The sequence below is a fragment of the Vipera ursinii genome, assembly GCF_947247035.1.
Source record: "Vipera ursinii genome assembly, chromosome: 3".
NCBI classification, from domain to species: Eukaryota; Metazoa; Chordata; class Lepidosauria; order Squamata; family Viperidae; genus Vipera; species Vipera ursinii.
In genome coordinates this window covers 35724765-35868943 of record NC_139516.1, presented here as the reverse complement: position 1 = coordinate 35868943, position 144179 = coordinate 35724765, and the positions used below count along the sequence as shown (strand labels likewise).

General features: G+C 37.2%; 3 protein-coding genes across 3 annotated transcripts in view; 1 reads left to right on the top strand and 2 right to left on the bottom strand.

Annotated features, from left to right (window-relative positions):
• The window catches only part of PKP1 (plakophilin 1), a 52797-nt gene extending 306 nt beyond the window's left edge, over positions 1-52491 (top strand). Inside the window, exons 1-14 of the mRNA XM_083358438.1 lie at positions 1-64; positions 12916-13016; positions 23046-23473; positions 33223-33367; positions 36304-36511; positions 37039-37219; positions 39192-39306; positions 41306-41458; positions 42175-42351; positions 44326-44479; positions 45913-46099; positions 47046-47130; positions 47711-47807; positions 48699-52491. The exon at positions 1-64 is cut by the window's left edge and continues 306 nt beyond it. Coding sequence (XP_083214564.1) covers positions 1-64; positions 12916-13016; positions 23046-23473; positions 33223-33367; positions 36304-36511; positions 37039-37219; positions 39192-39306; positions 41306-41458; positions 42175-42351; positions 44326-44479; positions 45913-46099; positions 47046-47130; positions 47711-47782 — 2070 coding nt within the window. The 3' untranslated portion in view covers positions 47783-47807; positions 48699-52491. The remainder of the gene's footprint in view (positions 65-12915; positions 13017-23045; positions 23474-33222; positions 33368-36303; positions 36512-37038; positions 37220-39191; positions 39307-41305; positions 41459-42174; positions 42352-44325; positions 44480-45912; positions 46100-47045; positions 47131-47710; positions 47808-48698) is intronic.
• A 23618-nt stretch (positions 52492-76109) lies between these two features.
• On the bottom strand, positions 76110-105681 carry TNNT2 (troponin T2, cardiac type; the record flags this gene model as incomplete). Its single annotated transcript, XM_083360194.1, has 13 exons — positions 76110-76158; positions 81835-81875; positions 84913-85003; positions 86789-86898; positions 87788-87898; positions 88849-88926; positions 89638-89754; positions 89870-89930; positions 93425-93446; positions 94894-94926; positions 95767-95856; positions 101995-102005; positions 105644-105681. The coding sequence occupies 13 exons, from the start codon at positions 105679-105681 to the stop codon at positions 76110-76112; spliced, it is 852 nt and encodes a 283-aa protein (XP_083216320.1).
• Positions 105682-112728: 7047 nt separating this feature from the next.
• Positions 112729-140355, bottom strand: LAD1 (ladinin 1). The gene is made up of 10 exons (XM_083358437.1): positions 140080-140355; positions 127576-127722; positions 125593-126178; positions 124209-124361; positions 122657-122700; positions 119985-120057; positions 119609-119743; positions 115732-115821; positions 114731-114808; positions 112729-113425 (listed from the first exon to the last, which is right to left on the bottom strand). Exons 1-9 carry the CDS (start codon positions 140115-140117, stop codon positions 114770-114772), a joined length of 1305 nt encoding a protein of 434 aa, XP_083214563.1. The 5' UTR covers positions 140118-140355; the 3' UTR covers positions 112729-113425; positions 114731-114769.
• Between the last annotated feature and the right edge of the window lie 3824 nt (positions 140356-144179).

Below are 144179 nucleotides of genomic sequence, written 5' to 3'. Positions count from 1 at the left end.
AAGCGGCAGAAGCAAAAGTCCTCCCTTTCATCAGCATCAAATGCGGCAGGTCACTCCAACCGAGGTAAATATCTACTGCTGCTATAAGGGATGCTGGCTGAGATGTGATAAATTTGGCTAACGTGGTCACTCCATAGAATGCCATTGCATGTTTTAGGATAATTGGAATTCACTCAAACCCTTTAAGTAGTTGCTTTTAATTATGTCTGCAGAATTGTGTGCTGAACATTGGAGGAAAATCTTGCACTGTCTGGTAGGATGAGCACTGAGCATACACATAAGAGTTTCGAGTCCTTGGCTTTATGCTTTGCAGTTTAATGTTTGTGATGTTGCAGAAGCTCCAAAGCAGCTCCAGTTAAATTTACTGACACTGAAGGTTTCAATCTGGACTGTGCAAAGTGATTTTGAGTGTGTGACTAAGTGCAGATGTTTCAGTTTGAAATAAAAAGTTGGGAGAATCAAAATCTTCTTAACTTTTTCAATATCAAGGTTCTGAGATACTATTGTACTTTGGCTGGAATGAAACCAATGAGATAATTATAGGCACAGATGAATTAGTTAAGCTCTTCTAGATCTCATCAACTTCAACAGAATTCCTAAGTTTGATATTGTCCATTACAGTTAATAAAAAATATAATGCATAATTTTATTTCAGTCTTAGGTTCTGAGAATGACTGTAATTTCAACTGGACTTTAAATTGGTTTGTTTACATGAGAAAAAGTATGCATATACTGTACAAAATGTTGCATAGTTGCATGTCTTTGGATGTATTGCTGATAGTCAGATTAAATGATTTTGATTCTATTACTTCTTTTGACCATTCTCTAAATACTTTTTAACATGTCATTGATGTAGGAATTTTATATCTCATGTTTTGTGTCTATGAAACACAATCAGTAAAACCATAGGGGAAAAGCTTTGTTGCCCAGAAAACACAATTAATAATAGTCTGTACTGTTCTTTTTTATGTATGTATGCCTCTTTCTAATTATAGACCAAACCTGAAAACCTGGTCTTTGCTTCCCAGACTCCTGACAGTTCTGCTTAGACTTGGAAATGTAAAGTCTAATTTTGATGCACATTGACACATTGTCTCCTGTAATTTGAAGCTATGAAGTTTCATGGTTTCAGGCTTTTTAAAATGTGTATTTAAAATATAAATTTTAAATTTTAAAAATAAATTTTAAAATATGTATTTATGGCAGTGCATTGTCCTGGTTCAAATATATATTTATAAGGTAATATAAATTTTCATCACTCAAGTTGTGAAGAGCTTATGCTTAAGTCTTTTCACACTGCTGATCACAAATATAAAATTATGACAAGCAATAGTGCTAATTGAAATCCTAGTAAAAGGCAGCCTGCTTAATGTTAGCATTAATTGCTGGTGATCCTCAGAGAAAGCCAACAAGATACTATTTTCTACACCACAGGACTGTTAGCTGAATAAAATAAAGATTTGTAACATTTGCCTGAACATGGGATTGGTTTCCTTCTCAGACTTAAGGGGTTTCCCCCTGCCAGAAATGTCACAATGGGAATTTAAATTTATTTTTGGGAGGAAAACTAAGAATCTATGCCTTTTAATGCTTGAAGATAATTAGTCATCCTGTTATTTAATTTTCAGGATTTTCCAAAACACTTTAGCCATTCTCGTTGAAAGACAATTTAATCTCTATTCAAGTCATTTTGGAGAGCTCTGATTTTAAATCTTTTTTGTTTCTGATCACTCAATACGACTATCCTGAATCAGACATAAGAGGTGTTAGATCTTCTGCAACTATAACTTCAAATAATGCTTCCTTGGAAAAATGTATTCCACTCAATAGTGTGTTTTATGAAATATAAAACAAGGAATGTCTGATTAAATAAAGTCTGTGGTAGGCCTTGAGTTCTGTGTGATTGTTATAATGAGCTGGAACATAGTATTTAGTGTTTTACAAGATTTTTTGTTGTTGATGTTCAAGAGCCAATTCTGTTGATTTAGAGAACAGGGCATTTTCTTTATTTCAATATTCTTGCTGAAGCAGAAATACGGTAACTTCTGAAGAAAGTTTCATAAAAGTATGAGGAAGTAGCAATTCAGCAAGACATGGAGGAGGAATGGAGTTTCTTGAATTGTTTTACTTTTTCATTTCACAGATGCTACTTTTGCATGTGAACTCCTTATTTTGGCTAAAAAACAAAAATGAATAGAAGTATCATTTTGCTCATAGTAGATGCTCTACATTCAGTGAAACCTCCCAGCGCTTTTACTGGGAATGTGACAGTTTCTTATTGGAAACCATTCATCCAAAAACATATTAATCCCAAAGTGAAGAAAAATGTGATTCATTCTGGTTATGAATATTAAACTTTTATTATTTGCTTATTCTAGATGAGCAACAGTGAAGAATTGCAGACAGAATCAAATATCAGGTGTTGTCAGTCTTGGCTTTGGGTGGCCGGATTATCTCTGAGCTTACCTTTTGATGTAATATTGTGTCAGATAGCAAAATTACAGACAACACAGATTCTTTCTTCTTCTTCTTCTTCTCCCCCCCATCCCTCTTTCGCAAATGAGTAACAGACTTTGAAAGCTAAAATCAGAAGCAGATCAGAGGGAAGGCTCCTTAACCTAAAACAATCCTTTGTTTGCTCCACTGAAATTGTGAAACTCACATTCCCAGTTTCTTTTCTCTCTGGCCTGGTATGTTAAAAGAGGGGATCCATGCCCATTTCCCCATGAGGAACTGGACAGAGGTTGTGGGATAGGGTGGGAAAGGATTTAAACAGTCCCATTCTCATCACTATTCTACCTACAAATACCCTATACCAATGTAATGAATCACCGATATTGTGTGCTTGTCAAGGCCCACGCATTGATCTGTTGTTAATCCTGGAAACCTTCTGTTTTTGGGTGTGCATCCTTCAGCTTATTGTCATTCCACTTGATTCCTTTTCCTTCCCAACCTGCATAGACAGATATTGACCTAACTGTGAGACTTCCCCCAAATCTGGATTCAGGCTTCTAAAACAAAGGGCTGAAAAAGGAGACAGAGACAGAAACAGACAGAATTCTATAGTACAGTTCTTATTTTCAGCTTTGTTAGAGGACATTTTGGTGTCTGCCACCAAGTTAAAAGCCATTTGGGGCACAATTAGAAAATTATAATCTGATATTACAACAAGAACACTTTTTTTAGAAAAGTTTCCACTATATTTTTTAAGGCACGTTTGGAAGATGTTGGGAAAAAGTATAATTCTCTTAGTCACATAATAAACTTACAATTTTTATCTCAGTTGGAAAATTGCAGATAATTTCTTTGGTGGGGGGGAGAGAATGGAATGTTGTGGGCTAAAGAGTATTCAGACTTCAGAACAATTAATTGCCAATCACATCTTTAAATTATTTGACTTATGGCAAAAAGGAATTTAGATTGTCAAAACCTATGAAATACTGAATATAGGTATATATGTATATATATATATTTGGAGAGAGAGAGAGAGAGAGAGAAAGAGAGAGAGAGAGAGAGAGAGAGAGAGAGAGAGAGACGGAGACACACAGAGACACTGATATGTATATATATATATAATGTCTGATTTCTTAATTTGTTCCAGAAGCATAATGATTATCTGGAATTCTCTAGTTATTAGGAAAGTGTTTCAGATTACTCTAAATCTACATCTTTTTATTGACAATTAAAGTGTATAGTTAATTTTGTTTAATTATTTGCAAGAACTTTGGAATGATGAGTTGGAATAGCCTACATACAAATCAAAACCTATCAATGGCTAATAGTCTTTAAAATGTTCAATATGTTTCTGATGATATTAAAATAAGGTTAATTCATAAAAAGATTTGTTTCATGTCTTTTGGCAAGCTCAGAAAATATTTTTAAAGGGCTGGCTTCATTTTTGTTATGCCAGAAATATAAAATGATTGTGGGAATACTACCATATGATATGGGTTTGCCCCACTATTATCCCATTTAGGTTTAATTTTCATTTAGATAGTCAATGTGATTTTGGGAAATGAAATATGATTTAAAGATATGACATATGAATTATATACCAAAGATTTGGAATTTGTCAGTGTAGGAAGAGCTGTGGTTCCTGAACCAAAAAGTATATATTAATTTTTATGATGGGCAAATACTACTGCCCCAATATACAATCTGATTCACATTGTGCTCAGGGTCTGCCTATTAGCATAATGAAAAAGCAGAAGGGTATTGAAACTCCATATGGTTGAGGTTTAATACAGTACTTAAAAATGGAGCTGATTTCTACATATTTATAATATTTTTCCTTACTCTTTTTTTCTGTTTGTTTTTAATCTTTTTCTATGCAATAATGCAAAAAAAAGGATTCATATATCAAAAGGAGCTCTGAATATATGCTTCAAATCTTGAAGACTAAAGGCTTTCTAGACTGATTAGATTTTTTTTAACTATTATTCACCACATCCTAAAATATATATTTCTGTTACAGAATGAAATAATTAATCAATATCTAGTTCATAGCCATTCTGGATATGGTAAATATATATTCCTTCCATCTTGTTTTCTAGTTTTTAAATCATACAAACATTTGCATTTAAATTCTATAAACATTTTCTATTGCACATATTTTTCCCTAAAATGCTTTCTATATATTAGAAAAAAATGCATTTTGATCTTGATATCTTGATCTTGAAAATATGATGGGCTGTTTTGCATAAAAATTAAAACTTGAATGAATGAATCTTCCTACATAACCATTTTTTAAATTTATATAATTATATAATGAAACAAAAGATTTGTCATATTTCAGACTATCAAAGTCACAATATAAATTAGGATACAATAATTCCTTTTGAAAGCTAGCATCTACTTTGTATTTCATATCACAGCTCCTTCTGAGCTCATAAAATTGCTCTATAGGTTTTCTATTTCCAGGAAACAAAGTTAAATCTTTCTGCAAGCTTATAATTTGCTTAAAGAAGTATCAAAATCAAAAGACAGAGGGAGAATAATTGCAATTGAATTGAATATTGAATATTTCAGCTAGCATTTTTGACATCACAAAATATGTTGTACAATTTAAGAGGCTCTTATCAAGTGAACTTATATCTGAGGAGCAATAAATTCCTAAAATAGGATGGTCATCTCAGTAGAATTCTGATGAAATTAATGATAAGTATCTACAGAAAATAATAACTTGAAACAGCTTCTCTGCCTGAAAAATTGCAAATGTAATACCAAAGAGTAGAATCAATTAAACTGAAATGGAAAACAATGGCCAAAATTATAAGAAAGAAACTGAATAGACTTGTTATTGGGCATTTTTATGCAGAATTTAGGCTATATATGTTTCTTGTCAGTAACTACATTAATGGGGTAAGCATGTTTTTTCATCATACTTGCATTTTGCAATTATTTTATATTATTTTTTTTATTTTAATCCCATTTATATTAGTAAGCATTACTAAGCATTAATTTTATATTCAGTAATTTATTAAAAACAAGAATAAATGTGACAAATATTCAGTGATACACAAAAAATATGCTCAATACATTCTAAAAATAGCAGTTGTTCTCTCTCTTTCCATATAAAAGAACAATAAAACCAATATAGTATATAGACCAGATTTAAGATAAATTATAAAATATATCTTCATAATTGGCGTTACCTTAATCTAAGTCAGTATGGACTATAAAACAGACTGAAAATGGATAGATTTGTGATGGCAAAGTAACATATTTTTAGGTAGTTATAATAAAGGTATCGAGAATAAAATAGGATTTTGCATTTTTTATAGTTAGATAAAATATAGAAATAAAATAAAAATGTGTCAATAATAGAGATATAAAATATAACATTTTACGTAGTTATAAAAGAATATCAAGATAAATAATGTGGAATGATGTTAAATAGTACAAAGGCAAAAGTTTTTAAAAAGTTTTTATTTTATCTCCTTTTTAGCTAGTCACATGTTTTGATAATGTTGCTAACTTTTGTTAGATTAAAGGTAAAGGTTCCCCCGCATATGCGTGCTAGTCGTTTCCAACTCTAGGGGCCGGTGCTCATCTCCGTTTCAAAGCCTAAGAGCCAGCACTTGTCTGAGGACGTCTAGTCATGGCCAGCATGACTAGATGCCAAAGGTGCATGGAAAGCTGTTACTTTCCCACCGTAGTTGTCCCTATTTTTCTACTTGCATTTTTACGTGCTTTCGAACTGCTAGGTTGGCAGAAGCTGGGACAAGTAACAGGGGCTCACTCTGTTATGTAGCACTCGGGATTTGACCTGCCAAACACCAATCCATAATTATAATATATTGTAGTCACTTTGTATATTACACTCTGGCAATTTTGGGTTTAGCATATTTCTTTACTTACCGTCAAAATGTAAATTGATATGCAGTAATCACCTTTTACTGTTACATTCCAACAACATTTGTGAGTTTAAGGATATTGTTGTCATGCATATAATCTAGCCCCAAATAAACTGTTTCTCTGCTTCTTTGATTTTACAGAATGAGCTAAACTCATGCTTGAATCTCAACTATTGAAATAAATGGAAGTTAAATGCCATTAATTTTTGTTGGAACTTGTTGATAAGGAGCAATATCTCTAGTCCTTTTTTATGTGTAGTCTATGTATAAATTGTAATGCAATATTTATACATGCATTATAAGGTGTAAAACAGATAAAAATTAGATACAAATTGACATATAAAATCAGCATTTTTCTAGGGACTGTCTTAGCATGATTTTAGTGCTGGACGGATATATATTTTTTCTTCTTTATTATTTTCTTTCATTTTTCATTTGATTTCTATTGAAAGAATTTTGACATTCTTCAAAAGAAAAGAATTCTGGGAAAATTCTCAAGAATGGATTGTAGTACCTTTGCATGTATGTACGTTACAAGATGGCTAAGGTGCATGTGAATGTTCTGCCTTTATTTGTTCAATCATCCCTCTAGCAATGTATGGCGTTCCTGACTTCCCACGCCTCAATTAAATCCTAGGGAGGAGATGATGAAGGAACTCCTCCCTTTGAGTGTTTTCAGTAGTAGGGCTTGGATATTTGGGAGGAGTCTTGTCCTTAAGAAATCATTGGAGCCTGCCCAAAATTTAATGGAATATTTAAAAATAATACTCATGACTACCTCTATTATAGATGCTAATTAATAATATTACTGGTAATATAAAAATATTAATGATATAATAATGTTGATGATACAGTAATATTGTTCTATAGCCCACCTAAGGCTATTATTTTGTTTTGACTAATAGTACCATCAGCAGCCTTCTTAAATAGCTATGGAAAGTAAACTATAATAGAGGATAGCAGACAAGAAGCATCAGTTTTTAAAACAAAGCCCAAATTCCTAGCTCAAGAAGAATAGGAAATGTTGCATCATTTTAAATTATTTAAACTATGAGATAAGATAGACTTTATGGTCATTTTTAGTATGACAATTAAAAATGAAATTCTATTACCTGTTCTCAAAAGAAATTATATTACCCACCCATACACTTTGGCTGCCAAGATGCATCTCTGAATGCAATGTATAAACTGAAATCCTTTGTGTACCTTGTGTACTTAACATCTGGTTAAGTAATATAAGGCCAGGAAAAGTTGAAGTTAAAATAAGTGAATAATAATAATAATAATAATAATAATAATAATAATAATAATAATAATAAATAATGAAGAAGAAGAAGAAGAAGAAGAAGAAGAAGAAGAAGAAGAAGAAGAAGAAGAAGAAGAAGAAGAAGAAGAAGAAGAAGAAGAAGAAGAAGATGGAAGGGACCTAGGAGGTAATCTAGTCCAACCCCTTGCTCAAGCAGGAAACCCTATACCATTTCAGACAAATGGCTGTCAGGTCTCTTCTTAAAAACTTGCAGTGTTGGAGCATTCACAGCTTCTGGAGGCAGGTTGTTCCACTGATTAATTGTTCTGACCGTCAGGAAATTTCTCCTTAGTTCTAGTTTGCTTCTCTCTCTGGTTAATTTCCATCCATTGCTTCTTGTCTTGCCTTCAGGTGCTTTGGAGAATAGCTCGACTCCCTCTTCTTTGTGGCTGCCCCTGAGATATTGGAACACTGCTATCATGTCACCCTTTCTCTTCATTAAACTAGACGTACCCAATTCCAGCAAACATTCCTTATATATTTTAGCCTCCAGTTCCCTGATCATCTTTGTTGCTCTTCTCTGTATTCTTTCTAGAGTCATAACATCTTTTTTACATCGTGGTGACCAAAACTGGATGCAGTATTCCAGGTGTGGCCTTACCATGTATGAGGGTCCATTCTGGGTCAGTCAGCAGGACCAGACAAAGCCTCTGGTCCCAGTGACTGACCCAGATTGGATTCTGCATCTTATCCTGGGACACATATATTTGCCTTCATTCATAAATGTATGAGACTCAACATGTTTGAGTCTAGATGTACAAGGCTAGAATAAGATGAAAATTAGGTAGAATATTTATAACACACACTTTCAGCTAAAATTAGATATAAAAGAATTTATTTGATTTCTTTTATACATTAAAAATTATGAGCAATGATCCAGTCCTAAGCTGTTTAGATGTTGAGTACTCAAAAAATCAGCCAATGTCATATGCTGATTTAGGGCTTTTAAAAGTAAATAAAAACTGATGACACTATCCTGATAGCCAAAAATGCAAAGGTTCTGCTTGCAAATGATCTGGTAGTAATAAAAGTCAAAGGATGCAATGAAAAAGAAATGGAACTAAAATTAAACATAAAGAATTCCAAATGAATGACATCAGTACAATAACCAGCCTTAGAAATGACAATGAATTGATCAAAGTGGATAGCTACTGCTTTTGAGGTTCAACCATCAACAGTAAAGGAACCAGCAATCAAGAATACACTGCAGACTAACACTTGTTAGAGCAACCATGAACATCTGGGAAAAGATATTCAAATGGTGAGATTTATCTATATCTACAAATACTAGAGGGACGCGGTGACTCAGTGGGTTAGGACGCTGAGCTTGTCGATCAGAAGGTCGGCAGTTTGGCGGATCAAATCCCGAGTGCCATGTAACAGAGTGAGCGCCTGTTACTCGTCCCAGCTTCTGCCAACCTAGCAGTTCAAAAGCATGTAAAAATGCAAGTAGAAAAATAGGGACCACTACGGTGGGAAGGTAACAGTGTTCCGTGCGCCTTTGGCATCTAGTCATGCTGGCCACATGACCACGGATTCTCCTCGGACAAGCGCTGGCTCTTTGGCTTTGAAACAGAGATGATCACCGGCCCCTAGAGTCGGAAATGACTAGCACGCATGTGCAGGGGAACCTTTACCTTTACCTTTACAAATACTAGAATCATGCAAGCTATGGTGTTCCTTGCAACACTCTATGGAAGTTGGACCTGAAGTAACAAGAGAGGGGAGCATTAATACTTTTGAACTTCTGATGTTGGAAAAGACTATTGAGAATCCTATACTACGCACTGCCAAATATATAATGAAAAAATCAACTCAGGGTTATCATTCAAGACACAATTGCACAAGTTTAAGTTATCGTATTTTGGATACATTATGCAAAGATTTAGTGCTCTGCTGATGAAGAGGAAAGGAAGAGAAGACAACCAGCAGAAAATGGATAGACTCAGTTACAGTGATGATGAGTCACTGTTGAAGACTTGAAAAATTTTGATTAGGAATAGATCTTCTTGGATAAAATCTATGTGGTCATTAGAAGTTAATAATGATTTGACAATATGTAATCAATCAAAAGTAAATAGTATTTTGTTGTTTTCTGAAAAAAAGTCATTTCCCCCTTATATGAAATAATTTCATTCTTGTGGCATTATAAGTACCTGGACTAGGCATTGAGCAAATAAAGAAAAGCTAAGCAATGAGTGAAAGGGGAGGACTCGGGGAAACAGCATGGAGAAACATAACTTTTCAGGAAAGAGGACTCTGTTTCTACAGTTGCTTATCCATTTCTATATCATATTAGGTTTTCTGAATGAAGTAAGTAACTGTATACTGACTTTTTTTAACCTACCCTCCAAATGTCCATACTCTGAGATGTCAGAATATGAGATAGTGAGGGCTCATAGGCAGCTTTTTTTGTTTAGAGCTACTAAACAGTATTTATTGTGCATCTGGAACATACTACAATATATTAGTATTTACATGTCCAATTGAAGTTCAAGAGCAATTCATCCCTCCAAACATTTTGGAGACCTGTGCCAAAGTTTGCAAAACTGTACTGGCTCCTGTGTGTTTGGAGACATAACTTTCTTATTTGTAGTAAAGAGGTTTAATATAACTATGGTCTAGAAACATATTTCTTCAAGGGCAAGTCTGAAGGATAGTTAGCTGTGTACTTATAGATGTAGATTGTACAAATGCAGAAAAAAAACAGGTACAATACTGCTTAGGGCACAGGTAAAGTTGTTAGCCAGTAATAACCTCTAGCTTAAGTCATTCAGTTCTTGTTTAGGAAACTGCTCTCAGATAGGGAATGACTTACTTATTTGGTGGATGTTTTTATTGTTTTAATGTTTTTAAATTGTTTCAATTATTTCATAATTTTAGAATTGTAAGTCATCTAGAGTCACTTGGTTGAGTTGGAGAAAGGGAGAGAGGGAAAGGGAGAGGGAGAGAATTAGAATAAATCTTATTGTTGAAAAGTAACTACAGATTAAATTAATTCCCCCCTCCTCCTCCTCCTTCTGTATATCAAGCAACATCAACCCCTGAAAGAGCAGATCCACAATATGGGACATCTCCTGGACTCAAGTTACTATCAGATACATAGATGGAGAGGTTATGTCTGTACCAGTTACCCAGATCAAGTCCCAGGTGCAGTGGCCTGCTTATTGATAAATCCAAGGTGCCATTAACCACATAAGACCTGTTTTGTGGTTATTGTTTTTGTTACCAACAGGTTTTCAAGTGCAATTTGAAATATTCATTTTAACCTGTAATACCCTGTATGGTTTGGTACAAAGGGATCTACTGTACTGGCTTTTCAATACATATTTATCCAGTATGTACACACCATCAAAATTTCTTTAGTTATCCAAAACTTGATGGAGAGACGTAGCTAAAGTTTTGCCATTTCAGGCCTCATATTTTGAAATGTTTCCCTCAGAAGGTTAAATTAGCACTTACACAGCTGGCCTTCTGAAAACTGTTGAAGACCAAATGTGAGTGCAGACTTTTGATGGATGAAAATTATTGCCATTGAGCCTGTTTTTACTTGTCACATTTGTATTTGCTTATTTTTATTCTGCTTTTACTGATTGATCCCTGGTGGTATAGTGATTAAAGTACAGTGTTGCAGGAAAACAGTGCCCACAGCCTGAAGTTTTATCCTGACAGGGCTCAAGTTGACTCAGTGTAGGAGATAACCAGGTATAGCCTGAGGAAGGGATCAAACACATCATCAACCTCGAGTCTCTTCACACCTACAAGAGATCTAAATCCAGCCCAGCTTGAATTCCATTGACTTTTATCCACTGCCAATTTGCTTTGACCATTGCTTAAACTTATAATAAACCCTTATATATATTTGAACTGCCTGAGTTTCCTGATTTCCACACTTAACACTCAGCTTTCCATCCTTGTGAGATTGGTAAAATGAAAACCCAGATTGTTCGGGGCAATATGCAAATAATGCTTACATTATAAACTGCTCAGAGAATGTTGTATATAAGCCTAAATGCTATTGCTATTGCTATACAGTATGTAGGCACAGTTTTTCTGATAATGAATTTTCAAGAGTTGTTAATATTGTGGTGGTATAGGAACACAAGTACAGTATAAACATGATAAAACAGCCAGATATTGTAAATTACTTCAGTTGCAATTCTTATACCTTTGATGGAGGTTCACTGCTTAGGAAGGTCTTTAAACTTTAACCTTTCAACTTAAATGCTATTCATTTCCTTTAATCAGGTTTTCAGTGTCTCCCACTCAGGCATACTGTCACTTTAATTTTTGGAAGTCAAAAAACTTTCATAATTTTAGACATTGTCTTTGTAATTAGCTATTAAGGATTTATTCAGTTCTACTCTTTATTGCTGAAGTGATTAAGACTTTCATTCAATATTTCTATATTATAATATCCCATGGCAGCCAATGTGGTATAATCATTAAAGCGCTGGACTGAGACACTGAAGCTAGATAGGTGGTTTTAGGCCAATCTCTCTCACTCAGCCTAGGCTGGGAGAAAACAAAAGAAAAAAAAATCTATTTAGCTATCTGCACTATATTATTATCCTACCCATAGGATCAGAAAAATCTCTTGAGGACAAAGGTTGGCAATATATTATTTGTGGACACCATAACAGCATATCATAATGGTATTTGCGAAATATCTATGTGAAAAAAGCATGCTAACAATAAATTAAAATAGCTTTCTTATTGAATCTTGTGACATTTTAGCAATCTCACTATGACATTTGATGAGTAAGATTTAAAATCTGATATGATTTTGCTGCCTTTAAAATGCTGTTTTGAAATTGTTGAGACCTCTGGCATTGCCCAACACCAATACTTATGCTTGTTACTTGAAGAATATGGCTTTCTATTGATTTATGGCTATAAGATAATCAGTTTAATATAGTTAAGTTGGCTATGTTGAATGGCAAGCTGTATTATTTTTCTAAAACAGAAATGATCATTTCATTACATAATTTGCTAAAATGTGGCAAAATTTCAGAATTCAGTTCATCTCTTTGAATTCTGCACATCTTTAAATTTATGCTTCATATAGCATGCATCCCATGAACTTTGCCAATAGTTTCTTATGTAGGATTTTTTTTATCATAGCCACATGTACAACATTTATTTATGTCATATGTTCACTTAGCACAAAGTGACAAATTGAATCAAATACTAAACCAAAATCAGAGATAAAAAAATATTCTTCCATTCATAATATTCTTGCTGTATTTGCAGGTTCCATATATGATGGTCTGTCCGATGGCTATAACTATGGAACAGCCCGTGGTAGCTACTATGCCAAAGCCCACACAGGAACAAATAACTGGGGCCATACGGTAATTTTTTTATTTTTGTTTGTTTGTTTGTTTGTTTGCTTATTTATTTATTTATATTTTGGTCATATGGTCAGGAGTAGGAAATTCAAATTATTCTCAGGTTTATTGAAACCCATGTTGAGAAGGGCTGGAAGATGGTATGGTCAATTGGTTGAAAGACATAACCAACAGTTTTCTGATGATTTAAAAATATTAATCTGATTTTGTATAATATATGATATTCCAGCAACCAGAGAACACTGGTCTCATTTGCTAAAATTCTCTATGTTTTATATGTTGCATTTTCTGGCTGTAAAGCTCTAATATAGCGTAAACTAAGATATTATTTTATAGAAAAGAGAAAGTTCATATTTTCAAATACATTTTTCCTGAAAACATTGCAGTTACATATATCTATTTCTTTAAATGTGTATAGATGTAAGCAAATGTAAGCAAGGTATTAACTATTGAAATCTATAATTAACTTGCTGACTGAGAATCTTGGTGATTATAGTCCAAATGCATTTGTAGGGTGGTAAATTGGGGAAATTTGAAGACCAAGAGTAGTCCCATTGTGTTTCTTGATACTCCATTTCTAACTGGTTCGTGGAAAAAGGTGCTATGGGGATTTCTAGACAAAATAATAATAATAATAATAATAATAATAATAATAATAATAATAATAATAATAATTTTATTTGTATACCGCCCTTCTCCTGAAGGACTCAGGGCGGTGAACAGGGCAAACAGATAAAAATGCAAGAATACAAAAATTAAAAAAAAATTAAACAAGATGCCCAAGCTTAAAACAGTAGATTAAAATACAATAAAATGACAATAAAACCCAAACCCATCACCCATCAGGCCAGGCCGGCTTGTTCGAACAAGTAAGTGTTCAGATCGAAGGTCGGGCGCCATCCAGAGCTCAACTAGCAAACGATTCCATAAATCCGGGGCGCCCACAGAGAAGGACCTCCCCCTGGGGGCCACCAGATGACATTCTCTGACCGGTGGCACCCTGAGGAGGCCCTCTCTGTGGGAACGCACAGGGCGGAGGGAAGTTGACACCGGCAGCAGGTGATCCCTAAGGTACTCCGGACCCATGCCATGTAGGGCTTTAAAAACCATTACCAGGACTTTGAATCTCACCTGGAAGACAACTGGGAGCCAATGCAGCTCACAGAGCAGAGCTGTAACATGGGAGTATCGGGAGACTCCCAGCACAACTCTCGCGGCTGCATTCTGTACCAGTTGGAGCCTCCAAGTGGTCCTCAAGGGCAGCCCCATGTAGAGAGCATTGCAGTAGTCTAAATGAGAGGTCACGAGCGCATGAGTGACCGTACGCAGGACATCCTGGTCTAGATAGGGCCGCAACTGGCGCACCAGGTGAACCTGGGTGAAGGCCCCCCTAGTCACAGTTATTATGTGGTCTTCCAAAGAAAGCTGTGAATCTAGGAGGACTCCCAAGTTGTGAGCCCTATCTACAGGGGGTAATAACTCACCCCCCATGGAAAGAGATGGAATGTTCTGAATATCCCAAGATGCCGGTACGCACAGCCACTCAGTCTTGTCAGGGTTGATTTGAAGCCTGTTCCTCCCCATCCAGACCTGAACTGCTTCCAGGCAATGGGACATCACGTCGAGGGCATCACTGGGGTGGTTTGGGGTCAAAATAAAAATAAATACCACGAATGATCTCACCCAGCGGTTTCATGTAGATGTTGAACAGGAGAGGCGAGAGGACCGACCCCTGAGGAACTCCACAAGTGAGAGGCCTCGAGGTCGACCTCTGCCCCCCTGCCAACACCGACTGCGAACGTCCCAGGTGATAGGAGGAGAACCACTGAAGAACCGTGCCTCCCACTCCCAATCCCCTGAGATGCCGCAGCAGGATACCATGGTCGATGGTATCGAAAGCCGCTGAGAGGTCTAATAGGACTAGGACAGAGGAATATCCCCTGTCCCAGGCCCTCCAGAGATCATTCACCAGAGTGACCAATGCCGTCTCCATGCTGTACCAGGGCCTGAAACCCGATTGGTACGGGTCTAGATAATCCGCTTCATCCAGAACCAGAGGGAGCTGATGCGCCACCACACTCTCGACAACCTTCACAAGAAAGCAAAGGTTGGAGACCGGACGAAAGTTATTTAACACAGCTGGGTCCAAGGTGGGCTTCTTGAGGAGAGGTCTCACCACCGCCTCCTTCAAGATGGCGGGGAAACTACCCTCACTCAAAGATGCCGATATAACCGCCTGGAACCAGCCTTGTGTCCCCTCCTGAGCTGCATAAACCAGCCAGGAAGGGCATGGGTCCAATAAACATGTGGTGGAGCTCAACCTCCCCATAATCCTGTCCACTTCCTCCAGAGTCACAGGATCAAACTCCTCCCAGATAACATCGATAAGACCACCCATGTCCTGATCGTCAGACTCTGCCCAGTCGGAGTCCAAACCAGTCCGAATCCAAGTGATTTTGTTCGACAGATGTTGACTAAACTCCTCGGCACGACCCTGCAAGGGTTCCTCCCTCACCTCCTGATTAAGGAGGGAGCGGGTCACCCTAAACAGAGCAGCCGGGCGGTTATCTGCGGACGCGATAAGGGTAGCGAAGTGATTAGACCTCGCCGCCCTTATCACTGCGAGATAAGACCTAATACAGGTTCTTAGTCGAAATCAACAGACATTGATTTCTATGGTTCTCTAAGCAGGGAAACATGAGTAGATTTAAAGGTCTTTTAGGAAAAGAGATAGAAATTGAATTAGTGCAGGTATATTGTTTCAGAGAAATTAGAAAGCATACAATTTTATTTTCTGGTTAACCATAGTTAGTTAAAATATTAAATGACTAGAGGGTATGTTGAAATTGGTCAGCCTTTTAATATAAGCTACTATAGCTGACATTATTAATAAAAAACATTGAGCTGGGCATAGCAGCTGTCTTAGATAGCAGATGCTCAGATGAGGCCTATGTAGCATCTGAGGATGCTACCCACCCTGCCAACCAAGCCCTTTGCTACTATACTGCCCTTGGCACATTGGAAAATTATATTCCATCAGTAGGTTGAAGTAAGCAGCTTTATTTGGTGAAGTCCTCCTCCTCCTCCCCTTCTTCTTCTTCTTCTTCTTCTTCTTCTTCTTCTTCTTCTTCTTCTTCTTCTTCTTCTTCTTCTTCTTCTTCTTCTTCTTCCTTACTGTTTCTCCAATGGATATTCTAGTCAGGAATACAGGTAGGCTGCTTTGAAAAGTCAACAAGCCTTCTGAAGCTTGTAAGACTTTGATGTACTATCTTGGATTTTACACTAAAATAAAAAGATTATTAAAATCCTATGTATAGTTGATTAAAATATCATGCTAATCAGCTCAAGTAAATTTAGATTCAGAAAGAGTTTTCATGCTTATATTCGTGGACACCCCACATCACCCCCCAAGGGGCTGGAAAACCTTGAGTCAAAGGCAACTGAACAGCTTCCAGGTATGAAAAAGGAAACCATTCTGTCTGTCTAAAATTAACCTGTCAGACAAAATTAACCTGTCAGGATAAGAGCCCATGAAAACTATGTGGTAAACTAAAGACAATAGAAGATGACTTTAGTATGAAACATCATTTGTTAGTTTCCCAGTGAAATGTATATGGAACTTGATGTCCAGCATATACTTTGATTGCAAATCTGGAATAGTTGAACAAAAATAGTTTTGTTGGGTTTTGTGGGAAGTTGTGTAAGTAGGAAGTATGGCAATCAAAGTTAGAAATAGAGTGTGCTTAAATAAGTGTGGTATAAGTGCATGCATATGTGAAAGAGAGAGAAAGAAAGAAGAGGAGACAATACTCATTTAAAGTCCCTTCAAGTCGGCATCCTTTTAATCAGTTCAGGAAGACACATCTAACAATTAAATGAATATATGCTAGATTGTTCCTATGCGTTCCAGAATGGAAATAAAATAACAATAGCAGTAGCACTTAGACTTATATATCACTTCACAGTACTTCACAGTCCTCTCTAAGTGGTTTACAGAGTCAGTCTATTGCCCCCAACAATCTGAATCCTCATTTTACCAACCTTGGAAGGATTGAAGGCTGAGTCAAACTTGAGCCAGTGAGGATCAAATTGCCAAACTGCTGGCAGCCGGCAGTCAGCAGAAGTAGACTGCAGTACTACATTCTAACCACTGTGCCACCATGGCTCTTAATTAATTACCAGTTTAATTATCAATTCAGTGAAAAATGTAGAACATAGATATATGTAACAGAACCATGGTATTTAGTCTTATTTTTGTTGGCTTTTCAAATTTATGTCTTCCACTTGTGTGTAATAGACTGGGGTGAATTCTTTTGGCAAGCAGAATCAAGGGTGTGTGTTGTACTCTGGTGGTAAGCCATCATATTTTATTACCTTGGTTTTTCCCTCAGGCTTGATAGACACTCCTTCTCAACGTGTTTGCGCAAATGTTTTAACCTTCATACCATCTGCTGCTGGAGAAACAAACCAGTCAGTTTTTTAAAAAAATCAAATGTTTCTGAGAAAAAGCTGCTGGCCTACCTAAGGGAATTAGAAACAATCAGCACAGCTTTCAGGTATTGAGTGGTGTGCCACTTCACTTTCTCAGTTATACAGGGTAGAGAACGAGAGCAATCTGCTTCAAAAAATACATAGTGACCACATTAAACAACTTTAAAATGTTGCGTACAGCATATTATTATGTTTCATAATTGCTTTGGGAATCATATTAGGCTTGTGAAAAATCACTGTAGTCATTATTTACTTAGGTGTCAAGAGAAGCTTACTTTATGTTGTAAAAAAGTGCTGGACTATATTTGGTTGGGAAAGTGGCAAATTATAGATCTGGATTATTTAGATGATCTACATAAAGTACTTTCAGCCCTAGGTACTACGTCATCATTATTAATATCATCACTCAGAGGATTGTCAAGAATGTACACTAATTTTAGACTAACTAAATCTCCTTGCCATTTGGAATATCCCACCTCAAGAAATGAGGTGGGCGTGAACTTGGCTAGACCACAGGTCTGCAACCCGTGGCTCCGGAGCCGCATGCGGCTCTTTCAGCTGTCTCCTGTGGCTCCCAGTCCTCTGCCATGTGCAGTCCCAAAAAAAAGTGGGTCTAAAAAAGTTCAACCAATCAATTCAAATATGCAGGGTAGGTGCATATCTTGCCTTGGCTCCACTCTTCAGTCAAACCCTGTTCTGCGCATGCACGCATGTATGCATATGTGCACACATTTTTTGCGGCTCCCAGTTTTTCCTTTTGTGAGGGAACCAGTTCTGAGTGGCTCTTTCACTGTTTCAGGTTGCTGACCCCTGGGCTAAACCTTTGGAAGTGTTTGAAGACCCAACTCACTTGAGGCTTGCAGAGAAGCACCCAACCTTGGGGGTCAGTTAGAGCCTTTAAGGTCCTCCCCATTCCTTTTTAACTATTTTGTTTCTGTTTTAATTGCCTCTTCTATACAATATTTATAGAGGGGTTTTTTGGTTTTACTTTTTAATTATACACTGCCCGGAGTCACTCTGGGAGTGAGAGAGGTGTTCTCCAAATATGATAAATAAATAAATAAATAAAAAAATCTAAACTAATAATATCTCAACACTGCTGGATTTCCCTACTTATGACAAATGCTCCTTGTGATAAAAAGTAGCATTTATGTTTCAGAAATTATATTTTAGGTTTTAATTAAGAAATGGGCAGTAAAGAGTTCCTTCCTCTGATCTTTTTATAACAATGAAATTAATGGCATCCATTCAGCAATGCTAAAAAAATGCCTATTTTTCAGAATTATGTTTCCAGCATACCATTCAATTGACAAGCACAATCCAGTTAGCCTAGAAGTGATTATTCATTTCTATTATAAGAGGATACTTATATTCTAGGTTAAAAAAAAGTTGGTAGATTTATCATAGCATCCATATTAATTGATCATTTTACAAACTGGTACTGTAATTGAATTCAACTTCAGAAAAGGAAAGAGATTCTGATTCTTCTCTGGGCCTTTCCCCCACCTCCTCAAAATGTCCTTGAAGACTAAGTCATGCAGATTTCCTACAGTTGTTTCATGCAAGACACAAGGATTCGCCACTCCAGATTGCTTATGGATATAGTTTCTTGAGTATCAGAAAGGTTGGTTCAGTGCCTTTGAGAGATGTGTTCCTTCCATTAATTTCATTCTTGAGCCTTTTCTTCATAAACTGTGCTGCAACTGGGGAACTACTGGGAGCAGCCTTCTCTCTCTCTTTCTCTCCCCTCTCTCCCTCTCCCTCTTTCTCCTCTCTCCTCTATCTTCTATCATCTTTCTAATTTTAAAATTGCCCATCTTCCACACAGAAGGGCTCATTGTTTGGTGAAATGGAACACTGCAATCTTCTTCTTGAACTTCCTATTACCTTGAAAAATGTGCACATGCTGTTCCAATTGTTTCTGGCCATATTTAATCAAGGGCCCACTTTCATGGCTCTGCAACCACTTCGTTGTTCCAGTTTATAATGCACATTTTTTTCTATTTTCCCCCAATGTAAGTCTTGTCATGGACATGAATGGCAGCACTTCCTTCATGCTGATGTTTGGTATTGATGAGGACTGGATCTTGCCAAGGTCCTATAAGCTAGTTCGGGTTGCTGCAGGCACACCCTCTCCCTTCTGTTCGTTGTGCACTGCACTCCATGGTCATTTTGGTTTCAGCTGGAGAGATGCTGTGTGCCAAGGTATTTGCTTATGGAATGCTTCTCTGATGCTGGTTAGACATCATGCAGGTGTAGAACTCTTCCAAATAATACTAAAAAATATATTTTAAAAATAGATTTGCATATGATTTAAAAAAAGAGGACTAGTGCTGTGCTGTACAGGAGATTGGTTTAGACTACAAGAAAATTAGATTGTAACACTCTATATTGTGGATGTTGTTCTAAAGCTTGTAAGCCGCCCTGAGTCTTCGGAGAAGGGCGGGATATAAATGGAATTAAAATAAATAAATAAAATAAAATAAATACTTTCATTATCAATTTTCCTTTTATCAGCACAGTTTTATGGAGGGCCATACTTATTGCTATCTTTATTATTTGGTGGATAATAATATTTAATCTTCTGCTAACATTTTCATATTCCACGGGTGACTTCTGAGTGATGCTGTCCACAAGTCACTAACTGCCAGCATTGCCATTTCTATGATTGATTGCTTTCAATCAATCCTTTCTAATTCATCCTTTGTCCTTCTGTGGTTCAACTGTAAGTTTGGATGATAGCATGGAGGGGAAATGAGAGAGGGACTCTGACAATGTACCTAGAGAACTCTCTCTTACTTCAGTCCCTACACTTCCCCGTACATGTGACTGTTTGGCTGGTCTTTTTTTAAACACGGGATTTATATTTATCCAGTGCTGATGTCAGAAACATCCAGGGTGATAGATTGGAATACTGTTATCCAGGAGACTTGAAAGGTGGCTAAACCTTCTCTCTCGAGGGCACTTGCCATCCTCATCCCATTCCTCTCTAAAACATATTAAGGCGACCATTATTAAGGTAATACTTAGTGGGAAGGGAAATAAATCCAGGGAATCCACCAATGACTTTCTTTAATTTAGTCTTCCTGAAACCTGCGTCATTGTTACGGAGCCAGATTAGAGTTTGGTTGTCAGCACAGTCCAATTAATCTTGGCATCCTTTTCTGCTGACTCAAGAAAAAGAAGAACACAGATGAGTACAGCCATGAAGAAAAGCCCTACATTTTGGTTGAGAGAGATTAAAAAGCAGTGGCAGCTAGGTTTATTTTATAAGTTAACATGTGTTTTTATTTCAGTAACAAGGGATGTCAGAAACAGAAATTTGGCAGAGATGTCTAGTCCCTGGGGCATTAACTGCAAACAAAAGCTAGCTATTATGCTCACATTAAAGACTAAACATATTATTTGTGTGCGACTTCTGTTTTCTTTTGCAAGTATCCACATCATGCATCTGGAAGGAGAACAAACAAAAAAGGTGTGCACAAATATGTATGCATCTACATAGCTTATTTTGAGTTTGTGGGAAAAGATTGCATTTTGGAATCAGAAACTATTTTTCATTACAAATGAGATATTAACATATTCTTTTTCCCAGTAAGTCTTGGGAGTTGTGAATGCCATGTTTTGAGTTTTGGAAAGGCATTTTTTTTGTTCAACACAAAAAAGGCAAGTCGGTGCAAGTACAGACTGGGTGGGGCGCAAGACCGAACATATAGTCTGTAGAGAGATGGAAAAACAGCTTGGTTTGTGTGAAAAGAAAGAAGCTCATTATCAAAACCCTTTAAGAGTTCTGGGTCTCATTCTTTTTCAGGAATCAAAGTGGCTTTTTTGGTATTCTGTATTGCAATATGTGATTATATTTACCTGCAAAGAAGATTGAGGGTTTTTTTCCCAAATATTTGATCTTTAAAATGGATTACTTTAGATTTATAAGCATATTAAGGCAGATTAGTTTTCCTTCTAAGATCTTCCAAAGTGTGGTATTTTTGTGTGCCTCAAATTCAGGGTCATTTTCCTTTTATGTACAAACATGAAGTGTTCCTGAAACTTCTGCTCTGAAAGTTAAGCATAAACTCTCAAGTTCACACAACTCTTCTTTCAATGGGTGTGTTAGGTTAGATTACAACAGAACATCTCATTGAAATAGGGAGGGGAGATATTTTTCTAAAACTGACAGGTGTCAAAAAGTTCAGCAAGGTTATATTCTGCCTACAAAATGCCTCCTAGAATTTGGATGACCAAATTATGTATTCATTAACAAAAACATTCTCCAAGGGGTCAGTTTAAGTTAGACCTTCCCTACCTTGCATCTTCCAAATGTACTAGAAAACATGTGTCGGAACTGCTAGCCAGACAGCATGAAATGTGTAATCAGATACGGCTAAGATATAAGGAATCCCACAAAATCCCCACAGATGCTATTACATACTGGTAGAATATATGCATATGTATGTCAACAGGTATTGTAATAGCATTCACACTTCATTGTCAGAATATAAAATTAGTTGCAACTGTTTAGGCTAAAGTGGCAGTGTAAACTATATACAATGTGAATATATACCATTGAACAGAATGGAAATGCCTTCTTTGTAAATCAAGTATTTAGATTGGATTGTATAGAAGCATGATTTGTTTAAAGTCCAATATGTGAAAATGGGCATCACACTATAGCAAAGTAAATTAATACATTTGAGACTAGAATGGATTCATAAAAGATGATTTACAATTTTCTGCCCTCAGAACAGAGTTATTGATTATTATCATATGCAGAAGGCCATGTGCTGAAGTATATCCCGCAACAATTGCTCCATTAATTAGGGCTGATGAATCGTTAATGGCAACAGAACATATGAAAAGCCACATATTAAATATTTCTTTGAGGATTTATAAAACCTATGATAAATATCTACATAAGTAAATGTAGAATTTTATTTGTAGTTTTTCTGAAGGTTGCATTACATTTCAGTGATAGAGAAATAAGGTGAAAACTGCTTTGACAAGTGAATCTTGGACATCCTCATTCCTATTACATTGACATAAAAATAGATGAGTGGGGTAGATCTAAGGATAATATTATGCAATATCAACAATAATATTAGTAATCCTTAGAGGTGATAAGAAATAATATATGTTCTTATGCAGGGCAGTCTCTGCCAACATAGAAAGCCATGTTTTTTTGGGGGGGTGAAGAAAGCAAGAAGACTAGATTACGATAGGAATTGGTGTTTGAAAGATGTAACAAAACTTTGCCAGTTTATACTCTATTAAGTGCAATGACTATCCATGCATGGAATTGCATTTTGAAAATATTAACTCTCAGTTAGTTGCCATTTCTGGGACCAGCATGTGTTTGACTGGTGCCCCTTATTCAGCATGATTCATTCACTCTTCCTATCAAAGTAAATGTTACTTTCGTTACGTCCAGCACCCAATCTCTTCTGGGGTTTTTTCCTTTGTCTTTGTCAATCAAATGAAGAATAAAATTAATCAAAGACATTTGTTGTTTTTCATTCCCCTCTGCCTTCTTTCTGTGTCCATCAGATGTACAATGGAACTCTCAAAAGAAATGCAGCTGAGAACAAACGCTACAGTTCCTACAGCCAAATGGACAGTTGGGGTAACAGGCATTATAACAAGATCTGCAGTCCTACACATGCTGGCAGTGACTACTGCTTTGTGCAGAACATGAAGAGTAGTCGGAGTGAGCCAGACCTCTACAATGACCCTCCACGAGGCACACTAAGGAGGAATCAGAGTGGAAGCCGAGTGAGTCACAAGGCCGGTCTACATCGTAACAGTCTCTACAGCAATACATGGAACAACCAGGAAGGAATTACAACCCTCACAAGGTCAAATAAGAGAATTCCAATGCGTACCCCCTCTTGCGCTTCTGCTAACAAGCAAGATGCAGTCTATGCCCAGCCTGTTGCCAGCAAGCCTGATGCAGTCTACAGACAAGATCACTCCAAGTAAGTCTCTGTACATGTTGTCTCTGTGCAGCCCACAATGTGGGAAATTACATGCAAGTAAAGACAGATATGGTAATAGTTAAACAACATAATGAAAACCCATTTGGAGCATTTTGGTTTCCATCACCTTGAAAATACTAATTAATAATAATAATAATCACTTATTCTGGCACACTTCATATTACTTAGATAGAATTTGTCTGAGGTAGGAAGCCATTTAGGCTACAAACCTAAGCATGCCGATTAGTAAGTAACCCTATTAGAATTGCATGGTGTGGCTGTCAGTTATGTATAAAGAACCTTTGAGTAAGAAAACAAGTGGTATCCATATTTAACAGGAGATAAATACTGTTGTTATTTATTAATATATTTCCCTGTTACACCACTGTTAGCTGAATGTTTAGCACCACAATTCAATATCTATTCAATGATTGAGTTCTTCCAAAGAAAAACTACATATAAAAATCTGAAAATTTCAATAGAAATTTTTTTATTTTACTTAACCTATATTCAGCCATTGGAATAAAAAGAAACCCAATAATAATCTGTATATTCTTAAGATGTTTAATCAATTAGAAATATTAACTACTCATGAACATTGGATAGTTTGCTATGTGGCTCAGCTTCTTTTGTGGAATGCTCACTTAAATAGAACATAGAATTTACTATAATTTTATGTACAAATGGAATCATTAAAGTAGCTATGTCTTTTTCTAGGTTTACAGTACATAACAGCTTCTAGGGGTCTGTATGATTGTTTTTGAACATATGTATAGAGACAACTGGAAAGAGTTTCTGAAGAAACAGTGCATACTTGAAAATGTATATGGTTGTTTTAACTATTTGGAAAGAGATGAGTTTCATGCACCCCTATATGTTCTGCAGCAGTTTTTTTTAAGTAACTGCATGCTAGATTCATTTAACTATTTAAAATTAGAAGATGCAGAGACATGTATATATGAGCCAACATTGGAAACCTTCCTGAAAATGAGGTGGATGATTGTACAAAAAATGTTCTGTTGTAATAAAATGTATTAGGACTATTCTACATGCAGCAGTGCAAGTGGCATGCTAGAGTTTAAAATCAAGCAGTCTTCCCAAACCTCTCCTTAAGAAATGATGATTACAGATCCAGGTTCTTATTAGAACAGAGTTGCTTTCATCTCTACTACTGTGTGGGAAACACTTTCCTCTGCCAAACATCTTTCAGGAGTGGCCCTTTTGGAGCACCCTTTCCAATTGGGTGTGTTTCACCTTGTGAAACTGGTCCAGATTGGGGAGTTGTTTGCCTTGAAGCACAGGCCTGGCTGGTGACTCTTCTAGTTGAACCGGTTCCTCTTTGGGAGCTGTTTCATTTCTAGAACTAAGACTACTTGGTCCTGTACCACAGTGGGAATGGGACAGGGATTAATGTGATTGTTTTAAAAATGGCACCAGTGAGTGAGTCACTTATGAGATCAGCCAGAATGGAAAGTTCATTTCATATAGTTCTGTTGAAATAAATAAATGCTTAGTAACGTGCACCCACCTAAGGAGCTGACAGTTTAATTCTTGAGAGCTAAGAGAAGCTGGAGAGTTTCCCCCCCCACGTACATTATTCTCCTGGTCAGTTGAAATGTGGAGCTTCTATTACAGAGATTGCTTAATATACGAAAAGGGGAAAACAAGCTTAAGTCTAGAGTAATGAAAAACTCGTCAAAATTGAAATTTATTAAACAGTCTTGCCCAACTCTGAGTACAGAACCCAGATAATGAGTTCATGCAGTTTCTGATAAAAAGTGATTCTACTACTGAACTGTGAACTCTTGCACCTTAGCCTTGCCTTTTTACTCTGTGGAGTCATCCCATTCAACATTCATGCCTTTGAATGTGCTAAGCATTCCAATTATGGTTATGAGTTGTGGTCAAATAGTGTTCAATAAGTCTTTCCTAACAAGCTGAAGCCCTTTGAATCTATTTAATCTAACTCCAAACTCAATTCCATAGTTTTAGAAATTTTCTTTACATGTCTCTTAAAAACACCAAAATCAGAGTATTTATACCTAAAGACTAAGGATAAATGCAGTGGTGGGATTCAACTGGTTCACACCACTTTGGCAGAATCAGTAGCTAATTTTTTGTTGCCCAGGCCCAGAATGGACTTCCAGAAGTGGCATCCACACAGAGAACTGTTTGTTCACATATTTGAATCCCACCAGAATCTATTATTCCTGTCATTTTTAAAAAGGGCTTGCAAAAAAGCAGAAGTTGTGATCCAAATCTCCATCCTTACACAGTTGGGTCAGGACATGTTAATGTTGTTACTACCTCTATTCTTCAGTCCCTCATCTTCAACTGTCATAAACACTGAAAGATTTTATGAGATTTAGAGGAAAACATAGGACATGCTATGAATATCTATGAATTCTCAGAGATGAGTTCACAAAAATCTTACAAATGATGTTATCTCATTGGACACCAAAGTTGCTAATACCTGCCTTAGTTATGCTGCCTACACTGAAACAGAATAGGTTTGCAATAGTGGTAGGTTTGCAATACAGTATTGTATTCAGAATAGGTATTAATAGGGTTGGATTTAAATAAGTTTTAATCACATTTTTAGTATTGTATTCTTGGGCATAATTATTTAATTCTTTTTAATCTCTTTTTTAACTTTTGTATTTACATTTTGATATTTATTGCCCTGTACACCGCCCTGAGTCCTTCGGGAGAAGGGCGGTATAAAAATTTAATTAATAAATAAATAAATAAATAAATAAATAAATAAATAAATAAATAAATAAATAAATAAATAAATATTACAGAATAGGTTCATATTCCACAATTTTTTAATAATCATTGGTTTTGGACTACATGTCTAATCATAAAAATGGTAGGGTTCACAAACACACTGTACTGAAACCAAATTACCCATCTGGGTTTGTCCAGTGTGTGATTCTAGCATGTGAGAATAATCGCTACCGCCACCACTAGCAGTGCTAGTATTGCTAACCAATGCTTGTCAGGTTTATTTCCTGGGAAAACATACTTGCTCATTTGGCAAACCTTTCTCCAATGAATGATTACAGAACTCAGTCTCTTTGCTACTTATCATGTCTTTACCACTCTATAGTTTTCACAGTTAAGAATTCAACTAAAACAGTCATGGAAATTGAGATTATATTTTAGGAAAAATCCTGAGAGATCAGGATTGGAAAAGCCAAAAAGAAGGCAAGGGGAAAAAGACAATATCAGGAATTAAAGAAGGGAAAAAAGGAAAAGGAGAAAATGTGAGTGGAGAATCTAAAATAATAAAAAAGAGAAGTTCAGAGCCACTTTCATACCAGTGCAGAACCTTCAGGCATTGTTTCAGTCATTCCCTATTGGCAATTGTTAATATGAAGAAACATTATTGGACTACCCCGAATATTGGAAATCCTATGAAACTCTACAATTGATATATATATTCCCAAATCTCTTTCCACAAACATAAAGAATCATAGAAAGCAATACCAAAATCTGGGATTTTTAGGATTCCTCAACTGTGTGCATTTTAGTTTAATATGACTGAATGCCACATTTATAGCCGCCGTACTTTTTTGTCTATAAAGAATTGAAGAAACAATCATCATAAGAAGACTGAACAAATATTCATTCTGACTAGATTGCCAAAATAATACCAGTATTTAACTGATAAATATGAGGAATTCAAATTATTCAATTCTTTAACTTTTCAGTTCTCCATTGTACAAATGCAACAGTTAGCACAGCAATCTTCCCTTGTTGTTATTATAGAAAGATAATTAGAATGTTGCAGATGGTGCATTCTATGTAATTTTTCTAACCATTTTATAATGCTTTGGTAAGAACCGTACTTGAAATATTGCATCCAGTTTGGGTCACCATGATATATAAAAAAATGTTGAGACTCTAGAAAGAGTGCAGGGAAGAGTAACAAAAATGATTAGGGGACTGGAGGCTAAAACATATAAAGAACACTTGCAGTGATTGGGTATATCTAGTTTAATGAAAAAAAATGACTAGGGCTGATATGATAGCAATGTTTTAATATCCAAGGGGCTACCTCAGAGAAGTGGTGTGTGTCAACCTACTGTCCAAAGCACTTAAAGGCAAAACAAGAAGTAATGGATGGAAACTAATTAAGGAGAGAAGCAACTTAGAAGCAAGGAGAAATTTCCTGACAGTTAGAACAATTAATTAGTGGAACTGTTAGAATATGTTGTTGAAAAAATGGTTTGTTTAACAGAGTATTATTAATACACAGTGGAAGTTGTACTGGGACTTTTAGGCAAACAGTAATGCACTAACACGAGTTTTATAACTTATTTTTACTCAGACAACAAAAAGAAACACAGTAAGAAATAGTCCAAGTATCAATCCAGTATCATGCACATAAAAGTCAGTCCATAAAAACATAGTATCAAAATACAAAAGCTGCTTACCAATATCAAAAACAATATACACTGTAGCAAGCAGTTGATTCTTGAGAGAATAAATATCAAGTCAGCAAACAAGAGAACAAGAGGTATCCAAACACTAACATCAAACACATATACAAGAGCAACTACGTGTAACATCTAACTCTCTTTTATGTGGAATAATTACAGCCACACCCTTAGGCCGTTTAACTCCTTAAAGGTGCTTTTACTCCATTATATAATATTGTCACCCAAATCAAGTTTAATCTCTAACAATCTCCCCTTTTGGGTGGCATATTATACATATATTTTTACAATCTCAAATTACACATATCACAAACAGATTTATGCTTTATAGCACCCTGAGCTTTAGTAAACTGGTCAGCAATATTATCTTCAGTTGCACAATATTCCAGTTTAATCAAATTATCTTTAACACATTGTCTGACATTTAGATACCGTAGATCCGTATGTTTTGATCTAGTTTTCACTGCAGCATTAGTTGCTAATTTTATAGCTGCTTGATTGTCTTCATACACTTTTATTGGTTCATTACAATTTAAACCCATATCAAACAATAATTGTTTCCATACCAATAGCTCAGTACATAATAAAGATAGACAAGAAAATTCGGATTCAGTTGTTGATAAGCTTATATGCTTCTGTCTGTTAGACCTCCATCCTACTAAAGCGTTTCCCAATAATACAACCAATCCTGAAGTGGATTTCCTGGTTACAGTATCAGATGCAAAACTAGCATCTGCAAATGCTTTTAGTTCCAATTCCTTTGTTGGCTCTAGATATAGAGAATAATGTATGGTGTGTTTCAAATATCTTAAAACTCTTTTCGCACCTTGCCAACATCTGGTTGTAGGATTCTCACAATATCTAGCTAAATGATTAACTGTAAATGCTATGTCAGGTCTTGACCAATTACATAAATACATCAAGCTGCCTATTAATGATTGATATATCTTTTTATCAAAGACATTGCTGTTATCTGCTGAACTCTCAAAACCTTGAACCATAGGTGTTTTTACTGGTTTACAGTTTTCCATATTATAACGTTTCAGCAAACCATTAATTTTCTTAGCTTGAGACAGTTTAAATCCTTTACTAGTCCTGACAATATCCAGCCCTAGATAATGACTAATAGCTCCTAGATCTTTTACTCTAAATTTTCTTTTTAACCCTGAAATTATTCTTTCAGTTTCTGTTTCATCTTTTGCTATAATAGCAATATCATCAGTGAATAATAATAACAATGATAATTCATTATTTTGCTGTTTTATAAATAAACAAGGATCTGCAATACTAGCTTTAAATCCCAAACTATTTAACTCTTTTACTAAACATCTATTCCACTCATAACCTGACTGTTTTAAACCATACAAACTCTTATTCAGTTTCCAACAGTACCCTACCTTACTTTCTATTCCTGATGGAACTTTCATATATATATCATGGTTTAATGTTGCATGCAAATAAGCAGTTTCAATATCTACATGTTTTATACTATAATTCTTATTTGCTGCCCAAACTAAAGCAGCCCTAAGAGTGGAAGCTCTTAACGTTGGGGAAAATACTTCATCATAATCACTATTATTCTGTGCAAATCCTTGAGCAACTAATCTTGCTTTATGTATTACCTCTCCTGTAACACTTTCTTTCAGTTTAAAAACCCATTTACATCCAATTAACTTTTCTGTTTTAGGTATTTTAACCTCTTGATAAACATTAAGATCTTGCAAAGACTTTATTTCTTTATCCATAGCTACTTTCCAATTCTTTCTTTCATTCTCAGGATACATTTTTATTTCTTCAACATTAGAAGGTTCAATGTCTATTTGACAAATTAAACCTGCCTTGAAACGATCAGGCTGTTGTCTTTCCCTGTTAGACCTTCTGAGAATTATTGGACTTATAGGTACATTTACATTATTATCTTCTTCCTCTCCTGTCTCCACTATCAGTGGTTCTTGTTTGATCTCTCTAGCAGGTTCCTCCTCTTCTTTATCACTTTCATTTGAGGAGTTAGTTAAATCTTGTTGAGGAATATATACAATATCTTCTATCCTTTCCCAGCCTGACTGTTCTTGAAAAACAGCGCTAGAACTACAATAAATGTTTTTAGTACCTTTCTCCCAGAACCGATAAGACTTATGGTTTAACTCATAGCCAACAAAAAATTAATTGTTTAGCTCTATGTTCTCCTTTATTTATTATTGAACTTGGAATATGTACCCAAGCAGGTGTCCCAAATGTGTGAATATAACTAAGATTTGGTTTTCTCTTATACCATAAGGTATAAGGAATTTTACCTGTAGCTGAACTAACCACATTGTTTAAAATATGATTAGCACATTTTGCTGCTTCTCCCCATAAGCTATCAGGTAAACCAGAATCTTCAATCATAGATCTAATCATAGCTTGCAATGTTTGGCCCCTCCGTTCAACAAATGCATTATGCTGAGGTCTATAAGGAGCTGTACGTCTATGCTCTATTCCCTCTGAAACTAACAGCTCATTGAACTGTTTATTAACAAACTCAGTTCCATTGTCTGTTATTATGGTTTTTACATTTAACTGAGTTTTCCTTTGTACAAACTTGAGCCAATTAGATATTGTTTGTATAGTTTCAGTTTTTGACGTAAGGAGATAACAGAACCCATATCTGCTATAATGGTCTAGAATATTTAATATGTAGCAAGCACCCCCTAAACTGGGTTTCATAGGACCTATCAAATCCATAAATACCAGTTCTAATGGAGTTGTGGTTTTAAATCCATCTAACCTATTAGCTGGTGCTGCCCTGCTCTTTTCTCTACCACATACGTTACACTGTAGATATTTCTTACAAGCCTTTAACTTAAACCCATTAGACAAAGCTACAGTTCTTTTTAGTGTATTAAAATTCACATGACCCAATCTTCTATGTAATAAATGAATACATTCATCATGTGGTTTTTGATTTGTACAAGTAGTAGCCATTATTATAGGATCATTGCTAATTACAAACAAACCGTCTTTCATATTAGCTATTAAGTTCACTTCATTCTTTTGAATAAGACATTCCTCCCCTTGGAAAGTAACTTTAAAACCTGCTTCCAATAATGCCTTAACTGATAATAGATTATAATCACATCTGGGAACATATAGCATTTCCAAATTTTGTTTTAAAAATGAACAGTAAACCTTACCCTCTCCAGAGACCTTGACTCTCCAGCCATTAGCCATAGAAATATATTTTTTACTAGACCTTATATTCTCAAAATCCCTTTTTATTTTTGAAATACAGTGTGTAGCTCCACTATCTACCACCCACCAATTGTGGTTATTAGTAGTTCTATTAGCTACAGCTACATTAATCAGCTTTTTATTCTTTCTATGGCTTTCCTTTCTCTGACAATTACTATTCTGACAAAACTTAGCAATATGTCCCTTTAACCCACAATTAAAGCATTTCCTTAAAATATAAGCAGATTCAGTCTTCTTTATTTCTTGTTGCAATGGCTCTCTCAACTGTTTTCTCTCCATACGACATCTTGATTCTTCCAACAACCTTCCAGTTATTGAAGAAACAGTTAGGTCTTCTTTGGACAAAACCTCCAAGGACGATACAAAGGCATCATAGCTCTCATCCAATGATGATAAAATGATGTAAACCTGGTGAAGCTCTGAGAAAATAAGTTCTTTTTCTTGCAGTTCCAACAAAGTTGCTTTTATAAAGTTAAGGTGAGCTAACATATCGCCATTCTTTTCCAGTCTAGCTCTAAATAGCTTTCTGGTAAGATTTATATGAGCACCAACACTGTCCCGAACAAAAATCTTTTTCAACTTAGCCCAACATTTAGCAGCAGATTCTTCTCCACGCACATGGACTAGCTGTTGGTCTCCTAATGTTAGCCCAATGATAGATAAAGCCTTATCATTGTCTTTATTGAAGTCTACAATCTTCTTGTTATCTTCTTCATTAGTTGGATCCCAGGCAGTTACATCAGGAGGATTATGGACTATTTTCCAAAGACCTTGATTTTGTAATAGCAAACTACATTGTGTAGACCAGGATACGTAGTTTGACCCATTAAGCCGGGTAATGCAGAATGGATTGAATAGTCCTTGTGCCATTGTCTGAATTTGAAAACTCAGTTAGGAAATATAAATACAATACTGTGCCTGTCCTCAGCACCACACTGGATCTGGGCCCATAACCATTGTTAGAATATGTTGTTGAAAAAATGGTTTGTTTAACAGAGTATTATTAATACACAGTGGAAGTTGTACTGGGACTTTTAGGCAAACAGTAATGCACTAACACGAGTTTTATAACTTATTTTTACTCAGACAACAAAAAGAAACACAGTAAGAAATAGTCCAAGTATCAATCCAGTATCATGCACATAAAAGTCAGTCCATAAAAACATAGTATCAAAATACAAAAGCTGCTTACCAATATCAAAAACAATATACACTGTAGCAAGCAGTTGATTCTTGAGAGAATAAATATCAAGTCAGCAAACAAGAGAACAAGAGGTATCCAAACACTAACATCAAACACATATACAAGAGCAACTACGTGTAACATCTAAATCTCTTTTATGTGGAATAATTACAGCCACACCCTTAGGCCGTTTAACTCCTTAAAGGTGCTTTTACTCCATTATATAATATTGTCACCCAAATCAAGTTTAATCTCTAACAGGAACGACTTGCCTCCAGAAGTTGTAGAAGCCTCAGCACTGGAGGTTTTTAAGAAGAGATTGGACAACCATTTTCTGAAATGATATAGGGTTTCCTGCTTGAGCAGGGGATTATACTAGAAGACCTCCAAAGTTCTTTCCAACTCTGTTATTCTGTTAATGTATTTTATATTTAGGATGATTTATATAATCTTGATACAATTATGAGTCACTCCTAGATAGCAAAACAGAAGTTAGAGCATAGATCAATAAAGAGCAGAAATCAAAAGAGGATCATGATCAGCATATACAGAGGCTGGCATATCAAACAAGAAATCTGAGAAATAAATCTTTAATTTAAGAATAACTCTGTTAAAAGAAATAAATTTTAATGTAATGATGATTTGGATACTTAATATAACATTACCAAGAAGGGGTGGAACTATAACAGCAGTATGCCCAATTCAACAAGCATCTCTAAAAGTATCTTTTATTTATTACTTAAATCCTGACCATTTTCATAATTTCATGAAAACTATGCTCATAGCTGCCAAGAAGTCAAAAGAATCACACAACTCATATTTCTTTTTAAGATAGGCCTTCCTGCATAATGACCAAGCCAGTTTTGAATATTTCTTCTTTTTATATTCAGAATATGTCATGATGAAGTGGATTATGGAGCAATGACTATCCAGAAAGCCATTCAACTCCTGTGTTCTTCAGATGAGAAGAACCAGGCCATGGGTGCTTACTACCTCCAGCACACCTGTTTTCAAGATGAATCTGCCAAGCAAGAGGTAAATGCGTTATTTGAGCTTTATGGTGGAAACTTAAAAATGCAGAATTAAGTCAGAACACTTTTTTCTATAGTTCCCATAGGAAGATCAGATTAGGAAATAAAAACATATCCATTCAACACTAAATAAGTTACTAAAACATATTGCATGGATAAATAAACTTGGTTTTACACCCATATTTACTTAATATTCATAACATGATATTTGTCCACAAATAATTTATATTTGAATACTTAAACTTACAGCTATTAGAAGTATTCCTGATTGGAATATTCTTAAATACTCTTATTTGAATGAGGACAAAAGATTTATATAAGATTTACTATATTCAGTTAACTATTCTACAGTAAAGTTAGATTATTTTTAATATATTCATTATGAATTCAAGAACTATATCCAAGGAAACAAACTTGAGTTTGGAATGTTTAGCCATTGCTTCCTAAGTAGCAAACAAGGCACCACTAAAACTCCAACTGTACTCATTTTCCTTTAGAATAATTAGGTTAATAGCCTCCTGTATTAAAACATTGTCTAATAGTCAATAGGAATATAATTAAGCTCTCAGAAACAAAAATAAACACTGCTGGTTGAAATATGAGTCAGAAAATTCATCAAACTGTTTAGTAATCATATATACTGTTATAAATATAAACATTATTTATAAATTAGTCTAAACTTGCTGATTTAGACTAACAGAGCTAGTAATTCCAGCATTATTTAGAAAATGGATTTGTTTTGGAAAATATTAATATTTAGTAAAATCTATCTGTTATGGCACCTATCTCCTAGACCAAACATGTCAAACACAAGGCCCGGGGGCCAGATCTGGCCCGTGAAGTGGTTTCATGTGGCCCACGAAGCCATCCTGGAAACAGTGAGGGAACGGCCCCCACTGCCTTGGCCCTGGCCCAGAGACCCTCCTCCTGCCAGAGACCCCCAGATCTGTCCCACTCCTGCCCAGGCCCCCATAGGCACCCTTGATGCGAACGATGTAGAGCTGGCCATGCCCACCCAGTAGGCCATATGCACTGTAGCCACACCCACCCAGTAGGCCACACCCACCCAGGCCACACCCACCCGGCCCCCTGAGGGCAACCACAATGCTGATGCGGCCCTCAATGAAATTGAGTTTGACACCCCTGTCCTAGACAATAAAAATGGGGTTGTTTATGGGTAAGCACAGTGAATGTTCTGAATTATGGAGCCACACTGAAAAAGAAAATGCTATTGTTACACTATTCTAATCCCATCTCACTCACACATTAAATAGTTCAGTGAAGTCTGATGTACTTTAACATTCTGGGCCTATTCCATGACACTGATTGTGTTTGACAGTGAACATAATACTTTTCAGGCTAGCTGTGATATATTTGAAATTCCAGTAAAACCAAAGATGCTGCTTATTTGTGAGTCCATTTTCAAGTTTGCAAAAACTCCTTTCTCACCATGATTCCTTAGCTTTAGGCTTTTGAAGAGAAGTTTTTTCTACTTCTTTTCAGATATTTAAATAAATTTATTCTGTATATGACCAGACAAATACAATGGGAAGTAAAAACAATATGGAGTTAAAATAATTTATTTGAGTTCCCTTTTGCATGGAGTGAGAATTAAGGAATATTGTTGCTCTAAGACCAGCAATTAGACAGAAAAAAAAGTTACACTGTTTTGTCACTGAACCTCAGAAAGAGCTTGCCTTAAGTATGAATCAAACTAGACTTCCTTTTAGTTTTAAACACTTGATAACTTTTTAGTTGGTAGAAAAGAGATGGGTATTACAGTTTGGTCTGCAAAGCCCAGCACCATCATGTCTAATTTCTTTCCTGGGCAGAATCTTTTAAAGGACCTGGCTGCTTTGAGCTAAAAGAATAGGAAGCATGAAAAGACACAGATTAAAGCTCAATAATCAGAGCCCTTAGCAATAAAATATTCTGAGAAGATGAATTAATGCTGTCTCCCCTATCCCACCAAAGAAGGCATAAAATTCAGTTCGCACCAGTATGACAGAACCGGTAGCTAATTTTTTGTTGCCCAGGCCCAGAATGGACTTTCGGAAGTAGTACCCACCCAGAGAACCGGTTGTTCACATATTTAAATCCCACCACTGCATAAAATGTATTTTTTATACTCTCCATGCATTACTCAGGATAACTGATAGCACATTGATGATTGCTTGGTGCTTGGAGGCCAGAGTTTAGGCCAGGAGATGGAAATTTTCTATATTCCCTCCCTACCTCAATACCATTTATTGATCAGCAAAAACATAGGCACTCAAAATATTTTACTTAAATGCAGGCAGTGGCTATTATTCATATATGAATACATTCCTTTCCTGAATACATTAATTCCACACGTGAGTCACTTCAGGATAAGCGCTGCTCAACATCAATCCTTATAATTGACAGAATGAAGACCAATTTGTTTCAAGTCAGCATCACAGGTCTGGGTCACATAATTCATAACACCACTCTCCTACTGAGAATGGACTGATATTACAGCCATTGCTTAAAATCTATAAATCCTGTATTTATTAATCTACTGAAATGATTTATATTTATCTTCAGTTTGAGAACTGAATCATGGGAGGACCAAGCCATGACTCATTTTTCTGGAGATATCTTTTTTAATTCCTGGTTGTTTATCAGTCAGAAATATTATTTTTCATTTAGTTCAGCATAAGAAAAACATTGGGTCTCAAGAAACTCTCGTGGAGTTCTGAAGACCTGAAAAGGAGATAGAAGCTATTACCTCCGCTTCCTTCATATATGTGCCAAGGGGGGATTACATATGTGTACGTTCTGCAGTAGAGCCTCCTTAGACAGTGCATAAATTTCATCTTACTATCAACTTTTAATACTAATATTTTGTGTTGATTGAAAGAACAGCAGAGCTTTATGAGCAGGTTTGACCCATGTGCATTTCAATTATTCCTTTTTTAGGTTTACCGACTTGGAGGCGTTGCCAAGTTGATTGACCTTCTGCGCAGTTCAGATGAGAACGTGCAGCAGGCTTCGGCTGGGGCCCTTCGAAACTTAGTCTTCAGAAATCCAACTAACAAATTAGAAACCCGCAGGCAGAATGGAATTCGAGAGTGTGTGAGTCTCCTGAGGAGGACTGGGAACACCGAAATACAGAAGCAGTTGACAGGTACTCTTTTGTTTCACAGCAGTGTGAAAAAACAATGGCAATGAGTCACACTATGCAACTAAAAAGATACTTTGGACACCTAAAAATGCACCTCTTCAAGAAATGGAAGCTAGTGATTAGGATGGTTGACAGATTAAGTGATTTGGAAATGCCTGAACATAGCCCTTTTATTCAGTCAAGAAATTCACTGTGCTTCCATTAATTTGTATTAGAAAAAAATAACATGACCTTTTTTTTCACAAATTGGGGAATTTTGCAAATTAATCTTACCACTTAATAGGAACAGAATTGTCTCATATTTTCTTTTTTGTTCCATATTTCAATGACATTCCTGCATTAAGATAAGTCAAAATGTGATCAGGAAATAGGCTTCTGGTATTATCCTTCTGTGATGATTTAATTGGAGACCTGCTTGCCTTTAGTGGATATTTAGAAATAGACTTTCACATCATTCTGTCTTGCCTGTCTATATGGAAATGAGTTACACTGCAAACTCCAGCAACAAACCTCTTTCACTTAATTTCCAGGATTGCTCTGGAACCTGTCCTCCACTGATGAACTGAAAGAAGATTTGATACACGATGCTCTTCCAGTTCTGACTGATTGTGTTATTGTACCTTTTTCTGGGTGGTGTAATGGTATTAGCAATAGTAGATCAAGAGAAATTGTTGACCCAGAAGTTTTCTTCAATGCCACTGGCTGTTTAAGGTACATCATTGGACATAATATTGATATTTTAATCATATTAAAAATCACACTGAGAATGATTTTAAAGTTATCCTGGAACTATCCTCCAAAAGAGCTATATGTTGTTTTTTTGTTTTTTTTTAATATTTACAAAGACAGTGATATCAATAATATAAAGATAAATAATCAAGCCTAAAGAAAATGGAAGAACTCTGCATCCTTTTGTATATAGCTGGGATTCTGTTGTTTAAATAGGTCCTTGCTGTTCAAGCCTTTCCTTCAGTAGAGTTGGTGATATGAAGAATGGTTTCTGGGACCTTACAGAATTGGATCTTGTATGCCAGCAGACTGGTGTGAAGGAGGCATTTCTTTCAGTGTGGGTTTCCAAGCCATTTAGGTCTTTGAAGAAAAGCAGCAATACCTTGAAATGGCTGGAAAGGAAATAGTTAGTCAATAAGCTTTTTTAAAGAAAAACTGGTCAAGGAAAGAATGCCGATCTAAACTCTTCAATTGCTGTCGTCAAAGCTTCTGAATTAGATAATGCAATCATCCATGTAAATGCATATATTGGGATGTTGCTGTTGTTTAATTAAATGACAAGCAGGTGCCAGATCTATGTTGTGTCACAGACAAATGTCCAACTTTATTTTTAAAATACAATCCTTCCTGCTTACTTTTCTGATAATTTAAACAATAGCCGCTAGCTAATGAATTTTCAGAAAAAGTCCTTTTGTATTGACTTTCCTATCTGAAATACCTTAAACCCTGGCAGTCACTCCAATTTACATTATACAAGGCAATTTGTGGGCAGGGAAGTCCACAAATTTCACAAGTCCACGCTTGCGAAAATCAGACAGACCTTGGCATGCAGATGTTAGTTCTGACTTGTAGCTTTTACTACCAGTCTCCTAGCAGCCAGCAACTAGGAACTATTGGATGGGCAGATTAAGCATATTTGCAATTAGAAAATTTAATCAACTGAAGCACTGCCTTAGGACAGGGATAGGCAGTAGATAGATCAGAAGCTACTGGTACAATTTTGGGTGATCTGCAGAAGATTAAGAAGGATGTTTGACTCTTAATTGAATAACAATAGCAAGTATTGAATATCTTTCCTCCTTAAACTAAACTGCTGAAAAACAATGTTTGGGAAAAACCAGGGGTCTTACAGAAAACCAGCTTTCTTCCATATTTTGTAGTTTGGTTTCAATGTAACATTCATACAATTTGTTTATATCAAGTAATTTATTATAAAGAACTCCAACATATCACATCCATACCCACTGAAGATACGGTGTGACATACTCTGTCTTCAGTTATTTTATTGTATCTTCTTTTTTGCTCCTCCCTGGACATTCCCTCTACAATAGTTAGGACCAGATGTGCAGCTGATTTCTACACCTGTGTGCTGCTGCTACTCCTTTCTAAAACTCAACCAACAGCAGATTTATTAAGATGTACCGTAATTCTATCTAAAGAGTTGTTTATTTTATCCAAATGTCAAATCAAATAATTTATTACCATTTGCTCGCAGAGATTTTCATTGAGGGTATTTATTCTGTTATGAAACATAGATTTATGTTATAAAATATTAGGAATGATTAAAACTGCAAGAACGAAATGAAGCTTACCTACTCAAAGTGCATCTAGAATGAGAAAAAAGACCCACTCAAACAGGAAACTCAATTTTTATGGTGGTTCTATGGGAGAGATCTTCAGGCAATGCTGGACTGCTTTTCAGGCTAACTGCCCGTGTTCTCAGAGGCTAGCTGATATGAGATGGGATTGTTTTGCGATTATTCTCTGTGAATCTGTAGAATACAATTGACTTTTAATCAGCTTACATTCTCAAAGTACCTCTAAAATTCACTATCTAAATCGTCTTCCTCTTAAGAAAGGATTTTCTAAGATGTTTAATGGTTTTCTCTATGCTGTATATAAACTTAACTGAACAAATTTTTCTTTCTTTTTCTTTATAAAATGAATCTTGTAGGAACTTGAGTTCTGCAGATGCTGGACGTCAAACCATGAGAAACTATCCAGGATTGATTGACTCTGTGATGACTTATACCCAGAATTGTGTGGCAGCTAACCAACCAGATGATAAGGCAAAAAGATCTTTCTATATACTTTATGAACTGATACAATGCTTGGTTACATGAAAAATTAGCCTTGGACTGAATCCCAATGAATATATAAATATGGACTAGCTTTTTTTTCCACACTTCCTCACATATCTTTTAGTGTCCTTTACTGTAAAAACTACATGACAATATTGTGAGCTGTAATTCTCATGATCACAGTATAAAGAGAAAATTACTTTGGATCTAGTCAAGATGTCTTGCAACTTTGGTGTTACTCTCTAGCAAGATCCTTGCTCAATTTCAAATGCCGTTTGTTTCCAAATTTCTTGTAAGAGGTAGCTGCATCCTTGAAAGCATAAAATCATGTTATGTGACAATGCAGGTAGGAAGAAAGAAATGTTCATTATTAAAAGGTAAAGGTAAAGGTTCCCCCGCACATGAGTGCTAGTCGTTTCCAACTCTAGGGGCCAGTGCTCATCTCCGTTTCAAAGCTGAAGAGCCAGCGTTTGTCCGAGGATGTTTCCATGGTCATGTGGCTGGCATGACTAGATGCCAAAGGCACACGGAATGCTGTTACCTTCCCACCATAGTGGTCCCTATTTTTCTACTTGCATTTTTACGTGCTTTTGAACTGCTAGGTTGGCAGAAGCTGGGACGAGTAACAGGCGCTCACTCTGTTACACGGCACTCGGGATTCGACCGGCCAAAATGCCAACCTTCTGATCGACAAGCTCAGCATCCTAACCCACTGAGCCATTATTAGCAAATTCCAAATTCTATATACAGTATTGTACATTTAGAATACAAGCTTTTCTCATCCTATGATTAATCACTTATTGACTGTTCAAAGTTGTGATGGATCCTCCAAATAGTATTTATGAGCCATTCCATACTTTTGATAGCTGCCCCCATGGTCACATGACTGCATTTTGGGTACTCAGCAACCATTTGCAGAGTTCTGTGGTCATGTGATAGCAATTTAAAATGTTTTCTCCAGAAATTGGCATTTACTTCCAGTTTCTGGAAAAAAACTGCCTATAGCAAACAATGGGTTGGTTTAATTATCACAGTGTTGCTTAATGATTGTGGTGCTTGCTTTGTGATCACGGTGTTCTCTTAACCAGCACTCGGGGAAAAAGTTATAAATTTGGGTTGGTCATGAGATGACCTATTTTACTACATAATTGCCAGGCCTAATTACGGTTATAAGTCAAGGACTATCTGTACCATTAGGTTTTGCTCTAAAAACACATTCAGTACTATAGTCTCATCAATTTTAAGCTTAATTGTTTTGTTTTGTTTTACTTATTTGTTGATTTATTATTTCCAAAATCTAATTTCTTCAAAATCTTAGAATCACTTTGCTTCCATTATCTCCCCATTTCTATCCTTATAATAATAATAAAGTTGGAAGTGACCTTGGAGGTAATCTAGTCCAACCCCCTGCTGAGGCAGGAAACCCTACCACCTATACTATGCATCTTTTTACATTGTGGTGACCAAAACTGGATGCAGTATTCCAAGTGTGGCCTTACCAAGGCATTGTAAAGTGGTATTAATACTTCATGTGATCTTGATTCTGTCCCTCTGTTAATGCAGCCTAGCACTGTGTTGGCTTTTTTGTCAGCTGCAACACACTGCTGGCTTATATTTAAGTGATTGTCTACTAGGACTCCAAGATCCCTCTCACAGTCACTACTATTGAGCAAGGTACCACCTATACTATACCTGTGCATTATGTGAACAATTCAGACAACTGTTACAAATTCCTTTTGTTTTAAGTATTTTGAGAAGCACGTGGTTTCTATAACATTTTTCTCATCTTCTTTCTGGAGGAATCTTTATGACAAACAATTCATTGGGAGATCAGTTGTAAGAACAATTTAAATTTAAATTTAAAACTGAGGAAAATGTTCAATCTTTAAACCAAGATAACTCATTAATATGCCCCTCTGTCTATATTCAAAATAACAATGGCAAATGTATTGGCATAATAAATAATTAATTATTTTGATTCTTGTAGTCTGTGGAGAACTGCATCTGTATCCTTCATAATTTGTCCTACCGCCTGGATGCTGAAGTGCCAAATAAATACACCCATCTTAACCACTTGGCCAGAAACACTCACAAGGACAAAAGCTTGACAGGCTGCTTCAACAACAGAGGAAAGCTAGAGGTAAGATGTAAGGCATGGAACTGCTTCATTTACAGATTGCAGAAGACGTCATTCAAATGAAGGCACCTTCCTTTGAAATAAAGATAGGTATCCTACATCCCTTCTCTAGTATGGGAAAACTACCTTTCATTGCAGTTGCAGGTGTCAGAGCAATTATTCAAGTCTCAAATCTTTGTTTTTCCTTCAATATATATTTTTTTAAAAAAATAAATTGTTGGAGCTTAATTTCATGTATTTTTGGCATTCCTTTGTGAAATCTCACCACAAATGTCCTCAATTTCATGAAAATTCAAATAAAAATGTCAAAACATTAAACAGGTAATTGGAACTAATGAAATGTTGATTATCTCAACAAAATCCTATCAATTCATGGGGCAAGATTGTCATGAATTTTGACAATCATCAGAATTACTGAATGTTTATTTTTAAATTTGAACCTGAACCCCTGAACAAATTCATTTCTGATGATTGTAAAAGAGTATAAATGCATCTTACAAAAATAGATCTCAGTCAATATCTCTATATGTCTTTAGTATTTTAACCAAGTGTGCCAATTGTATAAACTTTTGTAATCTTGTGCCATGAGGACACAAATATATTGAGACACTCTTTGTATCCTATTTAACTACCAAGGTAAAATAATAAGTTAGGGTGATAAAATGTGGGCCTTTTGCACAATCTGGATGTTTTCAATTTTCCTTTTGATTTATCCTTAGTATGATGAATATAATCTACCACTTCCTGAAGAGGAGTATAAACCTAAAGGTTCCAGCTGGCTGTATCATTCGGATGCCATCCGCACCTACCTGTCTTTAATGGAAAAAAGCAGAAAAGATGCTACCCTGGAGGCATGTGCTGGAGCTCTCCAAAATCTAACTGCAAGCAGAGGAATGGTAACTACCGTATTTTGCTTTTTGCTGACATGTTTGGCTGGATTTTAGGGGAAATCAAAGAATAAAATAAAACTGTGGGGAAAATGAAATTGTGAGTCCTTAGTGCTCTCTGAGCTTGGGTGTTTGTTTGCAGACGTTTGGTTAACCTTTATTAATATTTATTAGCTCCTGCACTGATGATGTTACCTAGTCAGGTAATGAAATATCTGCAAGCAAACATCCAACCTAAGAGAGCATCAGGGACTCTTAGTTCTACCCTGAGTTACAAATATCCTCTTCTATTGAAAAATACAGTTATTTAGAGGATGATCAAAATCCATTGAAATCTGAAGGTTGTACCCATTTTTTTTCTGTTTAGTCAATCTGCCGATAAAAATTAACATTGCTAATACTGATCAAACTTCTTCCATCAGAGAAAACATTTTGTATTAGCAAAATATTAATTAGGAAGATAATTGTTTTAAAATTTTTCAATGTAATAAAATATATCAAACAAACAAGAGCAAAGATAGAAAATAAAAAATACAAATGCCTTCTGGTTTTCTTTCCAATGAGTAATTATCATCTTACATTTTTCACCAACTTCTTAATCTTATTTTTAATCCCCAAATCCCAAAATTATGAAGTCAGTGTTTTCTTCCTTCAACAAAAATTCCATTTAAGGGTTCCAGTCTTTTATAAAAGATCTGATTTTTTTTCCAGACCAAAGTGGTCAACTTCGCCTTTTCTTCAAGTTCAATTAATTTTGTGATATAGTCTTCCAACTTGTAATACGTTACTTGGACTTAATGGGTTTTTACTTGCTTCAATGTATGGGATGCATTACTGGCAAAAACTTAAAAAGAATAAGTACTCCAAGAAAGTAAAATAAGGAAATAATGACCAATATAGAAATTAGAAGCTTTAATGCTACATAGTAATTTCTAAATTCTAATCCTTAAATTTTAAATTAATTCTACACCAAAATATGCATGCAAGTAGTCCTCAGTTGGGACCAGAATTTCTGTCACTACGCAATGCAATTGTACACTTAGCTTAGCAATGACAATCTCTATAATCCTTGGTGCCATTGTTAAGTGAGGATCTTGAGCCATTAAGCAAGCACCTTGGGTGGCTGCTGTTGCTCTGTGGGGGAGGGTGCATGAGCATTTATAAGTGGCTGATGAGGCATGGTTTGAGTATAGAGGGGATGGGGGGTGGCGGATTGGGAAGAGTCTTACCTGAGTAACTTGTGACTTTCCCTGATAGTTTCCCCATTTGCTTGCGAGAAGCATCATAACTTTAAAGGTCATTGAGCAAGTGATCATTAACTGTGCAATACCTGTAGTCTTACCCACTTTAAACCCAACTGCAGGTTGAGAGAAGGAACTGAGAAAGATGTCACATGTTCTCTGTGTGGGCCTCTTCTATTCTCCCTGTTTGGTGGCATCATGTGTGAATTTGTGGCTCATATGTGTTTACTTGAAAAATCATTCCTCATAAGATCTGTTTGTAGAGAAAACTGTGGGGAAGTATTTGAGGGCATTTGCCACACCACAAAAAAGAGGACCTGCCCAGGGTGTGTGTTTCAGGCTTTCACCCTTGGAACTCTAGGACTGAGCAAAGCCAATTTCTTAAGGACTTATGCCTTAACTGTTTCTTAAGGAGGATTCCCTTTTGTATGTCATATCTAACTTTGGGCTTTGCCATTTACAGTTTGTTATCAAAGAATAACCTTATTTGTTCTTTGATTACAAACTGTAAATGGCAAAGCCCAAATTTAGATGGTTGTGAGTGATACGCAGAAACAGACCTTGGCCAGCTTTGCTTTTCCTGGAAAGTTAGCATGATGAAACAGCAAAAATAAAAAGGTGAATGAGTTTGTGTTTTTAAATATGATCTTCTAGCAATAAGGAATCCTGAATGCTCCATTGTTTTTGTTATAATTCGGCAGTTCAGAAATTGTTTCAGATGTGATTTTGTTTTGTCCTCTAGATGTCAAATGCAATGAGCCAACTAATCGCCTTAAAGGAGAAAGGGCTGCCCCGCATAGCACGGCTCCTGCAATCCAGTAATGCTGAAGTTGTCCGATCTGGAACATCTTTACTGAGCAACATGTCCCGACATTCTATTCTCCACAAAACCATGGGTAGGTGTTATTTTGTACTCCATGGGGCTCTCTGATATATCATTCCCACCATCTCTTCCTTCCACACTGCAAAATGCAAAAATCCTGATGTCATAGGTAATTAAGACATTAAAATTTTATAAATATATCTTTTTCTGGGGCCTTTTATTTAAAAAATCATCAACTCCAATTAAATTGGTATCACATTTCCTGTTTTACAATAATGCTTTAATAGTTGAAATTTTCCTCAACCTGATAACTTTCCTCAATCTGTAGTCCTGTTCTTGGGCTACAACTCCCAGATTTCCTCAAGCACATTGGCTAGTAATTTTGGATGCTGCAACTTTAACACAAATGGAGCAACATGAAAGGACAGACTTTTCTTTCCTAGTTGTCCATATTAGCAGCACTCAGTTGCTCTATCATACATTCATTAGTACTATGGGGTTCAAGATTAAATGAGTTGTGAAACAAAAACACAAAGAAGGGAAGACTGACTGACTGGTACTTCTGGGCTTTTCACATGAAGTGATGATGTTGCTTCATTTTTATGGGCCAAATATATTTTATCAGGAGGTCTACACAACCTTCATCACCATCTCATGATGATCTGCTGCAGTCCTTTTTCATTATAACTTTACATTCAGAAAAACTAGATTACAACAACAACAATAACAATAACAATAATAATTAATAATAATAATAATAATAATAATAATAATAATAATAATAATAATAATAATAATAATAATAATAATAATAATAATAATAAACATAAACTTGGAAGGGAACTTGGAGGTAATCTAGTCCAACCCCTGCTCAGGCAGGAAACCCTATACCATTTCAGACAAATGGCTGTCTAGTCTCTTCTTAAAAACTTCCAGTGTTGGAGCATTCACAGCTTCTGGAGGCAGGTTGTTCCACTGATTAATTGTTCTAACTGTCAGGAAATTTCTCCTTAGTTCTAGGTTGCTTTTCTCTTTGGTTAGTTTTCATCCATTGCTTCTTGTCCTGCCTTCAGGCACTTTGGAGTATAGCTTGACTCCCTCTTCTTTGTGGCAGCCCCTGAGATATTGGAACACTGCTATCATGTCCCCCCTCGCCCTTCTCTTCGTTAAACTAGACATGCCCAATTTCAGCAACCGTTCCTTATATGTTTTAGCCTCCAGTCCCCTGATCATCTTTGTTGCTCTTCTCTGTACCCTTTCTAGAGTTTCAACATCTTTTTTACATCTTAGTGACCAAAACTGGATGCAGTATTCCAAGTGTGGACTTACCAAGGCATTGTAAAGTGGTATTAACACTTCACCTGATCTTGATTCTATCCCTCTGTTAAAGCAGCTTAGCACTGTGTAGGCTTTTTTGGCAGCTGCAGCATACTGCTGGCTCATATTTAAGTGATTGTCCACTAGGAGTCCAAGATCCCTCTCACCTTTATCTTTCTGCCTCTTTAGCTCACCAGGTGCTTCCAGATGTGACTCGCCTTCTAGCCCTCCAGGCTCCAGGATCTAGCAACTATGGAGACATCATGACATCTGCTTGCTATGCCCTGAGGAACTTAATCATGTACAACCCACAGATGGCCAAGCCCTACTTGACTGCCAGTTTGATAAATAATGTAGTAGGCCTGTGCCGAAATGGGTGAGTAATAATATGCAACTGGGGGCATTTGACGGTGATCCTATGCAATGTTGACATATACGTAGAGGTATTTTACACTTATTGTATGATTTTTTTTCTACATAACATATCCATTTTAAGGCCATACCATATCAATAAATACTGGATATTCTACATATTACAGGACTGCTTGAATAGCCTTATCTGTACTATCTTCCCACAATACCCCTTTAGGATTGAACAATGAGGTTGACTATAGCTAGTGAGGCATCACATAACTGAACCCGTGACCTATTTTGCTGTGGTTGTCACAGTAAATCATCAGGATCATTAAATAAAATAACAAAATTTTACAATCTTCCCTGCCAGCTTTCCTTTGACTTTGCTTGTCAGAAGCCAGATAGGAAGGTTGCAAATGGCAACTCCGGGATGCTGCAACTCCGGGATGCTGCAACAGTTGCAAATGAATGAGAGTTGCCAAGCACCTGAATCACAATTACATGATGGCAAGGACACTGCAATGGTCATAAGTTTGAGATCTGGTCAAAAATCACTTTTTGCATGCCATTGTAATTTCAAACAGTTGTTAAATGAATGTTTGTAAGTTGAGGACTACCTGTATAATCAAGAGAATTGATATTCTCAAAAACTGCATGAAATGAAGCACTTGCCTCCCATAATCCAAGCTTCATTGACAGAACACAAATCTACCAACATTGTAGAAACATCGTCTTCTCACAACTACTCCATTCAGGGCTTTGTGCAGGGGCATTTGTATCTGCCAGCTAATTACACATACCTCAATGCTCTTGAAAACATTAAATCCTTAAAATGCATCATATCTTTTGAGAGAGAGAGAGAGAGAGAGAGAGAGAGAGAGAGAGAGAGAGAGAGAGAGAGAGAGAGAGAGAGAGAGAGAGGTAGGTATTTGTGGGTGTTTATTATAGCTCTGCTTTTTTTATTACAGATCTTATCCCAAAGCAGCTGAAGCAGCTCGAATGCTGCTATCTGATATTTGGTCAAACAGGGAACTTCAATCTGTACTAAAACAGGTAAAATATCAAGGGTGGCATCTTTTTCCACTTCTTATAAAACAATCCGCCATATCACACACTTCAATTTGAGATTACATTTTTTATGTACAATATGTTGGATGGTAGTAAATGCAGCACATTTTCTAGAGAGCTCAGAGTTTTGTCTGGAGATGTAATGGGAGGGAGCAGAGAAAGAAAGAAAGATAAGTATGTCATAGGTTTCATGTACATTTCCATGAATAAACAACTGCCTCAGAAACATATGTAGCCTTTTTTCATGAGAAAAGATAAAATAAGCAATTTTTTTAAAAAAAACTACAGTTATAAAAGTATAATAGAGTAAATTAAAGAAATTAAACAAATATTTGCAGAAGTACAGTTCTTTGGTATATTTTGAAATTTCACAAACTGCTTGAATACTGTATATGATCGGTAAAATATACTGACTGTAAAGTTTTTGGTTCAATCTTATGTTTTCTTTGAATGTAACAAGTGACTTGAAAAATTATGTAACTTATTTAAATTATGTTAAAGAAAAATATTCTTCTTCTCTTGATCTTCTCTGTTCTTTGCCTTCCTCCCATGGCTCATTCTGCAGCAAGGATATGACAAGAACATGATGGGATCCTTAACAGGAAGAACTTTAAGGACTCTGTCTTCCAGATTCTAGAAGACTTTGCCTGTTTGGATTGCAGGTAAATGCAAAGTTAGGAAAAAGAAGTCACATTTCCTACAGTTCAAACCATAATTAGAGCTATAAAAGAACAATTTCAAGTGCTGAATGTGGGGCTTCACTTTCTTTGAAAAGGAGCTGATTTTAAATTTGGTCACTACAATACTGGTGCAGAGTGCATGGACTATGTACCCCAGAGTTCTGGAAACCACACCCTTAACAAACCATTGGTTTGCTTAACAACTATGGTGTTTACTTAACAACACCAAGGTCACTTTATGACTGTCACAAAAAAGAAATAAAACCGGGTCGATCTTGTCTATGACTTGATGTACAACGGTCACAAGTTACAATCAAATATTCTGAGCAGTAGCCAGAATACAGTAATTTAATGAGCAGCTTGGTTCTAGTGCTAGCTGCCAGATAAAGCCCCCAACTGGATAAATTCCAGCCCCCCTCTTAGCCAGTAGTACCCTCAAAATTATACAGAGTGAAATTTCTTGCAATGGAAAATGAAGCAGAATATGTGATTTAAGCCTCCAGTAATCATCCTCTCTATTAAAATGCTTAAATAATTTCTCATCCACCCCAACATCAAAAGAAGGAAAAAATAGTCCCAAATCCTACCCCATCAACCTGCCATCTATTGTCCACTATAGCCCATGATGGGCAAAAGAATGAGAAAAATAGCATTCTTAGTTGCAAAAAATAAGCACTGTTTATTTACAGCCTCTAAGCTAACAGCTAAAGGATAGAATGGAAATTGTTCCATTGATCTTTACCTGTTGCTCACCACCCAGGTGTTCTAGGATGCATTAAAAGATAGGAGATAATAGATCTCAACCAATCAGTGTGGGAGTGGGAGGAGCTATGAAATGATTACATTTGAAAAGGGTTTCCTTTTTTTTTTCAGAGCATGTGACTGGTTTCTGCCTGGAGTCTTCAATCCTCGAGGAATTAGTTAGGATGTTAAAAGACTTACAGTATTTTGAAAGTTCAACTAAGTTGTAAAGTTAGGGATGAAAAATGTATTGTCGGATATAAGTATCTTAAAATGTTTTAATGAATATTTTAAATATATTTTTCTCTTTTGTTAAACTGGGAGGCTGCTTGTTAATGTTATGTAAAAGCCAACTTACCAAAAATTGGGATTTATAGTTTTGAATGATATACATAACAGCTTAGGCATCTACTTCCCTAACCAATATCAAGTCAATATATTAGGAAATGCTAAGGAAATAATGCCTAACTGCAGCTTAATTCATTAAAAAAAACATGATTTTTTTCTGTAAGCATGTACATTTTTAGCTATCATTTTGGTAGACAGGGTATTCCTAATTTTGGATCTCTAGATATTGTTGGATAACTATTCTCAACATCCAAGATCAATAAAGATGCTTTGAATGATGGGGGCCCTTGGGGAAAAAATTGGCAAAGAGAAAAAACATAATTCTGATTATTGTCAAATAAAACATGCATGTTCTCTCCCTCTCCTTCCCTCCCCTCCCACCCTTCCACCTCCCTCCCACCCTCTCTCTTCTTCCCTCCTTCCTCTTTCCAAAATATGCTATTTGGGAATATTTTCCATAGAGTTCAGTGGGATTTACTGCAATAGAAATGCCTATGGAATGGCACCCTAAGGCCATTTTTCTACAGCCATAGGCCTTACTGGTGAATAGCAGATATCATTTTTTATTCAAGCCCATATCAATTAATTTTGGTAAAATTAGTAACATCTAACATGTTTATTTCGTTTTCAGTAGCCATTATACATATATTTGGTGACACATTATTCCTTTTTATTGATGAATTTCCATTCCCTCAATGCTCAGCAAGGGAACCCTCCACTAGTATTGTCATTGCAACCCCCAGAATTCTGAAAATATCAAATAGAGGGAGCCTGTCCAATTTTTTTTCATGGGTTCCCTTCTGCATTCATTCATTTCTCTGCTTTGCTTTCATATTTCTGATTATTGCTAGCCTTTTTCCCCTGTAGATCATTTAGATGTCAAGAAGCAAATTCACATAAGAGAGGTTTCTCCTGAAGAGGTTCTTAATCTTCATTTTTCTACTATATATGAACAGAGTTTCTTCCTGGTGATTTTGAAAAAAAACCAACCCTGGAACTCTCAAGATAATACCTTACTAAATTTATCCATAACTACAGACTTCTGTATGACTCTCAGATAGTATGTCTCACAAAAATGTATCTTTGCTTTTTTTAAAAAATAAACTTATCAGCTGAATGTGCCTGCCAAGACTATAAACTCAGAAAGAAGATAAGAAAGGTAATTTTATCCTTTCAGTGTCTTAAATGGAAGCCTAATAAAATTATGTTATTAACAAATTATTAAAACAATAGACAGGATTTTATTACATTGCAATGTTTCCATTAGTTCATCTTGACTAATGGACATGGATATGGAAGGGAAATGGTAGCATTTTTTATTTTTTTAATAATCCAACCATTAGGAATGTTCTATGTTTTCCAAATAATATTTCAGTCTTTTGTCCTCATGAAGACATTCCATAAGAGATAGAGATAATGCATAATCCAGTGATATGATGTTATTGTCCTTTGCCTTGTTGTTGAAAATCTTTATTCAGAAATGAATGTCAGAACGTTAATAGAGCCGTGCCTAGCTTAGTTTGCTATTTTTGCACTGGCTTATCAGATATTGATAGGAACCCCACAATTGGAACATGAACCCAAGATTACTATTTCATCAATGTTCTTCAGCAGTTAGTATATAAAAATACTGTGATACTTAAAATAACACATAACCTTTATGACTAGCTGTTGTTCATAGTGTTTTATATGTTATATCCATGAACTGATTTAATTTCTTTACAAAAGTATTGAACTCACAGACATAAATACTGGGTCTTAAGATAGCGGTTTTTGTAATTTGTCTGTATGCTGCTTCCTTTTATTACTTGGGGTTTTCCACAATTCAGCATAAAATAATTTTCTTTATCAAAGCAGCTTAAAAAAACTGAAAAAAAGATTTTGGAATTCAGTAAACTTGAACTCAGGAAAATAAGTTAAATATATTCAGAGCGTCTTTTGCTGTCACTTCTAGAAAAGCCTCTTTGGAGGAAAAGGGAGTTCTCCTGAACAATACAGGATGGAACTGAGGAGTTATTAGAAAACTGAACATTGTCTAAATTTAAATAATGTAAGGAAATGTGTTCTGAATAGAGAAGCTGGAGCAAGCATGGAATCAGGGATTGGAGAAAGCACGCAGCGATGAAGTTTGGGAAAGGAAGATCAGGTGAGAAGAAGGCTGCTAAATTGAGAGGAAGGAGACTGAGATAGGTATAAAAATGGAGAAATAATGGTGCCTTGGAACTGCAAACATGAAGAATGGGAAAATTTACATATCAGTTTGAAATAACCAATTAAATCTTTTGACAGCAGATATCTGTGTTGACTGTATTCAGTTTTAATGAGCTCAATCAACAGTAATTAGTTACATCAATACAAACAACCAGTACCAAATTTAGAGACCCAGGATAAAATTGTTCTTTAGAAGTCATGGAATGAATATGATTACAACAGCTCTTGAAATAAGAACTACCCAACTGTCATATATAATGTTGTTTTAGAACATCCTGGGAAATTTAAATTGTGGTGCTGAAGGTTGTCTCAAAACACAGTGAGGAAGGCCTGGAACAGGTTTGTGGCAATGCTGGTTTTGGTAAGGAATGACAACAGTTCGTGCCAATAAACTAATAATAGGCCTGGTGACACTTTCTTACATAGGAACATATAATTAGGTATCCACACACATCAGATTGGTCAGTAAGATTCTAAAAATATTATTTCAAAACCCTAACAACAATAAGAATAATATTGGGATCCAAAACTGATTTGCAACTCTGAATTTAAAGCAGAATTTGATTCTTTTAGTCAATGATGAAATTTGCAGGAACTACCATTGCTATACAAGTATCCATTGCTATTTCTAGAACAAATTTTATAATTTTTAATTCATATGATAAGACTGTTATATCACCAACTGCGGCATTTAGGACAATCGTCCATGATGGCTTAATTAATCCTGTAACTTATAGTGAAAAGAATCTGAAGAGTATGGGGAGGAGGCTTAATACACTGGAACAATTATATCAAAATCTTTGTTTTGCTCATACCACTGAGTCTTTTTCCCACTTCTGCATGCAATTAAAAACATAAATCTGTTGTACATGTAATTTGTGATTGGGCAAAATTGTTTATAGAGACAGATCAAACATAATCTTTGGCCTGGCTACATAAAAGCCAAATGTAAGAGGCAGTAATGGCATAGGATTTGACTAATTGTAAATAAATGCTAGTTGCTATAATTTCAACATAGAAAAAGCACCTATTTTTTTCAACAGGGCTTGCTTTGTTTTAAGCCTTGTAAAAAGCCAAAAAATGATGTATTGAATGTCCAGTGCATCATTTCAGAAGACTTGTGTACACAATCAAAACCTTTGCTAACTTTTTTTGTAATACTTACAGCCCTTTTTCTAACATCTTTGCAAAGCTGCATGAACTATTCTGTAAAATACATGTGAAAGAATCCCATATTATCATTGCTTTTCTGGTACAATATGTGTATTTGCTTCATTGGAACATCTAAAGTCAATAAAGTACTGAAAGGTCTCTTAATTTTTCACTTTGACTGTTTCTTACTTCTGCCATGAAATATATAAATAAATAAAACACTTTGGATATGTAATATTTCATTAAAATTTTCATTTTGATATGAACAACATCCAATATTTATTAAAATCCAATGTAATCTCTGAAAATATATGTCAATGCAAAAAAGGATGTCTTTTCATGGAAACAAATATTGTGACTTTCATCAGGAAAACATTTTACAAGAAATCTCCATATAGTTTTCTTCTATCATTACTCATTACCCTAACATCTTAGATTAAATCAGTCTAGTTCTGGTTTATTGGAACCAATTTGCTCAGCAGGTTTGCCTTAACTAATATTCTGACAAATTTTTAACTAAATCTCTACAACAGGATAGTTCCATATTTAAATATGGAGATAAATCCTAAGCTTTTTCATGAAATTCTGTGGTATTGTGGGAAGGTTTCTATAGTTACCAAATGGCTACATGGCCATAAATCACTAATTACTTTAACAGCAAAAGCTTTCTACCCCACCTTTTTTTCTGCCCCTGCCAGAAGACTATCTAATGCTCCTGAGTATCTAATCTTACATTACTTTTTAATTGGGAAAGTAAACACTCTCCCAAGCAAAATGCTAGGCTGCTGACATCTCCCAGTATTTTTTATGACTGTTTGTGACACTTAAATCTGTTTGTACCCAGATTATAGAGGCTGCCACATTGCTACTTGTTAGAGTTTTATTTTTTATAGAACTTTAATAGAACTTTTTTAAATAGAACTCTTAGCCGTGTCAACGTGTTTGAAAAATATGTAATCTATTTTCTAAAGATTTTCTTTAGAAAATCTATTTTTTAAAGGTCATGGATGTCACCTGGACTAAATCAGTGATGTTCATACTGTTGATTCTGTTAAGAAAAATTTAAATGATGGATGAAGAAGACAGATTATACATTGCATCCTGACTCATTATTTTAGTTTATGAAGGAATTTTATTGACAGTTGTCAAGTTCCTGCCCAGAAAATGAGAGTTCACCTTGAAATATATCTAGCTTCGTCCAATTGCCTGATTTCATGCTATAAAATATATTGTTTGTTTTTGACTTAGCATGTTAGGCTTTAGAATAGCATTCAAGAGTCTGTACTCTAGAAAAATTGATGGGACTATCATAAAGAAGAGGGTGAGTCTAGGAATAAGCTTTATTTGAATTAATGTTATTCAATAAAATTAAATAACATTATTATCTGTCATGTAATGTTTTCTTCTTTGATGAATTTCAATATTACAGATTAATTGTACAGTAACTTTCGCAGATACCGGTACTTTGGCATCTGAATCCTAGGATTTGGCAATTAGTATGGATTTCTGGGCCTCAGATTGCCCATCTCTGTTTTAAAGTATGGCCAAACCAACCAGGCCACAATGTATTAGCCCAGCTATCCCAGCTAGGAAGAGGGAACTACTGGCCTACCAATTTCTGTAATTTTGTCTGCCTGTCTTCTATCATAGAATCATTGTATCATCATAAAATCATAGGACTGGAAGGAGGATGGTCTTCTAGTTCAACACCCATCCCAAGTCAGGAATCATTATACCATCCCAACAAATGTCTAATCTTTTCTTGAAACCGCCAGTAATGGAGCACCCACAGCTCTGGAAGGCAAGCTGTTCCATTGATTAATTGTTCTCAGTGTCAGGAAATTTCTCCTTTCAAGGTTGAATCTCCCACCCACTCACCCAACAAGCTTCCACCTATTGCTTCTTATCTTACCATCAGGTGCTATGGAGAATAAATTAATCCCCTCTTCCCTGTGACAGTCCTCAAGTATTGGAAGATTGCTATCATGTCCCCCCTGAGCCTTCTTTTCATTAGGCTAAACATACCTAGTTGCTTTAGCTGTTCATCATATGATTTAGCCTTCAAATCTCTGATTAACTTTGTTGTTCTTCTCTGCATTCTTTCTAGGGCCTCAGCATCTTTTTTTTATATCATGCTAATCAGAAATGGATGCACTATTCCAAATGTGGATGTACTAGTGCAGTACTAGCACAGTACTATCACTTCACATGATCTTGATGTTATTCCTCTGTTAATGCAGCCTAGAACTGTGATTTCTTTTTCCATTGGAACATTAAGATCCCTTTCACAGATAGTACTGTTAGCCAGGTACCTTCTACTCTATACCTATGCATTTGATTTTTCCTTCATAAGTGTATGATCTTACTTTTCTCAACACTGAAGTGCATCTTATTTGTTCAAGACTGTCAAGATCCTTCTGAATCTTGAGTCTATCTTCTAAAATGTTGGCCATTCCTCCCATATGGTGTCATCTGCAAATTTAATGAGTTCTTATGTAAGCTCCTTACCACTGCTTCTTTTTTCAAGAATCCAATTCTCGTTATATGTTGGATCTTCTTCTCACCATAAAATATTCATTTTCCATAGACTAAAGGCTTAAATCCAGTATCGTCAGTTCTTTTGGATATAGTCAAACTTTATCTGAAGTTCTTCCTTGTATGACACAATACTACTCAGAAAATGGGAATGCCCTTGATTGAGAGAATTGTAAATATTAATTGTGCGCACGCATTTGGATAGGGAGTGGTATCATGACTTTGGATATACAGTGATAAGAAAGTGCTGTGTTAGCATCTTTTGGAAATATTTCTTATTTTTCTTACCAAACAGGCTTATAGGCACCAGTTGCTTGTGGAGACATGACAAGGAACATAGCTGCATATGTAAACATAAATTAATGCACAACATGAAAAGTTTACCATCCCTATCAGCTGCCCTGCATTTGCTCTAGATTGCATCTGGTTTCACTCCAAGGACAGGAGGGGATAATTGGATTGATGCTACACCAAAGCTTGAAACCTGTAGCTGCATGCATTTTGTGACAATGCAAATCCCAGGAGATAATTTCAGTGTGCTTGAATGTAAGAAAGGGTGTCAGCAATTTTTTTGTGTTAAGAATCCTGTTTCCTGGCTCTATAAACATTGATGGTTACAGTTGCATTTGGTTCCATATATATTTATTTCATATCGTTTTGTTTTTAATTTGTTTTTATGCTCTATGATGTACACTGCCCAGAGTCACTTGTTGAGATGGGCATCTATAGAAATAAAATAAATATATATACATTTTTTCATATGAGAATTCTGTATTGAAAGAATACAACAGAAGTCTTACCACATTAGTTCATTGCCCTGCAGGAAATAAAATAAAAACAGGACTGATTTGCATCATCTTTGTTGTTATTTGCTATAACAGATTATATCATCCACCCACCCACCCCCACACACTTCATATACAACTACAGGTATTGTTTTTAAGAAGGCATTATAAGGTAAATTAGCCCTATAATTTAGCAGTGAGATTTGCTCAGTTCATTGTGTGGATGGGGTGGGGGAGGCGAAATGGAACAACTTGTCATGTCCAACTTGCCATGTCCATCTTGCCGTGGCTAATTCACTGTGGCTGTCAACGCTGCTAACATCAGACGTTCTTGCTTTGACAACAGATGGAAATGCAGCCATTTTCCATTATTGCTTTTAGAGTTAGTTGATGCTGGGAGGGGGAATGAAGATGAGAGTCCAGCTAGTCATAACAATAATAACTCAGCTGTGGGAACCCAAGGTCATTGGGCCCAGAGTTGATAGAGTTTTGGCAGGCTGGAGAGCTGGGGAGAAAGCCCAAGGTAATTGGGAAATGTGATTTATTACTGTTTATTGGAGGAGGGAATTGTGCTTTGTTACTTTGTATCCAGGAATTTAGTTTTCAGTTTCAACTATGTAGTGCTGATACTTTGTTTCTCGAATAAAAGATTCTTTAAGGTAAAGTTCTTTTGAAGAGTTTTATCTGTCAGAACCATGACATTAAACCAAAAACTATAATTTTTACTTCATTATCTTGGGGTCCTGAGCCCCAGTGGCTGTCCCTAGAATTGAGGAATAGACTGACAAAGATTCAGGGAAGATCTGAACATGGACAAGGAAGAAGCGCCTGAAACCAGCACTCTGGCAGTAGCTGCTACCTCAGAGGAGGGAGCGCAGGCCAGTGCACTGGTGGAGAAGGGGGCAAGACCCAAGCCACAAGGACAGCTGATCTGGTCATCAGAATGGATCTTACTCAGTGGAGACTCTAGACACTTCGAGATGGCCTTGCCACAATCAAGTGCTTCAAAGGTGGATGAAGTTGAGCTGCAAAGAGGGGCTTCCCACAAGTTGCATTCCACGGACCGGTAGAGAACCATGAAATTGAATACAGCTGAGCACTCAGGTGAGTGAAAGTACTTGTCTGCAGTCCATAGTCAATCAGTGGAGAAGTTGGTGGAAAGATTTGAGGAGCTAGAGATGAAAAGTGGAGAACAACCCTCCCATTCTCCATACACAGGCGATCATGATGGAGACCCAGAGAAGCTGATCTTTTTTCCTCAACCTGGTGCATTCTCATTTGAACCACTGTGCCTATTTCTATCCGAACCCAGCTGCTATGGTTGATGTGGTTGCATCCAGCTTGGAAGGGAAAGTTCACCCTGTTTTCCATTGCGGTCTATTGAAACCTTTTCAGGATTCCACCTTAAGACCTCCCTCTAAGAAGGCACCTGGACCTCTTGTAGTGGCAGGACACACTCACTATGAAGTAAAGTATATTCTTGATTCAAGAATTTTTAAAGGGAAATTGCAGTACTTAGTGCAATGGAAGGGATACCTGGGTGAAATCTAGCGATGTAAAATATGACAGACTCATTAATAGGTTCTATAAGAAACACCCTAACAAACCAAGAGGCAACCCCTAACCTGTGCTTTTGTTTGCATTACAGGATTTGTCCTTTTTGTAAGCTGGTCTGGATGTCAGCCTGCTAACGTCGGATGTTCTTGCTTTGACAACAGATGGAAATGCAGCCATTTTTCACTATTGCTTTTAGAGTTAGTTGATGCTGGGAGGGGGAATGAGAATCCAGCTAGTCATAACAATAATAACTCACCTATGGGAACCCAAGCTGTGGGGCCCAGAGTTGTTAGAGTTTTTACTGGCTGGAGAGCTGGGGAGAAAGCCCACACTTCAAGCTAATTGGGGAATGTGATTTATGACTGTTTTATTGGAGGAGGGAATTGTGCTTTGTTACTTTGTATCCAGGGGAGAGGAATTTAGTTTTTGGTTTCAACTATGTAGTGCCGATACTTTGTTTCTCAAATAAAAGATTCTTTAAGGTAAACAATGCCTCAAAGTTCTTTTGAAGAGTTTCATCTGTTGGAACCATGACGGGTGGCCATCTCACTGTGGCCATCTCCCTCTGGCCAATTTGCCACAGCCATCTCACCATGGCCAACTTGTCACAGGACAACTTGTCATGGCATAACCCAATATGATAAATGTTATCCCCATTATTTCTTTGACATTAATGGAACAAAAATGGAAATAATGTAGAAGAAACAGTAGTGATTAACATTTATACCATTGAGGTATCCCATCTGGATTGTCCCACAGTGAGTTGTCCCATGGCAAATTGGCCACAGTGAGTTTTCCTATTGCAAGTTGGCTGTGGCAAGTTGGCCATGGCAAGATGGTTGCATTGAGTTGGTTGTGGCAAATTGCCTAGATCCATGGGGAGAGGGAGTTGCTGCATCTGTAGCCCTTGGATTCTGTCTGAATGCTGTATTCACTGTACCATCCATGGAAGAAAGCCCACTTGCTAGTGTTGTTATAGTGTTCACTCATTGAGCCAAGGATCCTTGTCTCAAGTAACAAAATGCCTTGCATTCACCCAGGATGAGAATATTTTTGCATCATATATAGGAAGACACAAAGTCAGAAAGTAGAATTTACCAAATTAGTCAATCTTAGAATCATGGTATCATTGAATTAGAAGCCCCTCCCATACATACAGTTGCAAGAAAAAGTATGTGAACCCTTTGGGATTATGTGGTTTTTTGCATGAATTGGCCATAAAATGCGCTCTAAACGTCATGTAAGTCACAACAATAGAAAAACACAGTCTGCTTAAAATAATACTACACAAACATTAGCTGTTGTCATGTTTTAATTGAAGATAAAATGGAAACATTCACAGTGCAGGATGGAAAAAGTATGTGAACCTTTGGACTTAATAACTGGTTGACCCTCCTTTGGCAGCAATAACCTCAAACAAACGTTTCCTGTAGTTGCAGATCAGACCTGCACAACGATCTGGAGTAATTTTGGACCACTCCTCTGCACAAAACTGTTTCAGTGTAGCAATATTCTTGGGATGTCTGGTGTGAATCGCTCTCTTAAGGTCATGCCACAGCATTTCAATCGGGTTGAGGTCAGGACTCTGACTGGGCCACTCCAGAACATGTATTCTGTTCTGTTGAAGCCATTGTTTTGTTGAATTACTTGTATGCTTTGGGTCATTGTCCTGTTGCATCACCCATCCTCTGCGGAGCTCCAGTGGCGGACAGATGATCGTACGTTTTCCTGCAAAATGTCCTGATAAACTCTGGAATACATTTTCCCATCAATGACAACAATCCGCCCAGGCCCTGAGGCAGCAAAGCAGCCCCAAACCATGATGCTCCCTCCGCCATGTTTTACTTTGGGGATGAGGTTTTGATGTTGCTGTGCTGTGCTATTTTTTCTCCACACATAGTGTTGTGTGTTTTTCCCAGACAACTCAATTTTGGTTTCATCTGTCCATGTTTGAAGTTTGCAAAAGAGCACCTGGATGTTCCACAGCATTACTGGCAAAATATACTGTGGACAGATGAAACCAAAATTGAGTTGTCTGGGAAAAACACACAACACTATGTGTGGAGAAAAAATGGCACAGCACAGCAACATCAAAACCTCATCCCCAAAGTAAAACATGGCGGAGGGAGCATCATGGTTTGGGGCTGCTTTGCTGCCTCAGGGCCTGGGCGGATTATTGTCATTGATGGGAAAATGTATTCCAGAGTTTATCAGGACATTTTGCAGGAAAACGTACGACCATCTGTCCGCCACTGGAGCTCCGCAGAGGATGGGTGATGCAACAGGACAATGACCCAAAGCATACAAGTAATTCAACAAAACAATGGCTTCAACAGAACAGAATACACGTTCTGGAGTGGCCCAGTCAGAGTCCTGACCTCAACCCGATTGAAATGCTGTGGCATGACCTTAAGAGAGCGATTCACACCAGACATCCCAAGAATATTGCTACACTGAAACAGTTTTGTGCAGAGGAGTGGTCCAAAATTACTCCAGATCATTGTGCAGGTCTGATCTGCAACTACAGGAAACGTTTGTTTGAGGTTATTGCTGCCAAAGGAGGGTCAACCAGTTATTAAGTCCAAAGGTTCACATACTTTTTCCATCCTGCACTGTGAATGTTTCCATTTTATCTTCAATTAAAACATGACAACAGCTAATGTTTGTGTAGTATTATTTTAAGCAGACTGTGTTTTTCTATTGTTGTGACTTACATGACGTTTAGAGTGCATTTTATGGCCAATTCATGCAAAAAACCACATAATCCCAAAGGGTTCACATACTTTTTCTTGCAACTGTACACATTTTGTTTTCTATTTACTTTTTATATTACCAAGCTAAATAAAAATGCCTGCTTTAAAAGAGGAATGCTCCCTTCTATGATAATTTAGCATTAATTTTCCTCTTGATAATGAGATATTGTTAACTGGTTTAAGCACTACACATGGAAGTTTTAATCCCTTCCCAGTGCACTAAGCATGGACAACATGTGAAATTCCAGATGTTATTGAATGGTGACTCCCATTATTGTTGCTGCACAGACTGATGAAAATCAGAATTCCTGACCTTGGGGGCTTGTGCTGACTTGCTCCCCACACACACATGCATGTACAGCAAGAATTCCACAGGTATTTATTCAAACTCCCAAACAGGTTCCTAGGAAAGTACCCCCATTGTGCAGGTCCAGATTCCAAACTCAGCACAGCAAGAGTCACTGGATAACAGAGTCCAATGGGCACACATCCATTGGCATCCTTCAGTCTTGAGAGACTATGGTATCGTGCTCTGGAAAGAGGTCCTAAAGCAGCATCTGGTGTGGCTAAAAAGGCCAATTCGAGAGTGGCTGTCCCTTCCACACTGAGGGCAGATACAATCTGTCCCCTGTCCAGCCCCCAGATTTCGCTGGTTCCTGGACTGCCTCTTTGCCTCAGCCTGCTGCACAAGTGTCTCTTCGAATTGGAGAAAGCCATGCTGTGTCTTTAGCCTCCAAGCTGAGCGATCAGAGGTCAAGGTTTCCCAGCTGTTAATGTTCATTCCCAAGGCCTTTAGATCCCTCTTGCAGATATCCTACATAAAGTTCAGGAAAGCAGTCCATGATTTCAACGGGTCAGGATATATGGCCCAAACACACCAGGCATAGAACTGGGCATGTTGGTCCAGCAACATGCAAGTCCTCAGAGTGGGATTAAGTAGGCAATGCTAGTGCAGCCCTTCATGAGAGGAGAAGTTGCTTCCTCATGTGTAGTCTAGCTGACCAGCATTGTGCCTCTCTCCTCTCTGCTCTATGTGTCCTAGGATCAGGAGGTGGTTTGAACTCCTCCACCTCCTCTTCCTTGCTCCCTTTCCTCATCTAGAGAATGGGTGTGAAACTCGATCACGTCACATGACATATCATGAGATAGTGTGACTTTTTTGCCTTTGCAGAGCCAGGGTGGGTGTGGCCTGCCAGTTTGACACCCATGACCTGGAGCCTCTTGTCCAACTTGCCGCAGCTGAGGCTTGCCCTGCTCAGCCTGCCACTAGTCCAACTGACCCAGCTAAGGATGCTCCATGAGCCCTGATCCTGACCAATACTTGGCTCCATGCTTTCCTCTGCAGACTTGAACTCACCCTTCTCCTCTGAACCTGCATCTGGAGAGGGTTCGGGGTCAGATCCATGACAGGACCACATGTTATCCATTCCTGGGCTAAAAGAATATAGTGATAATAATATAATAATCATCTCTGAAAGCTTGTTAAACTATAGTATAAACCAGATGTTATGTAAGTGACTATAATGATAATTATGGATAATATGTTTGTTTTAAAATGTTAAAGAAGTTTCTCAGCCATGATATTTTTATCTAATGGAATTAAATTCATTTTAATTTCAGCTTCCCTCAACATCTATTCCACTGTATAGAGATATTGCTACATACAGTCTATAATGAGCCCTCTAAAGTTTGATCTGTTCATTCAGATAACCAGTTCTAGGAATTCAGTAAGATTTAAATAGTACGCTGATAAGATAGTACTAGGAATAAAGTCATACAGTTTAGTTGATGCATTGCAATATCTAACTGGACAACTACATCAGGAGTCCCCAACCCCTTGTTTGTGGCTCGGTACAGCATCACAGTGCTTTGGAAACCGAGCTGTGCAAGCAGTGGACAAGCACCCAAAACTCCACTTCTGCAAACAGTGGGCACATGCACAAAACCATCCCTTCTTTTCCCTCTGCTGCTGCTGGTCTGTGGAGCTGGAAAGGTTGGTGACCACTGAACTAGGTGGCATACTTTATTATATAAAGGGTCAGCTATAAAAGGAAAGATGTGGTGATTTGTGGGTGTGGCATACAAGCTACAACTGTCAATCACAAGTCAGGAAATATATAAAAATTATTGCCAGCTGTCCTGTCAAATGTTAAAGGCTCCTAATATATAATGTGTTGGATTCCACTGTGCTAGCTTTAGTGGCTATCTAACCATGATAGTTGTTAAATTTCAAATATATTGGGAATAAATTCCAATATATTCATAATACCATGTTTACACTGAAGTAATTATTTATTCAGGAAGAAAACACATATAAAATGCAAGATTTGGGGTTGCATATACAAGCCTTAATAATAAAAAAAACAAATAAAGAGTTCTGGGTTAGATGTTGGTGGTTGTCTAAGACCTTGAGAGAATTAGTTGTAAAAATATAGGAATGGTGAAGTTTGCAATCAAAAAGTGACAAAACTGCACATCAGTGACATCATTTGGCTCCGTATTTTCAAAGCAGGGTTGACAATGCAATACAAAAATACATGGTTATCGCATGGGTTTCAACCTTAGTATATTTCTGGCAATATAAGAAAAGATAAGTCTTGAGTATTCTTTAGAAATGCTGACCAAAAAGCAATACAACTATAGTTATACAAGGGGCAAGAATCAGAAATTACTCTTGGGACTTTCCATTTTGGTCTGAATTATTAACAAGCTGTAACAAGATTTCACTACATATGTATAGTCAGCTTGACTAAGATAAGACATGCTCTAACAATGGATGAGAATTTTCTGGGGATCATAAACAGACATCAAAAGAGCTGTATAGAAATGTTTTATTTCTATATATTATGCCAACAACAGTGCCTCTTCTGCATAATTTCTACAAAATGCCAAACTTTAGAAAAACTTTTGTGATTGCTGGCATATCTCATGTTGAGCCCCCCCCCTTCAATGAAATATAGGTCATTGTGACTTTCTTATGGGTAAAAATATATATATTTTTAACTGCAAGTCCCAATGCACTACGTGGCTTTTATTCTGAATTAATGCTGCATTGTTTGCACAATTATGAATAGGTCTGGGTTTTCAATGCAGAAAATATGACCTAAATCTGTATGACAGAAACATGTTTCAAATAATTTCTAGCGCAGTGGGAATCAAAAGCAAAAAAGGGTTAAAGAATTATATGGGTGGGACAGATAATTGCTATTATACTCTCCAAAGTGATGACATCATGGGGCGGATTATTGTCAAACCAAAGGCACATCTGTGTGGTTTTTTTTTAAAATGTCCCTGAAACCAGTCCTGTAGAACCCTATAGAAGGTTTAATGATATTATTGTGGTTAGCTGGAATGGGGAAAGGAGAGAGAGAAAAACGAGGGCTCTGCTTAGGTCTTAGCACAGATATAGATCTGGAGTGACTCACAAACTAGGCTTCAATCACACAGAATGTGGGAAAGCAAGGCAAGTTATAGAATGAGGGCTTTAACATTGGTTAAGTCACCATTTATTCATTTCAGTGGAACTGTGCTTGTTTATACAGGATTAAACATTAAGTCTCATGATGAAAGGGTATCATAGGAAATACATCAGAAAGTGTGATCAAACTATGTTATTCAACTCTCCCAAACATACTGAGAGCTCTCCCAAATATTCTGAGAGACTTCAATATTCATCAGTATAAGAACTAATATAACTTTTATTTTTTCCTCATTGTTATGTAAAAATTTGCATGCATACAGTATTGCTCATCTGCACCAATATACCGCGAGTGTTTAAAATGCCAGATTGATCTTGTGGGGATGGGGAAACTTGAATTAATGTTCATTTTAATCAAGAGATAAGCAGTCCAGCTATTGCTGAGGACTCTTACATTGAAATATTAGGTTTGTGGCTTAAATACAGAAGGCAACAATTATGAGGAGTCCTTATCTGCTTTGGCTACTGCACCTTCCTGGGAAAAGTCATGACTTAGTAACCTCTTGTCCAAAGTACTAAAGCATATTTTATATGAGGTTGTCCTAGGAAAACCACAACTTTTACCAACTGAAAACCATGATAGATAAATCATTTGCTATATGTTGTAAATATTATATAGCACCAATTTTGATCCAAAGCTTACTTGTGTGAGTCATTTCCTATACCAGTGATGACGAACCTTTTAGAGACCAAGTGCCCCAAAACTGCCTTGCCCCTGTTCCACTCACCTGCTCTGCCCCTTCCACCGCCCACCCACAGGGCTACCCACCACTTCCATGGCCTGCTGCACCAGATTGCCCAGGCAGCCCTGCAGCGCCATGGCGGCCATGCTGTCCGCCTGTGCCCAACAACATCATCTGTGTGTGACAGGGCATGAGGACGGAGTGTTGTCCTTGCCAGGAGTCGACTCTCCTCTGGGGGAGCTGCTGGTGAGGAGGCCGCAGGGGGAGGTGGGGCTGGGGCAATGGCATGCATGCCCACAGAGAGGGTTCTGAGTGCTGCCTCTGGCATGCATTCCATAGGTTTGCCACCACTGTCCTATACAGTCCTTAAATAGCATAAGGGCAGGAACTCTAGAAGATTATTTTGCCCATTATGAATCTCTCTATATTATCTATATACTACTTAAACTCGTTGTCATGACCATTAGCTCAATGAAATAGTTCATCATAGGACAACAATTTTTGAACCCATTTATAGGGTTGGTTCAAATGGGTTAATTTATACAATAGATCCCAAATCCAGGACCTATGACTCCTGAAATTTGAGGAGTTGCAGCTGCTTCAAATTAATTAATAAATAACCCAAGAAATAAATTCCAAGAAATTACTTAGTGTAATGTTACTGCTTCTTCAGGAAGAACATCTATCAGTCTTACGCCGTTTCTAAAATGAAGATATTTATTACACCATTATTCTTTCCTGAATGATATGCATGTGAAAAAAAATCTACTAATTTCATGAAGCATCACCAACTCACCTCCTGAGAATGCTATAAGTACAAAAGAGAAGAAATGAATAGTTAAAATAGACAACTTAATAGACCTTCATGCCTGGATTTAGCCTGTGTTATATTTTGCTTAAGATATTACCGTACTTAAATGCATTATTGTAAGAGAATCAAGAGCAATGTTTGATTCGTATGTCTATGGTTGTAATGTAAAAATATCTCCAAGCTGGTTGAGTTTCAGCATTGACAAGTGTGGTTTTCACTTGTGAAGTTAATTATTATAGAAGTGTTCTATTACTGCTGCTGCAGCTTGCAGTAAAATGCAGTTCTTCAGCACTGTCTTGCTACCATGTCTTGTTACATAGGTGTCAGTAGCACATTGTAGAGAATGAAATGATACCACTGATGAATGGATAAAGAACCAGCCAAACTATCATTTGCTGAAAGGAAAAAGGTGGGTAAATTGTTCTTTTTCTGTGATGCTCATTCCATTGTTGTTGTTGTTAGAATAGAATAGAGCTGAAACAGACCATGGTGGTCTTCTAGTCCAGCCCCCTGCTCAAGAAGGAGAACTTGTACCTATACCCGGTGCTTTGGAGAATAGCTTGACTCCCTCTTCTTTGTGGCAGCCCTTCAAATACTGGAATACTGCTATCATGTCTCCCCTATTTCTTCTTTTCTTTAGACTAGCCAAACCCAAGTCCTGCAGCCGTTCTTCGTATGTTTTAGTCTCCGGGCCTTTGGTCATCTTAGTTGCTCTTCTCTGAACTTTTTCCAAAGTCTCAACATCTTTTTTGTAGTATGGTGACCAAAATTGGTTGCAGTATTCCAGATGTGGTCTTACTAGGGTTTTATGAAGCAATACTAATACTTCATGTGATCTTGATTCTATGCCTCTGTTTATACAACCCAGGATTGTATTAGCTTTTTTGGCTCTGCTGCACACTGCTGGCTCATAGTCATGTGATCATCCACTAGGACTCCAAGGTTCCTCTCACAGTTACTTGTTTTGAGCCAGGTCTCGCCTAATCTGTACTTATATCTTTGATTTTTCCTGCCTAAATGTAAAACTTTGCTTTTCTCCACATTAAAGTTCATTTTGTTGGATAGGGCTCATTGTTCAAGTTTGTTAAGATCTTTTTGGATCCTGAGCTTGTCTTCTGGGATGTTGTCTATTCTTGCCAGTTTAGTGTCATCTGCAAATTTGATGGGTTCCCCTTCTATTCCCTCATCTAAATCATTTATGAAGATATTGAAGAGTACTGGGCCTAAGACTGAGCCCACTGCTTACTTCTCTCCATGTGGATGTAGTACCATTGAGGACTACTCGTTGAGTATGGTTTGTCAGCCAGCTACAAATCCATCTGCTGATGATGTTGTCTATTCCACCTATTTCTAGATTACCAAGAAGTAGGTTGTGGTCTACTTTGTCAAATGCCTTACTGAAATCTAAGTACCGTATACTATGTCATCAGCATTTTGCTGGTCTACTAATTTAGTCACTTTATCAAAGTATGAAATAAGATTGGTTTGGCATGATCTGTTTTTAACAAACCCATGCTGGCTACTCATTATAACTTTGCTTCTAGTTGTTCACAGATCTGTTTTTGATTATCTTTTCCAGGATCTTCCTACCTAGGTATTGATGTTCCCAGGTGTTGTTTTTGATTATCTTTTCCAGGATCTTCCTACCTAGGTATTGATGTTCCCAGGTGTTGTTGTTGTTGTTGTTATTCAGAATGCCTCTTTTTAAAATATATATTGTTATTCCCTGAGCCTGCATATGTATAAAATGAAATAATACTGGAGGTATTTATCTGCTCCTGATTTGTGAGAACTTGCTTTGATGCCTATATTCACACACCACAAATTTATGTTCCAACAATATAACAGCATTTGACTGTATGGTTTTTGCTGATTTGAGGTTAGATTTGGGGTCTTATTTGTGATAAAAAGAATTATAATAAAGAATTACAGTAAAAACCTAGTGAGTTTTAGGAAAAGGGTGGCAGTAATTTGGCACAGCCACTTACTCTGAGGTTTCTTCTTAAATCTGTGTGTGAATTCACACCACACCTTCTCCTAGAAAATCTCTGGCCATTTTTGTCATCAGAAACTGCTTATTTTGGGAAGGCAGAGATGATTCAGAGGCAATCTAGAAGAAAAAAATCATCATATGAGAAAATTTTGTTTCATGCAGCTCAGGAAAAGGCAAAACTTGCCTTACATTCATCATAAAGAAACCACCAATTTTACTGATTTCACACAGGTTCTTACTTGTCTCTTATACTGTCTTGTTGGAGGTGTTTATATAACTGGTCCCCTGCAGAAGTCCCATTGTGTCAAGCAACCATATAGATCTATCACTCTATAGTATTTCCTTTAAGGATCAGTGATATTATGCAAAGCATGAGAGTAACAGAGATTAAGCCAAATAAAGCATGAGATGGAAAAGAAAATGAAATGAAGTTAAAACTGCTTTGCACAAACCTCATTCTCTGTACCTGGTGTAGTTTAAGGTCCTGGTTATAACCTTTAAAGTCCTATGCAGTTTGGGGGTCCTGGTTATTTTTAAGACCATATATTCATAGAACATAGAATTATAGAGTTGGAAAGGACCTCAGAGGTCTCCTAGTCCAACCCCTTCCTTAAGCAGGAGACCCTATATCATTTCAGACAAATGGTTGTCCAGTCTCTTTTTGAAAGCCTCCAGTGATGGAGCACCCACAATGTCTGAAGGCAAGCTATTCCATTGGTTGGTTGTTCTCATCGTTAAGAATGAGAACATCCTTAGTTCTAGGTTTCTTCTATCCTTGGTCTCCATCCACTGTTTTTTTGTTTCAAATTCCAAATATTTTTATTTTTATTTTATTTTAATTCCATTTATATCCCGCCCTTCTCCGAAGACTCAGGGCGGCTTACAAGTTTAGCAGTAGCCTTCATTCTATGTATATGCCTGCTTATTAGGGCTTTCACACACACCCCAAGCTTGTTGTCCAAGTCAATGCCTACCAGTATGTGTACCAAAAGTTCTTATTTCCCAGCAACCTGGATCCAACCTCAGTTTGTTTATCACATATCGTAGTCCCCCATTTTCATTACAGTGCATTTGTACTGTACATACATTCTAATTTCCATAGAAGCACACCATTATTTATGACTGCAGAACCACATAATACTACCAATACTTGCCCATGTTAAAAATCCTCTATTGCTTTTCCCATCTTTTATAAATGTTCTACCAAGTTATTCATTTAATTGTTCACCTTATTTGCTGTATTCAGTACAATTGCCTTTTAATCTGAAAATTACAGATTCACATTCCTCATACAGTTTATTTAACTTTCACTGCAATTCATTCAGATTCTCTGCCAATGACTCAGGCATGACTCTGTTTGTATACATTCAGATCCCCCAATATCACCTTGAGCATTCCTTATCTATTTATGCCCAGGATGTCACACATTAAGGTTAGCAGCCTTAATCATACCTATGCACATATATAGCATTCCTTGTTAACAGTAAAGAGCGTACTGGTCTGTTTGAGCACAGTTTGGCTAAAGTGGCAAAGGCAGAACCAAATTCCAATTTTATCCCACCATTTTCCTGTTATTCTATTGAGCTAGTGTACAAGAAGAAAAGGCAGAGTCTGGGGGCAGAGTCAATCCAAGTGCAGAGTCAATCCAACCCCACCCTTGCATTCCATGAATTCTCATCAAGGTCCATTTTATAACTGACCGTTAGTTGACAGGATTCTTGTGTATAGGCATGAGCAATAAATCAGTTTAACTGGAACTTAATGTGTGGTCCTGATTCTTCACACCTGACAACTAGGATCTCTAATCTAGAGAATATTTTGCACTATTGCTTGCATCCCTGTAACTGAGAGATACATGCTCAGGATACAACAACCAGTTCTAAACATAACCCTCAAACCATTTATATTAGCATTGATGGAGAATAGTCTTTCTCTTTTATATGTATTGTAATAGTAAATTGGATTTATTTATTTATTTATTTATTTATTTATTTATTTATTTATTTATTTATTTATTTATTTATTTATTTATTTATTTGATTAGTTTTCTATACTGCCCTATTCCCGAAGGACTCAGGGCGGTTTACAGGGCAATATTTAAAAGACAATATAAAATTAAGATAAAAAATAGAATTAAAAAGACTTAAATTAATTAATAGCCCAACAATAAGACAATGTTAAAAACTTGAAACTAAAAACCCCCTCAGTCCAGGCCAGATAGATCGAAAAGCCAGGTTTTCAGGTCCCAGCAAAACGAGCGCAGGTCGGGGGCAGTCCGGAGTTCCACAGGTAAATCATTCCAAAGGGCAGGCGCACCCACAGAGAATAGCAGTAGCATATATTGTAAATAGTATTTTTATGTATGCTCATGTTTTTTTCTTTTTGGAATATTTTTATTATTTGAGTATATTGTTTGGATTTTGGTTGGGTTAAACTTTTTACAAGTTGTTTAAGAGCAATGGGAAAGTTATCGGTTTCCAATGTGTGAATATACCATTAACAAATTATGCCATCCACTGGCATTAATTCTAGATCTGATAATAACTATTTGTCAGAGATGGATTCCACAACCAGTAATTCTATAATCTTTACTCTTCTGCTTGTAAAATTTCTACTTCTAACAGTAAATTTATCTTGATTATGCCAATGAAAGATTATTTTTCTCTGTGAGTGAATACATACACATACACATAGCAGTAAACATGCACATAGCAGTGGTGTTCACAACAAACCACAATAATGCCAAAAGAATGCCAAATGCAGGCATAGACCTTATATAAAAGCCATAATTATGCACTTGTTTATTGACATCTAATGTCAATAAACAAGTACATAAGTCACAACACCAACATGATGATGTCATTTCTTGTACTTCATCTTTTGGCACCCCCATCCTTGGACATCTATGATCCCTGACTCTGATTTGGAGGAGTGAATCTTCTATGGTTTTGTCTTAGGCCTTTTTAATGTGTAAAAATCTTTGCTAGGTATTGAGATACTTGTGAGTTTTACTTATCTTTCTCTCTGATCATGAAAAAAGCCTTTTGATTTGTCATAGATCTTATGACATTTTGCCAGCTATAATTTCAACCCTGCTATTGTGTAGAAGTGGAATCAAGATATCATCTCCCTTTCATAGGAATCTTTCAAATCTTCATCTCTTTCCAGATTGTGCCAATCAAAACTCACACACCCAGCACTTCATGTTCAGGCCTGATCCTAAAGCAGGCAATGATCTAATAGCTTTCATGAATTCTAGGAGAAAGTGTGAGTTACAACCTGGATAAAGAATATGTTGATGCTTTAGATTTTGCTGAACTCCTCACTTGCAATTTTAGCTAGAACTTCAGGAAATTGTCGTTCAATACACAGATTTCCTCTTCTTAATTAGTTTTATCATTTTTCCTAAAAGCAGTTTTGTTCCTCCTTCTATAGCTGTAAGAAGAAGGAAAGGAATTTTAAATAGGTTTTAGATTTTTAAATCACATCTGAGTTTTATCAATAGCCCCAATTATTGTTGTTAAGCAAGGACTACCTACAGTCCAAATACATACCATCTGAAAATATGGAAGACTTTAACATCAGAAAGTACATGTAGGTTTCTAACCATAAATACATATTGCAGGATTTATATCAGTATATCAAATATATTCAGTAATCTCACCTTGTAAGGCCTGGGAAAATAGTATTTCACTCTCACTGTCTCACACGCAACCTTTTTTATACTGTTATGCAGAGAAATAAAATAATGAAAAATTACTGATACTACTGTTGCTGCATCTGAATAAATGTGGAGTTTTCATATAGGCAATAATCTTGAGCTGCCTTTTTCAGAGATGGCTGAGCTAGGCACAAAAATTGCACTTCTTGCATTTCATAAAGTTTCATGAAACAGAGGCAAGAGGCAACATGAAACTACATGACTCAAAAATGAATCTTTTGACTTTAAATGGCTTTCAATGCAGCCTTTCCTTTACATGGCATTTGGCATTAGTTAAGTAAGCCATTTTTTTTATTTGTGATGGGGCAAGGGGTTCAGAGATGTTATTTAAATAAGGCAATAACTGATTCTGAGAATCATTCATTATATTAGTCCTTCAAAAGAAGAAATTTCAAAATAGTTAATAATCAGGATGAGCCAATGCTTCTTAACACAACAAAGCCATTAAGATAGATCTTCTTGATACATAGAATCATAGGGCTGGATGGATCATGGAGGTCTTCTAGTCCAACCCCATGCCCAAGGCAAGAAAACTTAAACCATCCTGGACAAATGCATGTCCAGTCTTTTCTTGAAAACCTCCAGTGATGGAGCACCCACAACTCCAGGAGGCAAGCTGTTCCATTGATTAATTATTAATTACGCTCATTGTCAGGAATTTTTTTCCTAGTTCCAAGTTGGATCTCTCTTTAATGAGCTTCCATCTATTGCTTCTTGTCCTGCCCTCAGATGCTTTGGAGAATAGGTCTACCCAGTCTTCACTGTGATGCCCCGCAAGTACTGGAAGTCAGCTATCATGTCACCCCTAACCTTTTTCTTTGTTAGACTAGACATGCCTAGTTCCTTAACAGTTCATCATATAATTTAAACTCCAAACCCCTAATCATCTTTCTTGCTCTTCCCTGCATTTTTTATAGAGTCTCAACAACTTTTTTGTATCATGGTGACCAGAACTGGATGGAGTATTCCAAGTGTGGCCTCACTAGTGCGGTGTAGAGCTGTAGAATTTTTTTTTATCTTGATGGTATCCCTCTGTTGATGCTTCCTAGGATTGCACTGACTTTTTTGGCAGCTGCAACACACTGCTGGCTCATACTTAAGCAGTGATCCACCGGGACACCTCAAGCTTTGTGTGCCCTGATCCCTTAATTTTAAAGTAGCATCCACTTTCTCAGTAGCATGATCCCACAAATTCAGAAATGTTCTCTAAATAATGCCATATAAATAAAATTATTATCCTAGGCAACCAGGAAATGGATCATAGAACAAATTAAGCTGGAATTCTCACTCAAGCTTCTAATGATCAAACTAATGATCAGTCATATCTTGGGCATTATGTGAAGACCCAGTTCCCTTGAGAAGTCTGCAGTGTTTGGAAAAAGAAAAAGATAACAGGCAGAAACAAGATGTAAGGAATGGATTACAACGATTGTAAACCCACCATTGGGAGACCTAGGCCAAAATGAAGAGAGAGCATTCTGGACATAACGTATGCCTGTGGTTACTGTGATGACCTAATTGAACAATAATAGCTCTTCAGAAATCTATATAAGACTGAAAGAAAAATATTTTCAATATAAAGAAATTGACTTTAAACTGTGTAATATTTCTTTTTTAATAAAAATTTAGAAAATTTGGTCCTGGTTGCTTTAATCAGAGAATTGAAGACATATGGAAAAATTACTTGATATTCTTTATGGGTGTGGTTCTAAAAATTTGAATATCTAGACTTGTGACTAACTCCCCCCACCCAACATTCATATTATTCATATGACAGCAAATAATTAAAGCAAGTCAAAAGGCTTCACTTTATAATAAATTCACTTTGATAGAATGATACTGACATAATACAATTTTGTGCCCTGTTGAATATTTTCTTTAAAAATGAAGAAATTTTCATCCATTTTCATCCATAAACCAGAATTACTCACATTAAAATCTATTTAAAAATAATTGAAATAAGTTAAATTCTTTATTACTACCTAAGTTCCAGTATTTATAATACATTTAATGATAAGGAATACATTTTCCTCCCTCTACCTGGCAGACTGTCTATCTGGAAACATGAAAAATAGTTCTATTAGGGCTCCAGTTTGCCTAGGCATGCAAAGCTTACTTTATGTGAGACACACATTCTGGGCTTTTCTTCCAACTCTGCCTAGATAAGCCAGCTTGTCAGGCATAGCAGGAAAAATGTGAGATTTTAACTTAGCTGTAATGTGTGCAATAATTTCACAACCAGTTCTTAGAAACCAAATGGAACTGGCTATGTAACACAAATGGGAAGATCACCATAACAAATGTCTGAAACTCATTTAAAATTAGTTTTAATAAAGAAACCTCACTCAGGTTCATGGTTGGTTTACTGTACTAAATGAATTCACTTTCATTTTTGTATCAAAGGCGAACATTACCTCATTAATCAAAGACATAATAAGAGCATGCTGCAAGGACTAATATTGCCAACATTTCTGCAAAAGATTCAGAGTCTGAAGGACCAGCAACAAGTTCAAAAGGAAAATATAGTCACCATGACGAGTTTTGAGAATTGTTACTTCTCTTATAGTCTCCAAATCACTAAAAGCCTTTTTCAATGTTTAGTTATCATAGGCTACCTCATTCCAGACAACACTGGAATTAAAAACAAAATTACTATAACAATAAATACAAAAAGATATGCAATAAAAGCAGTAATTGTGCAAGGAGCATGTGGCCAGGAGAATAATGTCAAAGATTCTGCTCACTTTCTGGGAGATTACAGGATCAAACTAATCTCAGGTAACCAAGTATGATTGTGAGTCAGGCACCTTAACCAGTCAGACCAGTTAGTGTGCAACTATGAATGAATCTTAGTACTTTCTCCTCTAGATGCTAAAATATTCTTAACTATCATCAGTTAGTATGTAACACAAGAAGAGCAATTTTGCAGCAATCAGGGCTGCATTTCTTTTAATTAGTCCCAAGTAATATGATGATCAAAACAATTGTTGCACATAAGTTGCAGGGCTTGGTCACTTGTGTTTTGGGGGGGAATTGAAACATTTGATCCATTTTGTTACCCTTTTGTTAACTGAGAACAAGCACAATTTGGGAAGCTTTTATTTTGAAAAGCAGTAAGAGATGCCTTCTTATTTAGCAGTTTAATCTCTGTTTCTCTGGGGAGCACAACAAATATACAATATCACACATAGCAGATTAACTGGTGGCTCCGTATTAGAAATTTATTTTGAAAGTGATTGTACTCAATAATTTATGGAATCACTGGTCTTCAGGAGGGTAGAGATGAAACAATCCCTGGAAAGCAGGAATAAGTTCCTTTAGGACAATATATCCTTCTATCTCTATTTTCTGACTCAGCTGTCTGGCTAAATTTCAGCCATAGGCCAGGAGTTAATGTAGACTGGTATTGCTGGCTGAAACAGTCCAAGAAATTGGTACAGAATGCAGCCGCGAGAGTTGTGTTGGGAGTCTCCCGATACTCCCATGTTACACCTCTGCTCCGTGAGCTGCATTGGTTACCAGTTGTCTTCCGGGTGAGATTCAAGGTACTAGTAATGGTGTTTAAAGCCCTACATGGCAGGGGTCCGGAGTACCTTAGGGAACACCTGCTGCCGGCATCAACTTCCCTTCGCCCTGTGCGTTCCCACAGAGAGGGCCTCCTCAGGGTGCCACCGATCAGAGAATGTCGATTGGTGGCCCCCAGGGGGAGATCCTTCTCTGTGGGCACCCCGGATTTATGGAATCAGTTACCGGTTGAGCTCCGGATGGCGCCCGATCTTCGCTCCTTTCACCGCGATCTAAAAACATTCTTATTCGAACAAGCCGGCCTGGCCTGATGGGGGATTGGTGGGGTTTTTTACTGCTGTTTTATTGGGGTTTTAATATTGTATTGATTGCTTTTAGTGGGCATGTATTTAATCCTTTTTTAATTTTTGTAATTCTGTATTTTTATTCTTGCCCTGTTCACCGCCCTGAGTCCTTCAGGAGAAGGGCGGTATAGAAATATTATTAAATAAATAAATAAATAAATAAATTGGCATCAAGAGGCACAATAGAGAGCAAGATGTGATTATGGTAGGGAGAGGTAGAAGCAGATGTCAAAGCGCCACTTTGTGGTAAATAGAGGGATGAGAAGCGAAACATCTTCAAAGAAAAACAAGAAAATCCAGTTGCCTCATGAAAAAGCATCTTTGGGACATGGATGAATCTCCATAGACATTTAGCAATGAACCCAGAGCTGAAGAAACCTCTTGGATGAGAAGCAAAACATCTTCAAAGTAAAATAAGAAAGCAGTTGCCAAAAAGCATCTTTGGATTTGATAGTAGCTTTATGCTGGGTTTTGTCTTTTTTAACATCCAAGTTTTAGTTTGGCTACCAAGGACTAGTTTGGCTGATCTCAAAGCTAAATAAGGTCAGATTTTGTTAGTACTTGGATATATATATATTAGTCTGATAAAACAAAACAAAAATTATCCTACAAGAAAATAGTGGCAACCTGCTCCATATTTTTTGTGAAGAGGAATGCATGGACATCAAAGAATCGTAGAACCTTACTTGAGGGACCTTGGTGGTCTTCTAGTCCAATCCCTTGCCCAAGGCAGAAGTCATTATACAAACCTGGACTGATTGGTTGTCCAATCTTTTCTTGAAAACCCCCAGCAATAATTACCCATGATTCCAGAAGGCAAGCTGTCCCAACGATCATTCTCACCATCAAGAAAATTCCTCATTATTTCCACAATTTCATTTTATTTCCAATTTTTTAAAATTCATTTAGTCACTAAGAGTTGAATATAGGTTCTAAACTGAGGTGTATGTGTGTTTGTGTGTGTGTGTGTGTGTGTGTGTGTGTGTGTGTGTTTTGTGTGTGTGTATCTGGGAAGTGTGTACAGGAGTTCAAGATCCAGTGGGTGGCAGGCTCCAGAACTTCTCTGAAGTGTAGCCTGTAGATGCCACATGTAACTTGGGGAAGAACATGTCATATATGTTATAAAGTGCCATGTGTATTGAGAGTGATGCATAAGAACAATCAGTCCATACTACTGCTTTCAAATCTGGGTGACCACTCAAGTAAGGTTCTTAACAGGATAAATTGACTTCTTCCAATAACAAAATCATTAATAGCAATAAATTTCCAAGCTGGAATGACTTTTTAAAAGACGTTCTCTTAGCAATATATGAAGAAGGCCAGTAATGAAAGAAGTCTGTTCCTTTCTATTTGAGATTGTAAAAATTACACGATAAAAAGCAAATGATAAAATTAGGCAAAGAAAATAATTATTGTTTTTCGATTTGCTTTATTTACAGACATAAATTTATTAATTTGAGTGACAAGTAATCTGTCCATTTCCATCACGCAGTGCTGGGGCTGTGCAGTTATAAAGTGAGGCCTTTAGAAAGAAGCTTGTTCTGGAAAATCTAAACAAGTTGGTGCATTCATTTGGACCACATAGACTGGGAGAGTGGATCAAATGTACTGATGGGCTGTCTTCAGAGTCTAGACAGGACACACATTTCACTTCCATCGGCCACCAACCACAGGCTTTCCACGAGCAGCCTTGGAGCTATTGTGAAAGGAAAAAACAAATGAGGAATTTCTGGTTTTTTGCAAATGTCTCAACAAAGCAAAGGGGAGTTGGGGAAAAAGGTGTGGATCTACTGTTGCTTTGGACAAAGGGGCATGAAGAGAGGAAATTTGCACATGGTTTTTCTTGAGCTCTCAGTAGAATCCTTTAAGAGACACAGCCCAGCCCAGGCTAACCAATCTGGTTCTCAAAGGGCAGACAAATGCCCCTGAAGGAAGAACAAGCCAAGTGCACAGTAAAAGCACATCATATTTAATGCACAATAAGAGTTGTGTGCTGAAGAAGTGTAACCCTGGGCGGGGAAATCACCTTAAAAGCCATAACTATACCCAAGACTTCAAGATGATTCTCATCCTCTAATCAGCCCCAGGAACTATAATTTTATGAGGAAAGTGGGGCTAATTAATTCTCAGCATTTTCACCAAATACAATTCACATTACACTCATTACTATTTTTTACAAAAAGATGTTAAATACTTCAACATGGATTAACCTGTTCTTTTTGCTAAAAACTGTGAGGAACGTGTGTTAAAAGTATTTTCTTTTAAAATGAGTACGAGATTAAAATAGCTTGGTGCCAATAGACATTGTATGTAATGTGGCCTTGCAATGAATGTTTATATTTATTTGCAAATCAATACTGCCCTGTAAATTTTTGCTTTTCAATGTATTTTTCCACTCGTTTCTGAATGAGCTAGAAAATAGGTTGTTCCTTCCAAATAAAGCAATACTTTATTTGCATACTCCAAATAAAAAACAAAACTCCAAATAAAACAGTTGGCTGAAAGGCTAAATAGGGCTAAAATTATCAATGTTGAACTCTTTTCAGGTTTAAGGCAAAAGGAGACTAGAGGGAGGTAAAATAAAATGGTTAATTGTTCATGAAGTGATCAGCAGTGATCACTTAATTATTAATTTATTTTAATTATGGTTTTCATAAGGCATGCGACTTTACAATTTTTTATTTGTACATTTATTAAAATATTTATTTCTTACCATAAAAAACATACAAACTCCTAAATAACAGATTGTCATGGAGATTATCTATGTGGTCACTACCAACCTTACAATATAATTTCATTTCGATAAAAGATACCAGATGAAACACTGTATCTTTTATTAGCTCTCCTCTTTAAAATATTTATCTTTTCTCAAATTAAATTGGAAAGAAATGGGATATTAGCAAAATTAGAGAATAACTGGAATTAATCTCCCATTATTCTAGTTTATTAAGAAGAATAAGTAAAGGTATAAAAGAGGTAGAGATATAAAATATTTTTCTCCCTAATTCTGTCTGGATTGATGCTGCAGCAAACAATTTCTAACTTTCTACACAGCCATGGGAAGTCTTACTAGGTGTTGTTGTGGAGAAACAGAGGAGGATGTTTAGTGCCTTGAGTTACTTATAAAGTAATAAAGTAATAAAAATGAGATTAAAAAACCTAATAAATAAACTTTTATCACCAGTCAACTGATCACCAGTATCGCTATGGCCATATTGAAAAAAGATGGCTAACATTATTAGTTGGAAAATAGCAAACAGGTTTACTTTAGCCAACTAAAGAATATATTTAGCTGACTTGTAGGAATGGAATCATTTCCTTCCCTCTGCTTCCTGAAATAAAAAGACTACATTGCTTCTTCCTGTAACCAGGATTGCTGGTCATTAGAAAAAGAAGCCAGAAGGTTTTCCTTTCTCAAGTGATCCACTTAGATTTGGTTTCCCACCTGAAGCGTGTTATGAGTTGAAAATTATTTGTTCTCCACACTCACGGAAGCTTCATGATTTTTCACTCATCTTTCAATAACCAGAATATAAATCAGCATTTCTCAAACTTCGCTGGCTGGGGAATTCAGGAAGTTGAGGTCCACACATCTTAGAGTTGCCAAATTTGATGAGCACTGATATGATGTATGTTAATAATTGTTTGCCTATGTGTGTTACTCCTCAGTGAACTTTGTAACCCTGAGATCTGAAAATGAGGCCCACCTATACCTTAGTCCTTGCTACTGGGGATTGTGGTAATTGGTCCTGAATATCTAGAGAATGCCAGGTTGAGAGAGAATACTAAATGGGATTTTGCCTGTCCAGTTTTAATACTGAGCATTCCCTTAAGTGGATTGTTCTGTAAACAAAATTGCGTAGTGTTTTGGACATAGGCCATGCATGAGCCATTCGGAAAACATTTTAAAGAGCAAGAATGCAATGTCACTGAAGCAAGCTAGAGATATCATCCAGCTATAGACTGGCTTTGACAAACCAATTAGGAAATTTATAAACATTTGGCCTAATTCTTTACCCTCTGTGACTAGCCAATACATTTGTCTTATTTCTCTAAAAGGGCAACAGCTGTTTCTAAATTTGAGGGCAGATTAAGAATGATATTTATTACTCTGAAGAGATTTGCAGAGATTTCCCAGATTACCATTAGCCTCTAGTATTTGATTTTGCCTATCCCTATAACCTCATCTTCTATTGACCTGACAAAATTATCCTTTCCTCCACTTTCTATAGTAGCCCAGACTCCTTATTATCAGCCTCCAGAGCATCCTCAGGTCATGCTACCAAATTTGGAAGGTGGAGAGGAAATATCAGTGTATACTTGTACAAAATCCCTGACTCTTCCCTGATTATCCAGGAATAAAAAGGAAATCAGAGCATAAAAGCATTGCACGCATCCTAAATTGGCCATCAATAGACATAGACAAGAAATCAGGATTTAATGTGAAACCAAAGATAACATAGGGTGATATTTAAAGCCATTCTTTTAAGTACTTGCACAATGCAAACTAGCTCAGCACACCAAAGGGCACAACATGCTACTTACCCTTTCCTGAAACAAATGAGGAGACAAAAGAAGAAATATAATTTAGTAGTGCACAGTAGATTAGTCAAACTAATAAGTTTTATTTGATGAACCAAAAAAGGCCACCAGAAATCAAGACATTCCTAATCAAAATGCCATTTGTTTCTGGACTCCTGGGTTGAAATAGGAACCTGAAACTATTCCAGTCTACAAACAGCTATATTTGTTGCTCACATCAATAAAAGAAGCAAGCCCCATATAAAGATAAAAAATATCAAGAGTTTCCAATTGGTGTGGATTGACTCCTATAATCAATGCATAAAAATCCAAGGAGTTTTTAGCCTCTTTGTGTCTTTATTCCCCATCTCTGAAGTGATAGTCTTAGCCAAGGAAAATGGAAAGATACCAATGTTAGCTGATAGTTCATAATTGAATAGAATGGTTCTGACACATCAAGTAAGACACAGAATGTAATGGGTCTTAGAAAATGAATTATATAATTCATAGGTGAGGAACGGTTTCCACTTCAAAACTGAATTTTGAGACCATGTACTGTGGTAAAACTGAACTGAAACAAGCCATGCCATAGATAAGTATCAGAAATGCATTTTAATTAATGCACTTTTCTTGCACTAGTAAGGAGGTGCACTGAAAGAATGAGAAGATTGAGGTTCTATGAGAAAGTAATGATGTTCAGGGGTGAAAAGAAAAATAGGTTCAGGAGGTGCAAAGAAACAGTGAAAACTACAGCTGGGGAGGGAAAATTAGGAATGAACATGAAGTGGTAATAGAGAAAAATGTGGGGGTAGGCATAAGATCTACAAATTGGATTGGGATGGAAAAGAATAAAACAACATTAAGCAACTTGACTCTTCTCAGATATATCTGACTATAATGTCTGTGATGGCTTAGAATTTTGAGAGTTATAATCCAACTTTACTGGAGAATATCAAATTGTTTGGGGGTGGATCTAGTCAGATAATTCGGAAAGATCCACTAATGGCAAAGGAAGGATATTGTTGTTGACCCACCAAAAATTGTCTCACACTTCATTCTAGTGGGAGCCTTCTTCTTGATCTCACTCTGTTTTATAAAAAATTTAATGACCCTCCTACACCCAATATGTAGAATAAAATTGTAATGGGAAAACAAAATATATAAAAATGATACACAGAACAGAGAGGGAGAAAGCTGAATTGAAATAAGTGACAAAGAAATTAAATCAGAAAAGCAATGGTACTTAAAAAAAGTAACAGTGAATGATATAACTTCCCAATGGTAGAAGTGCTTCATTCAAGACAATTGAACATCAAGTTATAGTAGGTGTTGTCTTCATTTATTAGCCTTGGGCTGCTGCAGCAGGAAAGGCAAGAAGTGAAGAGCAAAGGATTAGTAGAAATGAATGAAGCAGAACAGGAAAAAAAATAAAAGGAAGACAGAAAGGCAGAACACACATCAAAGCTAGAAAGATCTGTGAAGTGAAGTGCAAAGAAAAAAAAGGGATAAACGTGGGAAATCTACTGGGAGTGCTTGATGCCATGAAACATGGTGGACCTACATGTTCTGAGTACTTACACCTTTTGATGATCACTAATGCGGTTCCGTAGAACATTAATCTGGAAGAAAAATAAATAAGTGATGATGTTTCAAGAAGGAACCAAGAGAGCTACTGTGTCAGCACAGCACGAAGCCAAAAAAAGAACATAGACTAAAGACATTATCCCAAGAGTCAGGAAGGCTGCAGGCTGCACTAGCAGATGTGGTCAATGGTTGTGGTTAACATTTTTATTGGTAGAAGTGAGAACCAGAAACATATTTGGTTGGTTTATGTTTATCTACCTCCATCCCTATTTCCTTTTTTCTTATATCAGTGTAACCTTTTCTTGCAATATGTCTTCTTTCCATGAAGAGGAGACTTAAATTCAATTGTCTGCTCTGCCATATCTCTGAAGGCTTCATTTTTCAGATTGCTTCTCCAATGTGTTCCCATTGCGATCCTTTCTAGCAACCAAATGGTATGTGAATACTCTCCTTTCAGATGCTCAAAAGCAAAGCTCTGCTATTTGTGGCAGGATCTGCATTTCTTGAAACTGTATTTCCCTTAGCACAGCCACAATATTCTTCATTTGAAACATTATGCATTTTCTCTGTACAAACTTGTCCTGTTCATGGAGTTCACTCAAAGCTTTCATAAATGTGGGAGGAATGTTAATAATGCCATAAAACTAAGTTGCATTACTATGTGGATAATTGAAGTGTCAGTCAGTCATAACTGATGTCAATTAATTTTCACAATTCCAAAAAGGAGAAATTTCAAAGCAACTAAAGTTACTTATCCAATATGACCCATGAACAAACAATTTTGCTGTTAGTTAACCTACATTTCTAATAATTTGTGATACATAATGACATTAACAGGAAAGGATTTTGAGACTTTCATTGCCAAAAGGAAAAGAATCATGATCCTTCAATTTAGGGGAAGGATCAATTGTTGGAGTAAAAGAAAGGGAGAACTGGAAAAACAATATTTGTTCAGTTAACTTAGGTTGCTTAGTTGTTGTTGCTTCTGGTAATTAGAAAAGAAATCTTCAAATAGATTTTTCATGTCCATAGCCCTGTCAATGGCTGAACAGACAAAAGGCTGGTTGACCTCACGGAATGTGAACTTGATTATAGGAATCATTGCAAACCAAGCAGGCAAACATGCCAAAGAACAACAAACCGATCTGAAAAGATATTGACGGCATCCAGACTTCACAGGATCAATGAAGGACACTATTGAGAGCAGGGAGTTGCATACATAGCTCCACACCATATATGATGTTTTCAGGAAACAGGCTATACTTACTACTTGCTTAACTCATCACAGCGTGCAGTAAGTATGGAAATCTGGTTAGGGTTAGAGAAAGGAGAATATTATAGCCTTTCATGGATGAATCCACATTTTTTTTAACTTTCACCTTCTGAACCTTTGGAGAATTCAGCCATTTCTAACCATTAATTAGTTCCTATCTTGGTTTCAGGATGTGGTGGCTCAGTGGGTTAGGACGCTGAGCTTGTCGATCAGAAGGTTGGCAGTTTGGTGGGTTGAATCCTACTCGTCCCAGCTTCTGCCAACCTAGCAGTTCGAAAGCATGTAAAAATGCAAGTAGAAAAATAGGGACCACTACGGTGGGAAGGTAACAGTGTTCTGTGCGCCTTTGGTGTCTAGTCATGAGACACATGACCACGGAGACGTCCTCGGACAAGCGCTGGCTCTTCGGCTTTGAAACGGAGATGAGCACCGGTCCCTAGAGTTGGAAACAACTAGCACACATGTGCGGGGGAACCTTTACCTTTACCTTTTATCTTGGTTTCTCTCCTGAACTACTGCTGTAATTTGCTCCCTAGTTTCCTAATCCTGCTTTCTGTATTCTTGGTTAAGTCCAGAATAGCATGGTCTCTATAGGCTTGGATCTCTCACAATTCACCCCTTTTTGCCAATTCTTAAAGTGGCTAAATACATGGGTGTGTTACTAGTTCAAACTGCTGTGCTGACTTTCCATGTCCACAAGACTGCCACTCAATCGTATTTCATATTCCTGCAGGCTTGGATCACTTATGCAATCAGGATGACTTAATTTTCTCTTATTAGAATAGGCACAACATCCTCCCCCGCCCCCTGCATTTATAAGCTTTCTTGCATCTAGCTCTTACTCTTTAGAATTTACTCCATCTTGAACAATACGGTTTTTAGAGGCCTTTAAATAGTTAATACATTTAAATATTTTAAGGCTTTTATAAAGCTAGAAGAACTTTTCAGGACAGTACTTGTCAGTGATTTATATTGATTATATGAACACTGGTTTATGCCATGCTGTATTTTTATTGCTTTTTGTTTCGATCACAGATAGTGTAGGTGAATATCAAATGGAAATACTATTAATAAAAAAATATGAAACTTGTATGCACCCAATTCTCAATGGCTCAAACAAGGAAATTACAATAAAACATTTTTAAAAATTGGCAAGCAATTTTTATTGGCAATGAAGTGAAGGGCTTCACTCTCCTTCACCAAAGGCTGAGTGAAGAGCTGATTACTTCTATAAACATTAAAACACTTGCAAAGGAAATATTAAAAGAAACACAGAGATGGTGATCCTGAGAAATAAATCTTAAATATTCAGTTAATGATACCTGAAGAACACCAATATCTATGAGGAGAAGGAGAAAGATAGTGTTATGACCCGAGGGGGCCATGACAGACAGCTGATCATAAATGTTAACAGCAAATGTATTTTTGAATATAAATTCTTATATAGACAAAGTGGATCTATTTATGCAGGAGATAGAAGTATTATGAGGTTTGTTGGAAATCTCACGTTTGCAAAATAGGCCTTCAGACTTACAAGATTCTGTTAATGGAACTTTACAATAAAGTTGTTTCCTGTCGGGTCTGCCTGGGAAAGCTGGCATCCGTTTCGCAAGTCTGAAGGTAGAAATCTCCTACTGTCACCTTTACACCCTGAGAAGCTAGGGATGGTTTCTTCTCAGCCTCTTTCCCTGCCCATTAGCCAGGGCAGGCTATGCCCAATCGTATCAGACCATCATCTAGGCAGCATTTCTTGATCCCATTTCTCAAGGTCTTTCTCATATTCCTATGCTCAAAATATTCTTTGCCTAACCCAGTGTGCCCACATACATTGGGAATACAAATCTTAGAATTCCCCTTGCAAATGAGAAATTCTGGCAATTGTACTCCAAGCACAAATAAAACTCTTCAGGCTGGGGGAAGCAAGTTTAAACTATTTTTTTTACCTATTAAACTGCATCCACTTGAAGCACAGAAGTAACTTCACTCATGTAAAGAGTTCTTCACTGCTGATTTATGATGTTGTTTCCAAATGGAGCTAAATCTAGATTGTCATTCAGATGAATCACATCAGATTACTCATACCTGTCTGTTCTTGTTTGGGGAAAAATAGGTCATTTTACAGTGAAAATAAAGGGGGGAAATGGAAATACCAAGGTTGTGTTGAAAGCTCATCCATTTTCATTTTCAGAGTGAAAGTAGTGAGTTCAGTGCAAAGAAAATATTATGAGAACACCCAAATAAGGAAAATATTCAACTTTTTCTAAGATCAATCATCAACATGATTCCTTCAGTCCATTCTGCTTCAGTACACCCACTTCCTGGTTGATATTTCTTGATCACACAAATGTGAGTAATACTAGCCAATGAAGGATTTTGTCCTTAACAGTATTTCATGAAGGTATGACACAATAATATTCCTCAAAGCAAATGAAGCTAATTGAGCATAAAAGCAATTCTTATTCCTCCTGCATCAGTTGCACAGGTGATCCCAGCCAATGAGGGATCATGTATTTAAAAGAATAACTATTTTCCAATTTAGCTCCATTGTGATAATTACAGAAAGGAATGGAAACATTGCTCTACTTCTGGGTGGATTGCTTTGTGGTTTCAAAAACAGTTATCAAAACTTTTGCCCCTGTACAAATGACAGTACTGATTCACAGGCCTGGGCTCAGCTGTACGGCAAGTTTTATTGAGACATCCGCAATCATTTACTAACAGCCTGTTTCCAGCTCAAATGGAAGAATTCTGTAGCTTCTTTGGGCAGAGAAATATCCCACGATAACTTTTGTGGATGCATAGCTTGTATTTGTGTCCTGCAGAATTTGTACATTGTTAACAGCATTGTAGGCTATGCATGAGTACAGACCTTTTAATAATGCATGCTATGTTAACATAATTGACCTGTATTATGAAAATGTTCTCAAAAAATAAAAAAAACAATTCTACCAATCTTCTAACAGATCCAATATCTGTCCTTTAATTTCACTCAGTCTTAGTAAGAAGTAACATTTGATTACCCTATACAGAATCCAGAGCTGAGAAGAAATTTATGATGGTGTTTAGACTTACCTCATATTTCTGCCTTTTGAACTTTTCCTGTAAATCAAATTTCTCAGCCTCAAGATCATGAATGCTCTGCCACAGTTCCTTCGCCTTTTCCCTGATTTGAAAATATATGATATTAATAAAAGTACTTGTCAGGTGTGTGCATATAGTTAAATATGTAATAGAAGCATGTTGGTCTAGAGCAGCCTTTCCCAATATGATGCCTGAACTATAGCCAACATGACCATTCATCATAACAGAAGAGAAGATGGAGACTGAGTTGCATTCTAATTTAATGAGGTTCATATGCTGACTGATTTTCCAGAATTCAGCCTTCTGATAAGTAAGGATCAGCCTGAGCAAACCAGTATAGTTGTATTTAAGGTTACAATTCTGTGGTCCTTTGGGATAACCTTATAAGAAGCATGTGACTCTTCACATTTCCTGGTGCAATACCAGATATAAAAGGCCAACTCTGTAGAGAAAAACCTGACATTAGGTCTCTCTTGCTTCTTTTTCATCAAATTACACATCTGGCTCCTTCAAAGCTCTGGAAATCACAACTCCAGAAAAGCTCATGTAAACCATAAAAAAAATGGTAGAAGCAATTCATACAAAGTCCTCTTAAATCTTGAGCTCTGACACACTTTCCAAACAGTAGACTAATTTGTACTACCTCTTTGGGATGGTTATAATTATTCTCTCCCTTTAGTTATTATAGAAAGGAAACTAAAACAAACAAACAAAAACAGGGAAAAGAACAAAGAGAGAGAGAAAAAATAAGAATTTCTCCATCATCATTTCTGTACAGGACACAATGTTTTCTAAAACTCTCAACCAGTCTCTTGAAGTTGTGTATTTTTTCTCTGTAATCTTTGCACCCTCTAGCGGTCCTTTTTTTTTAGCTCAGATGCCAGCAATATCGTACATTCTTCGGACCGATGCCCAAGCAATCATCATTACAATTATGTAGCACCTATTTAAGATATAATCCTGCTAGCATCACTTAAGGCATATGATAGGCAGTCAAACTGGCAGTTCTGTCTAAAGAACTGTAAACATGTCAAAACACTGATAAATTACACAATATGAAAACATTAGTAAATGCTAACACTGACTTAGGAAAAATTAAAGAGTCTCTTGACTCGAGCTTGACTTCTGGTGGACTTTATGAACACATCCATATTGTTTTCCTGGCAACTGCACAGAATTAGTTTGCTACTGCCTTCTTCCAGATTTTTTTTTTACTTCCCAGTCTAGAACTCTGCACTGGACTTCCAAGATGTTCTCCATCTAAATACTAACAAGGTTTGATCTTATTCAGCAGTAGCCAAACAACTTTGGCTTTAATAAAGTTGTCTGGCTGCTGCCATTTGCTTAGGGAACTCTAATATATATCAACATTTCAACACCAGCTTGGCTTTGTACTTTGCCCACATTGGAGTTACATGTCATGGTATTGCCATTTTCCACACTGTAGTTAACCAGGTTCTGGAAGACCATGAGTTCCTCACCCCTTTTCAGGGACTGAGTGTATGTTTACTTTATTGTGCCTTTAGAATATTCCTTATACCATTTGTTCCCCAATATTCTCCAGCCATGCAAAACTGCTTGGGCTGCGTGAATATAACCAATAGAATTTACAGTTACTATTATTTTGGGGCTAGAAAATGGTTCAGTAATCAACTCCTTTTGGGTTGCAACAGGATCATGCCATCCCCTGAGACAGTGACATTAGTGACAGAAATTAGGCTACATTTGCTTTGTCCCTGGCCATACATAATATAGAAGAAATAGCAAGTAAAATCCAGTTTTTGTCTCATTTCTTGCTTTCCATTCCTGAAGAAAAGAAAGCCCTCCCAGCAATGTCTTCTGACCAAGGAATGATCTCCCATCTCACCTCAATTTGTCTTCACTCAAATGATCAATATTAAGGGGTTTACGTCGTTCAGTAAGGATCTTTTTCTTCTTTTCCCGCTCTGTTTGTTTTTTCCCACCTTTCTTCTCGGTCTAAAGAAATCAATTCATTAGGGACATCAGTGGGTCTCAAGATCAATCAAATTGCTTTTCTCCAGTGGTGAATCTGAGAATTCACATGTGCATTAAATGGCCATTTCACAGGCAAAATGTATGTGGAACTAAAGAGTTTCAAAGGGCACTGCAAGCACGAAATTATTTTTATACCTTAGTGCAAATCTTTCCAAGAGCAGAGGGAAGATGCTGAGTTCAAAATTTGTGAATTCAGCCTTCACTTGTTTGACAGTGAAGCAGTTCCTCCAAGCACTTCCTTTGTTTGAAGGACCAGGCAAATCAAATCCAGTTCAAAAGTTTAAAAAGAAGGAAATAATTGGGGAGCAGACGCTATGAATTTGTAGTTAGAAACTGGATAGTTTGGTCTGGTGGCCCCCAGGGGGAGGGCGTTCTCTGTGGGCGCGCCAGACCTGTGGAATCGCTTGCCGGTTGAGCTCCGGATGGCCCCCGATCTTCGCTCCTTCCAGCGGGATCTAAAAACTTACTTATTTCAGCAATCCGGCCTGGTTTGATGGGGTTGGGGTTGGGGTTTTAACATGGTTTTTAATTATTGTATATATCGGGCATAATATTTAATTGTTTTTTAACTTTTGTACTTTGTCTTTTAATATTCATTGCCCTGTACACTGCCCTGAGTCCTTCGGGAGAAGGGCGGTATAAAAATTTAATAAATATAAATATAGTTAGAATGCAGAGAGCAAATGGAACAGGCTCAGACTTTATTGCATCACCTTATACTGAGATATAATGCATTTCTATTTAAATGATAGGTATTTGTGAAATGTGTAATCCATCCATTTAATATATACACAGTTTATACAACTTTTTTTTGCAATGCAGTCACCTGTTACAACAGTCACAGACCTACCTTCTGAAGGTAGCCTCCAAAATGAAGCATGTTGGAGAAAGCTTTTTTCTTCCTCTCATCCTCTTCAGCCCGCTTTCTGGCTTCCTCTTCCTCTTTTCGAGCTCTTTCTTCCTACCAAGAGAGGAGACATAAATTTCAGAAGGATAGAAAATTTACAGTAAAGTTAAATGTTTAGCCAGTAGATGCCACTAAGAAAATGATAGCAGATAAATGCAATCTAATTCTTGCTGGAAAGTTATTCTGAATTAGTTCTTGTTTAATTTGTTCAACTGCACCAAAAGGCAATTAGAAAAAGATTTAATAGTTGCAATGGCTTTTCTCTATGAATTGAATAGCATTGGGCCTAAGATTTATATTATATTTATATTTATTAAATTTTTATACCGCCCTTCTCCCGAAGGACTCAGGGCGGTGTACAGGGCAATAAATATTAAAAAACAAAGTACAAAAGTTAAAAAACAATTAAATAATTATGCCTGATATATACAATAATTCCAGTTCCAAGACAAAAATTAAAGGATCAGACTGAATGTACAGAACTCTTACAGAACCAAATATAAATGTGTAAATGGGACAAGAATTGTCATCTATTTTCAATGATGCGAAAGCTATCAGATATAATATTTGCAACTATAGACAATAATTGGTCAATTATCAATTGATGAAATTTAGCACTTTATATTAATAAATATAGAAATTTATATTGTCAGACATCTAGCACAATCTTGTCCAACTGAAAAAAAAAACAAATAGTGTATCATTTGGTATTTAATCATATCCTTATACAATAACTGAGACAATAATTTAATCAAAACCAATGGTCACCTCCTATAACAGTTCAGCTTGATATTGGGTTAAACTTTAATGTGGAAAAAATTGAGTTAGGTTTTTGACAAGTCAATGTGAACGGAATATTAGGCATTAACCCAGAATGTTTGTTTTGACTGTTATTATTGATGACTATTGACCGATGACTATTATTAAAGAGTGAGAAAAGGAACTGAGGCATCTTCCACTAGTAACACTCAGGAAAGTACACCACAAATGTTGGATAGACTCACAGCCAGACGGGCCTGGCGTTCCTTCTCTCGCTCACTACGGATCCGTTGTTGTTCAGCTCGTTCGGCTCGCCGCTGCTCCTATATAAAGAAAGCTTAATTCTTAATATATATTCCTGAACAAAGACTAGTTGCCCAAATCATTTAGGATATATGTTAAAATTTGATGCTGCCAATGGAGAAGGGACAAGAATTGTTGACGCTTGAACTACAATTACATTAGTTCAACTGAAGTGGCATAGAAGTTATTGTTGTCCATAAATCAAGAAATTAATTGCAAACCATTTCTCCTAACAATAAAGATGGCATATCATAACTATTATCCTGAATGCACTTAAATCATTCTACGAATATTATTTCTTACTAGAAATGCATAGAATTGCTTTAGCAATAAAGATCTGCAATTTTCTTTCCTCTTTAATACAGCAGTCCCCAACTTTCCTGGCTCTGTAGCGGGGGGGGGGGGAGGGGGAGGGGGAGAGGGGATGATTTAACGTGCATGCCCACGCTTGCACAAATGAAGCTTTGCATACTTGCATGTTTGCTTGCCACTTGTGTGGTCCAGCTTCCAAACCTTCCCCATTAAGAAGAATTGAGTAGCATTGCCTAGAATTACATATTGTTAGAATCACAGATTCACAAGCTGTCAATAAACCCAGTCTTGATGCTAAGCATTAACAATTGTAAAATCATTGACTTCGATAAAACAGTTAAATCATTTGTAAGAAGGTTAGGAGAATTGGATCTGACCATAAAGAGGGTCTAGATAAAAAGTATGAAATTCTGACATACGATTCTGTCCTTGAGGAATATCAGCTCTTCTTCTTCCTTCTTTCGGTTCTCAAAATGAGCCTCAATTAGAGCTTGCAGTTCATTCAGATCTTTTTCCATTCGCTTACGGTGAATATCCTGCAGGACAACAAAAGCATGAGCTAGATTCAGGAGTATTCTCTCAAATGCAGGAAGACCTATAGTGGTAAGAGAGAACTAGCCTGGACTAAGCCAATGGGATAAGAATACTCACATCAAAGTCTACTCTCTCTCCATCAGGGATCTTTGGAGGGACCAGATTAGGAGTGAACAACCTGAAATTAGAGAAAAACACAGCATAGAATACAGATAATACAATACCTGATTTTGAATTCACTCCATCTCCTTCTACATACCCGAGAGTTCATTGATTTGGTTGTATTTCTCACATCACTGGGCCATATTTCATCCCTTTGGTTATGACGAGTTTTTTCTCCAAATTGAGATAAATTTCTCCAAGACAATATAGGTAAAACTCACACATTGTAATATTGTTTTATATTGTGCAAACTGCACATAAAAATGCATTAATTGTCACTTTTGCAGGTAGGAAAATATTTCATCTAAAAAATAGCACATTAGGTGAATACCTGTATAACCTACACATTGCTGTTATAGCTCATTTTTATTTTTATTTTGGAGAAGCCTTCAGTTCAGTGGTGGGATTCAAATATGTGAACAACTGGTTCTCTGTGTGGATGCCACTTCTAAAAGTCCGTTCTGGGCCTGGGCAACAAAAATTAGCTACCATTTCTGCCAAAGTGGTGCGAACTGCCCGAATCCCACCATTGCTTCAATTATATTATTCTCTTTACTATAAACTAAATGAAAAGTTCAGGTCATGATGTTTATCAACCGGATGACACTGACAGCTCTTTTTGTAAACAAAAATGATTAAAAGTTACCAAATTGATAGTAACTGCATTGCTTCTTAAAATCCCTGTTGTATTTATTGGTGATTTTTTTTAAAAAAAAATTTTTTAACATCCTTCTTAACATCCGGGTGCCTCCGGTCAGAGAATGCCGGCTGGTGGCCCCCAGGGGGAGGGCCTTCTCTGTGGGCGCCCCGGCTCTGTGGAATCAACTGCCGGTTGAGCTCCGGATGGCACCGGATCTCCGCTCCTTCCGGCGCAGGTTAAAGACCCACCTATTTGAACAAGCTGGCCTGGCCTGATGGGGAGTTAACTTAGGGTTTTAAATTTTTGTATATTTTATTGTTTTATTGGGCATTAATTTAATTCTATTTTAACTTTTGTATTTTTGTATTTTTATTATATGCCCTGTTCACCGCCCTGAGTCCTTCGGGAGAAGGGCGGTATAAAAATTTAATAAAAACTAAACTAAACTAAACTTTAGCTGTGAAAAAATAATTGCACAGTGCCATTTAAAGGACATTATCTTATGTTTTAACAAAATGTGTCTGTGAATAAAATATTTCTTAAAAACAGAAAAGTCCCAGTACCGGATTCAGAATGTTAAAGGAATAAAACTCATCTTTTCTACACTGCAAATCTAGAAGAAGACTAAAAGTATAGTGGCTGGTCTCAGAACTCCCCAAGGATATTTTATTTTTATTATTGTATTTAAATAATTTATTTATTTATTTATTTATTTTATTTTATTATGGAACTTATATGTATTTAAATAATGTTTATGGTTACCATTTCATTACTGTGACTGTTTATTTAAACTGATTGCCAATGTCACTGTAATTCTAATTTAAGTTTTTCTGGGGGGAAGGGAGGAAGCATTAAGTGGAACGTCACAATGGCTCCACCTGTCATTGCAGTTCTATTTCTCTTTACCCAATTTAGATGAACTACTGAGCAGCTGTAATAACTTCATGTCTGGCATCAGAATGCTATCCTTGTGAGGGTATCATCTAAGGCTGCAAGCCACAACTGCTTTCCATCTGTCTTATCCCTTCCGTAGCTGACATTTTAAAAAAATTCTAGATAATTTCCAGATAACATTGAATCACCTAAAGTAATTGTGTATTTTCTATTATAAAATCTGTTTATTTAAAAAGTTTATTAGCAATGTAATCCTATGTAATTTTATTGAAAATAAAATGTTGGCATTTCCCGAATTGTATAAAATAATCCAAACAAGAAAATACAACAGCAAAGGAATGCACCCAATTCTGTTTTTTAGTTGTCGGCCTTAGGGTAATAAAACATTGGTATACAAAAATATTTTCCTTTTTTTTAAGATTAGTGGTATTGAAAAGTACAGGAAACAACATTATCTGAAACGTTGATACAGAAGTGAGTCGTGAAGAATTATTTAATTGAAGGTAAATGTAATTCAAATTTAGTCTCAGTTTTTATTTTTATCAGAACAATTCCTAATAATTGCTCCTAATAGAATACCTCCGTCTATATATTTTTAAAGACAGAAACTTGCTGGCCTGAGCATTTATCAAACTTGTGAAATCCAACTGAAATCAGAACCCTGGATTTAGGAATAAGAGACTAATATGATGACTAGAGAGAATAAAAAACAAGCATGGAGGGATAGTTTATATCTGACCTTAGGGCAGGGGTAGACAACCTTGGTTCTTTTATGACTTGTGGACTTCAACTCCCAGAATTCCTGAGCCTGCTATGCTGGCACAGGAATTCTTGGAGTTGAAGTCCACAACTCATAAAAGAGCCAAGGCTGCCTAACCCTGCCTTAGGGGATGGAACTCACATCATTCCATTAATTTGATCTAAAGTCTATCGGCTCACAGATATATTGAGAATGCAAATGAAGGGCCTGCCGTTTGTAGCAAAAATTAGATGAGATGATAAAAGTATTGCAAGACTGCAAGCAAGTGTACAGAATATGAAGTGAAAAAGACTTTGTAGCTTAGCTGGTGCAGACAGCTGTTGATCCTGCAATGACATCTCGATAATAGAGGATCCCAAGATAGTTGCTGCGTGCAGAGCACTCTGGGATCTCCTTGTATCAGGTTGCTCCAAAGCTTAGTTAATCACCAGAGGATTTCAGGTCTAAAGGACTGTGAAATGGATTGGTTGCAGCTATACTGTAAATGGGGCAATCTATGCTAAATAGGACAAATTAAAGCATCAGAGTGACACGCAGCTAACAGAAAACAGGCTAAGAGACAGCAGGGACAGAACAGCTGATATTTATGGCTCCCTATTTCAGTTATTGTGTCTCTATCTCCATTCTGCTTTTGCCTGGGTCTTGTTCTTTGCCTATGGTACAGTGTTAAGAGGAGAACTAATTAAACAATCAATCTCTCCAACTGTTTTCCTTATGCAAGTTCAGCAATACCGTGAGGACCAATGATTCGCTATGTTAGTTGTCCTACATGCATTGATCTGGGTGTGTCCTTGTCTGGATGTCCCATGTGCTTTGATCTTAGGGGTTCCCAGAGTGCTGTGATTTGCTGTGACATGTGGCTGCATAAATAGCCACATAAGTAGTCACTGCAACCTCTTTGTGAATCATTATTTCCTCAAAATGTTATCTATAGAGAATGGAAAACCTGCTGCCAGTAGACAAAAAGTGCACAGAAGACAACAGCTCCAGTGTCAAAAGATCTTTCCACCTTTTGCTTTTTAAACATTTTTATGAAAGGGGAAAAAAGATAAAAGAACCAATGGGAAAACATGGGCAAGTTATACATGAGACGTAATGGCATCTCATCTAAGTCTATAAAAGTCATTGAATGTGGTTGGGCAATTGTATGACAAAAATGTCTAGAAGCATGCTACATTTTAATGTATTTATGGTAACTTAAGGTATATTTACTTACTTGGGTTTTGGCTTTGTTTCCCCTGCAATAAAAACAAAGAAGTACAAAACTATAAAACATCATAAATACTATGCTATTTCTTTTGTGCATAAGCAGTATCATACAAAAATGTAGGGAAAGGCTAAGAAATGCTAAGCAAAATGAATTAAAGTCTGTTAGTAAAGTGATAAAACAAAACCCTAACTTTTTCCTCCCCCCCCCAACATTCATTCATTACGGTAATTCAAATTCTATTGTTTACTCCTCTTTAATATTCCAGGTCAAAATTTTCTATATGCCTGGTCATTACTGGATAAGTTCATGGATATTGACCTCCTCTCCCATCATGACTTTGATGAATTGAGGTTTTCACCAACTGTTAAGGCTGGTCTCTATGTTAGTAAAGAGAAGGATCAGACTAGTTACCAGATTTAACTAGCAGCATTCCCCACTAACACTAAAATGTATATTGGTCTGTTTTTCTACATTTTGACTAGTATGCCACAATCCAATTTTACCCCAAGCATGCTGATGCTATTGTATGCAAACTAGGATCTCTGATCTAGAGGCCAACTTAATGTTGCTTGAATCCCAACTAGAATCCCATTAAAAAAAATAAACAACAAAAATCATGTTTACAACTTCCATTGATTTATATTATTCATTGTACTAGGTTCTAACTACTGCCTTATTATCTGCCAATGTTCAGATCTCCCTTTTCTCATTTCTGAAGTTAATCATATAGTTTAGTTGTTTTACATTTATATTCCTCTCCTTTTCACACCAGATGCTTCTTTAAGCAATCTTTGGATATTTTTGTACACCAAAGTACGGTGATTCTTGGTTCACAGAATAAAAGTTTGATTCCTGATTTCAATAAATGTAGATATTTGGTGAATGTATGAGGGTTAGGTGCAGAACAGAGGACCTTAGGAAGAGAAATACATTACTTTTCATCTGGATGTGAATGCATTTAATTTCACATTGTCAAATTTACAGACATTTTTTTTAAGCAGAAAAGGGTAAACATTTAGTTTTTGCCTTATTCTCTCAGGTTTGAGAATTTATGATTAAATCATGTTTTCCGAACATTAATGCACACAACTGTGCATCTTTTAGTACCTTTAAAATCACTGAACCACAGACTTTATATCTTTCAATAATAAATATGCAATAATTGTATTCTGGAGTGTACCGGAATGTCTTTTAAAAATGTCAAGCACAGCAATGCCACCTTTCCTTCATGACTAAAAACGAACAAACAAAAAGACCCACCATAACCTATGCTACCTCACCACTCATTCTATTCTACTCCCCAACGTATTTTAAGTTAAACTCACTCTCTTGGTTCTCTTGGTCCATGGATGCTAAACAAGCCTAATCTGAAATATGAACTAATATTTACTCAGCCTTAGCTAATATAAAAGCTCTGAGAATTTCAGCCACTCACTCAGAGTGTTATGACATACAGGTATTTCCTATTTACTTACCTTCTTCTTGTTCTTTAGCTTGCTCTTCTGGTTCTATTTTAAAAGAGGAGTAAAGAACGTGATTAGCATCTTACACATTGCTACACCACCACTCCCTCTGGATGCATGTTATTGCTCCTAAGCTATGCCTGAAACCATTCCTAGGATGCTTCGCAGTTCACCCATTCATTCCTGGGAAAGCTCAGATTACTGGCATTCTGGTGTTTGATAATTAGAGTCAGTAGCATCTCCTTTCCTAATTTATTGTAACGTCGACACTGGACTAGACTATAATATGAGCACCCACAAATATAGATACGCCATCAAAGTGACTTTCAGTTAATAAAATGCTACTTTTCAAAAACATTTCAAAGTACTTGTTACATCCGGTGAATGTGTAAGTCTACCCCTTTTCAAACCTACTTATAAATAAATGGAAAATAACACATAGTCAGCAAAGAACGTCAGATATATAGTTTATCTTTTCATGTGGTGTGTATCCATATATCTGTTTTAGATATAATAAGTGCTAATTTTAACAAATTAGCACAAATAAGTGCTAATTTTAACAAATTAATTTTAACCTTGACTTTTCCAAAATAGCATTATGCTTCTATGCATAAATGAAAAGACCTGGGGTGGGAAAAGGTTATTTGTTTTCCCTTTCACTAAGCAGAAATTACCTTTGTCTGTTTCTGAGCTTCTTGTAATACCCATGAAACATAAACCAGTAGGAGTAGGGACATTGATGATTCAAATGTAACTGTGAAGCTTTATAAAAATGTAGCTATAGATCTCATACATCTCTGCATTGTAAAAGAGCATACTATCATAGCCATCCCCCCCAAAAAAAAGTATCACCCAAAACTGATTTAGCAGAATATCACTGCATGCCTTCTGCTATGGCTTCTTCCGCATCTTCCTTGATTTCCTCCACTTGTTCTTCTTCTTCTACAGAATAAAACACTAGAATAACCACCAAATCTAAGAATACAGAGATGAACTAATAATAATAAAAAAATATTTGAATATATTAGTGTCAGACTATGGTGAAAGAAGAGGAAGAGCTGAAAAAGAGCGAAGTTCCAAAAAAAAAAGAAGAAAATGAAAAAGAGTGGGCAAACAGCAGTCCTATGGTTATGTGTGACTTTTAGTTCAGTCTGATGAGGTCCTTGGCCTAATTTCAAAGACCGTTTTTTAAGCAAGCCAGAAAGAGAGAGCTTTGTTCAATTTGTCTCTTGTTCTAGCCATCCCTGATTTGTGATTCCAATAATTGCTGAAGAAACCTGGCCCTCTCCAAAATGCCCATTAGTTACATTTTGATTCAATGATAAATATCTTTCATGAGGATTAAGGAAGGGAGGCAGAATTCTGGGATGAACTGACATCTCAGTAAGGCACACTTTAAACATCTAGGTAGACTCCTCTGAGTGGACACTTCCCACGCTTCTAATGCATTCCAAAACAGAGTAACTGTTCAGTTAAAGAAACAATTGAAGCATGGAGCAAAACAATGTTCAGAGTGCTAGAACATCTACAATAAAGGAAAAGTATAGACAATTGTTCCTTTTTAGTTAATGAAAAAAACTTTATTTAAAAAAGTTAGATACTGCATAATCAGAACTCCATAATTATTATGAGTGTTGCAGAAAAATGGGCAAAAACATTTTTTTCTTCTTTTGATAATTATGCAGTCTTTCATTTCTGCAATATAGATAGGATGAATTAATGTATGGAAAATCTAGTGAAGCAAAGACAGTTTTAGATTTTATTATAGTATAAACTGCTAAGCTTCTAAGCCGCCCTGAGTCTTCGGAGAAGGGCAGGATATAAATGGAATTAAAATAAATAAAAAATAAATAAAATAAATGAATTAAAGAAATCACAAATCATCTCATTTAGTCCCTTACTAAGTACAGAATTCACTACAGCATCCACAACAGGTGTCTATCCAGCCTGTCTGAAAATCTCCAGAGAAAGAGAACTTCATGTACCAGCTTGTTCCATTATCTGACAGTTCATATGGCTAGCAAGCTAAACTTCCTTCCTTAGCCAGTGCCTCTAATCCTCATTTCTGGAGCAATAGAGAATAAATCCACTCTCTCTTCTGTGTGATAACTCTGTAGATTATGCCAAATTATCATGTAAGCTAGATACAGTTCTCCAGCTTTCAATCCAGAAATCTAATATTAGGATTTTCCAGCTCTATCAAAAGCCAACTGAAAATGGCTTTTGTTATACCATTTTCCTTGCTCAGTAGTATAGTTCCATTCTTAGACCTTGTTATGTGTGTGGTTCAAAATAGTCTTATTGAAAATATATATTTCAGTTATGGATGCTCCTTCCATGCATGCATGAATAATAAATGTTCCTATTGCACTTATAAAGTAAAATGAAAATAAAGGTTTTACTACCGTCTTCCATCTCTATCCATTCTTCCTCTTCTTAATCAAGGCAACCAGGGTGGTGAAAGGGAATAAGTACAGAAGGTTAGCAAGGATTATGAGAAGCAGTGGTATCAAAATAAAGTATCCATAAATGGCTAGGTTTTATGCTGGTTTGTTTGTTGCTGTTGTTGTTGTGTACATGACTAGAGTTCAGGTGCCAAGCATTTATGAAGCCAGACATTAACAAGAAAATGGGATATTAGGAGCCAAGCAATCTAGGACATTCGCATATCTATATACAAACAGATATCAGTATTTTGTCATCACTCAGATAGATAGAAGAGAATATATATATATACATATATGTAAAATTGCAAGTATCGGAAAACTCTTTTCAGACTGAATTTCAATGTAGTTGTTTCAGCTCATTTTATATGAAAGTAACAGGACTGGGCATGCTTCAAAAACTACTTAGAAGTGGTTCAAATCTTGTGTGAAGACAGTCCTCTCTGCTAAAGCAGTGGTATTTCTGTTCAGTCTACTGAGAACCTGAAAAGGTGTGTGTGTGGGGGGGTGTCATATGACTTTTAAGGGGCAACTTCCCTTTAAAGCATCATCAACTTCTCTAAGCCTGAAAAAATCAGGCTGTTTTAATGAATATCAGAGAGGAATTGTGCTCATGGATCAATTTTGAAGCACCTAGAGACAAAGAAACAGAAAATCCTAAAACAAAATTGCTTAAATTCTCAAAAAGCAGGCATCTTGTATATGTAAGCTTTAAGTTAATTTCATTTTTGTTACACCAAAATAGTCTATTATGACAATGACATTCCTTGAGGCTGCCACCACTTTGTTGTTACAAAAGCATCAGTTTTGGAATTTATTTTTCAAACAGACAATAAATCGTTCCTTTCACTCTATTATCTTTACTAGAGGAGCCGTGATGGCGCAGTGGTTAGACTGCAGTATTGAAGACTAACTATGCCCACAGCCAGGTGTTTGATCCTGACCGGCTCAAAGTTGACTCAGCCCTCCATTCTTCTGAGTTCTGTAAAATGAGGACCCAGAATATGCTGATTCTGTAAACAAGTCACAGAATGCTGCAAAGCACTGTGGAGAGGTATATAAATCTAAGTGCTATCACTACTAAGCTAAAGGAGTCTCTTTTCAGTCATAGCCTGTTACTTCTTTTTGAAGAAGATCTGTGCCATATTTGGTACATCATTATTTTTGAATGAGGAGGAGGAGAGTTGCCAAAGGTGAGCTAAAATAAGGAAAAGTGGAGTATTTTCTTGTTTCAAATTTTGATGGAAAAACATAAGTAGTTAAAAAGCTATGGTTTCATTTGGTCATTTCCATGAGTTTACTATCTTTGGGAATTACAGTTTGCAATTCTGGGTTGTTTCTTGTGGAAGCTGAATTCTGATTTTAATGAATTCTGACTGGCTAATAGATACTAGCTGATCTACAAAATATTTTTTAAAATTATTATTTGACCACAAGAGGGAGCTAAAGAACATCAAATACATCTAAAACAGAAAGATTGGAAAAATTAGTTTTAAGGAGTAGCACTTAACAATAGCTCTTAGACTTATATACCACTTCATAATGCTTTACAACCCTCTCTAAGTGGTATACAGAGCCAGCATATTTCCCCCAACAATCTGGGTTCTCATTTTATCAACCTCGGAAGGATGGAAAGCTGAGTTAAACTTGAGCTGGTAAGAATCGAATTGCTGGCAGTCACCAGAATTGGGCCTTCAATACTGCCTTCTAACCATTGCACCACCACGGCTCCTATTTAAATAAAACTATTTTATAGACCAACTAGGTTTCAAAGATGTCATGAAAGATGAACAAGGGAAAAAATTATTCAAATAATTGGAAGAAATATGAGTAAACCAGAGATGCAATCAAGCACAGAAAGTTATCAAACCATTGAAGCTACTGCACAAATATTTGATAATACATAGGACTTAACCCTAATTTTGGAATATAAATGCCTATTATCTAGTGCCTAATGTGAAGATTGTTTAATTACAAGTCCCCCAGCCCAATTGAAATAAGAAGAGTTGCAAGTAATTCTACAATCCTCAGGAGAACAAGTTTGGGGTCTCCGCTTCAAAATCAAAATGGAAATTGGAAGTGTTGATATATTTGTTTTAAAAGTCATACTGGAGAATCCCTTAAGAAAAACAGAAGTGTATATTTTATAGACATTCCGAAGAGGAAAACAATTTTATTTTATGAGGATAAACTGGAGACAGTAACAGAAACTTAATAAATTAATTGGAATTAGGATGATTTTCTATTGGTTTGACATATGTAATTAAAAGAAAGTTTCAATGCAGAGTACAGAATGTAGAGTGCTTAGAAGAGCAACAAAGATGATCTGGGGACTGGAGGCTAAAATATATAAAGAATGGTTGCTGGAACTGGGTATGTCTAGGGTGACATGATAGCAGTGTTCCAATATCTATGGGGCTGCCACAAACAAGAGGGAGTCAAGCTATTCTCCAAAGCACCTGAGGGGAGGACAAGAAGCAACGGATGGAAAGTAATCAAGGAGAGAAGCAACCTAGGTTGCTTCTAAGAAATTTCCTGACAGAACAATTAATCAGTGGAACAACCTTCTTCCATAAGTTGTTAATGCTCCAACACTAGAGGTTTTTAAAAAGAGATTGAACAACCATTTATCTGAAATAATAGGGTTTCCTGCCTAAACAGGAGGTTGGACTGGAAGACCTCCAAGGTTCCTTCCAACGCTGTTATTCTGTGACATTCTGTGACATTGTTTTGTGCTTATAAAATGAGTTCTAAAATAAAATGAATAGATTATTGTTAATGCTTGTAAAAATAATGCTTGTAAATATTAATGCTTGGAATTAAATTTGGAAAGTATGTTGAAGAGGAAGAGAGAAAGAAAAAGAATTTTTGATCTTTCATTTTTTCTTTCTTTATATAGTTATGTTTACATGTGTCAGTCTCTCTCTTATATGTATGTATAATGCTTGTGTAATTCTTAAAGGTTGAAAAATATTGAAAGTGAATTTGAAAGTATATACATTAAAAGGGGGTTTAAAAAGTGTATTAGAATTTATTTTAGTTATAGAGATGAGATATCTTAAGAAATGTTTAGAGTCTTAAAATGGTTAAAGAATTTGAAAGAATATAATGATTGTTGTTAATATTATGATAGTTTAAAAAGATGAATAAGTATAAATAGAAATATATATCATTTCCCACAACAGGGAAAAATGGATTTGGTTAAGGTGGCAATATAAACTACTTTTAACAAAGGGATTTTATTAGGTCTTCTTTCTGTTGGGATATGGCTTCAGGTTTTTAATGCTTAAAATAGAAGAAAATGAAATTTAGAATATAGTTTGAAGATTTAATAATTGTGTAGTTATAGAACTGGCTTGTAATAATTATAGGTAATGTAAAAACTTGAGATCATAAATGTATTGGTATTTTACTATGTTGGAAAGAGTTAGAAGTCAATACCTTTTGTTTCTCTCTCCTCTTTTTTTATCCTGCTCTTTTCCTGTGTAGCAGAAGGAGGGGCAGAACTTGGGGGAGGAATTAAAAGAGGGATTAGCCTAGAATCCCTACATAGCCACAAAAAAGTTAAGTCCAACCTCCCTTGAATTCCATTAACCCTCATCTAACTCCAAGCAGGTGTTAATTGTTAGTTGAGTAAATTTCTGTTCATAGGCATGACTAGCAATAAATCAGTTTAATTGGATCTTCATGTATGGACCTGATCTTTCATCTCTCTCTCTCTCTCTCTCTCTCTCTCTCTCTCTCTCTCTCTCTCTCTCTCTCTCTCTCTCTCTCTCTCTCTCTCTCTCTCTCTCTCTCACACACACACACACACACACACACACACACCTTTTTTAATCTTTATTTTCATTGCAATTTATGCAACAATAAACATTAATAATATTTTCATTCAAAAAACATGGCAAGTGTCACAGCACAGGAGACAAAACAAGTGACAGGAAACATAATACATTCAGAATGCAAAATGTATTACAACAAAAAACAAGTACAAGTATCAGAAAGATATGCAATACTAAATATATTAACAATTTAAATCCAGCTTATTGTATTAAAAATAATTTTGTCTTATCTGTGATAAGGTGCCTGGATTTACATTGATAAAACCTCTCCCTGTATGAAATATTTCCTCCAAATCTGCTTGTTTATATTGTCAGGAAGGATTTTATAAACATAATAATAATGACATCTACTAACTTTTGAATACATAAGGCCAAATGTTATAAAACTGAAAGTACTTAAACCAGCTTGCATTTCTCTCTGCCTATGCCTACTAATCCTAATAAGGCATTCTTGTAATTGCAAATATCTGTTTTCTTCCTCCCAGTAAAGAAAAAAACGGAATACTTGAACCCTTCCTTTTTTAGTAGGAATAATATTTGTTAAGAGTAGATAAATTTTTGCTCTTGCTGTATAGAGGAACTTGTGCCAAATATTTCTTGCCTTTCCTGTATCACATCACTTCATGTTTTGTATCTTGTTTTATTGTTCACTGTGCTTTTTCAATCCTTTAAAAGACATAATACTATGACTTTTCTAATAACAACAGAAACTTACCTTCTTCAATACAATCTTCTGTGGCAAGGAAAACCAAGAAGAAAGAAGAACAACATTAGAGCTTGTTAAGAATATCTGAAAAACCTACCAAAGAAGATTGCGTTCATTGCCTTACCTTCCTGTTCTCTGTAAAAAAAAAAAGAAAAAAAAGCTAGATTAGAATAATGTCTGAGCTTTTCTTTTCTTAAAGCAGGACAGAAAACAGTTCTCCAAAAGAAGTCCTAGTTACAATCAGCTTCAAGTTAAGGAGTCATGTTGACCTCTTGCTTGTCAGAACAAATAGTCTTATGACATAAAAACTTATCAGCTTATATTAATAGGCCAAGAAATCTTCGAGCAATTCCATAGCCATTCTTGACATCACTTTATTATTATTATTTTATTTGATAAGTAAATCTATAAGAAAATTTATATTTCTTAAGTAAATGTATCTGTTAAATAAATTTGCACTACCCCAATGTAGGGTACATCAAAAAATGAACAATAAAAAAACCAAAGCAAAACCAAAATCACATAACATTAAAACATATACTATATGTGAAATCCAAAATATAAAATCACAACCAAATACTTTGGGATTGACTCCAGATTTATTTCATTATCACAATGTTTATTTTGGGGAGCTGACTCAATTTATCCCAAAGGTGCTTTTCCATGAGGCAACTGGACTGTCTTGTTTTTGTTTGAAGATGTTTCACTTCTCATTCAAGAAGCTTTTTGGATGAGAAGTGAAATGTCTTCAAAGAAAAACAAGAAAATCCAGTTGCCTCATGAAAAAGCACCTTTGGGATAACTATGACCAGGATGACTGACAATCTACATAGACAACTTAATTTATTTGCCCAGAACTCTACCTGGCAGTAGCTTCTATAAACATACTTCTGCTAAGGTAGATATCCTGTCTTGGAAGTTATCCTCAAACCTCAAATGGACACCTCATTTCAGTTGGCTCTGAAGCAAAACCTAAACCAACATCCATTTGCAGGTTGTAGATTCATTGAGAGTACAATATGGAGTCTTTTTTTTCGGAAAGGCACAAGCTGTTCTTCCTCCCTGTATTCTTGAGTAATCTTATGAGGTGTTTCTTTATGTGAATTTTGTAATTGTATTATACAGATATAGTCATTGTGATCATGTATGTGCGTGTTTTAAATAGTGCTTGGTGCTTACTAGTGGGTAGCCTATGCACAGTTTCTTGACCTGCGTTAAACCATCACCAAACTTCAGCAACACTTCGGAGAATCAAATAGTGTGACTGGTATAAATTGGGTTTCAGGGACATTAGAAGTTTCTTCTGAAGTTGTATGTCTTAAAGTAACTGTCTGCACTCACCCAATAGAGAATGGGAAATTACAGAAAATTCTGGCAGCACCTGCTCCCACCTTTACAGTGGTAATTTGAAAATAAAAAGAAGTAAATCTTGCCAGAGAAAGGTTAACTCCCAAATAATGAACTGATCTGCTTATAAGTACTTTGGAGATCAAGAGCTCAGTCTTTTTGCAACACAGCCAAATTAAAGCTGGTTCTTCCTCTAAGAGTTATGAGACAGGAAGAAGCTGATGTAGCAAGATAGTCCTGATCTCATCTCTAAAATTGTGTCTCTGAAGCTTTACCACTTTAAGATAAGGTTATAGTGATTTTAAGCTTCACTATTTTATTCCTTTTTCTAAACAGTGAAACTCTTTGCTAGAAAGCTGACTATTTTACATGAAATCATGTTTAATGTTTGTATTTTGGACTTCAGAGGGATAATCTTTAGGCTGGAAGTAGCATGAAGTCTACTGGATATTTTAATGCATAAGTTCATGTTATGCATCAACTGGAAATGCAGCTCAAGTAACAGGAACAGGTTTTGATTAAATGAAGCAAGAAGGAGTGAGACAGTTCTGAAAGATTTTTTTCCCCAGTAGTCTGGTGAGATTTTACAGCTAAAGTCAAGACCATATGAGAAACTGCTCAGTGAACTGAATTGAGGGTGTACAAGAAACTGAGAAAGTGTGAAAGAATGGGAAGAACTGGGCATCCAAATGGTATGAAGAACTTCTAGAATTGCAAACATAACCAAGTGAAAAGCAGCCTAATGACTGCCAAGATCTGTAGAATGCTGTGACCTTTCAATGGTTCCTAATTATTGTAGTTATAGTTTTTTTCTGTAGACATAATTTTCAAACTACAATAATCTTCCCCATCTGTGAAGACTTGTAATTGCTACAAAAGATTGGTATCAATTAAATATTTTTAGAATAACCTGGAACATATAAAGGTCTTGTCATGGTTCTGATAGATGAGACCATTTAAAAGAACTTCAAAGCAAGGAATTCTTCCTTAAAGAACATTTTTATTTGGCTACAAAATAATGACACATACAAAGGTGAACCCAAGACTAAATTCCCTTTCCCCTGGTTACAAAGTTGCAAGTTGCAATTCCCACCCCAATTTGCTGTCATAAATCAACAATTGTTAGAAAACAGAGGCACTCCTCCCAGCTCTCCAACCTGCCAAAATGTTATCAGGAATGACCTTGGTTCCCATACATGTGAAATGTTTTGGCTAACTGAGGATTACACCACCACCCCATCAGTTCGGTTTGTCACAGCATTGACAGGTATATTAGATTCTGAAATGTTATTCCTATTGGCAATTTAATATTAATATAGTCAACGCTAGGCTTTTGGATCAGGCTGCATGCCTCGTTACCCTCAAAAATGCATTACCCAGTATTGTTGTGATTAGCTCTATCAGTGCTGAAGGCCGATGCTGGGAATAAGCCTCACAGTCATCATGACTTAAATATGAGTTTCCCCATATTCACCTGGCTAGCCAGAATTGGAGAGAATAAACTGAATGGACCATTACTTTGATTACAATACCAGGCAATTTTTATGTATTTGTTCTTAACATGCTTTCCTGAAAGATGTTTTTAGAAAGAAATAAAAAGAGGGGAAAATTTGAATAAAGGTATACATATTGATATTTATGGGTACATATTTAGAAATAATATCTCATCTAAATGACATTGGAATGTATTTTATTTTGGCGATTATGGCTGTGAACAGGTAATCTGCATGCTTGCTCAGTCCACTATCAAGAACTAACTACTGGTGAAGAACATCAAGATCCCTTTTCTCCCCTCACAAGAAGCTTTATGCTATATCACATTTATTAAAAAAAAGTGACTTGCAAATGTTTTCCACTGACCCTGGTAGTTGAATGGATTTATCATGTTTAACAAGTAAAAGGTCACCAAAAATATTGCACCAAGGGCTTGGTGGCACAGTGGTTAGAATGCAGTATTGCAGGCTAATTCTGCTGACTGCCAGCAGTTCGATTATGACCAGCTCAAAGTTGACTCAGCCTTTCATCCTTCTGGGGTTGGTAAAATGAAGACCAAGATTATTGGGAGCAATATGCTGACTCTATAAACCACTTAGAGAGGGCTGTAAAGCACTATGAAGTCTAAGTGCTATTGCTATTGCCAACCCTAGAAATAGCAATGCTTACCATGCAACTAGCTTTCAAGAAGTGTTGTGGTGTACTTTCACTTCTGCTGAGTCCATAGATATACAACAGTTAATGTCTTCCCCAGTCATCAATCTATTTCTCAAGGCATTTGTTATTATTCAAACTGTCTCATAGTTGTAATTTCTAACCATTGTTTATAAAGGAACAAACCAGAACTACACACAAAATTGTGAGTAATAGCAAAATAATAGCATTAATAGCATCTCCACCAAAGAGGGATTTGCACAACAAAAACCACTTACTCTTCATATTCCTCAATGATTTCTTCAGTGTCTGACATTTTCAGTTACCTGCCATTAAAAAAAAAGCAAAATAAAGTTTCAGGAGATATCAAAATGCTGGAATATGCTCTGAGTACCATCTACAGGGTGCTTTTAACCAGGACCGAAAGTCACTAAATGCCTGATTGACCCAAAAATGTTATTGAACTGACTCTAAAAAATAGGCAGATTTAACACAGTTCCAAGGAAGCCAAAGTGAAACACAGCAATGTACCTCAATGTGAACTGAAACTGCAGTTTTTAATGCACAGTAATATGCCAGATGTACATGGAGCTGAGTGTATTAATGCTGTATCTGTCATATAAGTACTTGGAACTGAGGCCTTCATCAACCTGATGTTCTCCAGATAAGATGGATTTCAACTCACATAATTTCTTCCTGATTTCTGGGAATTTTGATCTGTTTGGAGAGCACAATTTGGGAAAAACTGAAATAGAGGATGCAGGATTTGACTGACTGTTCAATGATATAATAGTGACTGGATGAGTCTCAACAATAGATTAGCATGACTGCCATCCATGTAAAACTTTCCTGAGAAATTATTGGTCAAAACGTTAGGCATAAGCTAGCCTTCCAAAACTAAAAGTTCAGCATTTTGAATATGCTAGGAGTTTTTTGAGGTCCTGGTGAAGAAATAAGACCCTGTAAATAGATCAGAACCAAGCCATAAAGGGCTTTATAGGTTGAAACCTGAACTTTAAATTGCAGCCAGAAGTAATAGGAAGCTAGATCATGGCTCACAGGACAGATGTACCATGTGTACACCATTAAATACCTACTCACTAGATTTTGCAACAACTGAAATTTCCAGCTGATCTGTTAAGGCAGCCCCATGTAGGATGCATTGTAGTAGTCTAACTGAGTGATAATAAGGGCATAAGCCACAGTAATCAGATCTCCCAGCCCTAAACAAGGCTGCAACTGAGCAAAGACCTCCTGGGGCCACAGCCTTCAACTGTTAATCCAAAAGGAACTCTAAGTTGCAGACCTGCTAATTCAGAGGCAATACAATCAGGACCAGAAACAAAACAATGGGTGTAGAAGAACCCCAGTGTAGAAACATCAGCTCAATTGTGCAAAGGTTCAACTGAAACTTGTTCTATCTCATCCAGATCTTTGAAATCTCCAAGTAATGGAACAAGACTTCAACACCATCTCCAGCCTGCCCAGGATCATAATGTACAATTGATATCATCATCAGTATATTGATGGTATTGGTCCCCAAAGCACTAGATGACCTCCCTAGTGGCTCCATATGGATGAAAATATTGAGAGAGAGAGAGAGAGAGAGAGAGAGAGAGAGAGAGAGAGAGAGAGAGAGAGAGAGAGAGAGAGAGAGAATGATCCTGCACCACCCATAAAGGAGGTAATCACTAAGGAAAGTGCCAAACCACTGAAAAACAATGCTTCAAATCTTTTGTAGAATGTGCTGTAGTTGGTCCTGAACCACCATCTCAAAAATCTTTACTAAGAAGGCAAAGTTAGAAACCAGATGATAGTTATATCTAATACATTCAGATCTCTTAAAGAAGGGGACACACCTCTTAAGGATTTCTAGCATAAATCTCTCTTACAATGAGACATTCACACCTTCCCAGATAAAATAGAAATAGGGTATTTGTAACAATTTGGAATCAGTTCTGTCCATTCTTATGATGATAGCAAAGTACAACAGCTAATAAAATCTATGACTAGTTCCACAGCAGTATATGTGAAAGCTAGACAAAGGTAGTCTTAGAGAGGAATAAAGTGTATTTGGGGATAAGAGTTAAAAGGTTGGAAAGGAGGATGTTCTCCCTAAAACATATCTATTAAGGCAGTCTGACCTGGTCTGATGGGTTAGGGTTGGGGTTTTAAATACATCTTAATTATTGTTTTAACCTTGGGCATTTATTTAATCGCTTTTAACTTTTGTATCCTGTTTTTGTATTTATTGCCCTGTACACCACCCTGAGTCCTTCGGGAGAAGTGCGGTATAAAAATTTAATTAAATAAATAAATAAATAAATAAAACCCCTGCCCAGCCAAAGGTCTATTATTTGTGTGTGTGTCTGTGTCTGTGTCTGTGTGTCTGTGTCTGTATATCTCAGGAATCAAGTGCATGGGCTTTAATTCTCTAATATGTAAAAAATGAGTATTGAGAGGAGAGTTGTAGATCTGCTATGTGTAATAGCACTTGATTATTACCCATAAAACAGATAAACAAGAAAAATATAAGAATATAATTAATCTGTAAAATTCAAAACCACAAGATGTATGATGGACACTAATTTGGATGGCTTTAAAAAGCAATCAAATAAAGTCATGGAGGACCGATCTATTAAAATGCCTTTCTTTAAATACCATTGGGAAGGAAAAAAAATGGAATCTCATATTTATAAGATTTTCCAGCAGTATCTGATTGGCTTTTATAAGAAATAGAATGCCAAACTAAGATGGGCATTGGCCTGATTCAACAACAACTTATTGTATTCACAAGCACAAGGCTTCAAGCTGAAATATTTCTCTAGAATCTCAAGTTCTGAGTTGTTATAACAGTTAACATATAACCTTTCTGAAATACTGTACTGTAGTCTCTATAGTTAGTAAACTGTGTATATTGTCTTTGGGGAAGGAAACAGCTAAAGATAGTGACAAGGAAAGCTAAGCTTTTAGTGCAATGAAGTCAGAAGGAAAGGCAAACACCACCCATATCTAATAACTGACATAAATGTAACTCTTGAATTTGGCCTGAGGTCAAAAAGCACTTCTTTGCTGATAATAGTGACAGCAAAGCTTGTTTTTTTTTATTTCCATTTCACAACTCAGCAGCATAGTTCTTCTAAAATAAGTACATGAGATTAGCAGCAGAACTGATAAGAAAGAACAAGCAGAGACATCACAAGTAGTCATGTCTGATATTACGAACTAAGGACACAAGTGATGTGAAAGACAACTGTTTTAAATGAGGTCAAGAAATGTATGAGAAAAAATTACATTATGGTTCAAAATAATAATCTTGATATAGTGTTTCTTTCATCCTACCTCTACATTACTCTCCTTATAAAAAGAAAAATCAATACTTTTTCTCACTTCCATATTTAACAAGTTGAGCAATACTTGTAACCTCACAGGTACACCCTGTAGTCTGGAGACAAAAGGAGGAATTTTCTGGAGTACTGCCTGAGGCTAGAGTCTGGGGAGCTCAAACATCTTAAATTTCTAGCAACTAGTGCCAGAAACAACATTGGTAAATAAGTCCATAATCACATCTAAGCTATTATCCCAAATCAAAAAGTATTTTGCATACCTAGTGTAATGCCAAATCTATACATCTTTCATACAATAGCCTTAGTTATTAGTTTTTTCTCTTTACCAAGAACAATACAGTAAGTTTGGAACTCTAACTTTGCTCACAGCTTTCTGAAATTGAAAAAAGGACTAGCTAGTCTAAGACTAGTTTCTCTCTTTCCTCTGAGCTTCATGCTTGAAGCCGGCTACCCCAAGCTCACTTGCCTATGTTTCCACCTGCAACAATATAAGCATGTGAAACTTGTTCTTCCTTTTCCTTGCTTAAAGCATCCCCAAGTCTTGGCAGCTGCTTTCAGCACATCCAATCCTGCTAGATCAGCTGTGAAACAAATCACTAAAGTAAGTGGCATTTTAAGCAGGTTCTGGGGAGTTCAACAAATAATTCTCATGTGTCAGACCACCTGTCCTGTGTCTTAAGTCCCTGTTTCTCTTCTACTTTGGAATAGAGCGTCACAAAGTATGTATCATTTGAATCGTACCTAACAGCTGTAAAAGAATAGAATCAAGGATGTTGCTGCACAAATTTACAATGGTATTATGAGAGCAATAAAGGAAATGTCATTAGGAGCAGCATCCTAATCAAACGTAGCACACGTCCAGTTATCTGAAAACTGAATAATACGTTGACTTAATCACTTCTAAATTTTCTCTGACTTGGTATAAAACTTTCCTTACCTATTCAGTTTTTTAATAATCTGTTCTGTCACTCTTAATGTAAACATGTAGATAGTATATTTAGTACATCATTTTTCCTGGTATGTACTGACATACTGCAGTCCTATGTTTGTTTTTTTTAAAAATCAGTCCACATTGTAATCTTTCATAATATTTTTAGGATCACAACCATCCTAAGAATTTTTTGTTACCTCAGGAGGACACTAGCTATAGTCCTCTGCAGTATTTTCATATAATTTTTGAATCCATCTGTCTTAACTAATGAAGAATTAGAACTCTATATGTGTATTTGCGGACACCTCAGGTTATTCTTCATAAGTAATTAAGCATAAACATTTTCAGGCTATGAAACAAATGAAATGGATTGGTGATTTTATACACATGTAGAAACTAAGACTGGCAGAAACATTTAATTCACCAGGAAAAATATTGAGCTTAGACTAAGAATGTCTGTCTTTGTGATAATGGCCATGTTACAAAAGGCAGTTATTGTGCATACAAAAGCATACTTCAAACAAGCTATGTACTCCTGCTATTGACTTCCCTTGTTCATCTTTGAATGGTTTCCAACATACAGTGAAAATTCACTTTTTTCCTACCTGGATTACAAAGGAAAAGAAACACTAATACCAGTCTAATACTATCTTCCCGCAACTTATATGAATACCATGTTTTCTAAATGTGCACTTAGCAAACCATTTTACACAGGTTGGTGCTACAAACTGAATTCCTTGTTTTGTTTTCAAGTCTAAACAGTTTTGTGATATTATAGCTTCTGCCTTCTTCCCCAAACACACACACACATACAGAGCCACATACTGAAATGAATAAGGACAAACTCATATTTTTGCATTTCAAAAGAAGGGTATCCACAGAGAAATTGAGAGGGGGTAGATTTGGGGTACTGCCACACAATATATACCCCCTCCCAATCCTAACTTCAAATATGTTGTTTTCAGATATGGTATGTGGCCCGGTTAGTTTAAGATGGAGGAATGCAAGATATGGTTTGACTCCCTACCTTTTGCCCAGAGAGCAGGTGAAAAGTCCTTTCGGTGGAAACAAATGTAGTGTCTGAGAAATGCAATTTAAAAAGAGGGAGGCTTTAACAAGAGCACTCCACCCTTATCAGCCACCCTGGATGCTGGATGCCTGAGTGGAGGAATGCCAGCAGGGAACAGCTTGGAATGTAAAGCTTTGTTGCTATTTTGGCAGGGTCAGCTACAGCTTCTTGTGCAATTCATCTCTTCCCCCCCACCACTGCCCTCAGCCCATATAAGCACTGGCTATTGTATAACCTCCGAGAATGGCTATTTTAAACCTGAGATACCCAAGTGCCCAAGAGTCTGACACAAGCCAGCCAGCTGTCATTCTCGAGTGGCCTGGAACTCTGATATAGAAGGTTTGGCTCTACGAGAGCTCTGGGTATAAATCTGAAAAGCCAGGCTATGAGTCCCAAGGCATCCTTTTGTTCTCCGTTAAATGGAACAGCTACTGATGCATTACTGTTTGAAAAGCCTCTTTGGCAAGTAGGCTATTGTCTCTTTAAAACAAAAGTGGTGGGTGGGAGGAAACTACAATAAATCAGTTGATCTTGAACCAGTCACTTGGATTGGAAATAAAAATTCCTTGAATTTTCACAATAAACTCATGGCACTTGCAGCAATCTCTTATCTACTTTTAACCTGTGTCTAAATTTCATTAGAAAGAAAATTCAGAAGGAAAGCATTGGCATTCTGAATGAGCTTCACTTTAATACAGAGGACAGAGCAAACCACTTATTACTGAAGACCATTGGAGGAGTTCCCAGCTGTTACCTCTAAAGACCTACATTACATAGGACTTGTTTGAAGGATTACTTGTTTCCCATATTATACAGGGGTGTCAAACTGCCAGCCTACGGGCCGGAGCGTCACAGAGAAACCGCGCCCATCCCATTTTCGGCAATGGGAAAAAATTCTGATACGTCACGCGACGTCACATGATGTCGCAAGTTTGACATGCCTGAGAGGCAGGCCTTCTCTATCACTGCATCTACCTTTAGTACAGCAGACTTCCCCACCCCCCATCACCACCAAATTTGTATGTCTCATAACTTGCCCACCTTCAAGCAATCTTTAAAAACTGTCCCCCAGACCTCTAATTAGGAAGTTTGGACATGCCCCTTTAAATTGAGGTGTGCTGTGGAAAGATGTTAATTTATTCCATTTGGCAATCAAGATAATACTTTTAAAAAAAACTTTTGTGAAGTTCCTGAAAGTCATTTTGGAGCTAGTCGGCCAGAAGTACAATCAATCAATCAGTCAATCTTTCACTACTTAGGAGTTCTAACTTAAGTTTTGTTTCTGTCTCAAACTTGCTGAACTGTTTAGCTTCAGTTAGTGTTCTTCAAATGTTCATACATAGGGAATATTTTCCCACTGACTGCTGAAAAACATCTAAATATTAACCAAATTTGTTAAATGACATAATTAGCCCAGAGGTCAGGTTCTTAGAGCAAAAGTTTGTTATGAACCATTAGATAAAAATATTTTCATTTGGGCGGCTAAGCTCAATGAAAGCGGGTCCAGCAAGATCTTGAAATTGAATGCAAGGCTAGACATTGGGTCTAACAGGGGAAAAAAATCAGATGACAGATGAATACAATTGGAAGCAAAGTCTGTACACTGAAACAAATGTTATTTATTATATTTATTATGAAAAGTGAAAGTCAAATTCAATCCCCACTACTGAATTTAAGTAGTTTGTGTGTATGGATGTGGTTTGACTTCTAAGTTGTTTAATTATGACATGCTAATAGGTAGGACAGGTGTCAACCCATAGCCCTGATTCAGTTAAAATTAGCCATGACATTAGTTGCAATCCACTGTACATTTACCTGGGGATAAAACCTTTTGAATGCAGTAAACCTAAATAGATATATAGAGATTGGCAAATCTTGTTGAAAATATGAACATTCTTCCATTAGTCTTACTGAGTCTTAGTAATAGCTAGGCCTCAGCTGAAACAGAAATATATATTATAAAAATATTCTTTAAATATAGAATGCATTTTAGAATACAAAATAAGTCCTTGGCAATTTTTCAGGGAGGAAAGAACATTACTTTTTTCATGGTTTTTGCAAAACAATTTCATCCATATATTCAAGGACTCTGCACCTTTCTTTGTCCCACAGCACGCAGATGGCTTATACTCTACTTACAGTATTCAGGTAAGTCTCTGCTTTAAACCTCCTCATGGCTCTGATCAGTTTAGGGTTGAGCACAGTTTTTTCCCATTAAAACTTCCCTCTTTTATTCAAATAACATAATTAGATAATAATAAGATCAGCGAGAATAGGCAAAGCTACATTTATGCAACAATTGCTATTGCTTGGTGCAAACCTAAAGTATTCATCATGGTGGAAACATAGCTGAAACATGATCCAGATAAGAAGCCATATGTATTTCATATTTGCTGATAAAACTTAAGACTCAGCTTAATTTTGGATGATGAGGATGGGTGATACAGCAATAAAAAGAAATAAAAATGGATTATAGAAATATAGTTTTTCTGTCATAGGTCAATTTTCCCATCCATCAAATCATTTAAGTCATCATGAACCCCATTCAATAAAAGGCATTGTAGGCATGTTGGTTGATAGATATCTTTGCCAGATGGCCAGTTCTATAGAAGAGTAGAGCAATAAACTGAGGGATATAGTCGAATTCCAAGAGATCCATGCCTTTTGTTTCAATGGAGGTAAGTTTTCCTGAGAGTAGCTTGTCTAGTTGCATCTAGAAGACAAAAGGAAACATTTGATGAATACACACAAGTTTGCCACAAGGGAGAAGGAAGGGTGCTCACTGAATCTGAATATACAAAACAAACTCAGATCTTTTAGCTGAAAGTCATTTAGTGGACTTCACAATGAATAGTGATTTTGAGTTTTCCAGTTCCTAACTCAAGTTGTAAAATCAACACCATGTTAGATTTTTAGATACATATTCATAATGGAAATATTAGTGAACTTGAGAACACTGTTTTCCCTTTTTAGTAATGGTAAGTTCACTTATTAATTATAACAAGTGTGCACTAGTCTGGTTTCTCAACTACTGGAGGGGAGAGATAGTGACACTGATGCAGAGATTTGAGGAATTAATGGCAACTTTTTCAGCCTCCAGATCTCCACTATTAAATACTGTGCTGGAATGACCATAAGGATTTTCATAGTGCTATACTGAGAACAATGAGAAAGCAGATCCCGATACAGTTTTGTTATAAGGCAGAATCAGAATAATAGGAGATTTATATCCATTGGTTCAATCACAAAGAGATGAAAAATTCGTTCTGAATCATTCTATTAATTTATTTATGAATTTATATAACACAATTCTATGGGACTTGATATGGTTTACAGAATAAGGAGATTTTTATAATACATTTTATACAGGCTAATAATATGCCCCTAAAGTGAGCCCACATACTTTTAGGCTTCAAATACCAACTTCATTAAAAGTTATTATCAGATATGGTCCCAGATACAGTGTTGAACAACATATTCCAATTTCATCAATCAGTTCATCCCACTGTACTCCAGTTGCAGCATTTGGTGATTGAATCTTAAGTGTTAGCTTTCCAGGGAAGAAACTAATTCTAAATTATATGTCTAGTTATAGAATATCCAATTAACATCTTGTTTCCCTGTTGTTTAATTCAGAGGTCCCCAACCTTTTTGATTCTGCAGACTGGTGGTGCCAGCTTTGGCAGTTTCAGACATGGGAAGGGAATGATTTTGCACACACAACCTAAATCCCACACCTGCACAAATGAAGCTTTGCATGCTTGCCTGCCACTTTGGCAGCTCAGATTTCAATGGGCCGCAGCTGCAAGTGGGCTGTGGCCCAGGACTTGGGGACTCTTGGTTTAATCCATTATTAGCAGTGTGATAATAATGTTTTGTTAAAAAGCCACAATGTTCATGAAGCATATTCAATATTGTTTGTGCACATTTTGAGATATATTCAGGTCAAATCACTTTCAAAGTAATCACAGGCCCAGCAAGTCACTTTATGTCTGCTCCTAACTCTTTTTATCCTTACCTTGGATTTCCTTCACAAATCATCAGATCAGTTTCCCCACTAACTCCCCTGTACGGTGTTCCCAGTTCTTTGAATGTCCTGCAGAAAGATAAAATGTGGGCACTTAAAAGATTCCCTGTGCAGATAACTGGAGCTAATATACTGTAGGTAGTCCCTAATTTATTCAGTGATGGTTCAAAATTATGATGGTGCAGAACAAATGGTGATTACGACCTATTCTTAGAATTCCAGCCACCCCAGCACCCTTGTGGACTGGGTGCTTGGTAACCAGTTCATATTTTATAATCAGTTGCAGCACCCTGCGATCATGTGTTTACCATTTGCACCGTTCTCTACCAGCTTTCCCAAAAAGTTAATGGGGAAACTGATGGGAAAGGTCATAGGGTGTGGGGATAAGTCTCATACACCCATGGACACACCTTCCCCTCCCTCAGTCATTCTGCATTTAACATGTGCACTGTTGTCAGCCACTCATGCACTCCTATATCCTCCTCGACTCTCACTGCACCCTCCCTGGCATCCCTCACTCCCTCAAATACCCTCATTGATCCTCTCCATGCCTCCCTCACATATTTGCATCTTCTCCACTCCTTTCCATGTCTTCCTCATACCTTTGCACTCTCCTGCATGCCCTCCCCACCTGGCTGCAAATACTTACCTGCCTTACCTCTCTGCTTGCAAACTGCCTGGGATTTACAACTTCCTGCTAGTTTCCCCACTGATTTGGTTGTGGGAACCCAACAGGAGGTTGCCTTACCTATGGGATTTGGTTAGCAATGGCAACCAAGGATTGCCGCTGCTAAACAGTGCAGTAACTCTTCACAATGGCATTGCTTAGTAACAGAAATTTGTAAGCTGAAGACTACCTGTATTGGATTTCCTGTTTAAAAGCTGGAAATGAGCTGGAGTAAATTGGGAGTTTAAGTCCTTTAGCTAATATAATGGGGTAGTATACAAGCTCTTTAACTAATTTAATGGGCTTACCAAAGCTTTTCTCATACCTTGACTCCTTCATTCTTTCTGGATTCCTGAGTTCGACTTATCCAGAGATTTATTCGGGATGAGACTCCTCCTGGGATCCTCAAACTTTCCTAATCATAAGGGAATAGAAAGAATACTCAAGCATACATACAGTGAGAAGACTATATAACATATTACTCTTTCTAATATTAAGAAATATAAGGTTTCATGTGACAGATAATTAACAAATGAGAAAATGTAGATTACAAATTACCCATGCACCTGCTATCAGTACAGGCAAGCAGATTTTTCTCTTGTTCTTTCAAACAAGAAAGAACTTGTTTGAGTTTTAAGACCTAACTAAGAACTAACGATCTTAAGAATATGATTTTAGAAATTTGTGAACAGATTCAACTTTTTGCTTTTCCATCAAAGAAAGGCTCTATGTTCACTCCAGAACAGGTAAACCACAGAGATGAATTGTACAAACACATATTATTCAGTATTCTAGTAAGAAAATAATAACCCTCCCTTTTCTGAATTTCCTGGTGTTTATGTTGATATTATTTGCATGACAGCCCTGGACTGTGCTGTAGTCTCCCATCATAAATTAGCCAGGCTTGGCCTTGCTTATCATTGTAGACAGTTGGCAACTAGATACTGCATTTTTCTCCGATCTGTTCAGATTGGGTATCCAGAGCCCTAAACATTTAGATACATAGATAGATAGATAGATAGAATATATATATATTGCTTCTCCCAGAAGAAGGAAGCTGAAGCCACCAGCCTGGGATTCCGTCGAAATGTTGCTCCTACACCTTTAATTCTACACGGGAAAAAACCTGAATGACCAAAGATCCACATACAAACACCCGCGAAAACCTCAGAAAACACACACACACACATATATATATATATATTATACACACACACACACACACACACACACACATATATATATATAATGAGAGAGAGAGAGAAATCAAAGGAGTATTCACAGGTCTATAAGCAGACAGGGCCTCAGCTCAAGTGCATTTATGTAGCTTCCAAAACAACTGGGGGGGAAATGACACATAAGGATGTAACTTGTATAAATATTTGAACATTTACTAATGTTTATGGAGATATGAGCATTTAAAAGCACTGAGCAAGGAGAGGACCCTCGCTGATCGCGGGAGGGCGGCGGCCCTTCTGTTTGATCTGAGGAAGCCCTCCAAACTGGTGGGGGAAAGACTGCCTACATTTGTGTAGTAGCTAGTCAGAGGCTGCTGACAACAGAAGACAATAAGCACTAACAAGCAACCCTGCAGCAACTTGGATGAAATTGGGTGAGATCCTATCTTTTCTTTATGACTCTAAGACTTATTCCTGGAAAAACTGCCCAAAGCAACCTCCCCGATGAGAGAGGGAAAGGAAATTTCCACCCCATTCCTTCAGGAAAAGAAAAGCAGCAAATTAACTACTTGGGGGAAACAGAGAAAATTACAAGATTAATTTAGAATTAATAAACATTTATGGCTTAGAAATTTGGGGACTAAAAGTACTTTTGAGACTTTAAAAAAAAAGATTTGAAAAGCTTATAAATTTTAAAAGCTGGAAACAGCACTAATGACATCTAGTGGCAAATTATGGCACTACAATTTGTTATGCCTAAAGGAAACTTGGCTTGAAGCCCAGATTTAGATAAGACTCTTGCTGACTTTGGAAGCTTTCACTTTTGAAGTTTGCAGCTGGGAAAAGGGAAAAATACAAAAACCTTTGGGCTGCTTATCGATGTGGCAGAGACAATGAACTATTTTGAAACTGGCTTGCCTGAACTATGAATATAAATATTACCTGACTTTCAGAGCTCTGTTGTGGAGAAATACACTTCGTTGCTTGAGATAATGGAATATTTTGGGTTACAAATCCTTGATTGGTGAACAATTTTTATTATAAAAACCACCTACAAAAAAATGAAATGGATCTCCCATACTCAACTTTAAATGGTAAAAAACCATCTCTAACACCTGTTCCCAAAGTCTTCAGTTTGACATACTACCAAGAAAATACGGATGAAGATCAGAAAGAAACTCTCTCCATGTTAAAATCAATACAAGAGACTATTGCTTTAGCTCTTGATGAGACTAGAAATAACACAAAGGAGATAAAAGGACAATTTTCTAATCTAAATTTACAAACCCAGAACATGACTACAAAGAAGGAACTAGCAACCCAGAAAATAGAAGGAAAACTAGAGGAAGCAAATCCAAAGAATGAGGACCTAAAGGAAGGAACCATCCAACAGATCCAGACAACTGAAGACCTAGAAGATGGAGTGATAATATCAGAAATGGAAAAGACATCTTACCAATCAAGAATTCGGGACATATTTGAGGAAAAGGAAGAAAAACTGATTGAATGGAAGATAGAGCTGTTAGGAGAACTGTGGGGAATTGGAGAAGGAGAGAGGCTGTTTAATGAATATCAATGGGTTCATTCTTCCAAAAATACTTTAATCAAATGGTCTTTCTTATTCCAAATAACATACACAAAAACAGGAAAAAATTACATGATAATTCAAATGCATTGACTTGGAAAGTTAGTTGGCAAAGGAAGAAAGCTAGAGTAAGACCAAAGAAAATAAAGGTTTTGATCTATTAGATGGGATATTATATTATTAACTAGATGTTTGAATATGGTGGACAATAAATAATTGCTAGAAATAAAAGTATTATCATAACTAGAAATATAAGATTTGTAACTAGAATATTAGATATTGGTATAAGAAGGTGCACTTAATGTTTTAAGAAAAGGGATGCGGTGGCTCAGTGGGTTAGGACGCTGAGCTTGTCGACCAGAAGGTCGGCAGTTTGGCAGGTCGAATCCCGAGTGCCGCGTAACAGAGTGAGCGCCTGTTACTTGTCCCAGCTTCTGCCAACCTAGCAGTTCGAAAGCACGTAAAAATGCAAGTAGAAAAATAGGGACCACTACGGTGGGAAGGTAACAGCGTTCCGTGCGCCTTTGGCGTCTAGTCATGCTGGCCACATGACCACGGAGACGTCCTTGGACAAGCGCTGGCTCTTTGGCTTTGAAACGGAGATGAGCACCGGCCCCTAGAGTCAGAAATGACTAGCACGCATGTGCGGGGGAACCTTTACCTTTACCTATAAGAAGGGAAACAGGAAAACGCTAAGAAGTTTTAATAAGAGAAGCTTTTGGTTACCCAAATATAACTTAGTTTTAAATTATAACTAATAGAAACATTTTAAACACTGATGGGAAATTAAAATTTAAAAAAAGCAAAAACAGGATACTGATTGAACATATGGATGTTAAGTGCAAATGCAATTAAGATATATTTTGGTTAGAAAAGTTATCTAAAACTGACATTATTGATGTTATGAGAAAAATGTAACAAAGATGTTGATATTCAATTGTATATTTATTAATAACAATAAGAATTGTATTTGTCTAGTGTGGGAAAACAGGTACTACTGGAAGAAGAGAGGAAACATTTGATGGTATAACATTGGATCTAGACTGAAGAAGTTAATATATACCACTGAATTACTAATGGACCCAGACAACATGTTGTCTATTAACTATTTGATTGTAAAACTAGAAAATTAATAAAATATTTATATATATATAAAGTGACTCAAAATAGTCCCCCTCCCCTGCCCAACCTCGTTTGCACTAAAAATGTACAATGAGTTAAGCTTTTGAATTGACTTTCAAGATTTTTGTAAAAACATTCTACAAGTAGGGTTCTAGAACCTCGTAGTATCTATTTATTGATCTTCTTAGTGGGCAACTTTAAAAATTGCCTCTTTTCTTGCGGTTCTTAATCTTTACATTGAATGGCTAATTTTGGCTAATTCACCTGACCATATCTCTCCTGTATATCTGATTCCTTCTAGGTAAGATCAGTTTTACCTTACGGACAAGAGTGGGAGGCTCACTCTGGACAGGAACAGTGGCTTCAAAGATGCTACGTTTGCTGGCCACACCCTCTGAAGCTGGTTGGAAGTTTCTCCGAATAGGTGAAGACACTTTAATAGATCCTGCCCTCTAAGGATAAGACAAGAGGCAGGCAATATCAGAAGTTCAGGAGAGAACCAATTTCTTTCCCACTTAATAAGAGTAGTATGAATACATATTCCTCTTTCTTTGACCTTTTAATCCACCAGTATACCAAGAAGGTATGGGTAGGAACTCTTTTCATGGTAAAGGCTTATTTGCTCCTTTTATTCACTTCATTTTGGAGATGTGTAAATGTCTGAACAACCACATTTTCTATTACCATATTTACCTGGACAGCAGATGTATATCTCTCTAGCTTCTCCTCAAGTTTGACTGTGCTTGCTGGAAGCCTCATACTGGCACTAGTGGAGGAGATGCAAATAAATCAAAATCAATTTTCTAAGGTTCAGAAAGTATCAGTGGTTCTTACAATATTCACAGAGAACAATGTTCACCAAGAAAAACATTTATTGCTCTGATTAAAATGGCAAAGCAATTGAATCAGAGGTATCTGTAGGGCAGGGGTGTCAAACTCAATTTCATTGAGGGCCGCATCAGCATTGCGGTTGCCCTCAGGGGGCCGGGTGGGTATGGCCAGGGTGGGCGTGGCCTACTGGGTGGGCATGGCTAGAGTGTGTACAGCCTACTGGGTGGGCATGGTCAGCTCTACATCGTTCGCATCAAGGGTGCCTATGGGGGCCTGGGCAGGAGTGGGACAGATCTGAGGGTCTCTGGCAGAAGGAGGGTCTCTGGGCCAGGGCCAAGGCAGTGGGGGCCGTTCCCTCACTGTTTCCAGGATGGCTTCATGGGCCACATGAAACCACTTCGCGGGCCGGATCTGGCCCCCGGGCCTTGTGTTTGACATGTCTGCTGTAGGGTATGGTCAATAAATTTACAATGGTGGCCACAGCAGCTGTGATCAAATTTTGTCCTGTTTTTTAAATGCAAATGCATCACACACACACACACACACACACACATTACTAGGCAGAGCTTCAACTGAATGGTTATGATTACCATCTGGACTTTGTTGACTACATTCTGCAGATACCCCTGAATCTATTGTGATCTGTCCGTATTTCAACTGTTTAATGTATTCATATCTCCATTTTCAAACAACTAACCCTTCTAAGCCTACTGTTCATTACCTGAGGTCAGGGAATATTCACCTTTACAAGGCTGACTGTGACCCTCTAGAGCAGGGGTGTCAAACTCCTGTCATCTGGAAGCCATGTCCACCTCATTGCTGGCAATGGCGAAAAAGCTCTGTATGTTACGCGACATCACGTGACATCGCAAGTTTGACATGTCTGCTCTAGAGCCTGACAAAAAGGGTTCTGACTAATTGCTACTCAAATGTGAAATTCCAGATGTGATGGACTATGTCAAGCAAGCTTAACATTCATAGAGGCTGGAAACTATGGAACATTTAGTTTATCACATCTAGACAATACCAGGTTGGAACCGTATGGAATCCCCAGCAACTTAATATTTTGAAGTTCCCATGGAGAAATAGCAACCTAGTATTGTACCATGTCATATAATAACATACTCTGTTATCAATTGTTTAATATTTAGCTTGCTTATTATCACAGGAATCTTGTAACATAAGATGAACATTTAGCTGCTTCCAGAGTGGATCAAGACAGAGAAAGAGAATAAATACATGAAAGTCTGATCACAGCTGAGTTCTTGTCACTGTCACCAGTTATAAAATGTAGGAGTTAAGCAAGGACTTAAGCTTTCCATTAAAATCAAAAATATAGAACTTATATAATTTCTGCTCTGAATGAGATTCCAAATCATCCTATTATTTTTATCAGGGGTGTCAAACTCAATTTCATTGAGGGCCGCATCAGCATTGCGGTTGCCCTCAGGGGGCCGGGTGGGTATGGCCAGGGTGGGCGTGGCCTACTGGGTGGGCATGGCTAGAGTGTGTACAGCCTACTGGGTGGGCATGGTCAGCTCTACATCGTTCGCATCAAGGGTGCCTATGGGGGCCTGGGCAGGAGTGGGACAGATCTGAGGGTCTCTGGCAGAAGGAGGGTCTCTGGGCCAGGGCCAAGGCAGTGGGGGCCGTTCCCTCACTGTTTCCAGGATGGCTTCATGGGCCACATGAAACCACTTCGCGGGCCGGATCTGGCCCCCGGGCCTTGTGTTTGACATGTCTGATTTATATCAAAATTCTGTATGTACTGACATAAGGGAATGTGTGTGTGGGGAGGAAGGTTCTAAGTACTACCTTACTACAGAAAGAATCAGCCTTCTGATTATATCAAGTAAGAATATAAATAAATAAATATAAAGTAAGAATAACAGATTCTGTATATATTCTGATTTTCAAAACCTAGCAATTGAGATCAAAAATTTGTTTGCTTTATGTTTTGTGTTCCGTAACAATATAAACATACAAAGACAATGTTTACTTGAGATGTGTGTGAATATGGCATGATCCATTGTAATTTTAATTTTGAATGTAATCATCTAATCCAATTTTAACTGCCAGTCTGACTTGAAGCACTGAAATTATAAAATGCCCAAATGCAGACGGATTAAAGTCCATCCAACCACTGAAGTGATTTGAAGATTTGATTTGATTGAATTTCCTTTGATCAGAAGTTTTAAATAAAAGATGCATAGAGCCTACAATAATATTTACAGCCCAGTTTGCAGGAGATTCTGCTTCCAGTGGCCTATACAATAAGTGAAGCTCTTAAAACTTGTAAAAGAAGCATAATGTGTGCTAAAAAATATTTGGGCATGTTACAAATTCAGAAGCCTCTTCCTTTAAACAAAACAAAATTAAAATTGAACCAAATCGAGTGAAATGTTTTTGAAAACATTTTCTATCGAAGCACATAGATCTCTGTTGCCATTCTGTTGTTGTCTTTCTATCACAAATATGGAGCAAGAATGCAAGCTCTACAAAGGCATTGCAGTGCTGTACTAATATCTATTTACCTTCTGCTTAATGTATCTTCTTGTCTTTCTTTCCTGGGAACAACCTAGAAGCAGAAGAAATAGAGTACAAGAATCAGGGTTTTGCAGTTAAATAATTATGGGGAATACAGGGAAATTTTAGCAAGTATTGTTTCTCCCACCCAAACCCCAACTGAAAATACTCTGTTGCAGGGAGCGGGGAAAACCTTAACTGAAAAGAGTAAATGGGTATAGGGAAGTCACATCACAACAGGATCACAACATCATGTGCAAAAGGATAGATATGGATTAGATGTTGAAATGACTTTCTTTGGTAAATATTTTGAAAGATGAAAAGCTCTCAAAGGTTAAGAATGGACTGAAAGGTCTTCAATTTCTCTGATTTGGAAAATGTTACTTGGCTCTCACTTTTCGCATTCTACCCCTAGGAAGATAGCTTCCTAACCTCAGATTCTATGAAGGAAAATGAGAGTTATACCACTAATCCAGCATTATATAACTACTCAGTACCAACCTCCCTGATATCCAGAACCAGGGAATAGAGGAACTGGGAAGTTTCCAATTGCATGAGAGTATACATGTAGGAAAGATTGAGGGCAATAGAAGAAGGGGATGACAGAGAATGAGGTGGCTGGATGGAGTTACTGAAGCAGTAGGCGTGAGCTTAAATGGACTCCAGAAGATGGTAGAGGACAGGAAAGCCTGGAGGAACGTTGTCCATAGGGTCACGATGGGTTGGACACGACTTCGCAACTAACAACAACAATACATGTAGGCTTTCCCTACAATAGCAGTGCATATGTTGACACCCATAATTTTGAGTAATGATCCTAAATAGTCCTAAAACTTGTTACGAAAGTATGGTTATTTAAAGTTGGCTTGGGAAATAATCCTGTTGGTTGTATTTAGTTTTCATTAAGTTTAAATGTAGATAAAATAACATTGAAATCAATTTTGGCTTGGTTATACAAACTATATTTGGAAGGTGACCCACATTTCAATAAAGATTAGCTCTAAGACATACATAAAGGTAAAGGTAAAGGTTCCCCCGCACATGTGTGCTAGTCGTTTCCGACTCTAGGGGCCAGTGCTCATCTCCGTTTCAAAGCCGAAGAGCCAGCGCTTGTCCGAGGACGTCTCCGTGGTCATGTGGCCAGCATGACTAGACGTCAAAGGCACACGGAACGCTGTTACCTTCCCACCGTAGTGGTCCCTATTTTTCTACTTGCATTTTTACGTGCTTTCAAACTGCTAGGTTGGCAGAAGCTGGGACAAGTAACAGGCACTCACTCTGTTACACGGCACTCGGGATTCGACCCGCCAAACTGCCGACCTTCTGATCGACAAGCTCAGCGTCCTAATCCACTGAGCCACCGCGTCCCTAAGACATACATAGGTTGGGTAAACTGACCCTCTGCGGTTATCTCCACTTGATATGTAAAAATTGATTGTAGTGGTAGTTGTGCAGCCTCATTGCCTTTGTGCAAGTAGAATATTGCTTGTGTCATTGCCATAGGGCCTATATTTCATTTTTAAATAAGAGACCTTTTGATAATTTTTAATAAATCCTTACCCGGAATGAGATTGTCCTTGGACTTATCCGGTTGAATGAACTACTATAGGTAATCCGGGGTTCAGAAATTAGTATAGGAGCATCAAAACCTTCTTGACCAGAGGGAGACCTGGCAGTTTTAGCATTTGATTTGGGAATAGCTTTTTCTGTGACCTGGAAGAGAAATATGAAACAAGGAAGCACAAGGCCAAAGACTGAGAAATATTCTGTGGCTGCTCCACCAAAGATATTTTTTAGTAAAAATTGGAAATTAATCCTTTTGAACTCTGTAAGACTTAGTACACTACTGAGCATGTCTACTTAGATCCTACAACATATTTAACAGATGGTCTGATTATCTTTTCTAGGTTTTCTGAGAAAAAGTTATATCCACTAATGTTTCATTACAATTTTCAAAGTATAGAATATCTAGATCCAGTATGGTATAGAACAGCGTTTCCCAACCTTAGGAACTTGAAGATGCGTGGACTTCAACTCCCAGAGTTCCCCAGCCAGCATAGCTGGCTGGGGAATTCTGGGAGTTGAAGTCCACGCATCTTCAAGTTCCTAAGGTTGGGAAACGCTGGTATAGAAGATAAGGGCTAGGAAAAGGTAGGCTATATATGTAAAAAGAATAAATGAAAATAATTGTAAATTATGACAGCAAGAAAAAAGCAAACCAACTTCAATGTTGCAACATGGAAAGGCTGTGAAACGGTTTTCCAAAAAGGAGTTTGAGCCTTTTTTTAGGGTATTTTAGCACTTCTGTAAAATACTTCCTTAACATTTAAAGATTTTTTAGGCTTTTATAAACCCAAAATTGTTATTATATGCATTGCTCAATTGTGTATTATAATTTTATGCTGCAAGCAGCAGAGAGTAATATGTTACCTGGGTCTTGCTAAATATAGTTAAGATATTAATTATATTACATAAGCATCCACTAATAACAGACTGGGTAATTTGACTTTTGATATCTCTTAAGCCAATAGTAGATTGTTTTTTCTGACCCTGAGCATCCTTGAGCAATGGCAAAATCAATAATGTTGTCATTATCACCACAGCCACATAAGATTTGATAGTATCTGACATCATTTCAGCATCCTCAGGTGATAACCTTTTAATGAGAAACCTTACAAGATTTTGAGATTGGATTTTTCTAATGTAGGGGTAAGAGGAAAGCTTCTTGTGAATTTAAGATGCTCTATGTTACTTAATCCTGCCTTAGGCCATGTCTGCTCAGCTATTTCTTGATCCTTTAACCCTACTGCTGAACGAAGCTGCCAACTTTGATATGAGTAATAACTCCGTGTATTCAATTTACTCCATATCTAATTTGCATCTCTGCCCAATTAACTTTTCATCAAACTTTCTCTGTCCTTGTAAAATACCAAGACTAAAGTACCTGTGGTGCCTCAGAAGCAGGTGTGGTTGCAGCAGAAGGATCAGTGAACTTTCTAGCTCTTGGCTGAATTTTCACCTCAAGCCGGCTGATGCTTTTACGTTCGCAAGAAGCTCCTTGAGGCTGCTGGGAAGCCACCTCATTCTGGATCCCAGCCAGTCTCTGAGATTCACATACACTTGGAACCTTCTGCTCCTCACTGAAGACCTGATCCTCATCTATTTTGAGGTCCTTCTCTTGCTTCAAGGCTTCATGTTTCTCCAGGGCTATCTCCTCTTTTTTCTGACTCTGGATTTGATGGCTTTCTTCTATAATGTGCTTTTGCGAAATTAGGGTTTCACATTTTTCTGCTTTTCCCTCTTCTTTAGATGATTCTGGAGGAGATGTAGGATTCTCTTCAGCAGCTTCCTTGTCGAATTTCTTAGTACTCACTTGTGTTTTTTTCTCTTGTTTTATATTATTTAAAAACTCTGCTCTCCTCCTCACTCTTCTGCCTTCCAATTTATTTATTGTAACTGGTTCGGTCTTCTTATTTTTAAGTGCTGAGTTTTCCAAGTCAAGCAGCTTTGCCTCTAAGGAATTATCAACCCTATGAAAGAGAAGGAAACCTATGAAGAGCACTAGAGGGCACTAGAAGTTAAATTTTAGAAGAATTCATGGTTTACACAGGAATGAGATTTACAAACCAGGTTATAAATAATTTCCTAAGTCCTTCAGGACTGTAGTAGAGATAGGACTGTATTGATAGGACTTGATTGTTTTGGAAATTTTGATCAGCTACTTTTATATAACAAAGATAATGACAATTCATTATCTTGGCACAGAAATGGTAAGTAAAAAAAATGCTGTCTATGTCTACATGCATGTGTACATCATGCAAGGGGAAACAAAAGGAAGGTCCACAATCGGCATGTAAAAGGAATTTTGCAGCGGATACTATTGAAAGTGGTCAGGGAATTTCTCTCCTACCAGAGTCATGATGGAATGCATTCCAATTGGAACAAAGCCTAAATAATACTGTTCCATAAAAACAATAATAACTAGAATGAGGCAAATGAGGTTCGCATTTCATTTTTAAAATGCACATGATGCCAAGACATTTCTTATCATTTTCTTCAACTTTTAAAAACCAATGCACGCAGGCACTCTAGAAGCTTCTTCAGTGCATCTCCTGAAACATACATTATTTATTTTATTTATTTATTATTTATTTATTTTTGGGACTTATATGCCGCCCTATCTCCCGAAGGACTCAGGGCGGCTTACAACAATAAAAAACAACAATACAAAAATTAAAAAAGAATTAAATAACAGCCCCAAAATAAATTAACTACAGTTAAAAATTAAAACATATTTAAAAACCCATCATCAATCCAGGTCAGCCTGATGGAAGAGAAAAGTTTTGAGGTCGCGGCGAAAGGACCAGAGGTCCGGGGCCATCCGAAGCTCAAGGGGGAGTTGGTTCCAAAGGGCTGGCGCTCCCACAGAGAAGGCCCTCCCCCTGGGGGTCACCAGCCGACATTGTCTGGCCGATGGCAGCCTGAGGAGGCCCTCTCTGTGTGAGCGCACTGGGCGATGGGAAGTCGTCCCCGGTAGCAGACGGTCCTGCAAGCATCCCGGGCCTAAGCCATGTAGGGCTTTAAAGGTAAGTACCAGAACCTTAAATCTCGCCCGACCATCATTCTAAAAAATGCCAATGAAGGAAAGATATTTTGCTGCAAAATGCCCAGTGTTGAGTATTTTAAAAGATTGTGAAAAGCTGAGAGAGATCTGTAACTACTTTGTGCATTGTTTAAAAAGCAACTACGGTCTCTTTGATGTGGCAAATATTACAGTGAAGTTTATGAGTTTTCCTCATATACTACGAATTTGGCAGTTAGATGATTGGAAAATTTTGTATTGAAAATCCTGCATAGTCACCAACAACCAGCAGCACTTATTCTGAGCTAGACATGCTATAGTCCAACTTCTGTAAGATACAAATACCTGTTTGATGTCTGACTGGTCACATTCTGTACTGTGTTGGAGGATCCCTCCTCCTTTGCCTCAGAGGTGGAACTCAGTTGCCTATGCCTTCGTCTGCGCTCTCTCTCCTGCTCCTCTCCATCCTCAAGAGACCATTGTTGAGCCAGGCTGGAGTGGGGGGGGGATGGGAAAAAGCAAGGAAAGTGTTAGTAATCAGTACAGGAAGGAAAGAGGCTATCAGAACTGAATGATTCTATCACACTTAGTTAACTATTGGAACAATACAACATTGTCACTAACTCCTTTGGAGCTCACATGTATCTGAAATAAGATGGGCTGCTAGTTTTTCAGGGCTTTCTCCCAATTATAGGAGACTGGAGGTTGACAGTCTTGACGTAAAAGTTTGTAGAGGTGTATGGTGTTTTTTCTTCTTCATCTAAAATATTGGAGAAGATACCAAGGCCGATAATCATATATTGCCATCTTTAAACTTTCTCAAGTAGGTATCAGATCAGACCCTTATAAAAAGTACCTGTTTATCTTCCATATGCATTTGAAATTTTAAATCTGGGCCAAGACATCAGTCTAAAGAACCATAACTACACAGAAGGAAATCAAGGTACACAAATTTATTTATTTATTTATTTATTTATTTATTTATTTATTTATTTATTTATTTATTTATTTGATTTGTATACCGCCCTTCTCCCTAAGGACTCAGGGCGGTGAACAGTGACATAAATAACAGAATGCACAAATACAGATATTGAAAACAAATTAAACCCTAATTTTGCCCAAATGCAGAAAATAGTTACCTTAAAACAATAATTACAACAGAACCCGTCAGACCAGACCGGATTGCTCAAACAGATATGTTTTTAGGTCGCGTCGGAAGGAGTGAAGGTCGGGAGCCATCCGGAGCTCAACCGATAAACGGTTCCATAGGTCAGGCGCACCCACAGAGAATGCCCTCCCTCTGGGAGCCACCAGAAGGCATTCTCCAAATGGTGGAACCCTTAGGAGCTTGATCTCTGCCCTCCTGTTAATACCGACTGCGAACATCCCATGAGATAGGAGGAGAACCACTGGAGAACCGTGCCTCCCACTCCCAATCCCCTGAGACGCTGCAACAAGATACCATGGTCGATGGTATCAAAAGCTGCTGAGAGATCTAGAAGAACTAGGACAGAGGAACAGCCTTTGTCCCGAGCTCTCCAGAGATCATTTATTAGTGCGACCAATGCCGTCTCTGTGCTGTGTCCGGGCCTGAAACCCGATTGGTACGGGTCCAGATATGGTTTAGAATAGCTGAGCCCCACCATATACTGTTGTGGTACCAGTTTCTGAATACTCTGAGTGCAAAGATAACTGAAAATGAAGGATCCTATATTCATCGAGGTGGAGGATACTCTGTTGTTTTCGTCCTACAAGCTTAAGGATGAGCCTCTACCAAAACCTCATTTTTTCCCAGCCTCACAGATGTTTTAGACTGAGAAATCAGATAGGTAACTTTTAATACTTCAATGATTCTTCAGAAAGTCTGGAGTTGACAAAATTAAGATTATGATTTTTAGCATAAAACTTCAGTTGGATTTAGCTGATGGCTCCTATTATTCTTACAAGAAAAAACCTTTGGTAAGAAGCTTACTTGAAATGATCCATAATTCTGGTTTTCTCTGTCCTTTACATATGAGAACAATTTTCTTGATTTAGTCTGCTGCAGTTGCAATGCTTTGATTAGATTCCATCTCTCTGAACTAACTTCATCTGCCTAGACTTGACTTTCTTCAGCAAATCAGGCCTAATCAGATGCCACTGGCTACAGAGGAAGATATACACCTACTCTTTATCTCATATTTCACCAACCTACCCCAAATTCCCATCTTTTGTGAGGCATCTGACTCATAATTACCCTAAAGAGAATAATACCAAATATCTCAAACATGTCTCAGAACATACTGATGATGGTTTTCTTAATGGGAAGGTATTGCAATACCTCCATGTATGAATGGGACTTTAGAAGCATTTCCTGCTCTTCTTGTTTATGTGTTAGCACACTCAGTGGTCTGACATGCTAGTCCCAGGTAAACCATGATATTGACATTATGTAGGGCAGAAGCTTATTCTTCAGTCACCTATAGAAAGGGAGGGAAGGGAAGGCAAACCTGAGCATGGGCATCACTTGACTTCATACACCCATCTGATACCATGGCAGCTCTATTCTATCCTAATCCATGGCATTGGAGCTGCCCAGTTTCTTGGCATTCATGAAAGTTGCCATTCAGGGATTGCTATCACAAGGTTGCTGGTTAATAATTATCACAGCAGATATTCCTCTGCATTTTTACTTTCAGTAAAAAGTTTAGCCATTATGTTTTTCACTCAGAGAAATGGCTATATAAATGCAGAATCAAAGGGAAAAGACATAAGAGAAATATTTTGAAGGGAGGGGAAAAAGGCACGTTGAAACCTCTGGCACTGAACTTTAAATCATATTAGCACTGCTGGTGGCAATCCAAGACATGGCACCAACCTGCTCTCAATATACTTGAGATTCTCTGTCATTTATGACTCATACATTTTCCTCTTTCATTATTTTTGAATCAACAAAAGACAGCCCCACCCTCTTCTACAACAATCCTATTTTTCAAGTACTGTATTGCCTTACAAGTGATGTCATGATCTAATCAAACTGATCACCATTGTTTCAAATAGCCCTATCCTTTGTTTGTTCTCCTTTTTTTCCACTGTCCACATTCTTTTGAAATTATTCTAGGTAATGCTTGGATATGTTGAAGTGAAAGACAGTGTTCCTGGCTTGACTTGAGTTACCCCTCACTGTATTTGGAGAGTCTGATCTCCAAATTGCACAGAATCCAGCTGTGTTTTTTGGTACTGTTTTCTGACATATTCTTTTGCACCCAGGCATCTTTTCTCTATCATTGCCTGGATTAAGAGAAACCTTGCCACAGGCAGATCTGCAATAACTTTGTAAGAGTGCTGTACATGAGAAATCACTTAGGCTACTGACATCAGTGTGGAGTCTGAATGAGTAATCTAAGTCTAACAAATAGCATTCCTGTTACATCATTATGTATGCTTAAAATCAAGCAACATGTTGGTTAATTGGCATCTGTTTGCACTGTCAGCAATCAGGCCATTCCCTCTCCTGTCCTTTATGCAAGTTCTCATGCTCTTCTTCTTAATTGTTACTTGGTAATTGAGAAGACTTACCACTGTGCAGAGTACTAAGAAAAGACAGAGGCACTGAATGCCAGCTAACATCAGGTATTCAAAATTCCAAGCAATTCAACCAATAAAGGATAGATCTCAGGGCTAAAATATATGGTTTCTATGAAGATTTTGATTCCAGGAATTTCTGAGTAAGGAAGGGGGATGTTGCTGTCTGGAACGCAGTGGCTGCTGTCCATTAATGTTAAAAATGCAGAACTAAGTAGATAATAGGCTACTTACCCCAGTGCTGAACTGAAATGATAGAAACCTGTTCTGGAATAAAATAAAATTTACCATAGCCATTGCCAATCCTTAACTGTACCTCTATTTCAAATCACTGCAATCAAGCAATTCCCTCCAAGGCTAACAAAGGTAACAGAATCTGAGACTATCCTTGGATGGTCCTGGAAGCAGGAGGGAAATTCTACTTTTGCTTTGGTACAGCTAAGAATGAATTAATATTGTATCACTCATGGATTATGGATGAGATGAAGGCAAGATCTTGGGGACATGACATAAAATGAAGTGGCCTGGGCATGTATTCATTTGTACTGTGATTAGGTATAAGTAAGGAAAACCCCAATGAATTCTTATAATTTATCTTCATACATTTCATAGTTCTGAACTGTTTCTTGCATAGTAGTAATCAATTTACCTTTCAGTTGCTGTTGATCAAATGTGGCTAATCCTGGGGAGATCCAGTTTTGAGTCCCTGCTTTGTCATGAAATTCGCAGAGTAACTGAGCTAGCTACTATCATCCAGCCTAAGCTGTCTCATAAAGTTGCTGTGATAATAAAACTTTCAGGAAAGTCTAAATACATCTCTTTGAAAAATATAATATAAATGTAACACATAAAATAATAGCTAGCACTAAATTAGATCAACCCAAACTGCATGTTGGCTTTCTCTGTTTTGTGAATTTATGTAGCAGTGCATTAGAGTCTGGTTTGCATTGTGACTTCTACCAGCAAAGAGTGAAAATCCTAATACTTTCCTAATGCATTTAAAAGCATCTACCTCCCACTATGTGTAATTAAGTAAATCAAAGCAAAAACAAGCAGGACAAGACTGTTGGCCTTTCATTTGGCTTCCTTTTTTTCTGGATACAAGAAAATGACAGAATCACAAGCAGAGTGTACCTCCGCTAATCCATAAAATCCATCCACACATAACTTAGTTTGTGCATATGCCCACACACCTGCTGCCTGTAAATTATACCTCTACATGTTTTAGGTGCTTCCCAAGTTCCTATTTCAAACTCATCTGCTGATATGATTCCAGTGAAATGAGTTTGGTTTGGGAGGAGCTTTGGTTCAAAGTCCATCACCTTCATGGAATAATCTTGGATAAATCATCTCACAGCAAGTGGCAGTTTCCTTCTCAGGAGAAATGAAGCTTCAGATTCCTCTGTTATTAGCCTGCATATCTCCTATTCTATACCCTTTTAAAGAAAATATTACATAAAGCCAAATCTTTTTATATCATCATATTTATCACATTTATATTTACAGGGGCCACCTGTATGAAAATTAATATCTCACACTTATAGCTGTTGTAAAAATGAAGATGCACCATACATCCAGTCTCCCTCCCTTCCTCCCTCCCTTCCTTAAGCTAACATGATGAAATCATTCAGGCTGATTAAAGTGGAGGAGTATTGCATTTCCTACTACCATCCCACACAGCTCCTTCACTACAGTAGCCTTCCCAAATTAAAATGTATCTTCCCAAATCTCCAAGCAGCCATGGAAATAGCAGCTACTTAATCACAGAAATACGCCTGGATTGGAATAGGTTGGGGAAACAGGCAGGATATGCATTCATATTAAGCAAGTAGGAGGGTTTGGAAAGTCATCCAAAAACCATCTTTAGCAGAACAAGTAACATGCAGAAGATCCTACTTCAATGTTCAGGATCACCCTGAAGGACTGAAATAACCATGCCTGAAACCTTGGAGAGCTTCCGTTGATTAGTTGCATTTGACTTGAGTTTTCTGCGTACAAGTTCTATTTCATTTTCTGCCTGCTCACCTGATTGCTAAGCCCTCAGCTCAAAAAATTCATGCATCCAGCTTGTTATTCTGGCAGCTGCATAAGTTGTCAAGTACCACTTACAAATATTTTACATACAATATCAAAATGAAGTCTGATGAGGGGAGAGGGCTGCACTTATTCCTCCAGGAACTGCAAAAGTAAGTGGTGGAATGGATACCCCCATCTATCTCATTTTATTTCTACTTCTTTCTCCTTCTCACATACACATGCACACACCTTATATGTAGACTAATCTGTAGCTTAACCTTCTACAGTTCTATCATAGAAACAATGTGCACATTGGCTAGCCGACAAAATTCTACTGAAATGCAATTTATCATTACCTTCTATCAAGGTTAAAATAGCATTCAATTCTGTTTCATAAAACATCAAACTAATTAATTGGAAAGACAAAATACTCTAAAAGAGAAATCTCTTTTTATCCTGTATACATATTTCCCTGGTGATTAGGAAATGTTCATTAATTATTGCTAAAGAGTTGCAATGCTATTCCACAAATAGTTATAGCTCATTAATTCTCCAAAGGATATTAAGTTCCATAATAGGGAAACTTTTTTTTTTAACACAAGGGACATAGACTAGTGGAAGCTGTGCCTGAAGCAAGTGGTTGATGCCATTGCCAGCAAAAGAGAGGTCACCGCCCCTTTCTCTTTGTTTTTCTACCACCCCTTCTTTCTCCCTATAAAGACTTTTTTCTTCGTCTTTCCTCTCTTCCTTTTCCTTCTCCCCTCTGTCCCCCGCCCATTTATGAACTGGGATTTTGAAATTATGCTGAAATTCCCATTATATATACCATGGGTTCAGTGATGCTCATGGTAATAATTCTTCATTTCACTGAATTTGTACAGCACAAGTTGCTCTCAGATTATTGTCTTGGTATTTTGTCTGCATTGCTTTTGCTCACTTTCCAATAAATTGTCTCGCTTATTTAAGAAAAAAGAATTTGAATAATTTGTAATAAGTAAGCAAATTTCCCAATTAAAATGCTATGGTGATCAATAATACCAGAAGTAATGAGTTACATAAATAACAATCCTGTGTGGTCCAAAGATCAAAGACTTATAAAACAAGGACCTGTTGGTAGTCTTAAGCAACTACCAGTTATTAAGTTATTATTAAGTTATTAAGAGAGAAGACAGGACAAATGAATACTCTGTAGCAAATAGTAACATTTTCCCGTTTCCATTTTTGAAAACGTGACCTGCTAGAGTTGATAAATCCTATGGCTGGGAGGATTGGAGATAAAAAATAGTGGGCACCCGTGGCAATAATAACAAGGGCTTAGAAACAAGGGCTTTATTTTCATGAGGCCATGAAAATAAAAAATGTTTACCATATATTATATTGACAAGATGGGATATGAAATTTGGGAAACAACAGAAACTATTAGCATCGTGGAGCTACTTAACTCAGTGTAGTCTGTACTGTTTAACCTCTCAACTCTGCCTGTAGTTGCCACAGATTAAACCTGAGATTTTGTGCAGGAATAACCAATATTGTACCACTCACACATGGCTGCTCTTTCCATTCCAGTGTTCCATTCCAAAACATTGTTTGATGCTAAGTGTAGGCAACCTTGGCTCTTTTATAACTCGTGGACTTCAAGTCCCAGAATTCCTGAGCCACCATGGCTCAGCTGGGAAACTCTCCCTTTCCCCTCAGCATGGCTGGCTCAGGAATTCTGGGAGTTGAAGTCCACAAGTCATAAAAGAGCCAAGATTGCCTACCCCTGTGCTAGGACAAGCATCTGGCATTTTAGGAGAGGCCTCTTGATAGTCTTTCGGTTTTGTTGCTCATCTTCTTACATACCTTGCCTAAGGCATTTCCACAGATTGCAACCAGCACAACAGTTCAAGAGACTGACTCCACAAAATGCGGATTTCCATCAAGGAGGAAGACTACTAATGGCAAAAGATGACAGCCATCTAAAATGTGCAATTATTTCTAAAGCACATCTAGCTCCAAGCCTTCACCAGTTTCTGGCAAAATTGAGGGGGATTCATTCAAATTTTTAAGGATCAGAACAGAGCTCAATCAACAGTCAGAGAGGGGAATGTGATAAAATATTTTGTTCATTCATTTGTTCATTTAATTTACATGCCATTTGAAATAACTCTGGGCAACTTTTAAATAAAAACCAATTCATTAAAAGAAAAATACAACAGTATAAATGATGGCTATTCCTATGTTATCAAAAAGAGGAAAATGTATCTCCAGAAAAGATGGCTGAAGATACAATTTTGCATAAGCTAGTACATAAATACAGATAGAATCTTAAATATTGAGAGAATACATAGTAGGGAAGCCTGTGGCCCAATCATGTACAACTAGGCAGCCAGACACTGTGTAATGATGGAAATTTTTAGAACTCTTGCTGCTCCCTGGTCTGTTCATTCACTGGGTCTTCATTAAGTTCTACAATATTATTTCTATAATTCTGATAAGTTAATGAATCACAGACCATGATACCTGAAAATTTTCCTTCTTCTTGCATTAAACAACTTTTCCACACAGGCTTTAACTTGTCTTTCTTTCTTTCTTTAACTTGTCTTTCACTCCTTTTCTAACATATACAATAGAAATATAAATGATAGTTGCATAGAAAAACTCTGAAAAGTATATTTCTCTGCCAACATCATCTTTTGCTAAAGATAAGGCTATGGACTAGCTCGCATATCAGTTTATTGCATACATCAGACTAAATCAATTTTAACCTGATACAACTCCCAGAATTTCTATCCAGCAGCAAGACAATCCGTTTAAAAAAGACTGCCCTACCCTGTATGCAGATAATACCAGTCCTACAGTTCCTGGAAAATAGGGGTAGTCTAAGCCATTTTTTAATTGAAATTCCACAGGGCTTTATATTATGTCATTCCTTTACATTTAATCATCAAGGAACAAGAAGTGATGGAATTCCAGGGAAGGCAATGTTCTGGCAAGAAATAGCATGAGATAGTAACTTTAACATTGTAATATCAATTTCAATTCCTTAATACAGTTTTAAAACAGAAGTATGTATAAAAAGATGAATGACCATAAGAAACGAGTAATAGGAAGCAGGTAACAATGTCTAGAGGTTTTTGGCTGATCCCCCGATACTTTAACAGAATTAGATCTGGACCTATTTGGATGGGAGATCACCAGGAGATCCCAGGCATAAATAAGCTAGAGACAAGTTGAAGACAATCGCAGAAGGCAGTAGCAAATCATGCTATTGTCCATGTTATTGTTAACAAAATCTACCTGTTTATGCCCATATAGTTACAGAAGTTAAGCTCAACTTTGGGGGAATACTTATTTTGACAAAAAGATGATTAATGCTTTCGTGGTTTCCAAAAGAGAATAAAGGAGAAATCACTAGAGCAACCTCCAGTTCAATAGTTCAACAATGATATCTAGATAGACGTGGATGGTAGAGATATATAAGCAGCTATAGGAAACCAGAACATGCAAACAGGCTAAGATACTTGAAGAAAATGTTTAATATTTTATGTATACTTTAGTCACAATTATTCATTTCAGATCTATTCCAAACTAGCAAAATATTCTGCCATTCAATAAATTATATTAATCCTTATTAACGTGACATCATCAAAATACAACTGAATTTTGCTTGCAAATCATTTCCTTTGCTTACAGTCTAGTTAATCATATGAAACTGATCTCTGTATTAAGGGATTTTGGAGGGTGGGGGTAATGGCAGAAGTAATTAAGTCTTTTCAGAAATTTAATGAATTCTTTTACTGTTTAATCAAAATGGGGGGAAAGTAAAAATACAGAGAAATGTACATTTAATATAATGCTTATTCTAAAATAGCACATTTTAAAATTTGAACGGGCAACCAACAAAGTGGAATCCTGGCTTGACTACAGTCATTGACAAAGATTTAGAGATTCCTTCTGACACAAGTGATCATCATGTATGCAGCTTAGAGAGAACATGGCATAGTACTAAAAACAATGTTAAACTTCATTATCTCCTACCCCAATCCCAAACAATCAACCTTAAGAAGCAAGACTAGAATAATTCTCACAAAGATCAGTGAATGTTGGCAAATATTCTTTATCTTGACCAAATCAGTATACTAGTTCCACATTCCAAACAAGCTAATAATTAGAAATATATACTCTATTCCAGTGGTTCCCAACCTTTTCTATATCCCGCACCCCTAGAACGCTTCTGATATATTCTCGCACCCCTTACAAAAGTTCGAAATAATGGCAAGGAATTATGCACATACACTATAATTTTGAAAACCCAAGTTTTTGCACCCCCTGGAATATCGTCTCACACCCCTGGTTGGGAACCCCTGCTCTATTCACTATCCATAGTTGCCTTTGAATTTTCCTCAAATTCAGTGGGTTTTCACTGTTCGGTTGGTTGGTTGTTTTTATTTTTTGCATCACAGAAATGGCTTTTATCCAACAACAAAGTATCTACTAATGTTGTATCTACCAACTTTTTCTGAACAAATCTGAAAGAATCTCATTTGCAATTTAAGGTTGTCTAGAATATCAAGCAAGACAGATCCTGCTGTATTTGTATTCTGTCACACTCAATACCAAATATATCAAGTATTTCCTCATAAATATTATACTTTACAATGTCTTTGAAAGAAGGCAGTAGTCAAGGAAGAAGAAAAAATAACAAGCAAACAGAAGTTACACAATCCTTGTAGCTATGATAATAGCATATATTTTCCTGACGTGCCAATAAATGCAAACCAGTAATACTGCAAGCATTAATTACTATAGTATAATGACAGTAGAATAATGTATGAATTTCCTCAATAGCTGGTTTAAAAATGTAGATTTAAAATAGATGTTAATCATGAGTTGTTGTTTCTTTAAAACAGAACATACAGTGGCATTGACACTGCTGGGAGCAAATCAACCACCAGAAATTAGCATTTGTAACCATGAGTAATTATTAGCCCAAAATCCAAAGAAAAACAAGTTATGAGCTATTGGAGAACTCTGGGAATATATATATATATATATTAGTATGTGGAAATCTATAGTCAGGTCATTTGGAAAACAAGAATGAAAGTGTGCAGTTGATTTGATCATGGAACCAACTGGTTAACTTCCATGGAAAACAAATATTAATCTGGAGTCCAATAAATGTGGTATGGTTCAGTGATGGTACCTCCAAGTTCATTCTTCAAAGAATTGTGAAATTAGACTACAAACAGCACTTGATTGGAATGTGATCTCTCAGAAGAGTCCCTGCAAGGTGCTTTTCTTGGGAATAAGATCTGTTTGTTCAAGGTCTTTGGATGTCATCTCAAAGAGACAGAAATGCTGGGACACTACAAAGTATTGTTGTATCCATAAACTGCTGGATGATGCCAGCAAAGGATTATCTTCTCATATTAACTTTTAAGGGAAAGACCTTCTCCCATGCTAACCTACTGAAGGCAGGAGGCAGAAAGAAAGAAAAAGCCTCCTCCTCTATAGACATGCTTTAAGTGGCCCTGGGCAACTTGTATTACCAAGCCTGAGTTCTCCAGTTTCAAGCTAAGAAAGACAATCCCCAAACAGCTGTCAAAGAGGAGCTAGGAAATGTGCTTCCATTGCCTCCTCTTTTTTCATGTTCAGCCTACACCTCTTTGATTGCTCATTGCATCCATCCATATTGTCATAAATTTAAATTGCTATTTCTAAAATAGAGCCAAGTGGAATTGCTGTATAACCCTAGATAAGATCTAGTCACTATACCATAAGTACCATTTCCTATCTCTAACATGATATGCTATGAGATATGTGTGAATGAGCCATGACAGATGCATTAATTCTTGCAAAATTGCAACATCAGGAACCCAAACCCCCAGTATTTTTAGCCAACACATTGGTTCTCATGCTCAGGCTACCATAAGGATGAGTGAAAATTGCCTAATGAGCCATGATAGAAGAAAAGTACTGTATCTCCTCACATATTTCAAAATATAGCAAGAATCCGAACAACAACAACATGTCCATTCTGGAAGGCTGTGATCTAGGTTAGCCTTCTCAACTTGGTAGCCTCCAGATGTAATGAAACAGCTATCAAAATCTGGGCACTTGCAGTTTCCACCAAATCTGGAAGGGAGAAAATTGTTGCATGAAATCAAATGCACAAGTTGCACTATTAGCTGTGTCAGTAAATAATCAGTCATTTAATAGTGGATATATTCGAGGAGAGGGACGCGGTGGCTCAGTGGGTTAGGACGCTGAGCTTGTCGATCAGAAGGTCAGCAGTTTGGCGGGTCGAATCCCGAGTGCCGCGTAACAGAGTGAGCGCCTGTTACTCGTCCCAGCTTCTGCCCACCTAGCAGTTCGAAAGCACGTAAAAATGCAAGTAGAAAAATAGGGACCACTACGGTGGGAAGGTAACAGCGTTCCGTGCGCCTTTGGCGTCTAGTCATGCCGGCCACATGACCACGGAGACGTCCTCGGACAAGCGCTGGCTCTTCGGCTATGAAACGGAGATGAGCACCGGCCCCTAGAGTCGGAAACGACTAGCACGCATGTGCGGGGGAACCTTTACCTTTACCTTTACCTATATTCGAGGAGAGGCTCTAAAAGTCTAAAACGAGGTTGGTGGAAACGTATTCATCACCCTAAAGAAGATGCTCCCTCCATGAGTGGGACAGCACTGGGCGTCCACATTTTGCAAGAAATGGCTAGCTAGATATTGTAAAGAAATCTAGCTGCTCCTCTATTACATAGTATCGGCTTCTTAATTGATCAATATACGTTAAATCAGCTAACGCATGCCGTTTTGCAACCCTGCCCTGTTCGTAGTAGTCTGTTCCCACAGGGAGTTGCCGCTCCAGGGAGGGGAGAACAATCCCCAGATGGGTTCACGCAAACCAGCCTCAAGGAACCCCCCCTCTCCCCCTCCCTCCCCCCGAGACAACCGCAGCCTTTGGGCACCCTCAAGGAGTCGCACGGGAGCTCCGGAAAAAAGCTCAAGCACCCTCAAGTTTTACTTTTGCTCTCCCGAGAGTAGTAAAAAGCTTTCTCTCTCCTGGGTCTGGAAAAGACCAATGGTAGAAAGTACTACAACTCCCAACAGCCGTAGCGCGCTCGGGCAAGAATCAGTCCTAAGGGCGCTCGCAGTCCGGAAAGTTGGCACGAAGGAACAAAGTTGTGGGAGGCTTCTGTGCCCGCCCCGACGCCCTCCGCCTCCCTCCAGAGCCGAGGAAGCGCTGGAGGGGGGGGGAGAGGAAGAGGCTGCTTCATACCCACCTGGACAGCGCGGACCAATTCTTTCGGTTAAAGGACATGCTGCTTACGGTCTCTCTCCGGGCTTGGACCGTGGCGGATGCTGATCTTGTCTATCGATTGAGTTTTGGGTTTTTTTCCCCCAGGGAGAACTCTGCTAGGCTCCCAGTAGCAGCAAGAGGCCTTTGGAAGCCCCCCTCGCAAGAGATGCTGGCCGGTTAGTTCGCTCGCTTCCTGGCTTCCTGTTGCGCCTCGCAGCACACCTTTACCCTGCGATGCCACCCGTCTACTGCTGGGTTGCCTGCATCACATGGTCTCTTATCTACCTTGACAGACTGGAACTGTAATTTGTCTATTAGCAGCACCTTGCAAAAGGCACCCTGCGAGGGTGGGACGTGACCCAGCCTGCGCACAAAGGCAGCCATTCTTTTGTGCCCGGACTGGGGACGGATTTGAATTTAGCTCCGCTTTCGGGCCCAGGCGCCCTGGATTTTCTGGGGCAACTCCCTGCTTAGAACCTGTTTTTCCTGCCTCGAGTTTCTCCACTACTGTGCAGGCAGAAGTGGTGAGCTCAGGAGAGGAAAAAGAAGAAGAAAGTCCTTCCCTTGGTAAGTTAACCCTGTCTCCAATCGCAGGTACCCGACTGCAAGTGAGGCAGTTTCGTGTCATTTTCAGGGGGGCTCGTTTCTGAAGCCCCTGCCTCTGCTGCTGACAAGTGGATGATGGTGATAATGAACCACTGCTGCTACATTTGCAGTTTGGATAAGTGCCTGTTTCCCCCCCCCCCTCACCTGGTGTCAAATAATGACAACTAATTTAGAAACGGACACTGTAGACCAGACATAGGGCTCCTATCAACAGGGGGTTGATCCTGTTTAGCCCAGTTAGGATTGAAAGCAGTGCTTCTTCTTTCAGACAGCGTCTTTCCCAGTCCTACTACTGGGGATGGAACAGGGACAAAGCATCTGTTCTCACATGGGAAAAGAGACTGCGCCTCAACACTGCTTCACCTGGACCCCCTCTTTTTCCAAAAATTGCAACTAGAAGAACAGTCCAAAAAAAAAAAATAAGCATTCCCAAAAATTCCTTCAGGAAGGGGAAGCCAGAGATGGGACTGATGTCAGCCAACACAAATTTCCAGTTATTTCTGAAGCACATCTACAGTATCTGAGCCTTCACTGGTGCCTAACAGAAGTACAGGAAGGATACATTCAGATTGTCTTTGCTTAACAGTTTTTAAGGGCCAGAGAGGCATCAATCAGCAAATAGAGAAGGGAATGTAATCAGATATTTATCACAAATATAAATAACTACCTACTGTATATGTCACCAGAAAAAGAAAATGTAACTGTAGACAGAATGGCAGAAAGCACAAGACATTGCATTTTAAATGTCCTCACTTTCTTCCCTTGACTATTGTGAATCTTATTGGCGAGAGGTACTGTATTGTCCCCATGATGTATCAGATCACTTTGTCGTTAGAGAAGGTGGAAACAACTCCTAAATCTTTTCCATAATGAGGAGGAGCTGCTGCACAGCCACAGCCGCACCTCTTTATTGCCCTGAAAGGGAATTGAGGCAAGCTGACACTCAATTAGAAGATGGCCCACTTACATCGGGAAGATCACAGTGAATGCGATTACAAAAATATTGCTGTTGAAACAACTAAATGGACTCAGCAGCCAAAAGCAGATAGTGTTGTAAGATGACAAAAGTGATACTGAGCTCTTATTTGCATTCGCTTCATGGCAGCTGCAGGGAGAAGAGGGGAAGGAGTGGTAAATGATGACACATGCATCATGATCTCCTTATATCATTATGTTAATGAAGTGAGTTAAGTATTTGTGTTAAGCATTACAAAAGTACTAGGTTGTTGTATCTTTGCAGGATTCCATGATGTACATGTTTTCAGCATATCAACCCAACCATGGCAACAATCTAATTATTTAAACGCTGCAAAACAATGAATAAATCCTAATCAGTGACTTCACACTATAATTTCCAAATATCCTGTAGCAATTCAAGTATAGTTGGAATTCAGACAACAACTGGAATAACATCTCCATTATTTATGTTTATTTCCTCATAGATTGTATTCCTAGGGAACACTCATTCTCATAGTTCTAAAAATATTGTTGTCTCTTCATCCACCCATCCTGGCTTATTCCATCCTCAGATGCACAGAGAAAAGTGACCATGCATACATAATCTGCAGTTTGAAAAGGGAAACTATTGTCTACCAAATCCTAAGAAACTCAATTTTTTTTCTTTTCCATTCACCTAACCAAATATGCCCCTTCATGGATTACTGCCTTGTCGTGGTGAACGGGCTTGCGTAATTCAATGAAGCTATGAGCTATGCCGTGCAGGGCCACCCAAGACAGACAGGTCATAGCATTGAGTTCTGACAAAATGTGATCCACTGGAGAAGGAAATGGCAACCCACTCCAGTATCTTTGCCATGAAAACCCCATGGACAGTATCAAAAGGCAAAAAGATATGATGCTGGAAGATGAGCCCCTCAGGTCGGAAGGTGTCCAATATGCTGCAGCCAAGAAATTAAAAGACGCTTGCTTCTGGGGAGGAAAGCCATGGCTAATCTAGACAGCACACTAAAAAGCAGAGATATCACCCTGTCAACAAAAGTGTGTATAGTCAAGGCTATGGTCTTCCCAGTTGCAATGCATGGCTCTGAAAGTTGGACCATAAGAAAGGCTGAGCGCCAAAGAATTGAATCCTTTGAACTATGGTGCTGGAGAAGACTCTTTCGAGTCCCTTGGACTGCAAGGCGATCAAACCGGTCAGTCCTAGACGAGATCAACCCTGACTGCTCTTTAGAAGGCCAGATCATGAAGTTGAAACTCAAATACTTTGGCCACCTAATGAGAAGGAAGGACTCACTAGAGAAGAGCCTAATGCTGGGAAAGGTTGAGGGCAAGAGAAGAAGGGGACGACAGAGAATGAGGTGGCTAGATCACTAAAGCAGTAGGGGTGAGCCTAAATGGATTCCAGAAGATGGTAGAGGACAGGAAGGCCTGGAGGAATGTTGTCCATGGGATTGCGATGGATCAGACACGACTTCGCAACTAACAACAACAAACAAATATGATTTGAAGGAAGATCACCTGAGGCAAATCCAGACTTAGTATTTAAAATACAAGTGTCCAGTACAATATCTTGCACATGTATATGTGCATGCATAAAATGATCCCATGTCTTTTTTCTGAAAGAATCCATGGATGTCAAAACATTTTTAGCAAAAATAGATGACAGGAAGTGAGCAAGACTAAGGAAAGTGACTTTTAGGGTTTGCTTCATAGTTTTTGTGACAGGAAACTATGCTACTATTTTTCAACTGTTGTGATTGGAGAGGACTCCAAGAACCACTAGGCTTTACAAATTGCTGTGGGCCTTGGCTTTCCAACCCCAGCTTCAATCAAAGTGCATTATAGATGATATTCAGGTAGAAAGGAGTTTAGGTCAGAGGTCTGACCTAAACAACTTTAAGACTTGGGGACTTCAGCTATGCTGGCTGAGGAATTCTGGGAGCTGAAGTCCACAAGTCTTAAAGTTGTCAAGGTTGCAGACCCCTGGTATAGGTAGCCCTACATTTCCAGCCATTTGTTTAGCACCATCAAAGTTACAATGGCACTGAAAAAAGATTTATGACAGGTCTCAACACTTCTGACTGTTGTATCATCTCCATGGTCGTGATCAAAATTCAGGTGCTTGGCAAATGATAGTTGCAGAATCCTGGGACCCTGGGATCACCATTTGTGACATTCCAAATTGACTTCCAACAAGCAAAGTCAATGAGGGAAGCCAGTTGTTTAATGACCACATGATTCAACTGTAGTGATTCCCTTAAACAACCATGACAGAAAGGTCATAAAATCAGGTGTGAATTCATTAACCACTTTGCTTAGCAACAGAAATTCTGGTTCCAATTGTGGTTGTAAGTGGTATCAGATATAGAGGAAGCCTGGTCTCCTTAACCTTTTCTGCTTATGCTCATAACACTTTTTCCCCAAGAAGATTACTAGCAAGAGCACCATTTGTTTAACATCCTAAGAAATCTGGAGGTCCAGCTGGACTTAATCAAGACCTATTTTAATCTACCTTGA

Excerpts from the sequence above, each read along its gene's own strand:
- LAD1 (XM_083358437.1), bottom strand. The coding sequence starts at position 140,117 with ATGTCCTTTAACCGAAAGAATTGGTCCGCGCTGTCCAG. Across the intron at positions 126,179-127,575 it reads ACCAGTCAGACATCAAACAG|GGTTGATAATTCCTTAGAGG; the intron begins GTATTTGTATCT and ends TCTCTTTCATAG. Across the intron at positions 115,822-119,608 it reads CTCCCACTCTTGTCCGTAAG|GAAAGTTTGAGGATCCCAGG; the intron begins GTAAAACTGATC and ends CCTTATGATTAG.